Source organism: Sturnira hondurensis, unplaced genomic scaffold (assembly GCF_014824575.4).
Source record: "Sturnira hondurensis isolate 20B ecotype Veracruz unplaced genomic scaffold, ASM1482457v3 Scaffold0015056, whole genome shotgun sequence".
Taxonomy (NCBI): Eukaryota; Metazoa; Chordata; class Mammalia; order Chiroptera; family Phyllostomidae; genus Sturnira; species Sturnira hondurensis.
Window position 1 is genome coordinate 4,581,127 of NW_028087687.1, and position 121,896 is coordinate 4,703,022.

The following is a 121,896-nucleotide window of genomic DNA, read 5'->3' on the forward strand; positions in this document are numbered from 1 at the left end:
GTTGGGGAGAGGTGCAGCTCCTTGCCTTGATAGAGTGTGTCCTGGGGAAAAATCTGGTATCACAAAGACTTCCTGATAAACCTGTGAAATCTGCTCTGTTAAGAGTGCTTTCATTCATATGTTAAGGGTTCAAGCAGGAAACCCTAAAACTCTCTTCCTGACAGACTCTGACTCAGACTAAGCCCTCAGATTTTTTTGAAATGTTCTTTACTGTTTGATCCTTGCCGCCCTGTATTCCTGTGCATTAGAACCCAATAAAAGCCCTTGGAGGAAGGGGTTCAACACCTTTTCCCCTGAGAAACTGGCCACTGCTCAAGGCCTTTTTCCTCTGGGAAACTGGCCACCTCTCCTCCCCGAGCAGATGACATCATCTCTCTGTCATGTTTACTCTCATCCGTGGCACACAGGGAAAAAGCCACCCCCACAATTGGGCATCTCTGTTCCTGCATCATCCTCTCCTCAACCCCGAGGACTCAAGAAAGACCAGAAGTGTATCACTCCAACAACTCATTTGATTACTTTTCAGTGCTTATTATCTCTAACTCTGTGACAGAAATTTTTAAATAGCTCACTCAATGTTCATCTTCAACCTCTTTTTCCATGCCTTCCTCTAGTTTAAGAAAGAGAAAACAACGATGTTTCTTTGCCACCTTCTTTGCAGCCAGTGGAGGCTGTAAGTTCTGTCCAATGGGGGTGTAAGGAGAAGCCTGCTGAGGGGTATCTGAGCAGAATTTTATTGTTCTACTGAAAATGGGCCATTCTTTCTTGCTTTTCTCCCTTGAACATAATTCCAGTGTTGTTTTTATTGTGCTCTTAGCCAATATGAAATGAACAATGTAGGAGAGAGATAGGACTCTGCTCCTTGATGCTTTTAAGGAAGGGCATCCAAAATATTCAAAAATAATTACCACATGGGCATCAAACACTCAGGAAAGAAAAGAAGATCATTGAGACAAGGGTGTCCAGTTCAATAGACACTGCAAAGCACTGGGAATCAGCGCTAAATCACTGATCTGTGATAACAAATTTGGACCAAGTCTCTAAACTCTTCAGCAACTCATCTCTTCTGTGGACTTTTGCTTACAGCTAAAACCAAACAAACAAACTAAAAACTTGCTGTCAGAATCCACAAATGTTGCAACATTATATAAAAAGAATTATGGAAATGTAAAATAATCAGCAGCACCTACTCAGACTAACAGTCATTGTAACATTGAGATGCCTCATATAAAAACATCCTCTGAGAAAGGCTAATTAATTTAACATTTTAAACACCATTACTTTGTAAATCATTTTGAACTAAATAAAAACAAAAAAGGAAGCCTATGTAATTCTGTGCTTAAACTTAATGCTGTGCAGTGAGCTGAAATTTTGTTAAGAAGGTAGATCTCATGGTTTTTTACCACAATTTTTTAAAAAATGAAGAGTTTAGTTCAAAGGAGCACTTATTTGAAAAATGGTTAAATTCAGTCAAGCACATAGGTAATAATCAATAGTTACCAGTTAGCTGCCTAAAAAAGAAAATCTAAACATCTTAATGTCTGCTTGCCATTTCGCCCTCTCTCTACATCTGTCCTTCACACGCTGTTTCAGCTGACGTTCACGTGAGCTGCATTGCATGGACCCTTGGGCATGTTTCTTCAGCTCTTCAGACCCTGACATTTCCTCACTTGCAATCTGGAGATGATAATGACCACCTCTTTATGATAATGACCACCCCTTTATTCTTACTCAATCTGCTACTTTCAAGCTCAAAGAACAGTGCTGAACATAGGAAGAATTTCATGAGTCCTCATCTCATTTCACTTCTAATTTGAATTACCCATGACTATACATGACTGTCTCATGACTTATAAAATTTGGATTTTATAAGTTAATGTGTATTAATGTATGCACATACTACATATAATTCTAATGTTTACATAGAAGCAGTTAGATCTTACTATTCTTAGTTTCTGTGGGATAAGAATGCTTTCTCTAATAATGTTGATGACAAGCATTTTCCACAATAGACTGACCAGCTTCAATCATTCATTATTTAGCATTTTTATTTATTTATTATTTTTTTAAATATTTTATTTATTTATCTTTTTAGAGGGGAAGGGAAGGAGAGAGGAAAGAAACATCAATGTATGGTTGCTTCTCGTGCATCCCCTGCAGGGAACTGGCTCCTGCTGGAAAGTGGCCTGCAACCCAGACATGTGCCCTGACTGGGAATCGAACCGTGATCGTCTGGTTCGCAGGCCCGCGCTCAATCCACTGAGCTACACCAGCCAGGCCCTATTTAGCATTTTTAAAACATTAAGTATCAAAATAATAAGCTTAGTAACATTTAACAATGTGAATATTATTTTTTCTCTTGTTCTAATGGATGCCTCTCATGGACACCCAAAGCAGTAGAAATCCATGTTGAAGCATTCACTCCGCATCTGGCTCCACTTGTCATTCTGCTTACTCCACACAAATAAACTGACTCCCTGATCCAGATATTATCCTTAATGATAAGATGATTAGTTGACAATTACTGCAATTACAATTATGAAACAAACCACACCCAATTTAGAAACCATTAACTTTAGTGTACAAAATAATAGGGAAATTGAATTAGAGAGTATTTGCAATCTTTCTTCACCAAGGAATTGATACAACCCATGGCCTTGGTGTTTCAGCAATTTCTGTTCTGCATCTCTTCACTTTCTCTTGATGAGCTTTCACCCGTGTCTGTGTTGGTCTTGCTTCTTCTTGGGGTCTGGTGATGGTCCCTGAGTCAGCCTTGTAGAGCTTGGTCTCTTGTCATTTCTTTTGTTTATTTTTTATTTTTTTTAAATATTTTATTTAGCCTTGGCTGTTGTAGCTCAGTGGATTGAGCTTTGGCCTGCGAACCAAAGGACCATGGTTCAATTCCCAGTCAGGGCACATGCCTGGGTTGCAGTCCAATTCCCAGAAGGGGATGCACGAGAGGCAACCATACACTGATATTTCTCTCCCTCTCTCCTTCCCTTCCCCTCTAAAAATAAATAAGTAAAATCTTTTAAAAATTTAAAAACATTATCTATTCATTTTTGGAGAGAGGGGAGGAAAGGGAGAGAAACATAGTGGGTTGCTTCTTGCCCATCCTGTACTGGGGACCTGGCCTGCAACCCAGGCATGTGCCCTGACTAGAAATCGAACTGGTGACCCTTTGGTTCACAGCCCACACTCAGTCCACTGAGCTACACCAGCCAGGGCCCACTTTTTTTTTTGTTTTGTTTAAAAATCTCAGCCGTTAAAGTTCAGATTCTCATCAAATATGTGTTTTTAACTCTGGCTATTTCCCTTTCTGTTGGCAGCAGTACTGTCTGTGTAAATGCTGGAAGTGCAGGTCCCCTAGGGTTCCTTTTAAACCCTGGGTGCTTCAGAGTGTTCAGCTCTGAAATGCCTTCCTCACCATGATGGGGGATGTCTTAACACGTTCTGTGTTTTTGAAAGGTGAGAACATTGTTGAGTGCCACCTTACTTCTTTCCCATGATCCATTGCGAATTAATCACTCCCTCAGCACACTTCCTGAGCACTTACTGTATGTCAGAGACTGCCTCAGATTCTGAAAATATAGCATTAAAAATCAAGGAAAAATCTCCGTCTTTCTGCCCAGTCCAGACACATATAAACTGACTGCCCTTCATGTCTTCATAAAGCTTAACTCATAGTGGTAAAGAGGGCAATAAGAATTAAATGAGTAAAATATAGGATGTTGCAGAGAAGGATGGGTGCTATAGTGGGGGAAAAAAACAGAGACAATCGAAAGGTAGGACCAGGGTGGAAACTTTGCAAATGTTGACAGAGAAGGGAGGGAAATGCCTTGAGCTTGCTGGAGCAGACAATGCAGTGCGTTTGTATTGCTAATGACTGCATTGCTTGTTTCTCCCTGTGACATTGCTTGCTACTATGTATTAAGCAATAAGCTGGTATGTTCCTCCCTGACTCAAGGGACAGCAGGGAGAAAGGTTTTTGACTCCTTTCACATCCTGGTAGCTTTGGACGTCAGAAAATCCAGAGCAGAGTCACCCAGGTTGGGTCTGACTAACCACTGGCATCAGAATCAACCGGGGTGTGTCCAAAATTCAGATTCATCACTGCATTCCAAATCTAGAAATCCAGATCTCAGGGACGTGAGTTCATGGTGTCCAAATATTTAAGCACTTCACCTGGTCATCTTTATGCTGCTATTTAAGACTAAGTACATGGCTTATAGCAGCGATAGGCCAGACGAGAAAGGCCCTGACCTAGCTCTGGACTCTGAGGTTCTGGCTCTGCTGGGCTGGCTGGCTGGGCCCTCTGGGAAACAACCTCTGAGACAGAACTCAGCACAGAAGGATTTGTAGGGCGAGCCCTTGTGATCCTCACCTGTGCAGGTGAGGGAATGAAAGCAAGGCAGGGCAGAGGGGCTGCCAAATTGCAATTCAAGTTCCACGAGAGCCTTGGTTGAGCACAAGGGACACTTGGGAGTTTAAGTCAGTGTTTTCCCCTATGGAAACAAAAGGGTAGGACTACATATTCCCACCTTAATTCACCCCTGGATGTGGCTCCTCAGGCAAGGACATGGCCTGGGGCCGGCTGTCTGTCTGTAGGTGAGACCTTGTTCCTGGAAGGGCTAACAGCAGCCCAGCTACAGGACTGACTGTGAGTCTCTCTCTGTGGACAATCTGAGTGGCACGCCCTCAGTTCCATCACAATTTGATCATCCCTTGTCTCTGCCCTCTCCCACTGGCCGAATACTTGTGGGGCCAAGAGGGGATGGTCACCCAAAGGCTTCACCATGCCCTCCTCTGGACGCTACTACATTTACCTAGGGCCCTAGAATTCCCTGCTCAAACATCTCTCAAACACCCCTACACCTCTGTGCAGGGCCTGTGTTGGTGTCTTCCCTGGAGGGGACAGCACCCCCAGTGTGTGCATCCCTAGTCAGAGGAGTGGTCAATATGTAGCTGTTCATACGTGTAGACAGAGCTCCCATGTGCAAGCTAACCTTGGTATGTGCTTGTGTTCAAGGCCAGTCACAGTGTGGAACCAGACTGGAAAGAGAATGAAGCAGGCTGCCTGCCCAGGGGTCCCAACTACTCAGTTCAAACATAGACTGTCAGGTTGCCATGTTGGGATATATGTTCAAGAAGGAAGCTAGAACATATTTTATTTAACAGTTTATTAGTTTGACTGGTAACTTTCTATTATTTAGATGTAGGTATATGACTCTCCATTCACTTTTTCCCCAGGCTCTGCAAATATAACTTGCAGACTAGAACAAAATAGTTTTCTGTGACAAGAGGTACATAAAATACTGGAAATTCTTCCTTTTATTCACACCCCTTAAATAACCATAGATCAGCAAGCTCAGGTACTGCATCAATGCATTACTCTGGAAGAATCTACTAAGCAGAAGCAGTGTGGGCTTCTAGCTCTTTCCTGCTAACTTAAAGCAAAGAAAGATTTGCGTTCTAAACATTAATTATGCTGGTTCCATTTAGTTAGGAGTCAGTTAGGGTGCATGATTGTGGGGATCCTATTAATACACGATTCCAGGAGATTCCTACAGAATTGTTCACAGGAGCTCCCCAAATGTAAATCCAGACTGATACTCAAGGGGTCACTTTTATGCTTATGCTAAAGCAAGAAAAGTAGAAGCAAGGAGAATGCATGTCCCATGTGGGAAGCCGAGGTCTGGGGCTGAGGAGATGGCACTGCCCCTGCGGGGTTGGGAGGGGTGGGGCTCTCCTGGAATGTGGTGACCTCAATGCAGTTTTTCCTCCTCCAAACTAAAGAGATGGTTTTTACTGTTCTCATTTTTTATTTGTTTTAATTCCTGGAAGCTGGGGAAATGAGTGCCTCAGTTCTAATAGAGTGGTTGGATAGCCGCTACTGAATATACTTTTGTATCTGTTCACCTGTCCTTATACCCATCCATCTATCCACTCTCATTCACTCAACCCATGTTCATTGAGCACCACTGTTACTATCTCAGGGGCTGGAGGTACAGGAGAGACAGAGCTGCCCAGGAAGGACAGATTCCAGGAACAGAGCAAATACTCCGTTACAAGTAGTGATAACTGCGATGAAGAAGCAATAACCTAGATAAGGCAGACAGCAAATGACAAGGGATGCTATTTATATACTGTGCTCAGGGAGGACCTTTCTACCCAGGTTCTTTTCCCTATTTTAATTTTTAAACTTTTTTTTTTTTTACCTTTTGAGCCCCTTTATCCAATTCCACCACACACCACCACCTTTGTCTGGCAACCACCCATCTGTTCTCCATCTATAAGCTTGTTTTGTTTTTTGGTTTTTGTTTTTAGATTCCTTATATGAGGAGCAGATGGTATTTGTCTTTCTCTGACTTATTTCACAGCATAATGCCTTTGAGATCCATTCATGTTGTCATGAATGGCAAGGTTTCAATATTTTGTATGACTGGGAAATATTCCATTATAAATGTGGTATATCCATTATATACCACATTTTCTTTATTTATCCATTGATCTATAGATACATACGAGGTTGTTTCCATATCTCAGCTACTGTGTATAGTCCTGCAACAAACTTGGGAATGCATGTGTGTTCTTGAGTTTGTGTTTTCATTTTCTTCCGATAGGCACCCAGACCTGGGATTGCTGGGTCATGTGGTGCTTCTACTTTTATTTTTTGTAGCAAACTGTATGCCATTTTCCAAGGGGGCTGCACCAATTCACATTCCCACCAACAGGGCACAAGAATTCCTTTTTCTTCACATCCTCACCAACACCTGGTATTTCTAGTGTTTTTGAAAATAACCATTCTAAAGGTGTGAAATGATATCTTGTTTCAGTTTTTAATGGTTTATTTTTATTGTATTTTCCATTATAATTTATCCCTCTTACACCCTCTTCCACCTCCACCTCCCCACACCACAATCACTACACTGTCATTGTGGTTTCGGTTTGCATTTCCATGATGATTAGTGATATTAAGCATGTTTTCATGTACTTGTTGACTATCTGTATGTCTTCTTTAGAGAAATATGTAGTCAGATTCTCTGCCCATTTTTAATTAGATTATTTTTTGCTATGAAGTTGTATGAGATCTTTACATACTTTAGGTGTTAAACCATTTTCAGATATATGGTATGTAAATATTTTCTCCCCCTCTGTATGTCACCTTTTTGTTTTGTTGATGGTCTCCTTTGCTGGGCAAAATCTTTTCAGTATGGTATAGTCCCACTTGTTTATTTTTGCTCTTGTTGCTTTGTCTTTTGGTCTAAAATCCAAAGCATCATCGGCAAGGCCAATGTCAAGGTGCTTACAGCCTATATGTTCTTGTAAAATTTCTGTGGTTTAAGTTCTTCTATCCAAGTCTTTAATCCATTATTAGTTAATTTTGTGTATGGTGTAAGATGGTGAGTGGTTCAGGTTCATTCCTTTGTATGTCATTGTCCAGTTTTCCCAATACCACAGATTGAAGGGACTGTCCTTTCTCCATTGTGTTTTCTTGGCTACTTCATCATGAATTAATTGACCATCTATGCACGGGTTTATGTCTGGGTTCTCTATTCTGTTCCATCCATCTGTGTGTCTATTTTATGCAAATACAATACTATTTTAATTGCTTAGTATAGATTTGTGATAGAGTTTGAAGCCAGGGGTCATGATGTAGCTAGCTTCTTTCTCAAGATTGCTTTGACTAATGGGGCTCTTTAGAGATTCCATACACATTTTAGCCTCATTTGTTCTGTTTCTGTCAAAAATGCCATTAACATTTTGATAGAAAATACATTGACTCTGTAGATTGCTTTAGATAGTGCAGATATTTTAAAAATGTTAATTCTCCCAATCCATGAACACAAAATATCTTTTAATTTATTTGTGTTTTTTAATTTCTTTTCTTGATGTGTGGTCATTTCCAGTATACAGGTCTTTTACCTCCTTGGTTAAATTTATTCCTAGATCTTTCCTTTTCTTTCTTTCTTTTTTCATACAAGTTTAAATGGGATTTTTAAATTTCTCTTTCTGATAGTTTGTTATTGATGTGTAGAAATGCAACCGATTTTTGTATATAGCTTTTGTTTCCTACAACATTACTAAATTTATTAGTCCTAGCAATTTTTTTGCTTCGTGTATGTGTCATCTACAAATAGTGGTGATTTTACTTCTTTCTTTCTAATTTGAATGCCTTTTATTTCTTTTTTTTAAAGATTTCATTTATTTTTCTTTAGAAAGGAAAGGAAGGAGAGAAGGAGAGAAATATCAATGTATGGTTGCCTCTCATGAGTCCCCTGCTGGGAACTGGCCTGCAACCCAGGCATGTGCCCTGACTTGGAATTGAACCTCAATCATGTGGTTTGCAGGCCCGAGCTCAATCCACTGAGCTACACCAGCCAGGCCGGGTGCCTTTTATTTCTTTTTCTTGCCTAAGTGCTTTAGCTAGTACTTCTAATGCTATGTTCAATAAAAGTGGCAAAAGTGGGTGGGTATTCTTAAACTTTTCCTAAATCTAAAAGAAAAACTTTTAGCTTTTCACTATTGCGTATGATGTTAGCTCTGGGTTTGTCAAATACCTTTTCTGTATCTATTGAAATGATCATATGATTTCTATTCTTCATTTTAGTAATGTGGTACATCATATTGACTGATCTGTGGCTTTTGAACCAGCCTCGTATCCCTGGAATAAACAGCATTTGATCATGGTGTGTCGTCTTTTTAATGTATTTTTGAATTCTGTTTACTATATTTTGTTGAGGACTCCCGCATAACATACAACCTCAGATTCTCTTCTATTGGTTGGCACACCTGCATCACCTTCTGTGAGAGAAACAACTCAAAAGCTCTTTAGTCACACAGAAAGAACAGAGAACACATGACACATTTACCGTATTTTTCGAACTGTAAGACACACTCCCCCCCCCCCAAATTTGGGAGGAATAATGGTTGTTAGTGCCGCTGTTGAGTTCTGTTTACATTTACATTGGGGAAATGTTATGTTATTTATGTTCTTAAATTTTTACCACATTTTTTTTGCTTTTTTTCCCCTATTTTTCTCCTCTAAAACCTAGGTGCACCTTATGGTCTGAAAGATGTTATTTATCATACTTTTCTAGTCCAGGGTGTCCATGGTCTACTTGAGAAACTATAGCATTTTTTTAAAAGTCACGTAGCTAATTCTCTCTCAGTGTTGGGGATGCTCTCTGGATAGCATACAGTCTCCAAATCGCAACATTTCCTGTGAGCTTCCCTTTGCTTCCAATCCACATTTGATAGAATTGCAACCTTGTTCTGCCCTGCATCTGTGTGGATGAAGCCCCGACACACAGTCGAACAGTTAATGACTTCATTAAATCCCACTACTGCTGACTCCATCCCCTGGAAGCACCTGGATCCACAGGGATAACACCTGTTTGACCTAGTGCATTACCACCTGCCATCTGTGACTGCCCTTCGCTATGCCTTTTGGATGATTTGCATGCCCATATTTATCTCTACATTGTCACTCACCAATCTCCCTGATTCAAATGCTAATCCAAACACTGCTTGAGTTTGCCTCGTCCCCTGCCTATTATTGGACTGTTCATTCAGCTGAAGCAAGAATAGTAACTGTTCTTTCAACAATTTTTGCTTCTGCTGAGGTTTTTAGTGGCAAATGTTACTAAATTTCAGTATCCTTGTACCTGAATCTCCTCCTGCTGTGAATAATATCTAAACCATAGTGGACAAAACTAAGTAGTTTACTAAATTACTTAATTATCTACCTGAAAATAGGGTGCTGAAATGGAAGAAATCATGCATGTGTTCGCTTGGTGTCTGTTCATTTGCTTTGTTGTGACTGAGGAGGGACAGTTCTATGGGAGGCTGCCTGGAATGGACAAACATGCCTGGCAGTGAAAGTGGTGCTGGGCAGTCTGGTGAAGGTGGGAAGTCGGGGGTGCGACACCAATGTGTTTCTGGGGAAAGTGAGTTGATGCAATACCAATAACGGGCATCCTTGAGCTCTTTCCCAGTGTTTCCTTGGACTCTGGTCCAAGCTCTGAATCAATCTGATTGAAAATCAGTTGTGCCCATTAAGAAGTATCCCATTCTGTGCAACTGGGTGACTGTCGATCTACTTCTAGCAAACTGGAATTCATTCCATAGAGAAGGTGGAACAAAGATACTGTGAAATGAGGAACACCAGTGACAGGTGTGAGCAGGATTCCCACCCTGAAAGAAAAGAGAAGGAAATAACTGCCCACGATGCAACATACAGATCATGTATCATAGAGATGTACACCTGAAACCTATATAATATATTAAACACTATAACCCCAATAAACTTAATGTTAAAAGAAAAAAGTAAGAAAAAGAAATAAACGACTGCGAATTGAACACTGGCACGCTCAGTTGCCTTGCCCACCTAGGTTCCCAGAATTTGCCTGTCCAGCTTGTCTAAAACCTGGAAGGTCCTTCTCTGAGGACTCTGACCAGTCCAAGGGAAAAGCTAATTATTTGTGTGTGCTGATTAATGATGCATGGTTATCCTCAGATTGTTTAGTGCTTCTCCCCTTTATACTTTTTTGTAGTCTTTGTATTTTATGTAATAAGCATGTATTTATGCGTCTGTAATTAAATAATTCAACATTCATTGATTAAATGCTTGTATTGGGTGGGCACCGTGCTAAGAAACTTAAATTCATTATCTCTTCACTTTCACAGTAATTTTTTAAACTAATTTTTATTTCTTAAAATTTATTATTATTTTTTAGAATGAGGAAGGGACTATGAGGGAGAGGAGGGGAGAGAGGGGGAGGGGCAGACAGACAGACAGGAACTTTGACTCACTTCTGTATGCATCCATTGGTTGCTTCTTGCACATGCCCTGACCAGAGACTGAACTGAAACCTTGGTGTATGAGGACAATGCTGTAACCAACTGAGCTACCCCGGCAGGGCTTGGCCTGTGCTTGTGGAGCACCCTAACACAGGGCTCCCCTACCTCCAGGCCAACCAGGGACCTTACTGACCTGAGCCTGTTAGGAACTGGCCCACACAGCAGGAGGTGAGCTTGAACGTATGGCCCTCGAATCCTCCTGAAACCATCCCCCCAACACCAGTCAGTGGAAAAGTTGTCCTCCGCGAAACCGGTCCCTGCTGCCAGAACAGTTGGGGACCACTGCTAACGTGCCTAAAATAACTTTAAAACTTAATTCTAAAAAAAAGTGTTTCTAAACCCCTCAGATTGTTCATCGTCTTTATGTTCATACCCCATCCTAATAAGCTTCACATTACATTTCGTAACAATTTCTTATGTCTCCTGTTTCCAGTTGCTTAGTTCGGTTTGTTGTCTGCTTGTTTAAACCCCACTGCATACTTTGTATCTGACGTTTGGTCCCTGACTTGGTTGTGATTGACACAAAGGGGTAGAAGTGTTGGGGGCGTGGCAACACCATTTAGGCAACCCCTGGAGAAAATCTTGTTAGAACGTGGCGTGTGCGGTCAGAGGAGGAAGAGCCGAGGAGGATGCCACAGGCGGCTGTGTCTCCCTCTGTGCCCGATTCTCCTGTGAAAGCACCATATTCAGTTCAGGCTGTCAAGTACTATGCACTCCTTAACTATTGTATCTCCAAGTAACATCTGAAAGATGTTGCAACATTCTTTTCAGATAATGCTACTGTAATTGCAAGATCCAGAACCATAGGATTCTGTTTTTTAAACAACAGCACATGTGTGGTAAATGAGTATCTATATGTGAATGTTACAACTTTGTTAAGATTTGTTAAGTGGGGCATAGGGTGCCGGGTGGGGTGCCATGGTTCAACCACAGACCTCAAGAGAAACCGAAATGCAGAATTGTATCACTCACAGGTCCTGGAGAAGTACCCAGTGCAGTGCTAGGGGCCGCAGGGGCAGGTAGGGGCGGAGACGCAGGACCAGGACAGCCCTGCCTTTACTAGGGTCTGTGAGTAGAGTGCTTTGGGGCTCCTGGGCTACAGCTGAATCCATCAGTTTAAACCAAAAGAGTGCTCCACAAAGGTCTTACCTAAAGGTCACACAAAGTGAAGGCAGCGAGACGCTGGGGAGGCTGCCGACCCCATGGGCTGTGAGGGGGCTCACATCAGGGGTGCACATTACTCGCTTGTGACTGTGTGTGCAGGTAAGGGCTAGTGTTAGTTTAATGGCCTGGCAGGCCACTTGGCCGCACAAAATGGGTGCCCAGGCAGCGACACCTTGGAGCGTTTAGTTACACTTCTAACAGAGTGTAGAACTACTGACATTAACATGGTCTACAATATAACAGCTCAGGCAGATCACTTTCAGGTGAAGGCAAAAAGTGACAGACTCCCTACGTGCTCAAAATGTCCAACCAGGTTCTGGTGCCCTTTCTTTAAAGATAAACAGACAAGCAAGAGTCGTTGAATATACAAGGGAAAAATTTAATGTGACAGATAGGAACAGAACAAATAAACAACAACAAAAAAGCTATCTGACATAAGGGAACAAACAGATACTACCTAGGGAGAAAATAATTTTTTAAATGTGGAAGGAAATAACTATGATGCATTTCTAGAGAGAAATAAGAACAGGCATTACATCCATGAAAAAGAACAGAACACAGTAAAAGATATATTTAGAGAACCAAATAAGCTGTAAATATTAAAAATATAATGTTAGAAAAGGAAGACTCAATAGGAAATTAAGGGGAAAACTGCCATAAAATAGAAAAAGATTAGAAGGTTTTTTTTTAAAAAAAAGGATAAAACCAAAAAAAAAAGGTAATTAGACAACAAATCTAGAAACTCCTTCAGTACGGTATCAGAGATAAAGAATAGAAAAAACCCAGAGAGCATTGTATCATCAGAAAAGTTTCAGTATTTTTTCTAAAACTAAAGAATATGAATTTTCAGTTTGAAAGAGCCCACACAATGTCCATAAACATGGAGGAAAATCAGACCTAACTCCAGGCACTAGTGACAATATAAAAAACTGATGTCAAGAGAAGATTCTGTAGGCTCTGACAGAAAGAAAAGAAAAAAGTTAAATGCAAAGCAAAAATAACAATAAGTTAAGGAGAAACCTTAACGATCCTTTGGAAGTAAGGACCGTTCCTACAAAGTAAGGACAGTTTTAAGACAGGCAAGTCCCAGAAAAGTTCACCTCCCATGTACTGCTTTTGGTAAGCTCCTCGAGGAAACCCTGCACAAAGGAAGGAGGAACGCGGAGGACACGCCATGTGGAAAAGGGGGGGTTCACCAGAGCAAGGAAGAGAGTTCTCAGGAGGACAGTGGTAGGTGGGAGAGTCCATGTGGACAGCTGTGCTTCGGGGATGGAGGGCTGTCAGTCCAGATTAATGCAAGTTAGTGAGTGATCTCCAAGGGCGTTTTGTAAATTACATAAAACCTAAAAAGTGTCTGATGCATCTGAGTCTGTCAGTGTTGGTCAGCTACAGGGGGGCTTCTAATACATCAGGATGATGGTACTTAACTTCACAGAGTGTTTATTACCTGTTCGGGAAGTAGAGAAACCAGATTAAAAATAAAAAATAACTGTAATACATAGAGTCTCATGTGCAAATGTGATAGAAGCAAACAGTAAAATGAGAATGGCATGGGAATAGAAAACTGCGGCAACAAATAAGATATGAAGAACCTCGTAAGCCCTGTTTGTCATATTTGACTCTGAAAAAATGTGATGCCTTCCAAAGCTTAACTTTCTGTGACTGAAGGTTTCCAAAAGGATTTACTTGGGCCTGTAAGATATTCCAAAAGAGCACCACACCTGCTTTGGACCGTATGAGCCCTGTTAAAACAAGTGTATAGGAGATTTCCAAATGAGGAAAACGCATCTGGATGGTGAGGACAGGCATGTTGGTTTCATAAATTTTCTCACTAACTTATAATTATTTAAAATGAATAAAATCATAGAATTCTAGAGCCATTTAATCGATTTATTTCTTCATTTTGTTGAAGACGAACTTGATACAAGAGTTCTCATAACTTCTAAAATTCACCTGAAATTCTGAAGAGAGCATATGTAAGAGCCACAATGAAGACAAAAATGCTGTGGGTTTTTTTGTTTATGTGTGGGGGTTTGGGTTTTTTTTGTTTTGTTTTGTTTTGTTTTTTACTGTTCTTCAATCTCCAAAATCAGAAGGGAGGGATGGGAGTGTAGCTAAATCTTTAAAACTTAAAAAACATATATTTTACATTTAAAAAATTAGCTCCAGGAAAGAATAGCTTGCTAATTGTAAAAAAAAGTAGGTATTCTAAAAAGTAACTCTTCATCAATTAAGATGTACAAAAGAATTTCATAGCACTGATATTTACCTAATAAGAGTGATTACAAAATAATAACTAAGACACACTTTTCCTCTACAGTAGATAAGATGATGACAAACAGGTTTCTCTACCAGGCAGGCAGATAACAATTTTTCCCCTCTACTTTATGGCTAGAAATGAATACATAAACATAATTAATAAAGAGCTACTATTTAGTGACTCATTTCTTTTTGGAGAGACAGCTTACAATTTTGCCAGAGTTTAAAGGTAGTGCTCCTTTTATCCAAGCTATAATTAAAAAATAAAGAATTCTTTGCATTTGCCAAAACATCAATCAAATTTTGCTATATTTAATATCTATTTTCCTCAAATGTTGTGTACTAACTACAATTATTTTGGGTCATGGAGGAAATTCAAGCTCTTAAGTGAATGCCAACTCTGAGTTACCTTTCTAGATTTTCTATATAATTAAAGGGCAAGTGGAAAAAGGAACAACTTAACAACATATGCCAAATTTTTTCTTTGCACAATACTTCTAGAGTTACAAGAAAAATAGGGGGCCAACTATGTATTTTCAAAAGATAGCATATCTGCTGATGCATTTGAGGAAAGGTATTTATTATTTATGTGTGGTGTGTGTTTGCAAAAAAAGACATTGGAATATATTGGGGTACAAATATCCACAATCATTCTGTCCCCAAATAATAACATGGAGGTTGGAGTCCAGTACTAAATTTCTGAGTTTAAAAGCGCCCCCACGTGGAGGTGAGCGGTCATTACTATCTCTTACAGTGTTCTTCCATTTGTTTACTCTTTGCCTGGCACCTGGAGGTTCATGGAAATTTCTCATGAAAGCTGACCAGTGAATGACTTCAACAAAATAATTATAACTTATCAGCCACTCAGTTGTATTTGATGGCACTGCTGCAGTGCGTCCTAAGGCAAATTAACCCTGAAACATCACTGGAGGCAAAAATGACAAGCCTGCAGCTGCTCCACTTTGGGCTCATCCTGAGGAGTCAGGGTTCTTTGGAAAAGACAGTAATACTGGAAAAATAGAAGGCCGCAGAAAAAGAGGGAGACCAAATAGGGGATGGATGAATTCACTCCATGATAGGAGCCGTAGGCATGAGTCCACAGCAACTGAGCAGACTTGCCACGTACAGGACGTCGTGGGCATCGGTTTTCCATAGGGTCACCAGGTGTCGGAGCCGACTCAATGGCGTGTACACACAACCACGGACAGGTGCGAGCTGAATTACAAACAACACCATTTGTTCGTCACTGTGCCCTTAGTGCTTAGCAGAGTGTCTAGCACAAAGCAGAAGATATTGAAATATTTTTAAACTAATGAAACAATAATTATGCAGTCACATAAGCTAGAAATCTAAAGACATTTGTTCTTTTCTCATTCCTACATAATGTAAAAAATAAATTCTTATCACTTTCCTGTTCCCTGTTCCAGTTAAGTTATAATTGCTATCCAAAGGTTGAAACAAAACAATATCCAGCAAATTGAGGCCAGTATCTATGCTATTATTAAATGCAAATTTTAGCAAAAATGATGGAAAGACTTCTCATACTAACCAGCACTGCCTTACAGACAAGCATGCTTACCATGGTGGCCAGCTGCNTGAAACAATAATTATGCAGTCACATAAGCTAGAAATCTAAAGACATTTGTTCTTTTCTCATTCCTACATAATGTAAAAAATAAATTCTTATCACTTTCCTGTTCCCTGTTCCAGTTAAGTTATAATTGCTATCCAAAGGTTGAAACAAAACAATATCCAGCAAATTGAGGCCAGTATCTATGCTATTATTAAATACAAATTTTAGCAAAAATGATGGAAAGACTTCTCATACTAACTTACCAGCACTGCCTTACAGACAAGCATGCTTACCATGGTGGCCAGCTGCGGAGTTCTCCGCATTTCAGTAGACATCCAAACACTAGCGTAACCCTGAATGTACTTTCCACCTTTTGAATAGAGGAATCACTGCTATTTAGTAAATTGAGCTGTTTCATGTTCTCTTATAAAAAGATTTAAGAGCTTTTTATTCCAAGAAAAAGTTTAATGTACTACATGTTTAAAATGCCCATTCAATAAGCTAAGGTATTTTTAAGTGTTCTCTTGGTTTCTCCATTAACCCATTGGTTGTTCAGTAGCGTGTTGTCTGATTTCCACATATTGGTGGTAGCTTTTCATTGCAGCCATCTATGTAGAACCCTGATTTCTTGTCCTGTAACGTGCACCCCAAACACTGATATGAACAAGAAGGACATATGTTGAAGTCTTAAAGAACTGTTTATTGTTGAAACTCCTATCGAAGAAATGATTTCAGTGAAAAATAAGTTCTGTGATTTTATGAGATCCTTTGTTTGATGTTGGTCCCATGGTGTAGCGCCTGGCCCTCACGCTGATGCCCAGATCTTCCTGTTTTATCATCATGACCTTGGAAAGGAAAACTATGATGATGTCAATGTTCTGCTTAAATGCCATCGGGGGTTCTCTGTTGACGACAGAGGACAGAGCCCTTTGCATCCCTTCATCACCCCACTGTCCTCTCTAAGCAGCAGTCCCCCTTCACCTTGCAGAGGTGCTCCGAGGCCCCAGTGGGTGCTCTGAACTGTGGACAGCACCGAGCGCGATACATACTATGTTTTTCGTATACGTACAAACCTCTGGTAAAGTTTAACTTGTGTCTATAAATTAGGCACAGTAAGAGATTAACAACAACTAAGAACAATGATCATAATATACCAAAATAAAAGTGAGATGAACGTGGCCTCCTCTTCCTTTCTCAAAATATCTCACTGTATCATCACATATTGTGATAATGTGAGAGGAAGAAAAGCTCTATTAAGTCGAGAACTTTCACTGTTTCACGTACAGGAAGCACTTTACGGCCTCTCTTTGACATATGCGCACTAAGGGCAGTCCTTCTCTCACACGCTGGGGCCGATATTAAATGAAATCAGGGTTCCTTGGACACAAGCACCGTGATCCTGCCACAGCGGGTCGGGTAACTGAGAAGGCTACTAAGTGACTGATGGGTGGGTAGCTATGCAACGGGGAAGGCTCAGCAAAGGGACGACTCATGTCCCATGTGGTACAGGATGTGATTTCATCACTACTCAGAACAGCACAACATTGAAAGCTTGGGAATTTTTTATCTCTGGGATTTCCCATTTAATATTTTCAGGCTACAGTTGACCATGGACAACTGAAACCTTGAAAAGTAAAAGTACCGATAGAAGGAGTCTACTGTTATTTTGCTACTTCCTCCTCTCAATTACTATATTACTGACAGTTGACTCTTGCCAGTTGTCCATTCAAACCATGATGCTTCTTACCTGGTCACATTCACCCAACTCTTTTCTTCCCCAACTCTCACTGGACCTTCTTCACATTCTTTCTACCATACCAGGCAGACTACTACTAATTTCTTCATCCCCTGTTTCCACAAGAAAGTTTTCATAGCTTCCCACCCCCAAAGGATGGTCATCACATCAATAATACACTACTTCTGTTTCCTTTCAATTGTCTTATTGTCGTGCTCATGACACTAAAGTAATTTGCTCATTTTTCTATCTCATCAGGCAGGAGCTTTGGGCACCTTGAGCTCAGGCACAAGATCACCAACCTATTATAAACATCCGGACACATGGTAAATTGTACATGCATGTTGGCTTAAAGAGTAAGAGGGAAAAACATGAACCACACAGAGGCTTGGGCATGGGACCTAAGGAAAGCTCTGTTTTTACGGAAACTGAATCTATGGAGAGAGACCCCCTACCGATGACGATAACAACGTTGAGGGAGACAGATATCTCTGAGCAGCAAAAACTTAGAAGACACTGTGCTTGCTATTCATTTGATATAGATTACTTTGCTTATGTCTCTCTCAGACTTCGATCATTGGCAAACTTATTAATGCCTGTGCCATATGTGTTTAATTTCTATACGTGCTATTTACTTGACATTTTATTTAAATTGGCTTATGTTTTACTCACTAAATCTATTTAAGTGGAAACTTTGTATCACTACAATAAAGTAGAAAATTCAGCATTATGTTCTAAATATACAAATTGCTCTTAAAAATAAGTACAACACGAGTTTGTCATTAGCTGATGCACCGTAGGTAATCAGGACAAATCCTCCTACTGAAAACAACAGGAGAAGCTAAACAAGATATTTTTAAAAGTTTGTTCCAATGCATTGGAGATCTGTCTACCAAAGCACAGAGGAACTTAAAAGATAAGATCTGGAAGAAAAGAAGGAAACCAGAGATTTAATTCTTACACTTAGAGCCATGTTTTCTTCCTTTCAAGTACTTGTTCCAAGATACTTAGAAGCCAAGTACAGCTTTCAAAATATTTGCATGTTTAAAGAGGTACACAAATGAATTTCAGGACTTCACAAAGAGGGAGGTTAGTAAAAACACAGGCTTTGATCTGGGCCCCAAAGGACTGCACTGAGAAAGCCAAGTGAACCAGAAATACGCAAGTCCTCCCCAGGACCCAAGTCCAGGTCTTGGTCTCAGACTCTGTGTGGACCTAGCTAATGTCTCTAACCTGCCATCTGCCAAAACCCAGCATAGATCTTTTCTGTCTGGGACAAGCTAACAGAGATTCTCAAAATAATCTCTGTTTCGTTTCATATACGAGAAAGAGGTCATGGAATGGTAATCAAAAGAAAAAAAAACAGACAATGGCAAACAGCCAAGGTTATCAAGCATAGACTTTAAAATAATTATACTTATTGTTGAAAAAGTTTAAATTATGCTTAAACAATGGAAATAGAACTGAGATTTTGGTGGAAGACTGAAAAATAGATATAAGAAAATAACCATACTGAAGCAAGCTGAGAAAAAGAATGGAAACTGGATATTTTGAATATAAATTTTACTAGGTTAAAGAAATTCTCTTTCATTCTTCACAATTTCCTATTTTTTGTTATAAGTTGATATTGCTTTTAAACAAATGCTTCTTCTTCATCTATGAAGGTTAGTCTATGATTTTTCTCCTTTATCTTGCTGGGATTTTCACATTTTCTGTTTCTTCTGTCAGTTTTGATAAGTTATTTTTATTCTAGAGGTTTGTTTACTTTTTATCTAAATTTTCAAATTTATTTGCATTGGTTGGATATACTGTTGCCAAGACCTGATTTCAGTTATTGTAGCTTCTCTGTTTTTTTCTTTTCTTATATCTAGAAACTTTTTATTTACATTTCCTTGGGTCAATCTGCTCCTTTTTCTATTTTTTAAATATAAATTTGTTCTTTTATTACTTTTTGGATAATGTAAAAACCTTTGAGTATTTGAAGTATTTTAAGCTCTTCCAACTAATATGTGTTGGCTATTTTAATTTTCTGTATGTTTGAAACCTCAAAACATATTTTTCTGTTGTTCTGTACAATTGTTATTTATTCAGATTTCCATGCATATTTACCCTTTGCTTTGCCCTTTATTCCTTCCGCCATCTCAGAGCTTCAGTCTAGAATCATTTTCCCTTCAAGTTTCTTCCTTACTCAAGAGTTTTTGCTTCTTTGAAAAGGTCATTACCTCACTTCTTTTTTGAAGTGAAATAATTTGTGCTGAGTATACAATTCCATTCATTCATATTTTTATAAGCCCTTGGGAATGGGGGGGAGTCAATAACAAGAGAGTTGTTTTCCATGACGTAAGGAAGGAGATTGCTGGGGAAGCCCAGGACAGCAAGGAGGCCGGTGTGACCAGAGGCAGCCAACTTGCAGAGAACAGGAGGAAATGAAAGAAACAGGATCAAATCCTGTCAGGTTATGAGGATTCCTTACTTTTCGGGTTGTTATTCTAAGTGAAATAGGAAATCATTGGGTAGCATGCATTTACTTATTTTAGGCCAAATTATCTCTGCTCTATCCCCAGTACTTAGCATAGGTTGGGAGGTGGTTTGGACGCTGGACTCCATCTAGGAATTGATTGTAATAATCTGTGCAGAATTTGGTGACGACGTGGACCAAGGCCACAGCAGTAGGAGTGGAGAAAAATGGTCAGATGAATGTATTTTTAGGGTAGACCTGAGAGCTTTCCCTGCCGGACTGAAACGTTTGGTGTGGGGAGTAGAAAAAGTCAAAAGTCACTCCAAGTATTTGACCTAAACGTTAGGAAGAAGATGATTTGACGGTAAAGGAGCAGAGGGAAACGGAGGTCCATTGTGGGAGCGGTGCAGACAGTACAGAGCTGTGCTTTCCCACGGGCCGGGCGCTAAGTACTGCACCGAATGACTGAGGCTGGAAATGCTCTCGTGTTTGCCACATCGATAGAGGATAAAGGGCTAACTTGTAATCATTTCTACTTTTGAAATTTAAAATGTCTGTGCCATCACTCCAGAATTAAAAAGACTCCTCTTGGGAGAAGTTAGTGGAACACAGAGGATTTTTAGGGCAGTGAAAATGCTCTGTGTGATGCAACAGCAACGGGTGTGTCATTATAGTGCATTTGTCCAAACCCATAGGCTGTACAAGACCAAAAGTGAATTCTAATGTAAACTGTGAGCTTAAGGTGATTATGGTGTGTCAAAGCAGGTTCAACAATTGCAATGAATGCACCACTCTGATGGGAGACATGAACGGAGGAGATTATTACCAGCATTAACGTGCATTACCAGCTCCGTGCACGTAAAGCACAGAACTGCATCTCACCCTGGTGCTTCCTTCTTTGTCTCTATGTGTTCATGCACACCCAAACCTCAACCACCTCCCAGGATGACTACAGCGTTCTCTTTTATTCACATTACAACCCCAATTCCTGGGTCTAGCTAGTTAAGTAGCGATACTTGACTAAAGATCATTCAGAATTCAGTGTTCATACAGAGAAGGTTTTTGTTCTAGGTTTTATAGCTCTGTGGACTTCTAGAACAAGCTGGGATACAATGTTCTGCTTTACAGCGGTCAGCCATTTCAGTCGGTTGTAAAATACATCATGTGCAAACTCTGGAAATATCCTGCACAAATAAATCTGACATAAAAGAGATGAAAATTAATGAATCAGCTTCTTAGATCGCTTAAAACTTATAGGAATTTCTGTGCTAATTTGTTTATGGAGATTAAAAGGGTGCTTGAAGAAATTTAAGGTATGATAACTGAAATATTTCCAAAGAAAAAAATAAATGCTTAAATATCCTCATTATTTGAGGGGGAAATTATTTGTGCTATAAAAATGATGGCCTTTTGATTTGAATTAGTTTAATAGCTTTATGAGGCTTCAAAATAAGGGCTATGAAGACATTTATTGCTTTTGAGTAATTTAACAAGTTTCAATCATTGATATGTATCTCGAGAAAGGGGAAATTTTAATTAATATATTTGATCAAGGTGAATTCTTTGAAGATATACTGGGTTGGGTAATTTTGCTTTCTCTCTGATTTTGTCAGAATGTAAAAGTAATACAGTGCAAAAACAATACTAGAAAATGTTTCAGTTTATTCAAGACTCTGCTTCACTTTCTCAGCTTCCTGTTCTGTTTTACTGGTCAGATAAACTAACACCAATATCACATGTCTTTCCTATTATAAAAATGAATTGTGTTTAACCAAACTGACTTATAATAACCAATGTTTTTATAAAACAGATTGATGTAACAACTACAGATAATGCTATAAATTACGTGAATCTAGGATACTATCTTACTCAAATAATTTGCATGAATTCTGAAAAGTGCTTCATTTTTATGGAACTTTTTAATAGCAACAGTGACTATGATTTTTTAAAGAATGACTCTGAATGACTTGCTAAGGACTCCAGCTGACTTCAAGTACTTGAAAGTCACTAGTAAATAATTTTTTATAATGAAAAAAGAAGATTCCTATGGAAATTAGCCTCTCAAAATCAGAGAGAAAAAAATACAGAGTTTCCATACAGTATTATAATCTTGCACATATGTATGTATACATACACATATATATTTTACATATTCTTGTGTAGGTACATATATGTGCATTTCTATTTTATAAAGGCTAAATCATTTTTTTATTTTTAAATTAATTTTATATAGATATCTTAAATAGGAATAGGTTTAATTATATTTAAAGACAAAAAATTAAAACTTTACAATATCACTGTTTAATGTTTAAATCTATTATACCGTATCAAAAAGTAAAGAAGAAGGAGGAGGACGAGGAGGAGGAGAAGGAAAGTCTTGTATATAAGAGAAAGGAAAGAACTGATAGGTAAATAAAAAATGTGACCTCAGATTATAAAATTACTTTCCCCATGAGGAAAAAAGTAATTATTATTTAGTATCTATATATTTTACTCAGATAAGTCATAGCTTGTTCTCTCCTCACTTATGTAGACTTTTAGTTCTCCTGAGTCTACTTTTGTGGTTTCATGCTGTTTTTGCCACATTCCCAGTTTATTTTAAATAGAGCAGTAGAATTCTTTACTCTAAGGAGAACTAGAATTTTCAATGTGAATTATGTTAAACTTTGCATATTTTATATTACTATGACTAATGAAGAAGCCAACCCACCACATATTTTTTGACAAGTGTCTTTCCTAATGCTGACCCCAGATTCAGAAAAATAAAATTAGTATGTCTTTTAAACCAAACTATCATTGGAGTTTCTTAGGTGGCCACTGGGTAACCCTAAAGATTAGTTCCTAAAAGGAGGAAAAAGGAATTTGTAAGGGAGACATTCTTGAGATTATTATTTCATTAACTCAGAACAATTTGAAATCTCCTTCGGTTATCAAATACAAGATTTTTGGAAAAAATGAGAGAGGGGTCAGACTTCCAGAGCTGATGGTACCATGGGTTTGAAAACGACCCTCGCCCCACCCCACACGCAGAGGGAAAGGAGAGACCGAAGGGAGAGGCAGAGCACTGCAGATTGGTAGGCGGCCAGTTTAATAAGCAAGGGAATGGCACGCANGTGAGTCTACTTTTGTGGTTTCGTGCTGTTTTTGCCACATTCCCAGTTTATTTTAAACAGAGCAGTAGAATTCTTTACTCTAAGGAGAACTAGAATTTTCAATGTGAATTAAGTTAAACTTTGCATATTTTATATTACTATGACTAATGAAGAAGCCAACCCACCACATATTTTTTGACAAGCGTCTTTCCTAAAGCTGACCCCAGATTCAGAAAAATAAAACTAGTATGTCTTTTAAACCAAACTATTATTGGAGTTTCCTAGGTGGCCACTGGGTAACCCTAAAGATTAGTTCATAAAAGGAGGAAAAAGGAATTTGTAAGGGAGACATTCTTGAGATTTTATTTCATTGAGATTATTATTTCGTTAACTCAGAACAATTTGAAATCTCCTTCGGTTATCAAATACAAGATTTTTGGAAAAAATGAGAGAGGGGTCAGACTTCCAGAGCTGATGGTACCATGGGTTTGAAAACGACCCTCGCCCCACCCCACACGCAGAGGGAAAGGAGAGACCGAAGGGAGAGGCAGAGCACTGCAGATTGGTAGGCGGCCAGTTTAATAAGCAAGGGAATGACACGCAAGGGTTGCCTTGGGTGGATCTGTGCCCACCTGCCCGAATCTTACATGTTTGTACAGAAGCCTTGCCTGGGTTCAGTCGTGAGTGCAGTACAGGTGGTCTCCACAACACAGTGCTCTCCCCGGGCGGCACCTTTGAAACTGCCCCCACTGTGGGAATGGTGGACAGGACATACATAACCCAGGACAGGGGAGGAGTGAGGGGTCTCTGATTGCCTGGGTCCTACTCAGGGGTCAACCCATGGTCACATCCTCTCAATGGCCTCCAACAGATATATAAGTAATGAGTCATTAATATATACATGTTTGTATATTTTGCAGAGTGAGAGAAGAATGCACATGCTCATGTACAGAGACTGATGCTATATCTGTAATCTGACTTTGGAAATGATTTTGTCTCTGCCTTTAAAGGACTTACAGTTTTATACCAGGAAAGAAAGGAGCACTTACAGCACTGGGACAGGTGCCAAATCAGGGGATAACCCCATTAAAACCCTCTAACACTCCAGTCTCCCTTGGGTACCTTCCTGTAAAAGTGTAGGTGGCACCCTAGCCAGTATGGCCCAGGCGGTTGGAGTATCACCCTGTAATTGAAAGGTTATGGGTTGATTCCATGTCAAGGCACATACCGAGGTAGTGGGTTCGATCCCTGGTTCGGGCACGTGCACATGCCATCGTGGTCTGGATGCACACGATCCCCGGTCTGGTTGTCAGTCCCCAATCTGGGTGCACTCAGGAGCCAACCAATTGATATTTCTCTCTCACATCTGTGTTTCTTTCTCTCCCTTTCTCTCTTTCTAAAACTAATGAAAAAAATGCCCTTGAGTGAGGATTTTAAAAAAAAGTATAGCTGTCATTTAAGTTTCCTGTAGAGTAAGCAGTTTTTTGAGTCCACGTTTCCATCAACCAATCAAACTGTTAAAGCCTATTCCATCCCCTCAAGCTAAAACTTGAATCCAGAATCTCCCATAATTGGCCCCATATGAATAAATTTAGCGTATTCTCTCACCATTCTCACACACATTACCAAGATTTCTGTCTGTATAGATTGGACAAGACAGCATATCTTTTTTTTTTTTTTTGGTGTGTAGTAAACCTCTTCTTGGGTTGAAATTTATTCCTCAACCTTTGGGGCCTTCTATGAACTGAGTCTAAGGCAGGGCATCTCCAACTTTGGGGCCACTGCTGTGCTGGTCTGGGCCTGTTGGGAACCAGGCTGCACAGCAGGAGCTGGGCTTGAATGTGATGCACTGAAATCATCCAAAATCCATCCCCTCCGCCCCACCTGTCCTGGTCTGTGGAAAAATTGCCTTCCATGAAACTGGCCCCTGGTGCCCCAAAACTGGGGACCCGTGGTTTTCTGAGAAGTTTAGAATCAAAAAGCAATAGTAAGCATTCTTAGGAGAGTCAGTAGGGCCCTGTCAGGAACTGCCACATGCAAATTGTTGTGGTTTTGTTTTTGTTTTTGTTTTTTTCAGGCAAAGATGAAAAGGACAGCTTTTCCTGGTCAAACAAACAAAAAACACTTGGCAGAATTTGGAGGTTCAATATGAGCTACCTATATGACCCCATTTTTATTTTGAGGACCTCATTTCTTCCCAGTAAACGACCTCATGTAATGGACACCTTGGGAGGGAGTTCCATTCTCACTGTAATTTACTTAAACACAGGACGAGACTCAGTGTTTGGTGTTCAGAAATAATAGCTCTGCTTCTACAGTAGACAAGAGTTTCTTTCAGGGAAGTATGCAGAATTCATGCTGGGAACTTCAAGGCCTGAATTCGTTATTAATTTTGTTTACTTTTTCCAGCACAGGCAGGACAACCAATCAATGTCATTTTACTAATTAGTTTGAGTGAAAGGTCCTAACTTCGCAAATACGGTCACGCAGAACCTCACCTTCTATAGCTATTGGATTAGGAGTGCTCAGTGGTAACGCTCTGTCGCCACACCAAACCATGGACTATTGGTTTTCTTCTTTCTACTGGCACTGGAGCTGCTATCGCCTTTAAATCTGTTAGCCAGTCCCAGAAAACCCAGAACCAATGCAGAACACTCATCTTGCAGTTTCTGTTCCTCTCACCTCACCAAGATCTGGATCAGCCAGGGCTCAGCTAAAGAAGCAGAACCAGTGAAAGGTGTGTAATACTAGATACAGTGTAAGAATTTGCTTTGTGTTAGTTGTCAAGTCTAAAAGCATGTCTAAAATATTTTGGACCTGATATTAGGAAGGGCAACCTGGAACTCTTAGGCACTCTTAAGCTGAAGTTGCGGTCGGCAGGGAGAATTTTTTCTACTTCAGGGATGCCTCAGCGCTGCTTTTAAGGCTTCTCACCAGAATGAACCTAACCCACTCCTGGGTTCGTTAGATTTGGACTAATCTCTTTTAATTGAGGCCCACTGGGTGTGGACTTTAACCCCATCCACGAAATGCCTTCAGAGCCACACCGAGATGAGCGTTGGATGGATAACTGGGGACTATAGCCTGGCCAACTTGGCACATCCGAAGACTAGCATGTGCATCTGTATTTTTTAAATATCGATCGGGTTCTAGTTTTGCAATTAGAAATAATAAATATATGACTGAAAGCTTTTCCATTGAAATGACAGCAGATATGTTTAGACTGAAGTTTGTTTTCTCCTTTTTACCTAGGCAACAACATAATTGAATCCCTTTTCCTTCTTTCATTGACCTTCTCTCATACTCGGCCCATTCTCCCTGCATTTGAACTCTCAGAGACTGACGATGTCACCATGCCACAGTTCTCGGATGCTGGTTCCCAATCAGCACAGCTTCTGAGGCTGGTGTTCTCTTCCTGAAACGATAGGGTGAACCCTGAGCGAACTTGACCTTTCAGTCCCAATGGCTCCATCATCTCCTATTACATCAAAGCCACCAGTCATTCTTTATGATATTCTGAATTTTAAGTGAATAAAAAGTGCACAATGACTATTGGTTCATGAAATAAAAGACATTAACTTAAAAATAAAAGGGGAGACCTTTTGCCCTAGTTTCTATGACAGCACAGGGAAAACCCAGTTCTACGCGGTTTGGTATTCAGTCTTTCTGTTGGTACAGGGTATTTCCAAGGCATATTCAATGATGTTAAAGGCATAATATGATGTCTTTTTTTAAACATAGTTTGTATCAACTTATTTTGCTCTGCAGTCTTGTTTGGTCTCTGTCATGGTCTAAATAGTTAAGCAGAAAGATTTTAAACCACTAACCCTGTTCACATCAATTTGTTTTCCAGGAAATCTCTCTGCCGCCCCTTTTCGTTAGAAAAGAAATCACAGTGAATCAGCAATTTTGGTGTCTGTGGCAGCAAAACAGGGTGACTTCTCTTCCAGAGAGACCCTAGAGAAAGTCATTTGTCTTCTCAACTAATTTTATCTCGATTATTTTTTTTAGAAATACCAATAATCTCCTAATTATATCCTACTGGACATAAACCTGTGAAAAGTGTAATAAGGACCAATCACATTTTAAAGAATCAGTAATTTTAAAATAGGAGGACGATGTTGTATAGGAATTAACCCAGAGGACCCCCTAATTTCTTACTCAGGAGTTAGCGAATAGGAAACACCAGATTTTTCTCTTAAACTGACGCCTCAGGCGATTCCTTCCTCAAACACTGAGAGTGTGTACTGTGCAGCGTGGGAATGATTGCATTTAACAACAGTGTGTTATAGACCTGAGAGTAGATCTGAAATGTGCTCACCCAGAAAAGGGGTAGCTATGTGGGGGGGTGAATCTGTTCACTGCCTTGCTCTTGGTAACCACTCCACAATGTGCACGTATATCCAGTCCTCGTGTTGTCGACTTTAAACATACACAATTACATTTGTCAATTATTCTCCGCAAAGTTGGGGAAGAATGAATGGAAAAGTTGTCGTATGAGTTCCTTCCTTAGAATTATCAGTTTAAAGGAAAGTTTTTCGTACAGCTGACTCCAAAGAAGTTGTGGAAGGAGATGGTTTATGTCCGTGTGGAATATCTGTCCTCTCGGTCTGAAAGACTTGGGGGGAGCGTCCGGCCCAAGAATGGCCTGATGGAATCTGAGCCAACGTCTGTGAGGAGTTAAAACGGTTGCCCGTCTGAAACGAAAGATTCCCAGGACGGGCGGCATGGGCCAGGATATTCATATAATTCTTTATAGTTTACAAGGCACTTCCTTCTGTTATATTATTTAAACATTGAATCCTTAGTATAATCCAATAGGTTAAGCACTGTTGCCTCTATTTTGGGAAGAGTTTCTTTACTGTTCACACTAGTACAGATGCTCCCAATTCACCACCTCCCCTTTGCCCGCCCCACCCCAGCACCCACCCCCACCCTCTGGTCCTCACCACACCACTGTCTGCGTCTGTGGGTTATCAAAAGAAGCATTTGAACCTCTGAAAAAGGAAGTCCCTCGCCCGGCTTCACACAGCGTGCAGCTCCATTTTTGACTGAATCTCGTAGATTTTTCTATTAGAATGACTGTATCTCCGGGATGGTATGTCTTGTGTAATGCGCCTTCCTGTGTCAGTCTGCTGGGGCAGCCCTAACCATAGCACAGCCTGGGTGGCTTAAACCACAGAAATTCCCTTTTACACAGTTCTGGAGGCTAGAAGTCCAAGTTCAATGTAAATACAGGCCCAGGGAAATAAGTGAACCTATTAACACAAACAGTCAAGTAACAGTAGCATTGGCACTAGACCTCTGTCCTCTGATTTTTGTAGCCGTGCGCTTTCCACTAAACAAGCATGTCTCTGATGCTATGGGTCATGGACAGTTTCACCACAGCACATACACACAGGTGGGAGGTAGATTCAGACTCGTCAATTTGAAAGAATCCTCCAAGGAAACTGGTGATATCTATCTAATTTGTGACTTGACTTAAACTGATATGGCCCCTCGTAATTGCTGGCTTTGTTTGGGTATCATAGCACCAATCTTTACGGGTAGTTGAACACTAAGAACTTTCTTCCAGAGACCTGACAGGTACCAAAAGCCATCTTTAAAATAAATTCTGTACACACACAAGTGTTTATTAGCAAAAAAGGAACTGAGGCAATCATGCAGCGTGTTCCATCAAGCTTGGTGAAATCACAGCTCTCTGCTCTTTTGAAAGCTTTGGCCATGCTTGGCATGGAAGCTTCTCTGGAAGAAAACTTGACAAAATACAAGAGATGGGAATCTTCTCACCTACTTGTAAGCAACGGACAACCGTATTCTTTCAAATTAGTGACAGAATACCAGACTCTTTGGGAATAAAAATTCAAGAACCACCAGGACCAGACTGCTGGTCTTGCAGTTCATGCGGGGGTCGGTCTCTCTATAGTGTTTCTCACCGCTACTCAGCTCATTAATGAACTCCTTCTTGTAACATCTCGTATGCTAGGTAAACAATCTATAGCTTCAATTCAAGATAAATAAAGCTGAGGTCTCCTAACAGTATCTGCAACCTCAGCAACCTCTTTCTTTCATCACTCACTCTGTTCTTAACTCTGCTAGCTTCTTATTCTTTCTTGTATATATATATATATATATATATATATATATATATTTAAATATTCCATTTTAATGGAGGACCCTAATACAGCTCTATGTGCCCCCAAACTGTGGGCAACTGTGAAGTGATACATACCTATAAGGTATTACTGTTACACAACTCATAGTGCACTAGGGTTGTTTAAGGGTATCTTTTTGGAACAACCCCCAGTTACGTTATGCTAAGAACCGCTAGAGAAGCCTAAAGGCTAAGTACTCGGTTTAACAAAAAGGCTACAGTGATACTTTGTGGTCACCAGAGGGCACCACTGGCTCATCGATGGGCTCCTTAAAGCTAATGCATTTTATTACTTGATACATAAAGTTCCTTATTCAAAGAGCATTCCGAGCACATAATATGGGCCAAGAAATGGTCTAAGTCCTGGGGGATACAGCAATGAATAAAAGACATAAGGTCTCTATCACTGAGCTTGTTTTAATTTCACTCAAAAATGAGGGTTCAACACAACCTAAGTCTGGTTAGAATTAAGAAACAAATGGAAAGAAATCCCGTGCTCATGGACTGTAAACTTAATATTATTAAAGTGTTCACACCACCCAAAGCAATTTTTCTCTTAAAGTAGCATTTTGATGGGATTTTATGCAATTTCATCAAAATCCCAATATTTTTTACCAAAAAATTTCTAATTCAAATTTCATATTAACCACAAAAGACCGGGGATAATTAGATCAATCTCGAGAAAGAGAAGTCCATACTGGTCTTTGACAACACTGTGAAGAATCCAGACTGGGAACAGGGTAGACGGTCTCCTCAAGAAGTGGTGCTGGGAAAACTGAACGTCCTCAGTCAAAAGACAACTCGGGCCTCGCCTAGTGCAACAGTAAATACGTAAAATAAAATAGCAACTAAAAGGGATTAAAGGCTTAACCCTAAGACCTGGAATTCTAAAATTCCTAGAAGGAAACGTAAGGGAAGCTTCAGGACATGGGTCTTGGCAGTGACGTCATCGGCATGACGCAGAAAGCGCAGGAACCAAGACAACCACAGGAAGAGGAATCCACTCCCAGAAAGGGTTTGGCAAAGGAAAGGGGCCGCATAGGAAGCTCTTAAATTTTTTTTTCTTCATTATGATCTGGGATGTGTCTGCTCACCTGACATCTGATCTGGAGTAACGTCATCCTTCCAACATCCCCCAAACCAGTCTAGAGCTGTGAAACTTTAGGACAAGGCCTGGGATGTTGTTTGCTAAAATAAAGTCAATCCCATGGAGTTTAATTATGATGACACTAACTTTGGACCTATAGTAAGTGAAATGTTACATGTGACTCATAAACAGGCAGTAAAATATAACAACGCCAGAAGGCCAGAACAAGAGGTGCATCATAACACTACACAATTGAAATTAGTTTCACTGTAAGTAAGAATGGCCGTTAGTGATCCCAGCGGTACTGGAGATCAGAGTGAGGCCAACCAGAAACCAAGGCACTATTACCAAAGTGCGGGGGTTTGTCCCCCTGAGCACATCAAAGCCCAGGGAAATGCAAACAGGAGTTTGCAGCCAAGGAAATAAAAGTTTATTCATTAAGGAAATGATGTGGCTCCCTGATGGCTTCTAGGAAATGGGTTATATAGGGGACTAACTAAGGAAGTAGGGTCATGGTCAAGGTCATGTTTTCTATTGATTGTCTGGAGCTAGGGTAGGGGCAGTGGATCAGTGCACCTGGTCCTGAGGTCAGCTGGGGCATTGCTATGTCTGGTTTCACAAGGCTGTGGTCGGTGGGGTTATTCCACTTTGGTCGGTGGGGTTGTTCCACTTGACCGTGTCCAGAGCTAAAACACAACCAGGACCCAGCTGTTATCCCCAGTGAGACTGAAACTCTGTTTCTGTGGTCAAAGACCCGAGGCATTGTTCTTAAAATTACTTGGTGCTGATCAGAACCAAATTGTCCTAGGGCTTAAGGATCAAGGGAATGGACAAGCAAGGGAGGGGGCGGGGTGAGTCAGGGGTGCTGGATGAAGCCAGTTTGGGATAGAAGGAAAGAAATAAGAAAAGGTCAGATTAAGTAAATGAAGCTTCTGTGTATCTCCAGTGTTCTCAGGAATGTAAGAGAGTGAGGAATCAAAGGATTTTGGTATATTTAGTTAGATTCCTGAATAAAACAATTAAATTTATGATTTTTGTTGTAGGCCTAAGAGATCATTCTCTCTCAGACATGAAAGTAACAGTTGTAAATAACATATCTTATTAAGTTTATATATTTTATTTTATTTGGCTTCCTAGGAAACCAATTTGAGAACTTGATAAAATGAAAATTTAGAAGAAAATATAAAAAGAGTTCTGAGGGCAGAAGATGAAAATTAAAGAATGCAGAAGTAAAGATAAGGAGAATAAAAATTAGCGCACACCAATATAGTTAGTGACCACCCATTGAAGAGCTGCTGAGTGCCAAATATTGGATTAGATTCTGAAAATGAAATAGTGTAACATTTTAAAAAAACTAATAATATTGGCATCTTGTCTTTGGGATATTCTGGGTTTGATAAAGGCAAGACATAGAAAAATAATTACAATGCAACGTGGTAAATTCTATAATCTAGGAGAATACAGTCTAAATGAGGAGAGATGGAAATCTAGATAGTAAATAGAGGGTAGTAACTACTATTATTTTTGTCTGTTCAGTATCGCTTCCCCCTTCTTTCTGTGGTGTCCAGACTCCTCTTTTCTGGGCAAAGCTGTTTCATGTAGTTTATGGAACCACAGGAACATTCTCCTGATTCAGGTCTAGCCCAGCAGGCCTTTGCCGGGCCCTGATCACAGTGGGGAAGTCAGGAATGATCTTGGGAGCCAAGTCAGAAAAATAGGCGTTTTTGCCTACTTTTCTTTAAGAAGTGCTTAGAAAGATTATCCTCTCACTTGTTGGTAAGCCTGGAAGATGGCTGTGGGGCTTCTGATGGCCATTTGTAAGCCACCAGGACAGAAGAGGGGGCAGGAGGGGCCGAATCGGAAGGAGTCTCGCCCCCCAGAACCTGGACTGGCCAAAATCAGCTATACACCGTCTAACCCAAGACATTTCCTGGGAGGTTTTTCTCTGCGCACCTGCAGGTAGCAATCGCTGTAATTTTTACAGAGGGCATCATATACCACAGGCAGTTGATATATGCATTTTTTTGAAAAAAGAAGCACCATTTTGAATTTCAATCTCCCTATTTTGTTAGGGAATAATAAAGTCATGATTTCTCCATTCAAAGGCTGACATGCCTAACGAATTCTGAGTTTTCTTTCTGTTGTTTTTTGGGTTAAAGAAATGTAAAATGTATATAGTTCGGAAACATGAAAGAGGAAAGCAAGTTTATGAGCTTCCAGACAACAGGACTTCTGAGGTTGTTCAGGCGACACAGCAGTTCATGTTTCGTTCTGTCACACCTGTGTCTGGTAAGAGGGTAAAAACACACACAGGAAATATGGCGGGTTGGTAAATGGGTGCGGACAGGCTAATTTAAAACTTGTAAAATGTACCTATGAACAATCTAAGACACGGCAGTCTCTTAAAAGTGTATCTGAATAGACCTCAAAATGAAAGAGGGTGTGTGGAGTGTTTAGCTCCCGGTATAAAGCTGCTGGAGTCGACAAGTTCATTTTTAATATTTGATTTGAAAATCTTGGTCACAGCAGTAGCATGTTAAGATGCAAATTAGGTTTTTCAGGAAACAGGAGAGATGCACATTTTAATTGAATTTCTCATGAATAAAAGGTTATGAAGGCCCCTACTGGACAGGAAGAAACATCATTGTTTCATTTTGGATGGTTTTGGAAGAAGTCTTAATGATCGCTCTTTTCTTTATTTTGTTCTCTAGTCTGTATTAGCAATCTCCCTTACTGCATCAGGGTATTGTCAAGAAGGATTAGCAGGAAATATGCTTTTTAAAAGTAGTCAGTTAGTTACAAAGGAGACAAAGTAAATGGGTTTCCTGTGACTTGGGATCCGAAGGGAAGGCCTTGATAAAGGACCTTCCCTCAAGGTACCCGCCCAGATAACACTGAGCTTAGGTTTGCATTTAAATGCAATCTGCAGATTTTTTGCTCTAAGAGCTGTCAGTCAGCCTAAAGAAAAAAATTAAATCCCTTGTCCCTGGACCAACCAAGGATAACCAGCTTTTCTCCCCATGTAGATGTAGCTCTTCACAGCCTCGGGTTCAACTCTTAAGATAAGTAAAGAAGCTTTAAGCAATGCTATTACCCGCTCTGTGAATGTTCTAGTGAATTACCATATTCTCTCGCTGGGAGACCCAGAGGCTCACATGTTCTGGTGTCTGATGCCGTCCCAGTAACACAGTAATGATGCAGATGCATAAGGCTGTGCTAAGAAAAGAGCAGTGGAAAGAAAAATGGCATCGGGGATTCACGTCGGAAAGGGGAAAGAGGGCCTGATTCCTCCAATGATGACAGCGATAAGGCTCTGGAGTGAGGGTCCCCAAACAATACCCAGAGGAGCTGCAGGATGGGAGGTGAGGGTGGGGGGCTCCAGTCTCCCGCTGGGGCTGTCACACTGTACCCGTGTGAAGTCAGTCCAGCTCCATGCCGAGCTGGTCACCACAGTGGCAGCTGGGCTGGGACAGGAGACGTGCGAGGCTGAAAGATTCCAAAGCTGTGCCAAAAAGCAGTCTGATAAACAGCGACTGATGTAACTTTGATCCAGACGGGTAGACAGTTAGGGCAGAGAATTTATGCATTTTATACATTAACTATATTTGCTTTTAATTTAATGTTTGGTGCTTTCCCCATACTTACTCAGTTTTTTCCTTTGCCTTAAAGCAAGCAGGACTCTGCAATTACAACCAAGTTTACAACTGAAAGGAAAAAGAAAGAAAAACACTATTGCCGGGTGCTATACTATATTCATTATATAAAGGGCGGCAGAATCCAATGTTGAATATAGTGAACAATGAGAAAACTTCATATTTTTATATTTTTGGCAGCAAGATGGCAACCAGGTGTCAGACCTTGGTTCAGCAGTCTCAGTACTTGAGTCCTTGCTGAGAAAGAACTCAGAACCAAGACTCAAACTATAAGACAGAGTTTATTTAGAACGTCACAGAGGTGGAAGTGAGCTGTAGAAGCAGTGGGCTCAGGAAATAAGTTACAGAAGCAGAAGGAGGGCCCTTGTAGCTTGGGAGAGAGAGGCAAGGGAAACTTGGGAAGGGGAGTGGACATGCCCCCTAGAGAGAGCCACACTGAGCATTTATCAGGAGGTCTCAGGGAAGGATCCTGATAGACTATTCATCAGCTTTCCAGGTGTGTCCTCTCAGGGTCCTGGTCTGTACTGATTGGTCAGCACCAGGGAGGAGGTCATTAATCATTGCTGCTGGTCCTGAGTTTGGCCGTGGCATTGCTTGTCTGGTTTTACTGCTTTTCTGAGCCTGGAGCTGAAACACAACTGAAGCTTAGATGTACTTGATGTGGTCAGAACCTCAGGAGCTTAATGCTGAAGGGCTGTCTTCAGCCCCCTGTTTGTTCCCCCTCTGAGGGGTTCTAGCCCAAATGATGAGCAGCACGCCGGGGGGAGGAAAGGTCAGGGGAGGGTCCAAATCACGTGACCCATTGGTGTGCCAGGGGAGGAAAGAATTTCCTGGAGGCCAGGTCCTTGTTTTCCCACTTTTGCCCTTTGCCAAACACCTGAGGCTTTCCATCCTGGTGACCTTCTGTACCTGGTCCTCTGCCCTTGCTCTGCTCGAGTCTGACTCCCACAACATGACTGAGACAGTTGGCATTTTACCCATACAAACTTCTGGTGTCACACACTCCCTTCCCTTCCTATAATCACAGACATTTAACATATTGAAAATATCTTCTAGCATTTACCTTTATATCTCATTTCTATTTTATGGCATCTTAACTGAATAATTATTTCACTGTTTCTGAAATGTCCATAATAAAGTTTGGGGTATTTAGAATATGTGCATGTATGTACATAGAGGTTATGAACACATAGGTATATGTAGAGAGAGAATATCTATGGGAGGACCGTGCAAGCTTTATAATTTCCTGTTCTGATGAAACATGAATTGAGGTTTGTACCAACTATTCGAATTGGTCTAATGCACATCTTAACAATTGAATTAAACAGAAAGCCAATCCCACTTCATACTGGCACTGTTCTCATTAACAAGGACCCAGAGAAGAAGGGGCCCAGTTTCTTGCTGTTGTAGTGGGAGGTTGCAGATGAGCAAGGGAGGAGGCTAGGATGACCCACCAGGTAGTGGGAAAGACTGGAGACATTAATGTGAACTGATGGAGCTTGAGGTAGAGTCCAGTGTTTGCCCAGGGAATATATGCCGCCAATGTGCATATATATATACAGGATGGTGTATGAACATATATCTCCCTGCTTTGTCAGCTGAGGGGGACTAGAAACAACTCCTTAGCACTGAGAACACCTGGTGCCCTGGTTGTAGCTGCTAATGCGGTTCTCCAGTGGATGGAGCGGGGCCCCTTGGGTCCTTTGAAGAAAGGGTTGCTACTCTGTTGGTGCAGGGATTATACAAGAGAAGGCTAGGGCATTTCGTGGTGTCAGAAAGTAGGAGGGGCTAAAATTGTTTTAATAAAAATGAAAACTGTGTTGGTGGGAGTGTTTAGGGACATCAGAGCCAAAGGACCAAAGCTGCACAACAAAATAAAGTAGCAATGGGTTTTAACCCACAGTATAAGGTAAGTACCAGTGAGTTCATGTTAATATAAATAAATCAATTAGACTCTAACTGCCCACTCTCTAAGTCTCTATTCCATGTTGCAGGTGTTAAGGCTTGACTTTTGTGCCCCTGAACTTCAAATGTGAAGTCCTAGCTCCCAGTACCTTAGAATTTGATGTCTTTTAGGATCAGGGTGTAATGAGTTAAAATGAAGCCATACTGAGTAGTGTGGGCCCCTAACCCAACAAGACAACTCTCCATAAGACAGAGAGGCTTGGACACGGATATGAGCACAGGGAGAACGCCAGGAGTCCTTGCAGGCAGAGACCAGGGTGCGCTCATGCAAACCAAGACCTCCACAGATGTCTGCAAACCCCAGAGGCAGGAGAAAGGCACAGAACAGATTCTCCCTCATCCCCCTCAGAAGGAGCCAAGCCCAGTGACATCTTCATCTCAGACAGTCTTCCTTCAGAATGACGGAACGATACGTTTCTGATGTTTAAGAGAGTCAGTTAGTGATACTTCGTTAGGCAGCCCTAGGAAACCAGTACAATGACTTCTTTTCAAAGAATGGAGTGTGGAGAGAGAAAAAAATAAGAGAAAGAAATGGAGAAACCAAACAAACGCTATACCAGCTGGATGACCGGGGCTAACAGCAACAGTGTTGGGTAACATTGGCAGCATGACCCTTAATTTGATGAGCTGGGAAGGGCACATCACCTCTGAGTGATGGGAAGGGCACATTCCTCACAAAAAACCCACACCCCCAGTCTAATCATGAGAAAAATGGCAGACGAGTCCCAGTGAGGAACTTCTGCAAAGTACCCGACCAGCACTCCCCCAGTGTGTCATCAGAATCAAAGACAGTCTGAGGGACTGTCACGGCCAAGAGGAGCCTAAGGGCACATGAGCACAGAATGTAATGTGGGGTCCTGGATGGCCTCTGGGACAGACAAGATGCAGCAGGTTAAACATAAGGAAATCTGATGAAATTATAGGCTTTTGTCAATATGCCAATGTTGGTTAATGATAATAAATGTATCATATAAGACATTGATAATTGAGGAAAATGCTTGGGCCATATACAAGTTTTCTGCATTCTCAACTTATACATAAATCCCAAACTGTTTAATGATGAAACATTTATTTAAAAAAATGAAAAAAATCGGATCAGTGATCCATCTGGTAATGGACTTAATATGCATGAAGCAAAGTGCTGTCGCGTACAACTTTATAGGAAATTGAGTTTGCAATAATTCCCACCTTGCTCATAAAAGCTAATGTACACATTAAATAAAAACTAGTACCATGATAAATTATTGATTAAATCATGCTGTTTGTGAGGCAAGACGTTTATTTCAAAATGATGTCCAACAGCGCTTTTTTCATCCTTTTAAAACCATAACTAATGAATAGTTTTCTACTCTCAGTTTACTAGGACTCAAAATATGTTTTGACATATTATCCTCAGAGAAGTTACATCAACAACTTGTGATTCATTAATTTCAGCTGAACAACTTTTTATGTTCTATGGTCATGAAAAAAGAGAAAACAAAGGAGTAGAGTAAAAGATTTGCTAGTAGCATTTTTATCTTTTCTATTACATACAAAACCAAACTTGGGGATTTGGGGCAGGCTTGAGCTGCCATTCCTGGCCTTGTCAATGTCAGGCCACGGCTTATTAAAATCAGCGTAGGAGGCACTAAACTACCAAGTCACCTGTAGTGGATTAACTTTTCCACCTGGATATTTTTTACAATTACTTTTGTGTGTGAGTGTGTATGTATGCATATTGACGATATCTACTCTCTGAGCAACTTACAAGTGTTTAACACAATGTTATTAACTGTAGTCGCCAGGCTGCACGTGAGATCCCTAGAGCTCATTTGTCTTAGAACCAGAAGTCTGTACCCTCTGCCCTGCATCTGTCTCCTCATTTCCCCCACAGTCCAGTCCCTGGCAACCACCACCCCACTGTTTCTTAGATTTCAAATCGAAATGAGATCATATCTCCAGGGCACTTACGTGGTCATGAATGGCAGTAGTTTCTTCCTTTTTTTCTGACTGCTGAATAATATTCCATTGTATATATAATGGCAAGACCCTGTGCCCCACCTTCCCCGTGCACCTGATGTCACCCCAAGCAACTTTCCTCCCTCCCCACCCCACCCCCATGAAAAAAGTCCTCCAAGGGAAAGGTTTTGCCAATGTAGAAAAGATGAAAGAAAACACAGCAAACACACTAAAAGACATCAAAATCAATGAGTTCAAAACCTGTTTTGAGCAGTGGAAAAAAATGGCTTGATAGGTATATTACATCAAAAGGGGAGCACTTTGCATGTGACTGAAGTTTAAACATGTAAGAATAAATACATGATTTTTATAAATAAATTCCATTTTGGGGGGTCCCCTACCTACTACATTAAAGGAGGAGAATTATCTGTGTATAGAGATGAGGAGACAATGCCAAATTGGTAGTCTGAGGTTAGTGGTAGGAGGCCAAAGAATTCACAGAACACAGGCAGATGAGGAAGAAGTCCCACAAACGGTGTTCAGGGGCCTCAGACCTCAGGACTTTGGGGTCAGGCAGGCCTGGGTCTGCACTTGGCTCCCTGGACCCTGATCAGTGACCTGTCCTCCTAAGCCTCCCTCCTTTTATTCTATAAGTGTTTATTGCTTTCCAAAGGAGAAGCCACCTCCACAGTTCTTGTGAGGAGTAACCGTAATAAATGTCTACCAAACTGCAGTGTCCGGCCCAGAGTAAGCGCCTCATACACGTAAGCTCTGTGAAGGCAGAGACTTTATCTGCCTCCTTTGTTGCTAGAGCCTTAGCTCCTGGTGCTGCTGAGTGACCTTTCATATGATTCACCGGTGATTTAATGGCCGCTACTTATGTTGCTGTTCGTGTATTTTTTGCTGATGTAAGGTCCTGAGCTATACAGTACTCATAAAGAGAGATAGGATTTTTTAAAATTCTTCAACCCACTTAGGCATGTACCACCCTCAAAATGTTTAGGGAAGGTGGCTTTGCTCTTAGGTTTCTAAAACACCAGGGGTCTCTAGATTCTGAGTTCAGCCAGGAGAATCGGTCTTTTCTAAATAATCCTATTTGGTCAACAGCAGTTTCCTCCTGCAACTCTTCACATGAATACATTTAAAAGTCAAAATGCACTTTTTAAAAAAAAATACTTATTTATCTTTAGAAGGGAAGGGAAGGAGAAAGGGAGAGAAATATCAATGTATGGTTGCTTTTCATGTGTCCCCTGCTGGGAACTGGCCTGCAACCCAGGCATGTGCTCTGACAGGGAATCCAACCGTGATCTTTTGGTTTGCAGGCCTGCGCTCAATCCACTGAGCTACACCAGCCAGGGCAAAATGCACTTTTAACTTTTACTTCTGGCCTTGTGCACTCTAGCCTATCTCTGGTGGACAGAATGCAGCCGTTTCCCAGCTCCTGGAGGCGACTTTATAACACTTAACGTCATGTGTCATGCTGTCTCCTTTTTCCTGTTAGCACCTAGGAGTAGCAAATGCCATTGTTGTTTCATGTAACCTTTACAGTGTGTTGCATATAAAGTGGGGACAAAAGTATGCCATTTTAAAGGTTACAGCTATTTCTAAATTCTAGGGTGAATGCCAGCATCCTTCATTTGCTCTACAGCAATCTCTTCGGTGACCCTTACAGACACACACATCTAAGGCAGTGGAGAAACGATAATCTACATGTTTCAGACTGAGTTGTTGTTATATATTTCATCATGTAAAAGGCTTTTTATTTTGAGTTGAGTTAGTCTTTGCAGATATTATTACGTCATTAAGATGTATTGATTTTTCTCTAGTTCAGGGCAGGTAGGGAGGGTGAATAAAGAGGTGAGAGGCAGTGAAAGCATCCCAAAGAAAAAGAACCAGGTCCCAGTAATGCATAAAGAAGCCAGCAGCTGAGAAAGACTTGTCTAGTGGGAGAACCCAGAGAATGGCCAACGCATTAGAGGAAGATGGGTATCAGATCACCAGTGTTAACCTCTTCTGCGTCATGATTCCCTTCTATTTAAGAGAATGAACTCTACAGCCAAACTGCCTGAGATTAAATTCTGAGTGAATTGCTTATTAGTTACATGTCTTTGGGAAATGTATGTAGAAAACGGGAGTAATAATAATAGTACCTGTATTATAAGACCGGTGAGATCATTAAGTGAATATATTTATTTTAGTTCTCAAGTGCTTAATATGTGATTGTATTCCCAATACTACATTTACCCTAGTCCCAAGAGTTAGTAAAATCTTAGGCATGAGAGCATTGCTCTGGCTGTGTTTAGGGGCCTGTGTCCATGTTTCGGAATGAGGTATGCTCAGGACTGAGACAGTGATGATGAGATGACTGGAGGCAGTCTGTGAGGGAGAGAAAGAAGAGATGAGCAAGACAGGGTGAATTTCTAGGACACATATGGAGTCGTCTCAGAACTACTTGGGAAGAGAATTAGACTTCCTGCAATTATTCAGGATGGTAGCTCCAACTGTCATTGCACATATATTAAAAGTAATAGGCACCCTAGAGGTCTAGAGAATTTGGGGACACTGAGGTTTTAATATTGTATTACTATCAATTTATTTAGGTCACAGACATAATCTACTAATCACCTGCATGAGCCTAACACCTTCCTAGGTGTTGGAGATATATAGCTAGAGACTATGTTTTGGTTGGGGAGAAAGATCATGAGCAACTAAGCAAATTTATGCAGGATAATTGCAAATTGTGATACGTGCTATTAAACAGGGCCTAATGATACAGAGCACATACTCTACATAGGATATCAGGAAGGCATTCTCTGGAAAAAGAACTATTTAGACTGAAACCTAAAATATGTAACAGAGGAAGCCAATAAAAACCCAAGAACATAGTTTATCAGGCAGAGGGAATAGCAAGTACAAAGGTGTGCAAGCAAGAAAAAGCTTGCCATGTTCAAGACACACAAAGGAGGTGAGTCTGGCTGGACGTTAGTGTGGCAGGGAGGGAGGTAAGAGATGCTGCAGGCAAAAGAGGCAGGATCCATGTCATGTTCAACCTTGAAGGCAATGGTAGAACATTGTAGGTTTTCTTCTCAAACAAGGAGACTTCATGCACAGGTTTTAAATGGGGGAATGAAATAATATGTGTGATGGCTTAAAAAGACTGTACATGAATTGTACATGTGTCTAAAGCAAGTCTCCCCACCTATGCCCTAGACTAGTTCAAGGACAGCAAGTTGTCCTCTGTAGCGGAAACACACAGAGAAGCTGTTTTGATTTTTTTCCTCTCATCTTTCAAAACCTTTCTCAATCCTGCTTTCCACTTTGTTAACACCCTTATTTATTTCCTTTACATTACAAGAAAAGAAAAGAAAAGAAAAAGAAAGAAAGAAAGAAAGAAAGAAAGAAAGAAAGAAAGAAAGAAAGAAAGAAAGGGGAAAGAAAAGAGACAAAGGGGTGTGGAGAGAGGGAAGAGAAAGGAGGGGAAGGGAAGGGAAGAAAGAAAATGTCTGGAAAAGTTGTCTGTCCTCTCTGACTGCAATGTATTTGCTTCTGTTCTCTCTTAATCTCACCCTGAGTAAACTCCCAGCTGGACCCCTCCACAGAAATGGCTACTATTATCATCTTCAATGACTTCCCTGTTGCTAAAGCCACTTTGTTCTTTTTCTTTCTCAGTTGACCTGTCAGTGACCTCAGAAAACCACTCTCCTACTATGCCTTCTACAGTTCTGGGTCCTCAGTCATTTTTGATGGTTCCTCCTCAGGCGCTCCATCTATAAATGTTTCCATCCCTGTAGCTCTTCTCTATTCTAGCTATACTCCTTAGATTATTTTATCCGGCCACATGTGTGGCTTTGAAATACCACCTATATTCTCTGGTTCCATACATTTCTATCTCTACCTTGGACTTCTACCTTGAACTTCAGACCCACATATATTCAGCCTACATAACATCTCGGATGTCTAATAAACATCTGAAACTTAACATGTTAAAAATGTAGCTCCTGTAGGCTATCCTTCACCCCAATAAAAAGGAATAGTCATTTCATTGCTTCAGTTGCACAGGCCAAAACCTCAACGTTGTATTTTTGATGGCTTTTTCCTTCCTTTAACCAGTTTATGGCAAATCCAATTGATTCTACCATCCAAATATATTCATAGTCTCATTAGTTATTATCACCTCCACTATCACTGCCCTGAAAAAAATCATCTCTTGCTTAGACGCATACAGTTGGCTCCTACTTGGTATCTCTGTTTCTGTGTTTGTCGCCCTGCGTGTATTCTAAATACATCAACCACGGGGATAACTTGTCACGCAACATTCCCATCAGATTATGCCTCTCCTTACAGAAGACTGGCTTTCGTGGCTTCCCTCAGCGTCAAAACAAAAACCAAAGTTTTTATTTCTGTTTTTGGATTTTTTTTTTTGTAAATTACAAGGCCAGGCATGATCTAGACGTTTGTGATATTTCTAAATACTTGTTTCTCATGTACTGGCTGTTCCTTGCTGTTCTCAAACCCGATGTAAAAGCAGATGTGTTTCTGCTCCAAGGGCTTTGTACCTGCTTGGACCCTGGACAGGCTGCTCGTCACAAAGACAGGTGTTCACTGCCTGGTAGTGAGTGTGTCTCTCTGTGTACATCCTGTTGGATATGTTTCTCTGAAGGATTCTGACTTATAAATGGTCTTTAACTCTGAAGTTCTGACTAATATAAGAAAAAAATTTTAAACATCATCTTAAAAATTTGCCATCAGCCATTGCTACCTGCTTAGTGTGAATCGTTTGTTCTCCCATAATTGGTTTATTGGCCCACCAGGTATAAACTGTGTGTTTCACATTGAGTGAAAACATAATCACATATGTTAGATTATAGTGATGCTTTGTGTCTTTTCCAAATAATTAGGAGATGGACAATAGGGTACCACTAACCCCAGTATTTAGCCCAATGATGTCTACCAAACTGTTAGGGATCTGGAAGAAAAGGATAATAGCAAATTGATAAAGTATGTGGGTGGTGAAAAGCTTATGAATGATGTGTTACCGGTTAGGAAACGCAAACTGCATTAAATCTTTCCCCAGAGAAGATCAGTTGTGGACTTGGCGAAGTAGATGTTGAAGGCAACGTTAAGAGTAACACTAGACAGTGGAGACAGGCGGCTGCTACCCCGTCTGTCGCTGGGAGAAACAAAAATGCAAGGGCTCTGGGTTGTCAGAACCCAGTGGCCATGGAGCTGTGGCTCAGACACCTGAGGATGGCACACTGATCACCTGGTGCTGGGACCTCCGGAGCTTGGAGGACGAGTCCCATAGGGTTGGTCTCATTCCTCAGAGGAAGGACCATCCTTGCCCATCTGCAGTGATGCCTCCAAGTATCCAGGGAGGGGTCTGGGAGACTGGGACCCAGAACCCTGAGGTAGGGACTCTCAGGAGTCAGAATGAGACTGGTTCTGAAAGGTCTGACAAACACTGAAAACTATAATCAACTCTTCCTTTCAGGGCAAAGGGCCATTGCTAGAGTGAGGCTGACAGGAAGAGAAAGCAACCAGGGAAGAAGACATTGCTTTTTCCTCCTTCTGCATTCCACCCCTTCTAGGGAACTGTACCGGAGGAGATGGTAGGAAACCAGCTGCAGATGCAGGAATACAGTTAGCAGAGCCCGCGCCATCATTTTGCTGGACATAGAAGCAGAATGACTTCATTCCTGGGCCCTATTCATAGACAGAGTCTGATCCAGTGTGTGTCCAAAAATCGATGATTTTTAAGTATACAGTTGGTTCGACTAGATTTGGACACCACTCATTTTGCCACGGGCGTTGAGCAAAGGGTCGTGAAGTGCCTTATGGTCTGTGGCAGTCCATTTTAGGCATCAAGCTGGCTGACCCACAGGATCCTCATATATTTGGCCAAACCTTATTCTGGGTGTTCCTGTGATATTTATGGGTGAGTTTCATATGAAAATTGATAGACCAAGTGGAGCCGACAGTCCTCAGTAATGTGGATGCGCCACACCCAATCAGGCCTTGTAGTCAGGCTTGAGTGCAATGACAAAGCTATCCTTGCCTGAGGAAGAGGAAATTCCCTCCCCTAAACACACATGCCTGCCCACTAGTGCATTGGCCTTTTCCCTCCTCTAGACTATGACTGAAATGTCGCCTTTTCCCCAGTCTCCCACCTGGAGGCCTTTGGGCTAAGTCTGCACCGCTGGCTGTCCTGGGTGTCAGCCCTCCCTGCCCGGAGGGGGTAACCATCACTCTCCTGGTCCCCAGCTTGCTGAATGCAGGTGTTGGGATGTGTCAGCCTCCACACATGCATGATCCAATTCTTATAATAAATCTCTCTGTATGTACATCCTATTGGGTATGTTTTGCTGAAGAATTCTGACTTATAAATGGTCTTTAACTCTGAAGTTCTGACTAATATCAGAAAAAAAATTAAAACGTTATCTTAAAAATGTGCCACCAGCCATTGCTACCTGCTTGGTATGAATCATTTGTTCTCCTATCTATAATTGGTTTATTGGCCCACCAGGTATAAATTGTGTGTTTCACATTAGTTGAGTGAAAACATAATCATGTGTGTTAAATTATAGTGATGCATTGTGTCTTTTCCAAATAATTAGGAGATGGAGAGTAGGGTACCACTAACCCCAGTATTTAGCCCAGTGATGTCTACCAAGCTGTTAGGGATCTGGAAGAAAAGGATAATAGTAAATTGATAAAATATGTGGGTGGTGAAAGCTTATGAATGATGCAGCTGATGGCAAAGGGAAAAAATGGATGAAACATACCTGCAGGGGATGGTATTCATGCAGAATGAACAAGGTGCTATGCACTTCCCATATTGATGTAGCAGAAAATGAAAATAAAGCGCTGGCTGGTGTAGCTCAGTGGATTGAGTGCAGGCCTGCGAACCACACAATTGAGGTTCGATTCCCAGTCAGGGCACATGCCTGGGTTGCAGGCCAGTTCCCAGCAGGGGACTCATGGGAGGCAACCATACATTGATATTTCTCTCCTTCTCTCCTTCCCTTCCTTTCTAAAGATAAATAAATACAATATTTTTTTTTAAAAAAGAAAAGAAAGTATTCCATACAAGTAGGCTTAGACCAAGGTGTGACTGTCTTTTTCTGTGTGAAAGCTATACTTCCTGTGTTAACAAGAAGATTTGGTACAGAATAGTAGCATTTCTTTGGTCTAGAGTACTGTGTCATACGTAGACATGACTTAGTTTTAAAAACACTCTAGGCCTTGCACCAAAGGAACAAAATCAGTGCCAGTGAAAGGCACTCTCAACTGCCTGTCCTCCATCCGTCAAGGAACAGAACAATCACTAAACTGTGAGGGATGAAATGCCAGTGGGAAATAATTAGAATAATTGTGGTTTAAGATCAAGGTTCAAGTATGAGAATATCTGACTACTATTCTTTCTAATTGCTTCTTTTCTCCCCAATATAATAAATATATGATTGCTCCTTTTCCCCTCAAATATGTTAAAATATCAGCTATATTTTATAAACTTAACTATTTCTTCTCAAAGAAGACAGGTAGTTTTTGGTGTTGTAAGAATTTTTGCTTGAACTTCATACACTGTTGTTCATCTACTGACAACAATAGGCAGAAAAATACATGCACAGGACTTTGCATGACATCTGCTGGCTGAAGGTGTACATGATGCAAAGACTCATTCTTTCCCTCCAGGCACAGCGGATAACTTTCCCAAGGCCACCCAATGTCTACAGGACTGGGAGGCTTCCTTTCACTCAGTGTTTCATTGATCCATTCTTTCATCACAGGGTTTCATTTTATACAAATAAGTACTAATAAATTAGAGGATAAAAGACAATCTAGTTGGGACACATTAACCTTTTTATCTCCTAGGTCTGAGTATTTCTTGAGCCCTAATAACTCTCCATGTGTCTCCCACCCAGATCTAATTGCTGCCCTGCGCTGCGCCCAGGTGTTGGTCACCTCAGACTGCATTGCCCGGGCTGTGGTTGGCTTCTGGTTTGGTGGCTGATGGGAGGCGATGGCAGAAATCAAATGACAGGAGTGAGATAGAGTATTTCCTCGTACTCTGTCCCTGTTTGGGTGATGCACCTTTGGCTGGAGCGGTGTCTCCCCATGAGCACAGCTCCTACCTGGGGCTCTTCCGTTAGAGTTCAGGAACTTTTCACTGTTAGTTTCTGAATGCCCCTCCTTTGTCCTTCCCATAGCTTTCATCGGGCCACTTCAATAATGGCTCTTATTTGAACCCTGTCTTTATTGGCCAGGACCTTTAACGACACCTTTCTAATGGAGACCCACTTTATACACAGGGGAAGAAACGAAAGAAGGGGAGGGGTAGCATGAGGGGAAAGAGCGGAACGAAAGGCCAGGAGGCCACAGGGTGAGCACCACACTGTCTTGTGTGGCCGTGGGCTCTCCCCAAGTGATGCCACTTAGTTACGTTAAAGTCCCTGCCCTCCAAATCAATGTTTTGTGCCTGCGGGTAGTTTTTGCATACTGCTCCATTAGAGCTTGAGTTCTATGAGATCCTGGTGGTTTGGGTTCTTTTTGTTATTATTCCTTTTTGACTGTTTTGTCCACAAATAATCAAATATGTAGAATAGAACATATGTATAGTAGCTCATCAATAAGGACTTATTAAATTAAAGAAATAACTGGATTATTATTTGAAAACATTAATTACTGGATAGGTAGGTAGATGAATAATCATTGATTGATTGTCTATTTTCTTTAAATGGCTTACATATTCTGAGATTCTACCTTAAACAGTGATATGCACTAGAGTGTAATCAGGAAAAATAGGGACCTTAAAAAGATGTGCTGTGATAGAGAAGGATTCTATTTTAAATACATTTACCTAAATATATTTTATAGCACTAAAGAAATAAATTAAACTTCCTGCTTATTGTAAAGATTAAAAACATGCTTGCATATTAATCACAGTGAGCATTTTTATAAAGACAATTTAATCTCTATTGTATATTTAGATAAGATACAATGACTTCTTTATTTCTTCTTTTATTTAATACAATACCATATAATATGCTGCCTAACAGCAGTGATGTGCTGGTTATAAACTGTCTCTGGGGGAAAAAGCTATCTCCCTCGCACACACATGTGTCCGACTCTGCTCCTGTTTTTATATCTGTTCTCCGACGACAGATGGGGAAGGTTCTTCCCTTTCAAGGATTCCTGTGATTAGACTGGCCCACCTGGATAGTCCAGGATAATCTTCTCTGGCTCCTTAGCCTTACTTATATCTACGAAGTCCCTTTTGCCACGTTAAGTAACACGTGTACAAGTTCCAAGTATTAGGATGTTGACAATTTGGGGGAGTCATTATTCTGCCTACCACACCCACCATGGCCAAGTTCAAGCTAACAATAGGAGGTCAACTAGTTTATGAAATTCCTGAAAAACTAGCAATCCCCTTTTATGAGCTAGAAAAGAAACCATTCCTGCTACCAGAATTGAGAGCATGAGTCCAAAGGCAGACGCTGAATTTGAACCCTGGATCTGCATATGCTAATTATATGGCTCTCAGCAGGTTGCTTACCTTCGGTGTATCTCAATTCGTTTCTAGGTAACAGTAATAAAAAGTAGTATTGGCTGGGGTGTTGGTGAGAATTTACAACAGAGATAAAACATGTAAAGGAATGAGAAAATGAAGCACTTTATGTTTGTATCGTCTCTTCAATTGGTAACAGGAGAAAAATATCCCTAATCCTAGTAAACTAAAACATTATATTCCCATGTCTACAGTGATCAGTGTAAATCTCCACATGTTCAGCTTTTATTTAAAAGCTCAGAGCACTTGCTTTCTTTTCAAGGCTCCTGTAGTTTATGTTCATAATATTTACTCTAAAAGGTATCAAGAGGTTCATGAGCCTCCTGAAATTTTAAAGAAAATGCAACCAACTTGGCAGTATTTGTGTTACTTTTCCTTTGTTCCAGGCAAGTCTTGGGATATTCTGTTGTTAGAATTTTCTGGTAACTCCAAGATCAAAGCTTAAGAAGAAAAACGGACCCTAAAGTAATATTTAAGTTACTAGTACTATTCCTGTAATATTTCTATCAGTCTTAAATCTTTAATGGTACCTTCTAAAATTCATTTTGCATGGAACCTAATGTATGTTTCAGCATATTATGCAGATATGGTAAATACATATCAGATTGATCAGTTTATTGACCGTCATTCGCAAGGCAAAGGTTAACTGTGATTCTTCTCCCACGTAGTCAAAAGGTGTCTCCCTTCCCACCCTCCCCAATTCTTTAGTTCAAAAAGAACAGGCTGTCTGCTCCACCACCCGCAAGCCACAGGCAGAGAACCCACTTGACTTTATTAGTATTCTCAGAGCATTTAAAAAGAAATACCCCCAAATAATGAGATGCCCGGCTGTGTCTGGTGTTGTTTACAATGATAGCCTCAGGACTTCGCATAGTATGTGGCACATAGTAGACTTTTAAATAATATATACACATAATAGATGAAAGAATTAATGAAGGAAAGCTTCTCACGAGGAAGAGCTTTCTCAGGTTGTTGAAGTCACAGCACCTAGCACTGTATCTGACTCTGAGCTGGCCGGTTCCAGTAAGTAATTGAATGAACCATCATGAATGAATGACTGAAGTGATCTCCATTGGAAAAAATGCATAGTCCTTCAAAAGGGATGGACACTCCATCATACTTTCTACAGATGTGTTTCTCTGATAGAAACAACTCCAAAAACTGCAGTCTATCTGCTGATCTATCACTCAGAGGCATCGACATGAATGTGTCCGCAGTCTGCCTGGTGGGCAGGGCACGGCCGAAGCCCCAGGCTGCACACTGATGATGGGGAGGTACCATCCCACCGATGCTTGCAAACCAGGCCTGGTGGGTTTGGCTTTGCATCTGTTACCATTGCCCAGGGTGCCCACAGCGCCGACGTACAATTGCTGAATTTCAGCTGCCAGGGAAAGTATCTTTGCAGAGTCAAGAGACAGATAGATGTGCTCTCAAGTACATCTCTGGCATTTAATTGTCAGGCTAATGCATGGAACAGATATTTTTACTAGCAAAAAAAAAAGATAGAAAGGGTGTCTTTCTCTGAAGCAAGAAGCGCATCCATTGGTCTCGCACTTCAGCTGGCTCTCAGGGCAAGTGCATTCCTGCTCCTCCCTTCCCGGCCTCCACATCGACCCAGGCACTTCCCGTGGGAGCACAGCCATCATTCAGTCGTAGTGCCCTTCGTGGTCAGCCACGAGTTCCCTGAACTGTGACTCCCAGTGCACCGGGTCAGCCTGTTCAAAAATGATTTTTTTTAAATAAAAGTATTGACATTTAGATTTTTTACTCTTAAAAAAACAGTCATGGAGAGGTAAGGTACAGCATAGGGAATATTGGTAATGACATTCTAATGACTATGCATGGTGTCAGGTGGATACCAGCTTTATTGAAGTGATCACTTCATATGTGACTAATCGTTATGTTGTTTATCTGAATCCAATCTAGTATTGTATGTCAACCATAATTAAAAATACATTTTTAAAATAAAAAGTAGAAGATCAAGTAACATACTAATTCCAGAAAAGCTTAAATGTGAGTCTTAGAATTGGATAAATACAGTATTTTTAACACTGAAAAATAATTTTTCCCCTGGGCCCGGGGCAGACACCAATTGCACTTCCGATCTATCTACAGATAACTGGAATAGAGGTGTTGCACCCACCAACCGCAAGAACAAATGTCGGAGACTTTCAGGGTTTCAAAGATGTTACTTTATTGGCCAAGTTTAACCTGCGCAGGGGCGAACTCTCAGAGTGTCCAGAGACACAGTGCCCGCAAGGGCTGCAAACTAGAGTCGCGCCTAGCGCTTACAGCTAAGTCCTTATATAGAGGCAGGCAAGCAAGCGTTGCACAGAAGCAGATGTGGCAGTTAGCTGTTGGCTTACAGAGCCCGCACGCGGGAACAGGGTGGGGTCTGACTCAACTGAAAGGAAAATTTGAAACTAAACAGATGGCAATCAACTTACAGGATGTTTGCTAGGGACGAAGGCTCCTTGGGGCTGAGACTATTTTTCTTGTTCCCAACATTGGAATTGCATTATAGTTCTCCCACACTAGAGTATCATCTTCTTGAGGATGAAAATGGATGTGTTCGTGTCATTAAGCCTGTTAATAGAAGATGCTCAATAAATGCCTGTGGACACATGGGGGAGGGCATGCACCTACCAGAGGCAAGTAGCCATCAACATAGAGACTGTGTGAGGGGGAGCAATCTCGTTTGACCAAAGTCCCGCCGATATACGGATAAATAAAACATCTGTCCAGTTCAGAGAGTTTATAATCTAGCTGATAGGTGGTGCAATGGAAAGTCTGCTCCTTTAGCGATCTGGAAACACTTCCTACAAGAGAAATTCTAAAAACCTTTTGGAAAATTGTGCCTGATGGGTGGTCCCAGCAGCATCTTTCTTAGCCAGGAACAAGCAGGTGGCAGGCAAGGTGACCTAGGGAGGTAACTGACTGCCTTTGCCCCCAGTTGGGATGAGCCGTGCTTAAAGTGGCTTATATAAGTCAGAGAGGACTCAGAACGTTCCCAGCAATCAGGCCTGGGATTCTCGCCAGGCTAACTGAGAAACATTTTAGCAATTGGATAGATTATCTTTTGCTTTTTCTTCTTCCATTAAATAAAAAATCTTGTCCTATAAAATAGAACTTTTCACCTCTCCATGTTCAATATATATGAAAAAGTCCCAATAAGAATAGCCTCACAAGTAAATTTAATAACTTTCTTTTTGGCAAGAATTGAAAGAGGCCAGGAAGGCCCCCTTCCCACCCTGGCACTGGCAAAATGTCTGAATTTGCTCACAGAAATCTGTATATTTAAATATTTGAGTTTTTTCTGGCTTTCAAGGCCCCTTATGAGAGTGGTTACATGTATTAGTGTCTAACAGCAGTCTTCCAGCTGAATTTGCCAGACGTGTAGGGCACGGAAGCCACCATGCATCACCGTTCTTGGTCCCTCACCCTTGAATTCGTCACAGCACCCGTGGCTTTCAGCATGCCCAGGGCAGACTCCAGGCAGCCATCACCGAGGGATGGGAATCGGCCTGCGATGAATTGATTTTGTAAACAAATGTTTTATATTCATTTTGGACACTGTCCTACAGGACCCTAAGGGTGTCAAGGAAAGGGGTACGCTCTGAAATAACGAAGCTTTTCATCAAAGGGCAAGCCATGTCCACGAGTCATGGAACTGTAAAACACCAGTAAGGAACTGAGTAAAAATGTCAGCCCAGAGTAAAACAATTCAGATTTTTTCTCAAGTAATCAAATAACACAACAGAGTGGAATCATTTAACTGTTTCATTGCAATGTTTCCCAAACTCCAGTATTCCCATACCACTTTCATAACGTTGACCATCTCAGCATAACAATTGTATAATTACTTAAATGAGATTGAAAATAAAATTTATTTTAGTACAACTTTAGATTTTTAACAAAGTTGTGAAGGTAGGACCGAGAATTCCCATCTAGCCCACATTTGATTTCCTCTACTACTCAGACCCTGCCACTGCCGTCGGAGGCATTTGTTACAACTAATCAACCGATATTGATATATTATTATTAACTAGAGGCCATTGGGAGTTCTTTAGTTTTTGCTTTATATCTTTTTTATGTCCCAAGATCCCAGTCGGGTTACGATACCACATTTAGTTATCATATCACCCTCGGCTCTTCTCGGCTGTACCAGTTTCTCAGACTTTCTCCGTTTTTGATAACATTGGCTTTTGGGGATAGTATGAGCAGGCATTGTGCAGTGTGTCTCAATTGGGATTTGTCTGATGGTTTCCTCATGATTAAACTGGGTTTCTACACTTTTGGGAGGAAGACCACAGAGCTGAAGTGTCCATTCCCATCACACGGTGTCCAGATACAGTAACACACTGTCAACATGACCTTGCTCTGTCACCGGAATGCATCGATTTCTCACTTCACCCTCACATAACTAGTAGGACTCAGGTCACACTTTTGGTGAGCTTTTTATATATTTTTAATTCATTTCTCACTCTTTTTTCTCTTGATATTTGAGTTTGGGTAAATTCTGTTGACCTGTTTTCAAGTTCACTGATTCTATTGTCTGCTCTGTTGTGTCCACTGATGAACCCACGGAAAGCATTCTCATCTAAGTTTCTGTGATTCTATATCTAACATTTCCATTTGACTTCTTCCTGTAGTTTCCATCTCTCCCTGCCGAAACTCTCCACCTACACATTTATATTGTCCAGCTGTTCCACTGGAGCCTTTCACATGTTCATCACGGCTCTTTAGCAGTGTCTGCTGGTTCTAACATCTGGGTTACATGTGTGAACATGATTTTATTTATTGCTTTGTCTATTCACTGAATGTTGCATTTTGTTTACTTCTTTGGCTGGCTGGTAATCTTTGTTGAAATTTTAACACTGTGCCTAGGACTGAAATAATTACTATCAATCCTGGGAGCAGACACACCTCCTGTTCTGCTAGCCTTCTAGTGTATCAGGAGGGCCACTTTTCCCCTTCCAGTGCATTGGTGGCTGCAGTTTCTTTTAGTGTTACCTTGTGCTTGGGGGGAAGGGCTGCTTTGCTGCAGGACTTTTCACAACGTTCCTGCTCCACCCTCAGCCGTGGACCTTCCTATGCACCTGTGCTCCAGAGAGGCTTTCTCTCAGGGCTTTTGTCCGTCCCCCAGCAGGGGATCCCTGCTGCTTGTTACCAAGTGGTTGCTCCTCAGTGGCAGGGCGGGGCAGGATGCGCTGTTGCCTTGGTCCAGGCTCAGCCTCAGGCAGACTCTGCATCCTGCATCCCTCGTCCCAGTGTGACCTTTCCCCTCCCCCAGTGGTAGGGGTTTCTTACGATCTGCTCCCAGGAGATTTTCTGCCCCCGCCAAGATGTACAGAGTGTTGTCCTTGTCCTCTTTCCAAGCCATAGGGAATCTTGATCTGTGACCTGAGTGTGGTAAGACATGCTGCCCTTCCCGCCAGTAACATAAGGCTGGTGTTTCTCCCCTCATGGGGAGAAGCCTCCTGGTGGACTTTCCCCCTCAGCAGCCCCTCCCCTCCTCTTTACCTGCATGACAAGGGAAGCCTTATCTCACCTGTGCCCAACCTCTCTGAGCATCTAGCCTAAAGCCCTGAAGAGGGCCTCTGAGTGGGTGGGAAGTCCCCCTGCGACCTCAGCTTCGAGGGCCTCTATACCCTCACACTTGCCCACACTTCACTTTCAGCAACTTTTCATTAGAATTTTTAGCTAAATTCTTCCTGGGAACTTGCAAGGAAGACCCATCTTCCCCTGTGATCTTTCATGTTGGTGAGTGCATATAGCCTGTGTCTTTACTATTATTATTACTGCTTTTAGAGAGAGAAAGGAAAGGAGAGACAGAGAGACCGGCAGACATCAGTTTGTTGTTCCACTTATTTAAGCATTCATTGGTTGGTTCTTGTATGTGCCTAAGCTTCACCATTTAACTTCTTTTCATGTTATTCAAAACAGGCAAGCCCCAAGCACACCTGAACAATTCTCTTTTAGAAAGGCAACTTGAGACATTAACTGAAACGGCGTTGCTGAATCCCAAAGTAGTTACATTCCCAAATACATAAGAAGAACAAAGGAGAGTGGAGTTCTTTCCGTGAATATAGACATATAATTCAATATGACAAGTTAAAACAAGAGGAAAACAAATTGAACCAGGAGGGAGGGCATCCTGACAGTGAATACTAACAAATAATGTAACACTTCAAGGGAGATGCTGCAAGAAGACCCATTACACTTGAAAGCTTAGAATAACTTTTCATGGCAAGATGTCATTCATAAAGCTGTAGGTTGAATGACTGGTTTGTTGCTTTTGTGCCTAATGTTTGTATTTGTGATCTTAGCAGACTTTCAAGATCATGTTGTTTAAACATTTTTATGTAGCCTACTGTCCAAACCCCCCTAATAATACCAAGTAACATTTCACATAGATCTTGAAATAGGAAAAGAAATCTCTTAAAATAAAGGTCATTTATTTCCCATGTAGTTTATTTAAATGACATTTTATTATAGAAAGATTATAAATAGAGAAAATATTTATGAAGCTGTTGCTACAGAAGACTCTAAAGTTAAACAAAAGACTATGTTGCACAAAAATTATGGTGACTCATCAAAAATATTTCAAATACTCAAAGAACGTTTCACCTACGGTATACAAATGAGAACAGAGGAGAAGAATACATGGGGAGAGGTCAAGGTTGCTGTAGGGAATGTGTGCACTGAAGTAAAAATACGTAATAATGAAAGTGCTCGTATGTTTTTCTCTTACTATTCTCATGGGTAGACCCTGGGTTTCTGACACATAAAGGGGAGAGTGAGGACAGTTAGTCCAATTGCTACAGAGACTTGTGTAGTCATAACAAGTTTTTTTCAATGGAAGTGTTTAAATTAAACTATTCATGGCCCTGAAAAATATTTCATGTTCAAAGCCACATATTATGGTTGGGCCACAAACCTTTACCCACATTCAACAAATAACTCGATTAGTGTATTTGGTAAAATTAATAAGATTCATAGAATAACTTTGAAAGGAAGGTACTTGAAAGGTCATGAAATCATAGAAAATACAATTTTAAGCTCTGGATTTGGAAGGAAGTTTAGCCATTCTGTATTATAATTATTTCTCAAAACTTTTTATTTTTTCTTTCTTCTTTTTTTTCTGCCTCACTCTTTAGTAACTGAACAAATTCTTAAACTCTACCATCATACTTTTCTACCTTCTCAAGCAAATAATTCTGAGCATAAATTGCACTTTTTATTAAAGACTCAACATTGTCAGCTTAAATGAAAGTGAATTCGTTTTCTATTGCTGTGTAGCAGATGATCACATACTTAGTGACGTGAAAAACACCTGTTTACATGCTCTCGCAGTTTTCACGGGTCGGAGTCTGGCACAATTTAGCTAGTTCTTTGCTCAAACTCAGTCTCAGAAGGCTGCATTCAAGGTCCTCACCAGCTGTGTTCTCGTCTGGGGGTGTGAATGGGGATACCCGTTGCATCGGGCTGTTGGAAGGTTCATTTCCTTGTGGCTAAGGGGCTGGCACCCCCATAACCTTGCCAGCTGTCACAGGACTTGCCAGACGCTGTTCCGCGTGATCCCCTCTACCTCAGAAACCGAGAAACCTTCTCATCTCACATCTTTTTCATGCTTCAATTCTAACTTCTTCTGAGACCGGCGCATAAGATTAGGCCACATCCATTAGAATAATCTCCTTATGTTAAAGTTAATTGTGTCTTGTAGCATAACCTAATCCTGGGATTTGAATTAATTCTTTTCATAGTCCAGGGGATTATTCAGGGTATATATGAGTGGAAAATCTGGGAGGCCATCTTAGAATTCTGCGTAGCACAGAGTTTATGGAATGATGGGAACACAGACTGAGAAATCTGATAGGAAGGGGTTTAAAAACCTAAACTTACCAGCTGGAATATAATAAGTGCTTCACAAATACTTGTTGATTGAATTATGAAAAGTGAATAAATGAACAAGGAATGTATAAACGAATGAAATGAACACTTCACACCCATTTGGTATCTAAAAAATAATGGAAGGATAGTCATAAGAACGAAAGGAAGTGATACCTGAAAGCTTGGCACAGATGACGTTCAGTAAATTGGTATCTATGATTAATCTTTCTACAGTGGCATAACTGCTGGACTTACTATTTCCTTGGGACTTTTAATCTCCCCTTATTCGCTGGTGGAGTCTGCCCTTAACACCCACAGTGATCCTGCTGGGGATGACCCCGCCCCAACCCCCACCACAGTTTCTCCTCTTTGCCTTATTTCCACAGCCCATGGTGCGGCTCCTTCTTTAAAGTGCTGCACGATTGCTGTTCCCAATGTCTTGGGTTTGTGTTCTGTGGTGCTTTGTGAAAAGGAAAATATTCAGCCTCTTTTAGAATTTATCTCAGGAAATATATTATTTTAGTAAAACACAGCTAAAAATAATACCCTGAAAAATATTATGACTGTTTTTAAATAATCTTAACTCAGAGACCCATTTTAATGCATGCTAGCTGTTTTCATTTACTGAAACACAGCAATACTCCTTTCAGAACCTTCTGAAAATTAGGAAGCAATTCTTTGGAAATCACACTGGTCAATAGCGCTTTTTGGAAAGTGAAGTGTCAGAAATACATAAACTATGTCACTAGTTTATACGCTCAATTTCTAGTTCCAGAAAATTTCAAAGAAATCTCAGACATCAGTTTCCATGATTAATAATAGATTGCATTATTATTTCTATTGTTTGGACTGAAGAAACAGAATAGGCAATGTAACAAAAGACCTGGATAAATGCAGCAGTTTCTGTTTATTTTGTTTCTTGTCAACAGGGAATTAGACATTTCAGAATATTAGAGTAGAAATTAGCCACAAAATGATGTACTATTGCATTAACAATATATTAACCATAAATCAAATTATGCCTTCTACCCTAAAATAACTTCACAATTTTTTAAATAGAGAATCATGTAAAACAGCACAAGGAACTTTCTCTGTAGTCTTGACTGTTTCCTTCCTTTTATCTAAGACACAGACGCCCTCTTGTGGTAGCCTGTGGGCATTGGCTACCACAGTGACTACTTCTAAAGAGAAATTTCTGCTTGTCTGGCACAGACAAGGCCTTCTAAGGCCTGGGCCACTCAATTTTTGAGGCCCTCAGCGTATGTAGACATTATCAAAAAGAAGTCTAAAGGGAATACAACATAATTCAGTGACTTGAAACAATTAGCACACAAAAATGCAATGAAACAGGATGTTGCTCTTTACAATGAGAGAAAAATTTAAAAAATATTAATTTACAGTGTATGATTGGGTAGGTAGTCTATGCATGGGACGAGATTTAAAAATATATAATCACCAGCTTCCAGGGAAGTCCATTCATCTTTATGGCTGTGGCACAGCCAATCTGCTTCAGAGAGACGGACAAAGTGCTATATTTGGTCCTCTGTTCCTGGGAGGCCTGGCTCCAGGCTTCCTCCTTCCCAGCTCTCCCAGTTCCTGGCCTCAGCTCCCAGCCCCACCCTGCTTAGTCTTGTGAACAGGCAATTGTCTCAAAAGACAACTGTACACTAATTTTGTATTCATCAAAGCACAGATCCTGCTCTGTTTCCTTCTGTTTCTCTCCTGGGTTGCTCTTGGTTCTGTTCAAACCATGAAAAATCAAAATAAAAATCGGGAGCATGCTTTAGACAGGAAGGGGGCAGTCTCCTAAAACTTCGGAGAGGGGAAGCGTCAGTTTAGGTAGTCACAGCCATGGTGGTTCCCAGGACTCGCCCTGGATGCTGCAATCAGGATTTCTCAGAAAAGGTTCAAGCACCGTGTGCTGACTCCAACCTGCAGCCAATTGGATTCGAGAACCACTAGGTCAGACAGCACCCAGGCTTTGGCGCCTGAGCCCAATCCATTCAAGGCCAACAGGGACACACCTAAAGTTCAACAAGGTCAGGTTTATTGACTCTGCCACAAGGGAGATTTATGCCAAAGGAACAGTGATGTCTCCCTGAACAAAGGCAAGGATGGAGTTATTTTAAGGCAGAGGAGTTGGGTGGAGTTGTGTTTGGATGGGCTCAAAGGGAAACAGCTTGTGTAAAATGATCAGCTTCAGGTTGGCGCTGCAAAGTAGGCCCAAAGCTCAGTTTTCTTAGGGATGTCCATCTTGAGAGGGATGTGCAGTGTTGTATCCAGGGACACTTTATCAGAAGTTCTGCCTGTGGTTGTCAGTGGAGACTGCTTTTCTATGTCAACATGACTTGGACAAGAGAGATGTGTTGCTTTCTTTTTGATAGGATTTCCAACAGTGAAGTTTCGGATAGCCTGTGATTTTGGAAAACAAAGTATCTCAGTGTGTAAAAAAAGCAGCATTCACTCAAAGAAGGGGGTGCATGACAGTTGCAATGCGTTTGGGGGAGAAATATTGAATCTTGTTAACTCTGCAGCTGGCCTCGTCTGTGTCTGTTATTCCAACCTGATAAAAGGCAGGGTGGATGTTTACAGTCCCAGCTAAGTTCCCTCTTTAAAACATGACCACAGGGTCACTTCCAGAAGGAAGATGGAAAAGAGAGTCCTCGCTTATGAGCACATACATGTTTGTCATGCATTGATTCAGCAAAGACTTATTGGTGCCTACTATGTGCTAGAGCCTGGGTTAGGCTCCTAGAAATATAGTGACGAACAAAAATTAGTCTCTGCCCTCAAGAAACTGACAGGTTCGTTGGAGAAAAACATAGATAAACAGGTGATTATGTCAGGGTATGAAAGTGCTGTTACATGGATGAAAAAGTGTTATAACTTAACTTAAGAATAGATGCCATGGATAATTAACCCAGTCTTGGGTATTCAGGCAACTGGAAAAACGTGACCTCAGGTTATGGAAGAGAAAGGATTAGGGTGGAGGGGATGAGGAGCCGGGGGCTGACATTTGGCAGGAGAGGAGAAAGAACTTTAAAAGCGGAATCATCTGGGTTCTCATCCAGGCTGTACCACAGGGTGGGTATCACAGTAACTCCGAGGTATACTTTTCTCATTTGTAAAGTGAGGATAACAAAACAAAGAAACATTCGCAAGTGCCAGCCAGAGTTCTAAGTGACAGGATTGCATCAATGAACACAAGATGCAAACTCTGAGACCCTCACATGGTCTGAAATAAGGGGTGGGGGATTGCAAAAAAGAAATAATACCCGTCATTAAAATGTAAAGTATTTACTGTGTTACATAATAAATGCAGAGTGGAGGAATTGGATGTGCTGGAGGAGTAATGAAGTGACATCTGTCAAAACACCTAGCCGTGGCATAGGGACATTCTGGTGAGGTCAGGTCATAGAAGTCATGCTTGGCTAAGCTACAGAGAAATAAGGGACCTGTGCCAGCCACTCTTTTGACCTACCCTAGTATTTCCCTTTTCTTCTGAACTATTTCTTCTTCTAATTTCAAAGAGCCTGCTCTGTACCGTAGACAGACCTCGCATTCTACACCCAAACTCTGGATCATAACTCAGAGGGTATTCTGCATTGACAACATTTCAGGGAAAGTTGTCAGACTGTAGTTGACTTTGCTTGCAAACAGTGACAGCAATTGGAGAGTTTAAGGCAGGGTCCTCTTTTGCTGGTAATGTTCTTAGTTTCTCTTAATTTACTCTTCCCTCTGGTATGCTCTGCTTTGAATCCAAAATTGGTTGAAACTGACTCTCAACACCCTCCCTTAAGGTCCATGGCACCCTATTCTTCAGTCCAGTTGTAGCATTTCTGTGCTCTCCCAGCCCACCTCCATTGTAGGTAGAAATATGAGGAAGGGATTTTGTTTCTCACACTTACTAGGGTGGAGGGTGCTCTGTCCACACGGTGAACAGAAGTCAGGGCTGCCAAGTGGCCTGCAATGCAGGAACTGATTCAGGTTACTTTAAAAAAATTCATTCAGTGTGGTGATTGTTGGCGGGTAGTGGGGGGGGGGCGGAGGTGGAAGAGGGTGTAAGGGGGATAAATGGTAGTGGGAAAATACAGCTAAAACATATCCATTCAAAATGCCAATAACAACTCCAGTTAGAAACATCGAGTTAGGTCCTGGGGCTAGAAGATGGCAGCAGAGTAGAAGGGAGCTGAGTCCACTTGCCTCCGCCACCAATCCAGATTCTCAGCTGAACTTGCCGCAGTCAACCTGAACAAGCCACTGAACCTTAGCTGGTAGGAAGTGTGGAAGTCTAGGAGTACAGAACATGGTGGTTGCCATCCAGTAAGGGGATTTTTAAATCTAAAGCAAGTAACCCTGTGCATGGCTCTTGTCACAGCTGAGAGTCCAGACAGAAATCGTATCTTTGAGGCTCCCTCCCCTCTCAGAGCTGGGGACCTTAGTTTCGCACAAGGACCCCCCACCCAAATTGGAGGAAACTTGGGGGGATCTACTGAGATTGTGAGACCCAGGCTGCACATTCACAGCGAGCAGTGCCATGGTGGAAGTGCTGGCTTGGAGAGCTCATAACAGGGCTTCAGATTGCTAATGGACCAGTTGCCACACGCACATCTGCAAGAAGCACCCACAGGCTGCAGCCAACAGTGACTTTGAAAGTTGTGTTTCTTGGGGAGGTTTTATGCGCAGAGAACCAGAGAGTGACTCAGTTCTGCGGCATGGGTACGGAAGAGAGACTTTCAAAAGGAACCGAAATGTGGACTGTTGAGGACCTCATGCACTGCCGCTCAGCTAGCAGAGAGACCAGAGTGAAATTGCAGCTCCAAAGCTCTCTCTCCTCTGGGAGCAAGGGGCCTTAGCTCCACACAGGCATGCCCTCTCCTAGGCGGGGGAAACACGAGGGACCCACGGAGTCTGTGAGACCCAAGCTGCATGCTCACAGCATGTGCATTGCGATGGTTGAAGCACCACCCTGGAGAGCTCAGGATAGGGCCTCAGGCTGTGCAAGGGTCCAGGTCACTGCACCTGGGTCTGTCAGAGGCACCTACAGGCTGCAGTCGACAGTGACTTTGAGAGAACTTTTATCCTTTGGGAAGGTTTTATGCCCAGAGAACCAGAGAGTGACTCAGTTCTGCGGGGTGGGCACCACATAGTGACTTTTAGAAGGAACTGAAGTGTCAACAGTCAAGGACCCCATGTGCAGCTGCTCTGCCAGCAAACAGACCAGAGGGAAATCACAGCCCTGGAGCTCCCTCCCCTTTGAACTGTGGGGCCATAAAAATACTCACAGCAACAGAGTGGAAAGGGGAGGCGGTGGGGTCTCTGGTGGTGGGACGCAGTGAGGGTCCACCACACTTGTGAAAATCAGAGAATGCAAATTCAGCATGAACTGCTTCTGAAGTTTGGGTGCCAGGCTGAAGAGCTCCCTATGTGAGCTCAGACTAGGAAAAACCAAGCTAGTACAGTGGGGCCTCTAAGGGCGGTGGCAGACAGCAGTGGCACAAAGGGGATCTCTGATTGCAGGGGAGGCACCAGGGGGAGACCAGAACAGAGAACTTGATAAGTGGATTTGGAAAAAGAACTTCTTTCTCCACTCTCAAGCATGTGTGCTGGTGGTGCCCTGCTTCTCCATTGTGAACTACCCCTTCTGCTGAGGCTGTGAAGAGGGACATAACAGAATGAGCACAAAAAAAAACTTGGCCCATTCTGAACTATTCTCAGCTGTGCCAGGCCATGCTGGATCTTTGGGTCCTTTCCTATTGAGACCAGCTGGGCAGAGAGATCAGGAATTTGTGCAATGGAGGGTTTTGGGGGCTCCAACCTACTCGACTTGCAAGCAAACTGGGGGCTGTGTGAGGCAGAGAGTTTTGGACTGTGTCTCCTACAAAGGTTGTGAGCTGGGAGTTGAACAGTTGAGAGTTGAATGCCTGGGATACTTTGGAGAGAGGGGAAACCACTCTCAGCCTACTGGGAAGGGGAAAAAGTACCCACCCCCTGCCCACAGGGTTATAGGTTTCAATCCCCAGTGGGGAAACTGTAGAACAGACCTGCCAGGTCCAAGATTCTACCACTGGGTGCATTTCTGCAGGGGGAAGAAAGAGAAACTCCAAACAGGGACTTTCAAAGTCTAAGACATTTGGAGGATATCACTTGGGAATAGAACAGAGAGCCTAGCCTCCTACTGAGGGCTTGGAATATAAAAGAATTTAGCCCCTATCTGTAGTCTTGTCTTGCCCCAGCCCCAAGAGGAGATTCTTTTGAACTATCTCCTGAAGTAGAGAGCTGCTGAGCTCACTCCTGCCAAGGGGAAAGTTGAATGCACCAATCCTGAATCAGCAGTGACCCTGCCTGAGGAAGCAAGTGCCTGAGTGTCTTGCAGTGACTAAAGAGCTTGCTTTGAGTAGGGGCTACTACCTCCTAGAGACAGCAGGACCAACAAAGTAGAAAGCTGCTAGCCCTATTTCAATAGTTCTGGTCTCAGCCAACAGTCCCTCATCAAAAGGCTCTAGAGAAAAAAACAGGCAACCTCAGGGAAGGGCAGAATGGCTGAAAGGGAGAGGTGGACCTCAGGGAGCCTCAGCTCTTAGACAGAGTTGCCAACAGCTCCAAGCAGGAAAATGCTGACTCTTATGCCCCTGACATGCATAAGCAGGTCCAATAAACAGACACAAACAGCAAATAGCCTGGTAGCTACAGAGAGATAGCCTAGGGCTGGTTACACACAATGTCTGAAAGCAACCTGTTTCTGAACTCCACCCAATTGGACCCAGAACCAACAAAATCACTGGTGAACTTCAGTACACACCAAAGCTCAAACGAAGTAGCTATATAATCAGTGCACCCAAAGCGGGATTCCTGCATGCTCCAAACTCTACTGGGAACAACACCTCTTCAAAGGGCAGCAACTACACAACATCTCATATATGGAGGTCAATGACTACTATTACAGTTACCCAGCCTGCAGGGATAACTATACCCACAAAATGGCCAGCATTTAAAATACAACTACAACAAGGATTGGGGCACAGAACCAACAAGAAACACTCCTGGACCAAGGAGTTCAGGTGTCCTGAAAGATTGGCAACTAACCCCAGCAAAATACCTTTATCATAAAAAAACATTATCATACCTACTTAGCACACAGAGATCAAATGGAGTAACAGAGAAAAAAGTCCCAAACAAAAGAACAACTGAAATCCCCCCCAAAAGAATTAAAAGATATTGATGACATGGAAGTAACACAAACACCAGATGCAGGGTTTAAAATAATGGTTATAAAGATGCTCAAAGACCTTAGGGGAAGAATAGATCATCTTGGTGGGAATTTAAATAAAGAGATAGTAAATATTAAAAAGAATATAGAAACCATAAGTAAGAACCAGTCAGAAATGATTACACTATCTGAAATAAAGAATTTCCTTGGAGGAATCAACAGTAGGTTAGATGAATCAGAGGACTGCATCAGTGAATTAGAGGACAAGATGACAGTATGTACCCAAAGAGATAATGAAAAAGAAAAAAGACGAGAAGCAAAGAAAGTGTAAGGATCCTATGGGATAACATCAAGCAAACCAACATCTGCATCATAGGATTGCCAGAGGAGATGAGTGTGAGAACGGTAATAAAACCTATTCGGAGGACTAATGGCAGAAAGCCATTATTTCCTAACCTGGTGAAAGAAAATGGCACACAACTTCAGGAAGGACAAAGTCCCAATAAAGATGAACCCAAAGACCTACACCAAAACATATCATAATTAAAATGAGAAAGCTTGAAGACAAAGGCAGCAAGAGAGACAGTCAGTTACATATAAGGGATTGCCCATTAGAATCTCAGCAGATTTTTCAACAGAAACAGCATGGGCCAGAGGAGATTGGCAGAACATATTCAGAGTAATGAAAGCTAAGAACGTGCAGTCCAGATGCTGTACCCAGCAAGGCTATCATTGAAAACCAGAGGCCAAAGAAAGAGCTTCCCAGACAAAGTAAGGGTAAAGGAGTTCATTGTCACCAAGAAATGTTAAAGGACCTTCCGGTAGAAGAAGAAATAGAGAGAAAAACATAGGTACAATATAAAAGATGGCAATAAGTAAGTAATTATTTATAATAGCCTTAAATGTAAACAGATTAAATGCTCCAATCAAAAGACTAAATGAAACTAGACCACCAACTATTTTATACAGTATTTATATAAATATTTGTATATTTATATTAAAATATGCTACTTTTATAGGGCTTATGGATAAGGTTTCTCTCAAACTGATTTAAAAGAAGCGTTTTTCTCCCAAGTAGGTGAAAGGGCCCTGAATTCTTTCACTGATACTGCTTTTCCTCTGCACTGGCCTCATCCCCCTAATAATAAAATGTGAGGTGTTCCCCATTGCAGACTATATTTTATTAAAAGAAATGTTTGTGGCAGGAAGTGCCTGAAAGGTTATCCTATTTTTAATTTATTGAGAGCTTATCTATTTTCTGAGAGTGATTTGCTATCATCCATATCAGGTCTCCGTGGCCCAGTTTGTTTGTCATTGTTACCTGTGGGCTCCACTGTGTGTACCCAGTGAGGGTTAGTTGCTTGGGATCCTGGATAAATATTTGACTTTTATGTAGATAGATAACAATCAAAAAGGGTTTTTATATATCATAGTTTCTCTTTACACTTAGCAAGTGACCTCAGCTGTTAAAACGTGAGCAGAGCAAACTCTGTGGCAAATGCTACTGAGTCTGGCTGGGCCCAAGACAGTCAGGTCTGCAGAGCATAGAGCAATGCGCCACTCACTGCCTGAGTAGATCACTCACACCTACGAATGCTTGTCGTTGTCGGACTGGTGCTTTGCCACTTGTCTCGACAGCACATCTATCAGACAGATTCACTTCAAACAACCTTATCTGGGAGTCACTAGTAAAATGTTGACAGAAACCGTCTTACATCCCAACTAGGACCCGAAGAAGGAACAACTGACTTTACTCTCCCGTATCAAACCACTGCTGTGGATCGGTGAACACTTTATTCTCCCACTTGAACTTGAGCTCTTCGGAAAGATCACTCCTGCCAATCTTGCGGAGATGACGAGCCAGAAGGCGAAGTTTATCCGTGGAATTTGGGAGTGACTTTTTCCAGAAGCAAAGAAGTTCGTGGATCTGCTCTGTGAGATCATCTGGGCTCTTCAGTTTGATGAGCTGAATGGTGCTGCGGCGGAGAGGGAGGGACGCGGAGAGGCACAAGGCGTCTTCCTCCGAGAGCCCCTCCGCCAGCCAGTGGAGCAAGTCATCCCACAGGGCTTCTGCCAGGCACAAGGGGACACTGGGTTAGGACTCCTTCTTGGGGGAGGTGCTTATTTCACCTCTGTACCTGTTCACAGGAAATCTAAGTGCCTCTGGTAGTAGAAAGAGTTGGGACCTCCCAGAGAATGGTTGAGAGCTGTTGAATTTCTGGGGTCCCCTCCACCCCACGCCAAGAACACACCTGTTGCAGAGGGTTGAAAATACTTCCCTAAGAGCCAGAAGGGCTGCTTCAGTGGTTTGTAGGCCCTGGCCCAGACGGTCTACTTAGGGTGAGGCTGCAGACAAAACCTGACATTTTTAACAAGCTCCCAACCCTGCTTTGGTAAAAGGTATTTGGTATTTGACACTATGGTAAAAGGTATTTTTTGTTCAGAAAATACTTTGCTCAGTTAGTACTAACCTGGTGCATAAATTATTTGAGCAGCTGGACACTTCTCACACAACCCCAACCACAGACACACACAAACTCACTGAGGGAGGTCCACTAACCAAAGAGCAGTTCTGGGGGTGGTTCTTCACCCCAACTTTGCCCCTGGCCTCTGGACTAGTGTTTAGAACCGCAAACACCTCTTTTGTCTATAATCAGTATGTTCAACATACCTCTTCCCTTACCCTGTGACTCCTGTCTCCCACCTAAACTCATGATTCATTTTCTGTTGTTGTTTTCTTCATTGTGTAACTCAGACACATCACTCAGAAAACCCCCAACCCTACTTCCCCTCTCCTTGTACCTACCGGCAGGAGCCCGCCTCACAGTCACTTGTTCCTACTCTCACGCTCACCACTGCCGCACGTTCCCCGGTCTGGTGTGAACGAAGAGTACCTGCCACCTTTTACTCAAGTATTCCTTCCATCGACCTCCTTGCACAAATCGCACTTGATTTTACACTGCGAGTCATCCACTCCTCTGTGGAGGCTACTCCCGAAATGGAGTGAACACATCCTTGCTCTCCCCCTTGCTCTCAAAGCAACATTCTGCCCCATCAGGCAGTATAGGGACTTCCATGTCCATGCTCTATGGCCAGGCCTTCCCCTCCCTGTCCACATCATGTATCTGTTGGCATCAGAGAGCAGAACTGTCGGCAACTGTGTTCATCATCAGTAGTGCCATTGACCCCACGGCTCCTTAGTCTTGTCGATAGTCAGTGAGTTGTGCGTGGCTCCTTATTAGAAACTAACATTCATGGCCAGTTCTCACGTTTCATCATCAACCAGAATTATTCTGCCTCCCTGGCCTCAGCCTTTCAATATTACTGCCCACCAGTACCTCCTCAACTTCCACAGGCTGTGTTCCGTTGCTCCTGCTGCATGTTATTCTTGTCCCCAGCACCACTAATGTAATCATTCTTTTGATGACCCCAGTCATTCATCATCCCCAGTGGGGTTCACATGCTGCTTCCAATGACCAGCTCTACATCCAGGCAGGTCTTGCATCTTCTTTAAACTCTGTTGTCCACTTCAGCTTTCGTTGCCTATCTGTCAGCCCTCAGTTCTGCTTTATTTGCACTGCATTAACCACTGGGCTGCCCAGGGTTATGAACCTATGCTGAATGTGGTCAACAAACTCTTTGCTTTTTACACCATTTGAACCCTTAGCAGCTTACAAATCCATTAAAAAATCTTTTTCCTATGCTCAATTTAAATTTTTCCAGAGCAACCACCCAAACTTCTTCTACCATCCTTAAGTCCCAAACTCACACTCACTGTTTCCCTTAGCCAGGTCTCCTACTTTACCCAAAGCCATTTGACCTGAGTTCTCATAACCTTGTTTTCATTTCAGAATCGTCTTACAAAATTTCACTCCTCGTGTTTGCCAGATTCCATCCCCCACACTGTTTTCATCAAATAATTTCACTCCACACCTGTTCCTTCATCGCCTCCTCACCACAGGCTCTTGGCACACTTTTTACAAGCACTTTCAAGCCTCTTCTTTCTCTGCTTCTGCTACTCTTTCAAGTTACTGAGCTGTCTCTCCCTTTCCTTTACCATAAAATCTTTGATATTTTTGGAGCTAAAGGACAAGGCCCTCTATTTTATTATCATTTTTTAAACTTTCAATATTCCCTTCTATTGGTTTCAGGTGTACCGCATAGTGATTAGACAATCCCATACCTCACAAAGTGTTCCCCCTGATATTTCTGGTGCCCACCTGGCAACATACACAGTTACTGCAATATTATTGACTGTATTCCCTATTCTGTGGTTTCTCTTCAGATTGTATATATCTTTTGCTTTTTAGTATGGAATCTTTTAATGGCCGGTGCAAACTTGATGCCTCAAGTTCATCACTACTGACTCACTTCTTAAACCCTTGCTTTAGGGATTCTGTGCCCTCTTTTAAAATTATTGAAGCCTTTCTAATCTTCCCAGGGCCCTCCTGATTACTACTTATAACAGCTGATGCTCAGTCTGCAACTTCTATGACTTCACAAGGCCTTTTACTCCTTCCCTTGGGCCAACCGAGGTTCTCCCCTCCCCTCTCCTGCACAGACTTCTTTCTGCTTTGCTGTCTCTTGCTCATGATACTGCTGAGTTTCTGCTGCCTTTCTCAGGCCTCTTCTATCTCTATCATCTCCTCTTACTGTCTTAACCATCTGCTCCTTGTGAAATAGCCCAGATCTACTATATCTTCCTCTGTGGCTTTGTTTTCCTAAGTCCTGGTATAGCATTTGCAATGTTCATCTCCTAATTATCTTTACCAGTGTATGCCCCAGCAAATTCAAACCTCTTAGGTCTCAAACCAAAATCAACTTCATCGTTTTCCTCTCTTCACCTGATTCTTCACTCTATCAGCTTTTGCAGTAAATGTGACCATTCAGTTGAATAAGCTAAAATGTGTAGTATTATTCAAATTTCTCAAAGCCTATTTCTTAACCCTTGTACCTAACTAAGTCCTATACGTCCTAACTCTAAACATGTCTCAGACACTTCCCCCACCTTCCAGACTTATGACTCCATTTCAGTCATGACCCACCCCTCTATTCCAAAGAATTATAGGAACCAGGGCTCTAATTCACATCTCTGCTATCAGTTTTGACTAACTTTAGTCTTCTATCCAATCGGTAAAGAGAAGTTCTCAGTCTATTCTGTTTTTATTTGCTCCTTGTTAATAAATCTCTTTTTAAAAAGATTTTACTTATTTTTAGAGACAGGGAATGGAGGGAGAAAGAGAGGAAGAGACTTGATATTTGAGACATACATCGAGGAGTTGCCTCTTGCACACCCACAAGTGAGGACCCGGCCTGCAACCCAGGTATGTGCCCTGATTGGGAATTGAACCAGCGACCTTTTGGTTCTCAGGCCAGCACTCAATCCACTCAGCCACACCAGGTGGGGTAACAAATCTCTTATAAACTACCATCTATACTTCTTAGCTTAGCATTTAGAGCTTTTTATACTGTAATCCTGCTCTAATATCATCTCTATTATCCTTCCTGCAACAGCTCAGATGGCTTTGGTTGTGCAAGGCCGTGTGGTGTAACAGCCTAGGACTTCCTGGTGCATACAGGAAAGACCGGGATAGCCTGTGCTCTCTAGTGGTTGTGACAATGGCAGTGAGAAAGCCACTTTCATGTGAACATCAAATTCTTCAAAAGTTAACAAACTTTCTGGGCTCTCATCTGCTGCTATTGTTTTGGTTTGGCTTGGTTTCTTATTTGGGGGCAGGAGTGGGCTTGGTGTTGTTTTGTTTTTTGCTGTATTACCTGCTCTCTCTTCAGTTTTATTGCCTCTGAGAGGATCTGTCACACTAAGGTTTATTCTCATCTTACTTTCTTCTGATATAAGTTCAGTAAAGCCCACACATTTTCTGTACACATCGATAAAGGCAGCCCCTGGATGGAATGCTTTGCCATCAGTCATGGGTCTGACATAGTAGCAAAACACACTCACTTATGTCCTTTGAAGACCAATAAATTATCACAGTAGTAACTATTAACGTCACAAAATGAATCGTCTCAAAAGCTAAAGTAGAATAAAAGTGTTAAATTCCACCCTGAAACCTGCATCATTATTATGTAATTGATTTATGCATAACCACAATCAAATACCACAGCTTTCCTTTTTGATTTCATTTGCTATACCTCCATTGAAAAGCTACTGCCCTTAAATGCAGATTTGAAGTGACCACACTTCAAGACTCAGAATTGATAGTCAACATTTCAGAACAAATTGCAGTGGTCTATTTATCAAACTAAGCAATTACTAGTTATCTTCATAAAGTAATACTTAGTAGGGCTCATATATTTCTTGTAGATTTTAATAAATTTTAAGTATGTCTACATTTGAGTATCTTTTGATTTAAATGTGCATGATTTCCAGAGGAAAAACAGTAAACCGATCAATCTAATGTTTGTTTAATTGCAAAGTTCTCATTTTTTAATAAAAAGGTTGCATAAAGTACAAAATATAAGAGGAAGAAGGCACCTCTGTAATAAGGACACTCTTACCTAGAGGATCTGTAGAAATTCTTTTGGTACTCTGTGGGCGGTTGATTAATTTTTCATGCTATTGGGGGAGGAGACACAGAATAAGTAGAAGAAATCATTAATTTGTGAACAAGCTACAAATACACATCTCTCTGAACCTCACACCTATTTGAAAAAGCAATGAATGGCATACCTTGCAAAATCAGATTAGGTATTTGTGCATGCATACTCAGCGATTGCTTTCCTAAGATAAGGCAAAGTACGTTAAACGAAATCTTTCAGAAAGTTTAAATTAAGAATACACATTTAAATATTATTATTGTAGCCACATTATCTGTGAGTAAACATTTTTCCAGCTATAATTTGTAACTATTAAAATCAGCAAATATAGAACAAACTACAAACATAGAATTTTGGGGCCTTCATGGGGCAGACATCAGCTTGGACACCCAGCTTGGGGCCTGGCACGTAATGGATACTGAAACATGAGTTTTGGCGAATAAATGCATGCATCAGTGTGCATACATGATGTTGAAAACAATCAAGTCTTTGCGCACGTATTGTTCTACAACCAATATTTTATCAAGAAGTGATCGAATATATAACCATGACTTTTCTACACTGTCTGCAGAAGGAGCGCTTTGTTCTCATTTCATCTGGGATCCCTGCAAATGGCTCAGGAGATAAATGAAAACTGTCTGGGTTTGGAAACCTGTTCTGTGCTCTGGACAGTTCATCTCCAGCTCAGCTCTGAAATGTGATTTATGTGTTTTTTTACATTTATCTTTAGAGGGGAAGGGAAGGAGAGAAGGAGAGAAATATCAATGTATGGTTGCCTCTCGTGAGTCCCCTGCTGAGAACTGGCCTGCAGCCCAGGCATGTGCCCTGACTGGGAATCAAACCACGATCGTGTGGTTCGTAGGCCTGAGCTCAATCCACTGAGCTACACCAGCCAGGGCAATTTATGTATTTTTTTAAAAACACACATCACATCACACAATGGGATTCTACTCAGCCATAATAAAAAAGAGGAAATTTTTGCAGTAGTATGGATGGGCCTGGAGAACATTATGCTAAGTGAAATAAGCCAGTCAGAGAAGGACAAATACCATGTGATTGCACTCATATGTGGAATCTAAGGAACAAACTGAACCAACAAGCAAAAGCGAGACAGACTCAGATGGAGAACAGATGACAGCTGGTGGGTGTTGGGGGGTGCAGCTGGGGTGTAGAGGGACTGAGCCGAAAGAAGAAAGGACTCATAGACATGGACAACTCTGTGGTGGTTGCCGGGGGGCAGGAGAGTGTAAGGGGACTAACTGGTAATGGGAAAAATACAATAGAGATTAATTAAAAAATAAAGCAACTAATAAAATTAAAAATAAAAACAAATCACAAAAATCTGTACAAAAATGTCCACAGCAGCAAAAAAATGGCTTGCAATAGCCAAAAAACCAAAGACAACTAATATTTTTCTCAATAGGCGAATGAAGTATGGTGCATGCACACTACGAGTTACTTTTCAATAAAAAAAAAGCGCGAGTCACTGATGCATGCAACAACTTGCAGGAACTGCGGGGAATTATGCTGACTGAGAAAATTCCAGTTTCAAAAGGTCACCTGTTCCACAATCCCATTTTCATCACAATCTTGAAATGACAGAGTTGTGAAGATGTAGAACAGGTGAACGGTGGCCAGGCGTTAGGGATGGTGGGGGGTGGCCGTGAGGGGTAGCTAGGGGTACCCTTCATAAGGGGTAGTGCAAGGAGGATCTTTGTGATGCTAGAAAGGTTCTGTGTCTTGAGTGCAGTGGCTCCACAAATCTCACGTGTGGTGAAAGTGACGTGAAGTATACGGTACATTAAGTCAATGACAACTTCCTGGTGTTGATATCATACTGTAGTCATGTAAAACATAACCACTGAGGAAAGCTGAGTGACGACTCCGTGGGACCTCTCTGTCAATCTATAATCATTTCAAAATAACATTTTAAAGCCTACTTTACAGCAGTGATACGATGAGGAGGAAACTATGCTAATAAGTAGGACACTGTCTAAATGGTAATGAGCACTCAATACAAATTGATTAAATCTCAATATTATTTTGTAGGTATTTTTGTCAAAGATATTATGTAAACATGTATATAAAAATTCCATTAAGAAGTTTTAATGGGCCCTGGCTGGCGTGGCTCAGTGGATTGAGTGCAGGTCTGCAAACCAAGGGATCAAGGTTCAATTCCCTGTCAGGGCACATGTCTGGGTTGCAGGCCAGTTCCCAACAGGGGACCCACAAGAAGCAACCATACATTGATCTTTCTCTTCCTCTCTCCTTGCCTTCCCCTCTAAAGATAAATAAATAAAATATTATATTAAAATGTTTTAATGGGAGGCAATTAAGAAAGAACATAAGAATAACCCAAGTTCAAATATACTAATACTGTAGCACTGCAAAATAATTGCATAGGATTATCAAGACATCAACTATGTGCTTAAAACTCTCAAAAATGAGAGATATGCCAATTTAGATAGTGAATGAAATTCTATCATTCTCATCAAAGGGCATAGACACTCAATTGGGTCTGGGAAAAAAGATACACATCACATGTTTTATTTTCTGTGTATAAATAATCCCCCCTCAGTCATTTTTTTGCTTTAGAGATGCCTCATAGCATCATGATGCATTCAGGGTGATTCTAGAATTTAAATATATATTTTTTTCACATGCATGAAAATTCAAGCCATGATCTTTATCAGGCATGCAACCATGGAAACTGTGGGTGGTGGCCGAGCAGCATAAGAAATCCCTGGCTCTTTTAGACGTCCTGGCATTGTGCTGGCTAGTCTCACACATTACCTCTTCATCGGGCTTGTTCAATAACCCTCTTCCCTTCTTTTTCTTTTTTTTTTTGTATTGCTGGATTTTTATCTGTGCATTCTTTTTACCTTGTGCACTACTTTGTAAATCTCACTGGGGCTCAGGGTCAGCTCCAAGCCACACTGGAAAGCTTTTGCTCGTCCTACACAGTATTCCCTCCCACGGATTCCCAGGGTCTGTATGTGGTTTCCTGGATGACTCCCCTACTGGGACTGTCTCTAATAATTCCCTACTTTCCTCTCCCATTCCAAAAGTGCTATTCTGCTCCATCTTCTTAGGTTCTACTATTCACTAAAGAGAGGTTTGTTATTTCTCTGAGGGATCCTGGTTTATGTTGATGCATCCTACAGTCTCACACATATTTTAGAGTGCTGAGTGAAAATAATGACCTACAATTATATCTTTGAATCCTATAGTAATATCCTATTTTAAATTTACCTTGCGTGCTCACTAATTCTATGGGCGCCCATCATAGTCCTATTGCCATTTAGCAGATAGAGAAGTACTAAGTGGTAGAGCATTCCTCTTGAATTTCTACTTGCCGATGAGTTCCTTGGTGTCCCCTGCAGAACCAGCACTTGTGTAAGACTGTGCTTAGGACTTCATGTCACTTCACACTCTGTCTCACAGGGATGCCACAGTGCATTACAGCTAAATGTCAGTGCAATGCATTGAGAGAATTTCCCAAGTAATTATTATAAGATCATGTGGCAGCAACTCCTCCATGCAGCCTTAACCCCCACACACTTATAGATTTTTCTGGTAAATAGGTCATTTCTTTAGTAGTTAGAAGATGTACAGGTGAAAGCGGTGTGAATAATAATAGATCAAGGAAGTGCATCTAATCAGTATATTTCTTTGTGTCTTTAGCAGGGATTTTACCATAAGCCTTTTAGATATCAAGACTGAGTACTGGTTTTCACTGCTTATTATGTTCTATATTTATTTTGCATGGAGGCCTCTTCAACTAAGTCATAGTTGCCATTTGCTTAACTTGAGCTTGTCTATTGCATCATAATAGTAAACATTTATAGTCTCAATCTTTATAATATACAAATCCTACAGAATACCATTGTAAATAAGTTAGAACACTGACAAAAGAAGTCCTCCAGTCAAAAGATTAATGTTAGTGTAAGAACTTTGTGCAGCGTTCATGCACCCCACAGAACTACAAATCACATAAAGGCTTCTATTGGTGTTGAGTGAGGACACACTGGTATGAACTAGCTAAACTTCTGGTTTCCAGTAAGCCCTGTAAGAAGCCAGAAGTTGTCATTCTGTCCTGATGACAAGTAAAAAGCTGAACAAACTGAAAAAAGTCAACAACTCTCTTCAGTCTGTAAGGGAAGTAAGGTCACATGTCAAACCTCTGCCCTGAATTGGAAAAGAGTGATAGGCAAATGCAGAGAATGGCTACTTTCCAAAGCAGAAACTCACAAACACTGACCACGCAGGAACTGGGGCCCAGGTAAGGAAACCTGAACTGTAATCCACACACTGCTGGAGGTTCGGTGTCCACAGCAGTCTGTGAGTTACAAGTTCCAGGGCACCCAGTCAAGGAGGCCCCCACATTTCTGTGAACTTCCCCTCCAGGACCTCGACCAGGCTCTCACAGCGAATATCTGAAACACATCCCCTTGTGGGGCTGTCAGGGACTGGGCAAAAGGAACCACTTAACAACACTCCCAAGCATTCTGTTCTTCCTATCAAATCTGCTTTCCGAAGAAATTATTTAACTAAAGCCAAACCTAGTGGGGATTTATCAGCATCTAACTAACCTGGGGGAAGGGAAATGCCCAACACAGAGATAAAAATGGCAGACATATAAAATAAGCAAGCATCTGACTTGCTCAAAGAAGAAGAGGAGAAGGAACAGCACAAAAGAAAAATGGCTTTGTAGTCCGGGTCCTAGTCTAGACAGCCTTTGCCCTGTGAAGTCCTACAGGTTGAGACAAGCCATCTAGACATTTTTGCTGGGTTCTCCAGCTGGTGAAACGGAGACGATGGCCCCGCCTGTGCAGTGCGCGGTGAGGGTAGACTGAGTAACGCCCAAGGGCATGACCTGCATGGTTAGCTCAGCAAGTGCCAGCAGACACCCAAGCTAAATGCAACATGTGGGCATTTTTAGGATAACCATGAAACAACAACAACAAGTCCGTGAATATAGCCTGAATAATATATACTATTAAATAATAATAGCCATTTGGGGGGTGTGTGTAGTGATGATATTGTGTTTTTTTTTAAGTTCTTGCCTCTTATAAAACATACAAAATTATTTACAAGTAAAGTGATATAGTAACTGTGATTTGCTTTAAAATACATAGACAAACAAGCCCAGGGGTGTTAGGTAGAAGAATGGCAGAAAATGATGGGCATTGGGTCCATGTCGGCTCATATTTTTTTCTCTATTTTGGTATGCCTAAATGAAAGAAAACAAAAATGAACCTTTGACCTAAATTAACTAAAAGACAGCGGCATCAGTCAGTCCATATCCTGCTGTTTTCACCCTGGATTAGTTCTGTTACATGCTCAGTGGAGAACTTCCTGAAGGCTGGGACCAAAACTTGTGACCCACACAACAAAAGGAAGTGCTTCTTACCTAGAACGGTCTGGGGACCAGCATAATAAACACACAGAGAAGCAAGATGTGTGGGGAAAAAAAACAGGAACTGAGTTGAGAGCAAGCAGGGCTGGCTCAAAGTAGTCTCCCCTGGAGATGAATCTAAAATGGAGCTTCCTGGACATGAAATCAGGCTGCTGCAAATTCTTGAAATAACACAGATCTGTATTTTTGTTTAACTCGGATCTTTCTTGGTTTTAAACTTATGCACAAACGTGTTTTGTTCCTTCATTATTTTTCAACTGCTTCTTTGAAAATGATCTTTTTTTAAGGCTTCATTCTCATTATGGTTTTGTCCAGAGGAAAGCATTAAATATCTCTCAGTCTCCGAAGAAGTTGGTCACAAAAGGAGAAAGCTTTACGCCCCTGGTAGCCAGACGGAACAATGCAAGAAACCCCAACCGAGCTAAGGAACTGGGCCAGAAAGAAGGGCCATGGCTACAGATATGAATGAGCAAGGACCTGGGTAATTTAAGAAACCTATATGGAATATATAGAATCAGTGAAGAAAAGTTGTCAAAAGCAGTCTAGCATAGATAAAGCACTTCAAATATGCCTAGAATTTGGCAAGCACTGCATAAGTGCTCATATTGTTAATATGCTTAAAATTTTGCTCATTGTTCAAGCAACTCTGGCAAAGGCACACGCTCTTGGTCCATAAATGCAGCTTTGTAGGAGACACTATTGATTTTCAAAGCAGCTCAGAAACACACGACACTGTTAGAACTTGCATGAAATTCCACCTCCTTTCTTTTTTGTTCCGCTTTTAAATAGGAATCCCAAGTTTTTGTCAATCCTGAGACTTGTCAAGGTACCTATTCGACTTGGAACATAGTTCTTCCTAGATTATTCTGACATTTTAAAAAATTTTCTGAATTTCTGTCTTCTTTTGCTTTCATTCTTTTGTGTCATTATAGACAAAAATAGCCTTTCGAACAGAAAGCATGATGTGAATGTCGCTGGGAAGGGCAAGGAGAGGCACATCTTCGCAGCTCTTGCCAGCGTGTGCAATCCGCACAGTAGCCGCTCCTTCGCGAAGGCCTGCAAAGTTTCTGCGCGATGCAGCTGCTAGCTGGGGAAGGATTCAGGTAAAGTATTTGTCAGGTATCCACTGCACCTTCACCTGCGTTATCAGTTCCCCAGCATGCAGCCATTTCTTAATTAAGTCAAGAAACCAGTATAGAACGCACAGTAAGAATGCGATCCCAAAATTGAATGAGCTATGCTACCATCACTGAGGGACTCGATCCCAAAGGGAGCCAGCGGGGATACTGGGTAGGAGGGTGGCTGCTGGTCAAACAAACTGGGTTCCCACAGGAGCTCTGCCCTTCTCCAGCTATTTTTCCTTGAACAAACCTCTCTGTACCTCAGTGTCTTCAGCCACCTCCTGTTTCAGCAAATGAGCAAATATCAGGGACCAACAATAAACATCAGTGATTGTTATCAATACCCTTATCGTATAAATGGAAGTTAGAACAGACCACATGTCCATATATGCTCACAGGGCTTTGGTTGTAGTTACAGAGCAGCACCCAATTCTGCCTGGGCCGTTCAACCGCTTCTTCTAAAAGGTGATAATCGAGCCCAGCGTGGAGTCGCTGCTGTCACAGGGGCAGCTGTAGGACGGGGCTCTGGGGCAGTTAAGACCATAACATGTAAAGGAAGTGAGTTCTGAAGTGGATTGAGCGGAAGAAATTTGTTGGGTGAATGTCATGTGAAGGAGTCAGGGGGTGGTGGTGGTGGGTAAGACATGGGGGTCATGAAGAGCCTTATAACTGGGCAAATGGCTTGGGCTCTGATCAGTAGATATAAAGTGTCCATGGAAAAGGTTTAGAAAGTGATAGAATCATCTTTGTTTTTGAGATAAATCATCCCCATTCGCTGTCAGTTAAGTGGCCTGGAGCAGAAAAGGGGCTCTAATTGGCCTTCAAAATTAGAGCATCAGTCATGTGTTGGGAAAGGCAATATTTGGGGGAATCAAGATGAAATGCAAGCTTAAACACAATTTCAAAGTAAATTTAATAAAACACCCTGAAGAATCACAGGACAATGGCTCAAACCAGTATGAGGGGAGCTCCCCCAGGAAGCCCCCTCTCACGGCTTTCTCTGTCTCCCTGTGTCTTCCTCCCCTTCGACCTCCATGTACATCGGCCTTACCACAAAGTCCAGCTGGACCCACATCCTAAATCTCTGTCCAGCTCTGTTCTCTACTTCCACCCTGGCTGCCACGGCCTTACGTCAGTTCATTGCCATCCCTTCCATGACTCCTTTGTTAGTCCTTACTTCACCATTAAACCTGCCTCTTTCCAATTTATTTGCATAGGTTACCACAGTGATATTTGTGACAAAATTCAATCGCATATCCTGCCTGGTCAAAATTTACTAATGGCTTGCCATTACTTATAGGATAAAAGAAAAGTTTGCTTATAAACTAACCAGAGACCTACTTCTCTATCCTAAGTCATGGCCCTACTCATTCTAAGAATACCGGTGGCTGAGAGATTTTTCTGTTTACTCATGTGCTAAGGATCTCTGATCGGAATCTCTCCCATGGTCCCTATATCACGAAATGCCAAATTCTTTCGGCAAAGGCTGACAGAAAGCCCCACCTATAATGATTTCACAGGGACCTAAACAAAGCTTTCAGAACCCTTCACCATCTTCCCCTGGCTTAATTCCAACCTGAATTTCCCAATTCTTCCATTCAGGCCACACAGGTCTGTTCCTTGTCGTCTCGTGAAATACCTGTGCTTTCCTACTGCCAGGTTTCAGTTCATATTGCCCCTTTGTGTGGAAACCCCTGCCTCTTTCTCTCTTCCCCTCTGGAACCTACATGTGCCCTCCATCGATCGTGTTCAGTGACATGTCCCCAGGCCACCTCGGTCCACAGGACTCACTCCTTTCTCTGAAAGGCCATAGCACTTACCTTCTTGGTCATTCATTTGCAATTAATCGTCAATTCTTGTCTTGCCATATTACTGCATTGTTGTATTCCCTCTTGCATTGTTTTATAGCTTTTCAAGTGTTTATGCTTTATTTCCTGAACTGGATTGCAATTTCCTTGAAAGCTAGGACTTTTGACCTATATCACTATTTTTTTAGGCCTTCCATGATATCTCATATATAAATAGGCACTTAATTAGTATTGTTCATTGACATGTTGACTGATAAATATACAAAAGAAATAGTTGGAGTTTATGAACTAGAAAACTGTTTGAATGGATGAACATCATTGTTTGCTTTTAGATGTTACAATTTTAAGGGAGTAAATACAAATATCAACTACTTTTTAAATTTTATTTTCTGACAGGCAAGAATGTATATGTACTTCTTTTGTAAAAGAATTATTGAAAGCCATATAACAACACAGTGCACAGTTTCTGGTTTAGCTCAGGGCCCACTGAGGAGAGAAAACCTTCCTCTTTGTGGACAGAGGGTGGGGGAGGAGGAAGGGAGAAGAGGGGTGATGAGGGACAGAGAAGGAAGAGGGGTGAATGGAGGGAAAGGGGGACAGTGCGGGGACCAATGAGGGGAGAAGAAAAGGAGAGGGGAGAGGGGAAAGGAAAGGGAAGGAGAAGACTAGAAGGAAGGAGAAGGGAGGAAGAGAAGGGAAAGATTCTTGTCTGATGAAATTGGTAGGTAAAACATTTTCTGAAAAAGGGTGAGGATCCTATTTCTGACTAAATTGGTTTTGCTCATTTTCTCCCTTTCACATGTCATGCACAATATAAAGTCAGTTTTTCAGTGACATGGTCAAAACTGGGCCTTGAAAGGTCCCTGCGATGACTTACAGGAACACTGGACTGCAGGCCTGGAGTGCCGCAGGGAAGAGCCGAGGGAGCCCGGAGATGAAACTCTGGAGAGGGCCATGCGGTGTTTTTAAAACTTTCACAGGTTAAAGAAAATCAGTACGATCCATTCATTTACTTCTGGGCACCTAGGTTGCGTCCCGCTCTTGGCTATTGTAAATTGTGCTGCTATGAACATTGGGGTGCATGGGTTCTTTTGGATTGGTGTGTCAGGGTTCTCAGGGCATAATCCTAGCAGTGGAATTGCTGGGTCAAAAGGCAGGTTCATTTTTAGTTTTCTTAGAAAACTCCATAACTCCAAAACTCCACTGTTTTCCATAGTGGTTGTACCAGGGTACATTTACACTATGGAATTCTATGCAGCAGAAAGAAAGAAGTAGCTTATACCTTTTGCAACAGCATAGATGGAACTGGAAAGCATTATACTGAATGAAATAAGCCAGGTGGTGAAAGACAAATACCATATGATCTCACCTTTAACAGGAACCTAAACAACAAAACAAACAAACAAGCAAAATATAACCAAAGACACTCAAATAGAGAACAGGCTGACAATGACAAGAGGGGAGGGAATTTCAGAAGAAAAGGGGAAGGATTTACAGGAACTAGTGTAAAGGACACATGGACAAAAACTAAGGGGGGGGTGGAAATGGGAGGGAGGTGGGGAGTACTGAGGGGTGGGCTTAGATGGGAGTAAAAGACAGAAAACTGTATTTGAACAACAATTAAACAAATAATTTTTTTAAAAAAAGAAAAGAAAATTGATATGCTCTCTCTGCCCACCCAGGTTCTTGTGACTTTCTTCTATCATTGGTAGGGGGTGGGGCATGAAGCAACATATATATTATTGGAATTAACTCTAGTGTTGGAAGCATGAAACTAAGTTATAGGAAAGTTTAAAATGATCATTAAGTTGGCTAATCTTTCTCCACCCTCCACACGCAAACACACACAAGCACATCCGCACCATTTGTTCTAGGTCTTTTAAAAGGTATGTGCCCTTTTGAATCTGCATTCTTAATAGCTAGCAATAGGATAATAAGGCCCATTTCATTCTTGAACCTTAAGATAATTTTGTAAATTATTACAATTAAAAACCCTAAGTAGAATTGAAGTGCTATATATTGGAATATATATATTTCAATATATACATAAATATATATTTCAATATATATTTCAATATATATAAATATATATATTTATAAATATATCTAAATATAAATATAAATATATATCTATTTAGATTTTTTATATCTATATTTAGATATAAATATATCTAAATATAAATATAAATATATATCTAAATAGATATATATATATTTCAATAGCTTGGAATCTTCTCATTTATTGAGTTGAAATTATTCTTCAGTATTTCACACAGTCACAAAAAACATCATATAGAAGAAAAAAAAGTCATCCCTAGCAGGAAAGGGAGAGAGATGGAAATGAACGTCCCAAGCGGTAAGACGGTGGTGATTCTGCTGAAATGTAAGTCGCACCAGCTTCCGCTTGCTTCCTCCCTTTGACAGCAAGTTATTTCATGTGGTGAGAAAGTAAGTGTTGAAGCAGTATCATTATTTACTAGAAATCACATGTCATGAGTTCAGCTTTTTTTTAAAAAAGGAAGTTAAGGCCAAGCAAAACTTGCGTCAGCAGAAGGATTATGTCAATAGGTAGGTGAGTCTGACTGGGGACTGCAGCCCCCAGCAGGCTCCGGCAGAGGCAGCTGCCAGCCCTGCTTCAACGGGAGCTCCCACCCTGTCCCCCACCCCTACAGACAAGGGTGAAAGGCAGTCACAACTCAAATACCAGTGGCCAAATGGCACAGGCAGTCCCCTGTGTGACACTATTTCCAAACACACACAGTACTTCCTTCCTCCTAAAAAATCTTTGACACTTGAAACTTGCCTCACTTCTGCCGAAGCACATGTACAGAGTGGGAACTGCATGTATGCCAATATTTTTGTAAAAGGAGAAAGTTTGAAACACAGGTTAGGAAAGATTTAGAGACACAGCTTTGTTCTTTTCATGTAGATTGGTTATGTGGCCATCTTCAGAAGATCGTATTGAAATGCCAACTCTCTCCAGGACTCCCTTTTCCCTTCACACCTCATCACCGTCTTGGCTCTTGCTGTTTTCCTCACTGCTGTACTTTCCTGGCCAGTGGGCTTCTTGTCACCGTCACTCCTTGTCCCTGTTGCACTTCCACAGTGAAGTCTCACTGGTCATCCATCTGTATATACTGCCAATTCTGTTAACCCTCCATGGAAATTGATTTTCCTCCTTCACACTTCTCAGTTTCTTCTCCACACTTTTGCTCTTTGAAATGCAAGTTCCCTTAATGAATTCATTCATTTAACAAACATGGAGCACCTAACATATGCCAGGTACTATTCCAGGCCCTTGGGTTTCAGCAGAGAGCAAAACATTCAAAGGTCCTTGGCCTGAAGGAGCTCATATCCTTGCCCTGCAGTGGTGGATTCTAATAAACATCGTGTGTGAGGAAATACACGTTAGAAGGTACCAGTGCTTTGGAGGAAAGAAAAAAACACCAGAGCAAGTTAAGAAAATCAGGAGTGTCAGCTTGTGTGGGTCGGAAGAGATTGCAGTAAGATATAGTTGGAGTGGCCTCAGAGAAAAGGTGAAATCTGAGCAAAGACTTGACGGAGGTGAGCATGTTAGCCAGGCAGGAACCTGGAGGATGGAAGAACATTCTGGGCAGAGGGAACCGCTAACACAAAGACCTACAGCAGATGCATGTGTGACAAGCAAGTCCCAAGAACAGTGAGAGTCACTGTGGCTAGTGAAGAGGAGGGTAGAGAAAAGAAGGCCTCAGTGTCATTGGGGGCCAAGTTCACACAGAGTCTTTCACTCTGAGTGAAACCAGGAGGCTCTGCAGGATTTGGAGGAAGGGCAGGAAATGATCTGACAGATGCTTTGGGGGCTCACTCTGCCCTCTGAGTGAAGAATAGTCTGCAGAGAGGCCAGGGGAGAATGAGACCCTGGATGCAGGAATGCCACGTGTATCTTGCCCACGGGACACAAGGAGTGCGTTTGTTAAATGAATGAGTGTATGAATGAGTAGACTATAGAGTTTGAAGGATGAGGTCCAAGGAGATCCTCATGAACAAATGTAATGGGTAGTATGTTTTCACAACTCTGGGAATCAGACATAGTATATTAACATTACATGTTATGTTTATGTGTGCAGGAATGCGTTTGTGTTTAGATCTAAATGTGCACCTATAAATATTTACTGCTTGTCTTCTGTGTGGAAAGTGCCTTTCATTTTGACAAATGGCTTCACCTAATTTATACTGCACATATAGATGTATGCACAATGCAGTGTTCACTAATGCCAGGCTCTATGTAAAGAGGCTGCATTCATTTCCTCAAGAACAACCCACGCTAATACTGCCTAGCCAAGGCTGATTTTTATTTATTCTGAACATTATGGAAATAATGTGTTCTACCAAAAATAAAGGCCATAATTTTGGTTCCCATTTAAGTATGTTCATTTGGAAAGGGGGAAAACATTTCCATAGCCACAGGTTCTTCCTCAATACCAAGAAACTCGTTGTGAAGACTTTATTCAGGTGTGAAAAAGGGCTGACAGAATGGCTCTGGACAGCCCTGCACAGACGGGGTCACGTGGGCAGTGGATTCACATGTGAAAGGCGGCAGACGTTTAAAATGTGCTATTTTTAAACACGCTCCTATAGTTTCAAGATTATCAATGGCAAAGGTTGGACAGTTTTGAGGTTTGAAGATATTGCTTCATCTGTCTCATTCACAAACACTCAGCAAACACATGTGTGTACGTGTAGCACCGGCAACCCAAAGTGAGGGGACAAGGCTGTGACTGCAGTCGGTCGCACTCATTCTCAGCCAGGGTAATGTCACCCTCACTGAGAGAACATATATGAAATATGTATATATTTATGTCTGGCATATATACATGTATACACACAGTGCATAAACAGACATACAGACTATCTGATATTGAAACTTAATGGGGAAGAGTGGTTAGGGAAAAGGATGTCTAAAAAGACTCCTTAGGAGGGAAAAAAAACAAACAAAACGATTGAGAAACCTTTGTCTCCTGGGAAGCCAGTGATTATAGTAAAATACAGTAATTACAGGGGGAGGGAAAACATGGGATGTTATGGAAACAGCCCCTGGGAGCACCTGACTAGGCGTGGAGGAGGAGGTCAGGCACGGCTTCCTGACACAAGCGATACCTCTGCAGGGATGGCCACAGGGAAGTACTCAGACGAGTGTGTAGGGAATGTGCTAGAATCAAGAGAAGGGGAGGGCTTGTGCAGAAGACACGGCCAGTCACCAACATGGACTCCTATTGAAACAAATCTATACAAACCTTTAAACTGTCTAGCCTGGCTCATTTGGCTAATTAATTCATGTAGTCAGGTAGGCCACAGAGAAAACACTGCAAACTGAAAGCTCTATCTGTGTCGCATTTTGGACCTAAAGCCTGTATTCTCTTACACAATGGCCTTTCCCCCATTGTCTGCTATTGTCACAGTGGGGCCCCTACGACTTCCTGTTGGCGAAGCCCAGCAGCCCTCGGCCTCGTCTCCCTCTGGTCACCCCAGGGCAGCAGAGCAACACTGCGGTCTTAGGAAGTCATGTGCCAAACACGGCCCCTCCCCCCATGCGTCTTCCTCTGCTCTCAAATCTTCGTGGTGATCCACATCAATGCCTGAGCTTGCCAGGAGCCATTAGCACAGCCAGACTCTAACCACTGATCGAAGACAGTTGATGTTTTCCTTTAGGTCAAGTCCTGAACCTTTCAGAGCCTGACGCACACCATGGATCCCCCTTCATTCATCCAGTTACAGATAGTTGGAGTGCCAGCGATGTGCCAGGCACTGTTCCAGTCACCAACCATGGAAGCAGAACCAGGCAGACAAGGTCTTTCACTCACGCAGCTCGCTTTCTCAAGGGCCAAAGACATAAAAGGACACAAAGAAATCTAATAACTTCAACTAATGGTAAGTGTTATGAAGTGAGTCTTGAAAGAGTGATGGGTTAAAGAGTGACTTTAGATAAGGAGATATCTATCACCCCTTAGATACCGGGGTGATATCTGAACTGAGGCCTGAGTGATAACCAGCCACGTGACTGAGAAGAGAGAGCCCCAGACATTGGAAGCAGCAAGTACCAAGTCCCTCTGATGGAAATGGAAGTGAACAGAGGGAAAACTGAGAGCAGGTATGCACAGGCATGGCTATATTGCTCCTCAAATAGAATTTGAGCAGTATCAGTGGCTTAGTAGCCTCTGCCACCCTACACCTGCTGCCCAGGAAACCCAGGATCTCCCCCAAACCAATGAGTGAAGCGTTACCGTCTCTAAGGACCCTGCACTTCCGCTCAGATACCTAGTTTCTGTTTGAAAGGCCAGAACCCATGTTCCATCATTTGTGAAGTAATTTCAATATCACCTGTACACTAACACATAGCATACATGAGATTGTCACACACCTCCAAGGGTGAACCTGGCTGTCCTAAAATCTGTCTCTAAGAATCCCAGCTTCCTCTGATAAAGAGGCCGCCCCACACTGGAGGTGCGGGAAGCAGGCTTCTGGGTCGGAACCCTCGCTTAGCTATCAGACACCTGCTTAGCTATCAGACCATGGGCACATTACCTAAAACTTTTATGCCTCAGTTTCCTATAAAATTAGAACAGCACTTATGGCTCATAGGACTTTTGTGAGGATTTAATTATATTGTATGTAAATCTCTTGGAAGACTTTTGGCACATTAGTAATTATTATAATGGTTATTATATGGACTGGAATTCCTGCTAAGCTGCGCCTACCATCTCCACTCAAATTCATTCCATTTCCTCACTTTAATGTACTTTTTTCCTCATTTCCAATGGGAAACTTCTACTAACTTACAAGGTTCAGATAAAATGCCACAACCACCAAGAAACTTCTACTGATTTCATCTTCCAGGAAGGCCAATTCCCTCTGCTGTTCATGCCATGAGTGCCATCAGTCACTATCTTACAAGGTGATTTTGTGTACTGGTTTTGTACACTCTGCTAGGCTGAAAGTCACTTAGAGCAATGCTGTACCATAGAAATACAGTGTGAGATGTGTAAGTAACTTTATTTATTTTATTTTAGTCACATATTTTTTTTAAATAGGTGAGATTAATTTTAATATTATTTTTATTTAATCCCATAACCAAAGCATTATAGCTTACTATGCAACTGCTATAAACAAGTTCATGAAATAGTTTATATTTTTCTGTACTGAGTCTTTGAACTCCAGTATGTTTTAACACATATAGCCCATCTCAACTTGGACTAGCCATATTCTAGGTGCTCCCTACACACACGTGCCTATTAGGTACCATTCAGAACAAGGCAGCTTCAGGGCATGGGTTATCCTCCTTTGTTAGACAAAGACAGATGTCTATCTGTATTGTGATATCTGTCATATAGTGGGCATTAAAAATGATCAAAATTGGTGAATTTTTGTGTAGCCATTTTAACATTGAAGGTGAAAGAAAATATACAATCTTTTCAGCATATTATGCTTTATTATTTCAAGAAAGTTATGATGTAACTGAAATGTAAAAAAAAAAGAAAAATAGTTGTTGGTGTATGGAGAAGGTGCTATGGCTGATTGAATGTGTCAAAAGTGGTTTGTAAAGTTCGTGATGGTGATTTCTTGCTGAACAATGCACCACAGTAAGCTAAACCAGTTGAAGTTGGTGGCAATCAAATTAAGAAATTAATTGGGAACAATCAATATTATACCATGCAGGATAGCCAACATACTTAAAATATCCAAATCTATCAAGTTATTGTTGAAAATGAAAAACATGTCTCTTATTTTATGGAAAAAATACATGGACTTTTTGGCCAACTTCATATATTCCTGCAATTCATAACACAGAAAAGACAAACACATAGAAGAAATAACTCATGCATTCTTATAGAATAAGTTTGTTCTTCTCTGGAGTGACCAAGTGAATTTTTCAGTTATTTTCTCATTAAGAATATAGTTTAGAAGTGCTAAGTCATGGATCGATAGAAAATAGTATATATGGTAATAAAATTGTTTGTTGTTTGATAAGTTCAGAGAAACGATTCAATCACACTTTCCTGATGAGAGTAAGAATTTTAAATATGAGTAACTCTTTAAACAAATGTGCAAGATTTGGCAAATCTTGGTGAAAATATTTTGATGTCATTTTTCCTGCTCACCACATGATTTTTCTTCAGAGGGTTGTGCTCTAAAATACATTTAATGTTTTCATAAATGATCTCCCAATCACTCAGATGCAGTTACAGAAATGAGTGACATTATTCCCATAGTCATTAACAACACACTGTCAGGACCAGATGAACTTGAATTGTTCCTGTTAGAAAGTTGATACGGAGGTGGAAAACCTGGTATGTATTCTACCCATCTAAAATTGTGATGACCTGCTCTTTTCTTATCACCTTTATTCTTACCTTTCCTTTTAACTTCTACTTGCCAAATGCCAGTAGTTTTTATTGTGGTAGAACATTATAAAGAATTAACAAACTATGGGAATTAGGGAAGTAAAATAACTCACCTTTGGCAATCTCAATGGTAATTTGCAAATTGGCCACTGATAATGGTTTTCATTAAGTATGAGAGACTGATCCAAATTGTGGACTGTCTTTTCTTTAGGGACTTTATAAACTACAACCATGCCCTTATAGTGAGAACAGCTGTAGTTGCCGAATTCGTCCACCTCTTTGATTTGGAGCTCCAGCTTGGGTTTTCTTTGTAAATGAAAAATCAGCTTGTAGTCCTTTCCATAATCTTTCCCATTGCCTAAAGAGAAGTAAAACACATTTGTTCCTATTAAGATATACCACTTTGTCTTAATTTTAAAAACTTAAATAATCGCATATTTTTAAATATTTTATTTATTTATTTTTAGAGAGAAGGGAAGGGAAGGAGAAAGAGAGCTAGAGAAACGTCAATGTGTGGTTGCCTCTCATGTGGCCCCCACTGGGAACTGGCCTGCAACCCAGGCATGTGCCCTGACTGGGAATCGAACCAGCGACACTTTGGTTCCCAGCCCATGCTCAATCCACTGAGCTACACCAGCCAGGACAATAATCACATATTTTTAACGCAATTAAAGCTATTTAGGTGTCATTGCCTCTTGTCAAAATATATCTTGACAAATCAGCAGCAATGGGACCAAAAACTCTGTAGGTTACTCAAAAGATTTCTCATCTGTAATTGGACCAACAGGTCTCTGGCTGCTTCTATATCTGATAATCTTAAATTTTCTTTTTCTATTCCATTTTACTATAACGAGAAAGTATTGGAAATATTCAGCTCTTGGTGTATTAAAAAGTTTTCACCGTTCGGAAATTATATTTTTCCTTTCCCCTAACAATATCAGACTGTACACTCTCATGACCTCAGAATGACATTCTGGGTCTGTATTCTTCTATATGGGTGCCATTCGCAACATGTGTGTTTTTTTAAGTTAACATTAATTAAAATAAAAATTTTAATCATTTAATCACTCTAACCATTAGCCATATTTGTCTAGTAGCTATGTTATTGAGCAGTGCAGATATAAAATATTTCTACCATTGTAGAAACAGTGCTGTTCTAAAACTTCTAAATGAAATAGTTAGTAGATTCACATTACTGGAATTTCTATTAAAACCTGATGAATTCCCCCAAAACAATGACATGTATAAGTCTTCCCAATGGCACACTGAAAATAATGATTTGGTAAATATAACCTTTCACCTGTGGNTCTCATGACCTCAGAATGACATTCTGGGTCTGTATTCTTCTATATGGGTGCCATTCGCAACATGTGTGTTTTTTTAAGTTAACATTAATTAAAATAAAAATTTTAATTATTTAATCACTCTAACCATTAGCCATATTTGTCTAGTAGCTATGTTATTGGGCAGTGCAGATATAAAATATTTCTACCATTGTAGAAACAGTGCTGTTCTAAAACTTCTAAATGGAATAGTTAGTAGATTCACATTACTGGAATTTCTATTAAAACCTGATGAATTCCCTCAAAACAATGACATGTAAAAGTCTTCCCAATGGCACACTGAAAATAATGATTTGGTAAATATAACCTTTCACCTGTGGGGGTTTTACTGTGACAATCAGGACACCCTACTTCGTCACGGCAACAGTGAACAGGCGGTGCCATATTTCCTTAGGGACGTCTGCATGACCCTTAGCAAAACTCAGTAGTAAGGTATAAAGTGGCCGTTATAATATGTGCCTGACATAAAGGTACTCATCAGTATTTTCACATCTCTGAGCTTCTTAGAGCCTTACTTAACATTCTTTAAAACAGCAGAAATAAAACTTAACTCCTAGGTTTGTTCTGGAAATGAAGCAAGGTAAAATATTTGGCACGGGGCTTTGAATGTAATACGTGCTCAATAAATGAAAGCGAGGATAGCAAATGATAAGAAGCAGAATTTTCCCATTGTTTTGAATTTGTATGACAAAAATGATGCACTTAAACTTTTTTAAAGATGTGTCCACATAAAATTTTTCTATTTAACTTGCAACTTCCTTCTGTCCCTAGATGCCTGAGAGGTGACTGCCCATTTTGCCCAGTGAAGTATGGGTTCGGTGAGAGATGGAAATCATACCAATGCTCCTCTTCCAATTGTGATGGCTCCGAGGCCATTCTGAGGCATTTCTGAAGTACAGTAAAATCTTGAATTACAGTAACTCCAAGCCATGAAAGGTACAGGAGTATGTCCCTCTGCCCACAGATAACCTGGCTACTTGAACAAAACAGATTTGGATCTACAGTGATTCAATTTAGATCTAAAACATATCTACTTCTTATTGCCATTTAATTTTAAAAAATAAGAATTTGTAATGCAAATCTCTGAGTCACATTAAATGTAAAATAGGAATTCAGTTACTGGGAATTTGCCCGCAATAAATAGCATGATCTTATTGTTATAAATAGAAAGCATTATGTAGATTTTTTTTAATTGGAATTTCATTGTTGTCAAGATATAACACCATATTTTGAAGAAACCCTTGTCACAGAAAAAAAATAGACCCTCTGTCCCCCCCGCAAAAGGACAAATATAGAACAAAGGAATCACGCTGTTCTGTTCTTTTTCTCCTACAATGGTGTATTTAGAGGACAAATAAAAGGAAAGGCCATTTGTTGTATACCAATATGATACCACTTTCATTGACCTTTTGAGAACCTCTTTCTCCTCAACATGTGGTGTATATACAATAGTTTCTAGTAGGGCCTCAAGATAGTAACTGTTCAAAAATATTTGTCATGTAAAGAAAGAAAACATTTATTGATAATTTATAGATTATTAGATATTCCTTATAGCAATTTATTTTCTTGTCAATAATGGGTGTTGGAATATTTTTCATTGATGACATAGAAAGTGCAAACATAGAAATATACATTTCTGCTTAGAAATGTCAGATGAGGTGGTGAAGGCTAGTGATACGGAGAAACAGAAAAGTCCTGTGAGAGCCACTGGCTGGAGTATTTTTGTGTTCTCACACCCCTTACTTACCATGTCTGGCCCTGAGCCTTCATCATCGCTTGCATGGTTTATTGCAACAACTTGTCAACTAGTCTCCTTGCTTCCTCCCTTGCCCTACGCAATCTTTTCTCAACGCACTTATAATCTAACTCAGGTCACGTGTCTCCTCTGTCAGCACTTTCCATGGCTCATTTTACTTAGAATAAAAAGCAAGCCCTGGCTGGTGTAGCTCAGTGGATTGAGCACAGGCCTGCGAACCACATGATCGCGGTTGGATTCCCAGTCAGGGAACATACCTGGGTTGCAGGCCAGTCCCCAGCAGGGGACTCATGAGAGGCAACCATACATTGATATTTCTCTCCCTCTCTCCTTCCCTTCCCCTCTAAACATAAGTAAATAAAATCTTAAAAAAAAAGAATAAAAAGCAAAGTCCTCGCCATGGACTTCAAGGCACCATCGGTCCTCACCTCCTCGCCTCCTGCTTTCGCCTACCCCATCCCCCAGCCACCCCAGCGTCCCCGCTGCTCCCCAGACACACCAGGCCCACTTCTGCCTCTGCTCTTCTACGACCGCCACGCCTCTGCACAGGCCAAATGCTGCTAAGGCAGAATTGGGGTTTGCTCTTTCCTCTCCGTTTACATGCCTCTTCCCCCCAAAGGTCTTTCCTGGTCAGTCTACTTGAAATTTTAATTCTGACATTCCCTCTGAGACTTTCCATATCCTTTTTCTGCTTTATTCTTCTATACAGTACTTTTCACTCCATTAAACTATATATTTTATTTACTTATTTGCTCCTTCTCTGTCTCTCCCTGTTAGAATACAATACACATAAGGGCAGGGAATTTTTGCAGAATGAACACAAGGGCAGTCATTCTCACTTCTTGCATGTGTATCGAGGAAGATCGCTTCCCTGGGCCAAAGAACATCCAGGGCAACTTTGACACACGTAGACCTTTTTGAGGCATCGCTAGACGTTGGGGGTGATGCGAAGGGATCATTGTGTAACATTTTGTGTGTCCTTGACAATACAAATCTTAAGTGCTGAATTAACAGCTCTGACCTAGAGAATGAAAGCATACTCCAGCGTGTGTCCGAAAGAATGCCAAAGGTCAATATGAAAACCAAGGGAAGCACCTCTCTATCTATTTTTTCCTCTTAGAAGTAGAAATCAAGTCCATGTCCCGTGATCTTCACTCAAAGGAATCAGCTCTACTCTATGTAATGAATGTAGAGGTTTTTGACCTTACTCAGAGAGCCGTTATCTAAATTTATTAAAGTTTCAAACACTTATTCACACAATAGTATTGTGTTAAGTCCTTCCTCAAGAGTTTGTTTTCATTCTTTCAACAAATACTCAATAAAGCTAGAAGCTTTTAGGCACCATCCTTGGCCTGGAGATTGACTGGAGCTTGCCAACAAGACAGACCCTTTCTTCACGAGACTGTAGTCAGAGAAACTGTCATCGATCCAACAATTAAATCAATAAATAGAAGATCGCATCTATGGCCAAGTCCACAAAAGAGAAACACATAGACTTGGAAGAAGTAAAATGAGGACTGGCTTAATCAGAAAAAAAAAGGGAAAATTTCTCTGAACTTGACCATCAAGTGAGATAGAACAATGCAGTGTGAGATGATTGCCGGTGGAAGTTGGGGTGGGTGAGAAGGACAGCCTTCCAAGCAGAAAGCCTCTGACTTCCTGTCTGAGATTCACAGAAAGGACCCAGGTCCTGATACATGGAAGAGTATCAGTTTTCTGCTCCTTGCTCCTCTTAAATAAAATCAGTGTGGCTCCAGAACCAAGCATAGGTTTCTAGGAAAAGCAAAGCAGAAATGATTCTGGCACCCTGCCTGACTCATTTTCCTTGAGTGAGGATGTGTTCCTCTCTGTTCCTTATTTGGAGGAAAGGCACACACCCTGGCTGGCTATCTCCAGGAACTCTTATTTTAGCATGTGCTCCTTCCCGTGCAATAGCGTACTCAGTACCGCCGCCTGGAAGAAGCACAGCAACTCACTTTTGTTTAGGGCAGTAGGTAAACACAGCTGCCGTCTGGAGTATCACAGGAAAATCATTTGCATTATTTGTTTGGGTGGGTCACTTCCAGTTTTTGACTCTCTCTTTGCAGAGAGATAGTCCCAGGGTGGACACCATGGTTTCTGCTCCAGAAGCCAAGTAGGAAGGGGGGGGGAGTCTCTTCCTCCCTTCCGTTCTCCCCCTCCTCTCCCATGCCTTCCTCTTTTTCCGACATCCTCCACAGTCACTCACTAAGACCTGTCAGCTGACTCAGATGGCTGAGACTGCATGTGAAAGTGGAAGAGATCATTCGAATTGAGACATTTTCAGAAATTTCAGAAAAACAGCAGCCCCAGCTTCAAGCAGCATTGTTTTTGAAGCAACAAAGGGCCCAAGAGCAATGATTTCCAGAATCAGAGAGAAAATAAGTATCATAAAAATCAGTGGGATCTATTTTTCATTTAAAAGTGACCAGAGAATATTACTTCAAGCTGAGTGTATTACAAGACTCCTGGCCCTGAAATCCACATAAACCCATCGCTGAGCTCTCCATTGCCCCTCATCTGCATGGACATACCTGTTAGATCCCACTCCACCTCAAAGAGAGAGACGGGAAGGCCTTGAACTAATAAAAAGGAAATTGCTGTGATAGCAGCTGCCCCCCAAACCCCTTTCTCTCTTCTCTCACACAGCTGTTTTCTCAGTTGTCTTTTTTCTTCCTTTTCTCTCTCCTTCATTTCCTTTTCTCTCTCTTTTTTTTTTCATTTATTCCCACCTCTCCTGCCCCTCCCAGACTCACTCACCCTGCTTGTTTTCCTCAGCACCATCACATTTACGGAGTGTCTTTGATGCACTGGGCACTAATCTAGACTCAGGTCAACAGCAAGAAAACACAGTCATTGCCCTCATGACATTTACATTTCAATGAAGAACATAGCATGACGCATGAAAGCAAACAAGTCAACATGTAACTCCCAGTTGGGGTAAGATTTCTAACGAAAGCAAAAAGCACCAGATGGATGTGAGGTTGAGTGGGAGGCAGGGCTGTTGCCTCCAGATCCGAGGTTCTGAACCCCTTTTGGCTGTGGACCTTTTCGGAGTTGGGGAAAACCCGTTGATTCTTCTCAAAGCAGTCTTTTAAAATAAAATAAATGGCATTATGAATAAGACAATGGCACTGGAATATAGTGCTATTATAGGTTTAGGAGTCCTCTGAACCCAGGTGAGATTGTTCGTAAGACAAAAGTTTGGGTGTCACTTCAAGTAGAATAGGAGTTGGACTTCCAAGGTTTCAATGTGAAGAGTAATAAAGTGTAATTTATGTTTTTAAGAGATCGCCGTTGTTTCTGCATGGAAAGGGTGTTTGTGTGACTAGCACTGGAAGCAGAGGACTATTCAGGGGGCAAGTGCTCTGCCGTGGGAAGGAGACGACTGTAGCCTGGACTCACATAGTGATCATGGAGAAGACAATTTCCCAAAGAGCATCACCTAGAATCTGCCCATAAAGGAATGTGCTTCCCCTAAAGTGCACAGAAAGAGACGGGAAAGAAGTAAGCCTCTTTCTCTTCATGCTTTCCAAAAGCCCCTCAGTCCTGAGAAGTTTTCCTCCTAATACAAGTTTAGCGAACTCCTTCTGAAGTTTATGGCTGATAGCCCGTAGAATATACAGAAAGATGTCTTTATACTTACTTGAGGCAAATATGTTTCCAGTAAACCTCAGAAGAAGTTGTTCTCCTTCTTTCACTTGGAAATGGCAAGACAGCTCTGGAGGCCCACTGAAGGCTTCCGAGCGCAAATTCCTGAGCACCTGGCTTAAATCTTTGGAGGGCACCACTGAAATAACTATTCTGTGTGGGTTGTCCTTCTGGTGATACAGCACTACGCAGGCACTGGTGCTGAGCATGGCTTCCTCCAAAGATTTCACAAGAGAAACCAAGTGGCTGTTGCCCACCGTGGAAGACAGGTGGAGCACAATAAACCTGCATGGAAGAGAAGGGCAGGACCTCAGGCAACCATACAGTCCCAGAAATATCACTGATAACTAATAAGACCCAAGAAAGGACCCATCATCATCCAAACTTCCTTTAAAATCAAGCATTCTGATGGCCACCTGGTTAGATTCATGAACGGCTTTCATGGAACTCTTAGCCATCGGGAAACCAGCTCAACTCAAACCACATTTAAAGCAAATGTTCTCAAACAAAGAAATTTTGTAGGCTCAGCTCAGCTCTAAATATGGCTGCATATTCAAAATTATACTTTAATTAATATTACTAAAGACTATTACTTCAAAATACAGAGGGGAACAATGATCAAAATAATCCATTTACTAGCAATAAGACACCGAATATGTGCATCATAATTAACTGGGGACTGCAATATTCTTCTCTGTCCTGTGTGGCAGGGATTGTTGCGATGGACCCTGTTATGAGCTGAATTGTGTCTCCTCCACCCAAATTCAAATGCTGAAGTCCTAGTTCCCAGTACCTCAGAATGTGACCTTGTTTGGAGATAGGGTCCTTACAAAGCTGAAGTTAATATGAGGTCATTAGGACGAGCCCCAGTGCAATATGACTGACGGCACAAAAAGGGGGATTTGGGCACAGTGGGCTGGCTGCAAAAATGCTAGGAGAACATAGCAACAGCCAACTATGAGCTGAAGAGAAAGACTTGGAGCAGATCCTTCCCTCACAGTCCACAGAAGGAGTGAATCTCGCTAACAACACTTTGATTTTGGTCTTCTAAGCTACAGAACTGAAACAATAAATTGCTATTGTTGAAGTCCCCCAGTGTTTAATGCTTTTCTTTCAGGCAGTCTAGCAAATTAATACAGGCCCCTCTGCTTGGGCGGAGCACCCATTACCCAGCTCCTCTCCAGATAGCCGCCCACAGGAGCCCTCAATCCAGAGCAGCCCCAGGCCCATAGACAGGGATGACTGACGCAGGGACGAAAGCCAGACACCTTGGCATTCACACTTGCACAGCCCTGCTGGGGCATCAGGTTCATGGTAAACTTCAGCTGAAAACAAAGGTGTTCCCACCTTCTTCTCTTGCCCTACCCATGTCTTCCATTCCCTTTCAGGATTCACCTGAGGGCCCTCTTTCAATAAATCACTCGCCTTTACATCTGAGACTCTTTTTTAGGGAACCTGACCCAAGACAATCATAGATGTAAGATGTTCCATGATGAAATAAAGGTTATCTTTGGACATGATTGTTCTCTATGAAGGTCTACTTCTCCTGAACCTTAAAACAGTATAAAACTCTCCTCATAATGAGCTGTCTAGAAAACATGGAAATGAGAAAGCGAAATGAGGACACAGAAATAACAAATTCAGTTTATATATACATAGTTAGGAGATGAGCATAATATGAACAGCTAATTACTATCATTATGGAATTTCAGAAATGAAGGTGCTATTTTAAAACTATTTTGGAGTTAGAAGAAACCTGTAAAAATAACTTCAAGTTATGAATGGTTTCCAAAAGCAGTTATTAAGCTATCATAAATAAAATTACTGATAGCATATTCATGTCAGTTCTGGTTTGCATTTTCAGCACACCCTAAGGGACTATTCATATTCCTATCTGAAGAATAAACACTTAATCCTGTGCTCCCATTTCTGTAAACGCCAGTGATAAATCATCAGGATAGAATATCATTGACTTTTGTTGTTCATTATTGAATTACCTCTCTAAGTGTTCACACAATTCAAATGATATCAAGCCACTCTGCACGGCTCTCACCACAACATCATCAAGCCCAAACCAACCACTGTCTCGGCTTCTGAATCCCAGTAATTTCAAAGATTCACAGGCGTTGTTCCCAGGTTTTCTTATGGAAGCACTTTTTGTCCTATGTAATGACAGCACAAGTGAAATTGGTAAAACTTCCATAGCATAAATTATATTTAATGCATTTCTGTTTTTCATTAAATGAATAATTTAATAACAGTTCATTAAGTGTCTACTATGTGCCACTAATTATGCTATGCACCAGGACTTTTTTAAAGAGTCCTGGTGCGTAGCACTATTTTTTTCTTGAAGATAAGAAATATTTCACCCTTGCACTACTGAAGCTCACAGTATTACAATATTATTCAATCACAGGGCAAATATCTGTGTGACCATTAAGGGAACATACATGGTGTTTGCTCAGAGAAGCTTGTGAAGTGAAAATACTGATATTTGAGCTGAGCTTTGAAGAATGAGAAGCATTTCCCTACTAGTAAAAAAGTTAAGGGAATGTACCCCAAAGACTGATACACTCTCTGACATAAACTTGGATGCTTTAAGATAGTCAAGAGTAGCATAATAGGCAAGACCTATAGCATAATAGGCAAGACCACCAGCTGTGGAATAAGACTGCCTACTTTCTAATCCTGAGGGGGCTCTTCCTCTTCTTAACTGCGTGGCCATTGGTGAGTTTGTTTTATCTTTTGGTTTTCTAATTTGTAATATGAGACCAATCATAGTATATGCATTGTAGGATTAAATGAGTTACTATTTAAAGCACTTATTATTGTAGTTACCATAAGTGGTTTTAATATTGGCATCCTAATTCCTACAGCAGACATAGCCAATTAGCTTTTTTTGTACAATTCTCCCATTTGCCTAACTGGCCCCACCCACATGCCCTGAAAGGGCATAACAGTTGTCTGTTACATGTCGTACTTTCTCCCAACCAGAGCTGATTTGACCAACTGTAGACCAATTTCCAATACCAAAATGCATTTGATTCTTTTTTTAAAGTTTTTTTTTTTTAAATTATTTATTTATCTTTAGAGGGGAAGGGAAGGAGAGAGGGAGAGAAGTATCAATATATGGTTGCCTCTCGTGAGTCCCCTGCTGGGAACTGGCCTGCAACCCAGGCATGTGCCCTGACCGGGAATCGAACCACAATCGTGCGGTTTGCAGGCCCTCGCTCAACCCACTGAGCCATGCCAGCCAGATGCATTTGATTCTTTTTCTCTGGAATTTGACTGAGTAAGAGGCCCAGAGATTGGCATTTTCCTTGGATTGCAGTGCCCTGGGCTATGAAAGTGAATAAGCAGAGAGATCATTAAGAAAGGAAAAATAAATGGGCAGATGCTAAGAAAAAAATGAAGATGAAAAAATTAGCATAGTCCTTGAGATGAAGGAGGCAGAGAGTATGATGGTGGTCTTACTATGGATTCCTCTTTCCTTGAAGCCACTTAGGTGGATATCTGTTCTCATAACTAAAGGAAGAAAAATCCTTGATAATGAATATCTTTCAGGAAACAAAAAAAAAAACCTAAAAAACCCCAAATCTACTGATGGAGCAATCTGCAAGGGAACAGAACCATTTTAGCTAGGCACTAAAAATGAAAACCCAAGTGTGAGTCACACACCTTTATTTTTAAATAGAATTAGTTATGTTTAAAAGCACCTTAGTGTCACAGGTTGAGCTCTGACCCATAAATTAGCAACCGCACTAGATTTAAAATGTCTACTCTAAAAAGTTTAGACTGTGTTGATTTCTTCAGAAGGAAATCAACCAGATTAAAATCAGAAGGATGAGAAAAAAAAATGACACTTAGTTTTTGGCCTTTGATTTATAACTCTCTAAGTTAATAATTGACTAACACAGGGAGATACACTCATACCAAATCCAAAATTTTAGTTATTTACTAGACACTAACTTAATTAAATGTATTTTTCCCCTGATGGCAACTCTTTCTTTTTCCTACCAGTAGATTAAATTTTCTGTGGGACTTAGAGAACCTCCATTGTCTGGAGCTGACTCTACTTTCAGGTCTAGACGGGTGCATAACCTGAGCCAAATAGTGCATTTGGCCTTTTGTAATGCTGTTTGCCAAAAAATCCAAGTTCCCCTCATTTTGAGTACATGATAGGGTTGTACTTCCTCGTCCCAGGTGGTCGAGTGGGGCTTATGACTAGGTCTGGTTAATGAATAGTGAATAAAGGCAATACATGTCCCTGTGGGGCCAACCATCTAATTGCTACAGTGGGTCTATCCAAACTCCTCTTCTGTAACCATGAGAGCAACAGACAGTTGTTGCCCTTTAGTGTGAGTCCCAGAGTGAAGATGATCAAGAAGCAGCCTGCCTTTGATGTCCACACAATTTGTGTGAGACACAAAGACTGTTAGTATAAGCCCTTGGGAGACTAGGTCTTTCTTGTGGTCCCAGTGGTCTATTCAGCGAGGGGTTTGAGACCAATAGAGTTAGAATAACACTCTGGGTCTTTATGTATATTTCTGGGGGGAGGAAGCTTCCTCTTTTCCACTGATCTTGGAATTATGATGATGCAGCCATATTGCAACACACGGAATGAGCATGACAGCAAATGGAATTGGCACAGAGGAAGACAGAAAGAGAAGCGAGAGACTGGGTTCATTCTGGTTCAAGAAGTGTGTAAAGATAAATATATCCCAAGATTTTTAAATTATATGCACCGAAAAATTCCACTTCATAAATTTTTTTTTGGTTTTTCTTCTGTCACTTGAAATCAAGTCCTTAATGATATAAAGATCAAATTTAGACTTCATTTTTTCCAGCTTTCTTAAGATGTGATTGTCATATAACTGTGTAATTTTAAGGTTCACAGTGTGATGATTTGATGGGCGTATGATGGAATGGCCACCATGAGAAAGTCAGTTAACACACCCATCTCCTCAAGTTTAGACTTACTATTATAGATACAATTCTTATGAAAATTAAATGATTTGATGGCATACTTACTTGCCCCAGCTGTTCTTAACTCTGTAAATAAATGCTTCGTTTTATGTACAGATGGGGCAAGAGTAGTTTACATTTGTGAGTATGCAAAACAGTTATTTCTTGTATTGCTATTTATTAATTATTGTATTATTTTCCATATGAACAACTACAAATGTACTTTTGCTCCAACCCTGTGCTATCAGAAAACTTTCCAACTAGTATTGCATAGCAAGAAATGGCACTTGATCTTACTTCATAAAAGATAATATAGGGGTACCAGAAGGGGAAGAGGAACAGCAACAAGTAGAAAACTTATTTGAACAAATAATAAAGGAGAACTTCCCCAGTCTGGCAAAGGAAATAGACTTCCAGGAAATCAAGGAAGCTCAGAGAGTCCCAAAGAAGTTGGACCCAAGAAGGAACACACCAAGGCACATCATAATTACATTAGCCAAGATTAAGGTGAAGGAGAGAATCCTAGAAGCACCAAGATATAAGGGGACAGTCACCTACAAAGGACTGCCCATCAGACTGTCAGCTGATTTCTCAAAAGAGACCTTCCAGGCAAGAAGGGGCTGGAAAGAAGTATTCCAAGTCATGAAATCCAAAGACCTACAGCCAAGATTGCTTTATCCAGCAAAGCTTTCATTTAGGATGGAAGGGCAGATAAAGTGCTTCTCAGATAAGGTCAGGTTCAAGGAGTTCATCATTACCAAGCCCTTATTATATGAAATGTTAAAGGGACTTATCTAAGAAACAGAAGATAAAAAATATGAACAGTGAAAGGACAGCAAACTCACAGTTATTAACAAGCACATCTAAAATAAAAGCAAACTAAGAGGACAGCTAGATCAGGAGCAGAACCACAGAAATGAAGATCACATGGAGAGTTAGCAACAGGCGAATGGGTGGAGGAGAAGAGGGGAGAAGTTACAGAAAATAAGTAGCATAGACGGTAGGTAGAAAATAGACAGGGGAGGGCAAGAATAGTATGGGAAATACAGAATCTAAAGAACTTGTGACACATGGACATAAACTAAGGGGGAAATGGTTGGGGAGGGGGTGTACAGGGTGGAGGGGAACGAAGGGGGGGAAATGGGACAACTGTAATGGCATAATCAATAAAATATATTTTTTAAAAATAATATTTTGATCTACTAAGAATCCAGTAAAACATAATCAACCTTTATTAAATCAATTTGTTTATTTAAGAAAAATTGACCTTGCTGATTCTTGAGTTCAAGACTCTTTCCATGTCCTGAATTTCAGGCATTCAGGGAATTACAGTTGGCCCATTTTGGGTCAAGTGCTCAATAACAATGAACAGGGTCATTGAAGAATATGAAAGATCCCATTACATCCACATAGATAAAAAGGAAAGTTTCTAGAATTTGTGATATAATTCCCCCCAAATAAAGTGGCTGAGAGGATAAAAGCAGCAGGTATCTACTCCAGGCTGCACTTTGGTCCCAGAAAAATGCCTTAATGCCACACAATGAAAGCACACTCATAATTTACCCCATATATAAAAGATCTGCTCAGAAGTCCTTCAATATTTTGTTCCCACAACTAGAAATAGACATTACTGGGAACTTTTCAAGGACAGTTTTAAAAAACATTTTACAGTTTATTTTTTTTTTAGAACAGTTTTAGGTTCATGGCAAAATTCAGAAGAGGGTGCAGATATTTCCCATGTATCTCCTGTCTCCACGCATGCATAGCCTTCTCCATTATTTGCGTTACTGGGTTAACCTCCGCTGACACATCATAAACACCAGAAGTGCACAGTCTGCCTTAGGGTGCACTCCTGGTGTTGTGCATTCTGTGGTTTGGACAAGAGTATAACGGCATGTATCCACCGTTACAGTATCTCACACAGTATTTTCACCACCCTAGAAATTCTTTATTCTCTGCCTATTTATCCTTCCCCCACCCCAACCTCTGGCAGCCACTAATATTTTTACTGTTTCCATAGTTTTACCTGTTTCAAAATGTCATATAGCATATATCATAAAGTCTAAAGCATTTTCTGAATGGCTATTTGTCACTGAGCAATATACATTTAAGATTCCTCCATGTCTTTTTCTGTGGCTCAATAGCTCATCGGTTTCTGGCACAGAATAATATTTTATTGCACAGATATTTATCCATTCACCTAGTGAATGACATCTTAGTTGCTTCCAATTTTGGGCAATTATGAAAAAGCTGCCATAAGACCTGTGTGCAGGTTTTTATGTGGCTAGTGTTGGACTCCTTGGGGCAAATACCAGGGAGCACTGTTGCTGGATTTGGTGGTCAGTGTGTGTTCAGTTTTGTAAGAAACCAACAAACCGTCTTCCAAAGTGGCTGTGCCTTTCGGTGTTCACACAAGCCACAAGTGAGAATTCCTGCTGCTCCACATCTTCACCAGTATTTGAAGTCCTTGGTGTTCTAGACTTCGCCCATTCTCATAAGTGTGTGTAGGGGTACCTCCCCATTGTTTTAATTTGCTTCTTATTGATGACACATGAAGGATATTATCCGTTAATATGCTTATTTGTCAACTGCTCTCTTCTTTGGTGACATGTCTGTTAAGGTTTTTGGCACATTTTTATAATCAGGTTTTTTAAATTTTTTGATTGATGAGTTTTAAGAGTTCTTTGTATATTTTGTGTGACAATCCTTTAGCAGATTTGTCTTTTGCAAATACTTTCTCCCAGTCTGTGGCTTATCTTCTCAATCTGTTGCCATTGTCTTTCATGGAGCAGAAGTTTTTTATTTTTTTGAAGTCCAGCTTATCAATCATTTCTTTTCTGGATTATGTCTCTAGTGTTCTATCTAAAAAGTTATCACCAGACTGAAGATCATCCAGATTTTTATCTGTTACATTCTAGGAGTTTTATAGTTTTGCATTTTACATTTATGTTTGTAATTCATTTTGAGTTAATGTTTGTGGAAGATGTAAGGTCTGTGTCTAGATTTATTTATTTATTTTAAAGATTTTATTTATTTATCTTTAGAGGAGAAGGGAAGGAGAGAGGGAGAGAAGTATCAATGTATGGTTGCCTCTCGTGCATCCCCTGCTGGGAACTGGCCTGCAACCCAGGCATGTTTCCTAACTGGGAATCGAACCTCGATCGTGTGGTTTGCAGGCCCATGCTCAATCCACTGACCTACACCAGCCAGGGCGTCTGGATTTACTTTTGCATGTGGATGTCCAGCTGTTCCAGTAGCATTTGTTGAAAAGACTCCGTTGCTCCATTGTATTGTCTTTGCTTCGTCAAAGATCAATGGATTATATTTGTATGGATCTATCACGAGGCTTTCTATTCTGTTGCATCGATCTATTGGTCTATTCTTTAGGCAATGCCACTGTCTTTATTAGTGTGGCTTCGTGGTCATTCCTGTACTCAGGCAGTGCTTGTCCCCCAGCTTTGCCCTCCTTCCATATGGTGGTGGCTATTCTGAGCGATCATATTTTTATTTAAAAAATTAAATTAAAATTTTCCTCACATGGTTTTCCAAACCAAAATTAGTAGTATAGGCTTTGGGGTTAAATGTATGTAATACATTAAAATATTTCTAGTACACTACCTCCAAGTTTAATAAATGTAAAAAATTGTATTTGCTCAGTAAGCATTTGCCTGCAAATTTTACTGAAACAATTTCACTTTATTAAATGAGACAATATAGTACTGGTTGTTGAGTACAACAAAAAATATAGCATGTGTGATTTTGCTATTTATAAAATTACCATTTCTTAATGTAAAATATGGTGACTAGTTGATAATATGGTATTATGTCATTGAAATTTGCTGAGAGTAAAATTTAAACAGTCTCACTAAAAAATAAAAATAAAAGAGATAAATATGTGAGGTGATGTATGTGTCAGCTAACTACATGGGAGAAACCCTTTCACAGAGTATACCCATTTAAAATCACCATGATGTCTGCTTTCAATATCTCACAATTTTACTTGTCAATTATACCTCAGTAAAGGCAAAATAAATAAAATAATCCTTTCTGTGTAGGTTGAATCTCTACTATATTAAAAATTTAATACACAAAATCCAAAACTATAAATAATACAGCAAGAGAATAAGTAATCTATGGCCTCTCCCTCCCTAATGCTAAAGAACTAATCCTGATAAACCTTCTTTTTAATATATATTTTGTCTTGAATAAACAGGAGGAATCTCAGAGGAATGTCCCAACTTCCCCTCCAAAAAAATGTGTGAAGCCAGGGTTGAAGACGAGGCAGTAAGTAAATGGAGATGATGGGATTACTAGGAGGACAAATTTCTTTCCAACAATGTAGATATGGGAGAAAAATAATGTAAGTAGTAATCAGGCAATCAGAGCAAGGAACTGTGCCCTTTGGAATTCCAACCATGAAAGGTGTATTCAAGATCTTGACCAAGATTATCAAGGAGTCTCCTTTAGCCCCAAGATAGTAGCACCTGGATCTCAGCAGAGACAGGAGCAAGTGGCATCTGGAGCAAATGAGCTCCATTCATGCCTGCAGAATTCCCCTCCACACATACTCAGAAAAAAGGTCCCCAACCCTCATAAGGAGGCAAATACCAGGAGTGACAGCAGAAGCAATAGGCAACACCCTCCAAGACCACAGATATCAGAATTAGTAGCTACAGAGTGGAAACAACTATATGTGAAAAGCTTAATAAGATGAAGGACAAGCAGGCAGCAAGAGACTTCCAGGAATGGCTGGGGAGATTTGAATAAGAGCTAAAAAAAAAAGCCTTAATACATAAAATACATAATCTCTGGAAATAATAATGATAGATCAAAAGTACGTTTTAAAGGTATGCCACATTTGTGGCATTCGAATTGGAATGTGAAGAAATTACAGTGAATATAGTATGCAGAAACAGGAAGGTGGGAATAAAAGAGAAGAAAGGAAGTATGGAATTTAGAGATGGCCTGATATACATTTAATTGGAAATATAAAAATACAGAATAGGTAAAATGGGAGAGAGGCAATAGTTGATTAGAAAAAATACAAGGATTTTTCAGAAAAGTAAAAAGATAGAAATTTATTCTTCAGGGAGCCCAATGTATTTGATTCAGAAAAAGCTTTTAAAATTTATTTCTAAATACTTAATAGAAAAATGCAGAATATCTAATACCAAGAAACAATCTTAAAAGTAGCTAACAAGATAAAGTAGATCACCCATAAAGTCCTGAAAATTAAGTTCATTGCAATCTTTACATCAGTTAAAAAATATCCATAAAGAATGGAATAATGTCTCCAAAGAAATGAGTAAAAAAATCTATGTAAATCTAGCATCTTATGCTTTAACTAGTCTCCAAAGATGCTGAACTTACCTCTTAATATTCATGCCCTTGTGAATCACTTTCCCACAATGAACCAGAGTTCCCTCTGTCTCTCACTTTAACCAGCAGAAAGCTACAGAGCTGGTGATCTAATCATTCCAAACTTAAGAATTAAGAAAGCCTGGTGGTGTCTGCTTTTGTACATTCTGAAGCCCTGGAATCTTCTATGTAAGCAGTCCAGCTACGCTGCTGGAAAGAGCGCGTGGCAGAAAGAGGGTATATGGGGAAGTCAGGTGAAAAGGAAAAGGCCTTGGAAGTACATGGAGAGAGAATGAAGCCCAACCATTTCTGCATATAGCTGAGCTCAGGCTCCAGCCATCACTCTCAAGGCTCCAGACATGTAAATGAAGTCATCTTGAACTTCCCAGCCTCAGAAACTATCTTATTGAAATGGTTAACAATCTCTGAGCAAGATCAATAAGAGAACCATTTAGTGAGACCTCCCCTAAAACCACAAGATTATGAGAAATAATGAAATGCTTGTTGTTTAGAGTAGTCTGATATGCAGAAATAGTAACTGAAATACTCCGTAAAATTATATTGCAAGAAAAAGTATACATAGATAAATGGAAAGACATCCCATGCTCATGGATTAGAATTAATATTATTAAAATATCCAAACTACCCAAAGTGATCTATAGATTGAATACTATCCTTATAATAATTCTTTACAGAAGTAGAGAAAATAATCCTAAAATTCATACAAAACCCAAAGAAAATCTGGATAGCCAAAGTAATCTTGAGCAAGAAAAATACAGCTGGAAGTATAGCACTTTCTGATTTCAAAATGTATTACAAAGCTACAGGAATCACAACAGTACGATACTGGCATAAAAACAGACATATAGACCAATTGGAACAGAACAGAGTGTCCAGAAATAAATCCACACATCTATAATTGATTCATCTTTGACAAGGATGCCAAAAACACAATAGAGAAAGGATTCTCAGTTTACTAAATGGTTTTGGGAAAACTGGATATCCACACGCAGAAGAATAAAATTGGACTCCTATCTGAAACCATATACAGATCCAAATTGATGAAAGACTTAAACATGATGACCAGAAAGGAAAACAAAACTGTCATTGCTGAAGATGATGTAACAGTTTACATAGAAAACTTGAAGGAATCCTCAAAATATATTAGAAATAATTAGAGCATTTAGAAAGATGCTGGCTTCAAGGCCACTGTCAAAAATCCACTATGTTCACTTATATGCATATCTCCAACAGAGAGAAGACAAAAATTTTAAATATTATTTATAATAGCAGTCTAAATTATAAAGGGTTGAGGAATAAGTCTAGCAAAGCACATGTTGTCCATGTATGGTACCTTTTACAGTATGTCATTGGAAGACATTAGATGCACAAATAAGAAGTATATATATATATATATATAACAGCTTAAAAGACTCAATATGGTAAAGGTTTTACATTTCTCCAAATTGACCTATAGTCAGAGGTAATTACAATCAAAGTCCCAACAAAGTTTGTTCTGTGGAGCTTGATGAACTGATTCTATCTTATATAAATGGAAATATTTCAAAATAAAATTTCCCCTAAAGAAGAGTATGATATGATTTACCTACCAGATATCAACTTCTTATAAAGCCATAATTATTAAAACGGTATTAGATTGGCTCCCCAGTAGATAAAAAGACGAACCAGTGGAATAGTTCTGACTAAGGAAATGTGTCTGTTGACTGAGGATGTGTTGCAGACCATTGGGGAAAGAAAGCATCATTTAATAGCTATGCTGGGAGAATACATTATCCACATGGAAAAAAATTAAATCCCTACATCATACTGTATGTGAAAGTCAGTTTCAGATGAATTGAAAACATAAAATTCAGACTTTTAAAATTATGTGCTAGTAAAGATAACAAATTTTTATTATTTCAGGAAATAGATGATTTTAGAACCCAGGTTTAAAAGCACTAATTATAAAGAAAATTATAGCCCTGGCTGGTGTAACTCTATGGATTGAGTGCGGGCCTGCGAACCACACGATCGTGGTTCAATTCCCAGTCAGGGCACATGCCTGGGCTGCAGGCCAGTTCCTGGCAGGGGACACACCAGAGGCAACCATACATTGATGTTTCTCTCTCTCTTCTTCCTTTCCCCTCTAAAAATAAATTTCTTTTAAAAAAAGAAAAGAAAATTATAATAAATTTAGCATATAAATATGAAAATACAGGTCATGTACTGACAAAGGACTGGCATTGAGAATGCGAAAAGGAGTGCTACAAATGAAGGTAAAAATTCAAAAGGAGCCAAGGAAGTAACAGCTATTTCACGTAGAAGAAAACAAAGATGACTAACAGAAGAAATCGTGAAAGATGTCATTTTCACTGTAATCAGAACATTGTCGATGGCAACCGCATGAGATCCATTTTACACCTATTAGATTTTCAAAATCACAAAATCCGATGATGTGCAAGGCTGGAGAAGATGAGGAGCAATAGCAGGAGATTATAATTAAGTTCTACCATTTTGTAAAACTTGAAAACTTGAATGTTTTTCTCACCAATTAGTTTTCTAGGTATTTACTTTGAAGTACTTGCTCAAATACACTTTGGGTCAAGAATAGTTATAACAGTGCTGTGTGTATCAGCACAAAGAAAACAGGAAAGAACCCAAATGTCCATCAGTAGGAAAGTAGATAAATAAAATGTGAAGTTATTGAATAGAATATTATATAGACATGAAAATGAATATACACAACTGTAAATGGAAAAGCAAGGCCATGGGACTATACACAGTAGATTACCGTGTTTACTTTTATCAAGCCCAAAGCCTAAGAAGACATTGCACAGAGATGAATAAAGATAGGTGATAGAAATAAAATAAATATAAGCAAAAAACAACCTAAAACTTCCAAATAGTGGTTAACTTTGGTATGAATAAAGAGCAATTACGTAGTGAGGCTGTGGATAGAATAGGGGAGGGGGGCAAGTAAAGAGACACAGTTATATGGATAATATCCAATTTCTTGAGTTATGTGGTAGCTTTACCAGTTCACCCATCTCATTATTATGCAATTTGACATGTTTTACAAACATTCTTGTGTCTGACTCACATGTTACATTTAAATAAGATAATCTTAAAATCAAGAGCATTATGTAGAAGTGACCATTTTTTCACGAGCAACTCTTTCTATCTAACTTTCTAAAATATTTCTTATATGATGTGAAATGTTTCTATTTAATAAATTTCCCCTTTGTTTCTGTCAAGAAATCTTTTCTGGCTCCCAATTGAAGGCCTTTCATCTTTTCCCCAGAAATCATTCAGACATGCAAGGATGTAATGCGATAAGGACCTTTAATTTTCATAGTCAGACTATGTTTGGGCCTCAACCAGGTTTTATTTTATTATGTTATGAGGCCTGGATAGCTTCACTGTGTTTCTGTTTCCTTAGAAAATGTTCGACTGGCTTTCACCCTGTGAGGAAAGCATATTAAATAAATGCAGATCTATTTAATCAGTGAGACAGACTCTCATTCAATTGTTGTATGCTCCACTGGATAGGGGAAATGCGCCTACCATATGTAGCACTAATAATAACAGAGCGTATTATGGCAATTTAGCATTGTCAAAAGTGTAGAGGAATTGATAATATAATTTTCATTTCCACAAATGTGTTCATTGATTCCTTTAATTCCCCTAACGTTTTTTGAGTGTGTTCTATGTTATACTTGTGCTGAGTGATAACAAATGATAAAACGTACTTAATAATCCTACAAGATGACACAAGATATGCATAAAGAATGGGCTGACACAGAGGAGTAACTGACCCCTCTGGGAGATCTTAGGGGGTGTCTTGACAGATAAGGAAAGAGGGGAGCTGCCAGTTCCAAAATGAACAAGATCTCTCCAGTTAAACATGGTAGAAAAAGAATTTTCTAAGAGAGAGATCATGTACTAAGGCAAAGAAATGGAGAAGAAAAAAAGTCCGGCACTTTCTGTCCAATTGAACTGATGACAAATGGCCATCTTCTCACTTCACAGGAATGCTAGCCAAAATGTCACACACCCAGTGGAGGAACTGAAAATACGGGGAGGAAAGTCCCTTAGAGCTGGAAAAAGAACCTCAAAAAGCTAGAATGCTCTTCTTTCCCTAGGGAACAAAAGGAAGTGATTCTATTGATACCCCCATCCTGGTCAGCCTCCCCCACCCCACCAACCATGCACCCACACCAGGTGTGTGGGGAACGGCACTTAATATACCTTAGATACAGCCTCCAGCTGTTGGCGGGAACCAAATCCTACAGCTGGAGTCTCAAAAGGGCAGCATTACCCTTGAAATGAGAAATGGCAAAACAACCCAAATCTCTTTGACCATTTGTGCAAGAAAGCAACAAAGAAGCACATAGAAGCTGCTCTGGGTGGGAGGGAAAGGGGAAAGCTGATCTGATCAAAAATTTTAACCAATACTTAGAAATGAATTTCCAAGCGCAAGATAGAGTGGACTTAGTATGATAGGCAATGTACTAGATTATACCATGCTAACAGATATGATAGTAATCATTATGCTAAAGATGATAGAATAATCTGAATGAGACCGTGAAATGAACATGTTTACAGAGACTAAAGGAAGGCATAGGAAGCGTAATGAAACAGCAAAAACAAAATACAGGAGCTTGGAAAATGAAGAGTTTTAAAAGTTAGCAATCGTTGTTTAGAAATGAGAATTATAATGATAGAAATGAGCAGTTTAAACAACTGTTAGAAAATTGGTAAGATGTATAATAAATCTAAGGAAATTACCCCAGATATAGCATAAAATATTAAAGATGAAGATTAAGAAATTATATTTAACTCATTCATATTTATTTAATATAATTGATGATTTTATTCATATCAGCTTTTCTCTTCAATATCACTGTACTGTTTTCTTTTCTCTATCTGTCACATGAAATCCTCTTTTTTTCTTTTTGCTTTTATATTATTTCTTATTTATATTCAATACCAAATTATTTAAAAAATCTCTTAAATTCTACTTTTTCAAGTCAGCTGATTAATTTCATCTATTTGTTTTATTAAGAACATGTGAGTAGTACATTTTTGTGAGCCCTTATACTAAAGAAAAAAGAAAAAAACCCTCCTTTGTTGTGTGATAATCCTAACTGCACAACCTTTCCTTCAAAACTTCGAAGGTTTTAGTCCGTTTTTCATCTTGATACGTAGTGCGGCTGCGGATGAGGCTGAGGCTGCACTGATTTGCCTCCTTCTCAAAGTGTTTCTGCTGAATGGATGCAGATAGAATTATATTTATTTAAACAGACATTTCAATTTTCCATGTTATGTCTAAGGATGGATTTTTCTCATAAATTTTGTCTAGCAATCATTCAGTCCTTTCTACCTCGCAGTTTTCATCGACATCAGAAAATTATGTTCAGCTGTACTTTTGATTAGTCCTTCATTTATAGCTGTTTTGATTTCTTCTTTGATGGCGTCTGTAATTTTTAGGTTACATCCCTTCAAGTGATTTCTTATCATACCTTGGTGCCCTTTCCCCTCAGCTTGTCATCTTTGTATCTCATTTTGTTGTCCTTTTAAAAAAAATTATTTGTAATTACAGCTTACAGTCAATATTATTTTATATTTTATCCTGTTGCCCTTTTATCTTTTCCGAGTCTATGTTTTCCTGATGGCATTTTTGGAAATGTTGCTTTCTAGACACTACTAAATTTACAAAATAGAATTCTATGATATTCTTCAGGAAACTGTAATTCTCATTATTCCGATTTCTGTGAAATGTCAGGATGAGCCTTTTCTTTATTTCTGTTTTTGTTGTTTTTGTTTTTCTTTAAAAATCTTGGTATTGATAGGTATTGGGGTTTTTCTTTTTTTAGCCTTAAGACTCTAAGTAGAATTTTGGTTTTCTTCTTATTCTCAAATGAGTATTCGTCTGTCCACTTTCAGTTCAGTAGCCATTTGAATTTCTTTCACAGATTTGAATAGCAGATCCATGTGCATCATTTCGAAACCAGTTCTCAGTATTGAGGTGCTATGACCAAGTCAAATCCCTCTGGCCTATGGTGTAACTTTCTTCTGCCTGTGCCAAGCCCTGGATCTCCAGTGCTTCGAGTCAACTGAGTGTATGAAAATGTGCCCCTCACAGTATGCATTTCTATGAGGGCTCTTATTGCCTTTTTCTTTATTCTTATACTTATAGGAATTTTCATTTTTGACAACACTGTCTCCAATTTATTTCCACATTCAGCTCTGTTGTTTCTGAGGGATGTGGACATATAACCAAGGAGGGGCAAAGGAAAACTGATCTAATCACTTCCAAAGTGATATCTGTGTATTACAGAGATAAATTTATATTTTCATTGGTATGTATAGTATAGGGGACAGGCAAGTTGTTACTTCTACCATCTTTCTGGCAAATGAAGCTGTTATGTTTTATGATGTAAAGTACATGTCAGTCACAAATCATTTTATTAGTCCTTTTGCTATCCACCCTACAGATGGTACAAATACTAGATGTAGCAACAGCTTACCAGTCAATATCAATTTTTAGGAGTACATCACAGAAGTATGCATAACTGGATCATGTCTCTATTTCTATATTCTCTCTCCCTTATCGAACTCTAGGGAAAGTTTGATTTCTCCTCCCAGCCACAGCCCAACATTCCACTATTGTCAGCCTCCTAAACCACCAACACAATGAAAAATAACAACTTATTCACATCTCAATTTCTAGCCTTGCAGCTCAAACTAAATAAAGAATGGCTACATAGAGTTGTGATGAGAAACAGAGCTATATGAGTGCACACCAACATTGCACTACTTGGTAGGTATTGGTAGTTTTAAAAATTCTTAATCTCAGTCTTCTCACTGAATGAAATGAAGGTGAGTTGGTGAGGAGATTGGATGAGATAATATATCTCATCCAATAGATAATATATCTCATCTGGCACATAGTAGTTTCTCAATTAATAGTAGTTGTTTCTTTTTTAAAAATATTTTATTTATTTGTTTCTAGAAAGAGGGAAGGAAAGGAGAAAGAGAGAGAGAACCATCAATGTATGGTTGCCTCTCACGTACACCCTGCTGGGGACCTAGCCTACAACCCAGGCATGTGCTCCGACTGGGAATTGAACCAGAGGCTGGCACTCAATCCACTGAGTCATAACAGCCAGGGCTCAATTAATAGTTATTTCAATTAAATGTCTGAAATTTTTTCTCCCTATTCTGGTTTTACAAAGAAAAAGAATTCTCTTACAACTATAGAATAGAAAGATTCTCTTCTACCTTTTTCATTAGGAAAAGAAAATAGTATTAAGTGAAAGAGTAGGAATTTAGATCAGGATTACAGTTACTCACTGTACTCTATTTATTGTTAGCATTTCATTTCTGATTTGATTTCTGGCTGGTAACTCAATACATATATAGTTGTCTTGTTGGTGGGGATTTTTGTTTAATTGTAGATATTAGGAGAGTAAGGAATTCACCTATATGGCAAATATAGACTCAAACTTAACTTGTTGGAAAAGGCCACATTTATCTTTTTCCTACATTAACAGAATACTATTTAAATACAAAAATTAAAATCACCATACCACATCTTTGTAATTAACCATATCATAAATTCTTTGAAAGCCGGGATTAATTGTGCTTCTTTTATATCAGTTGCATCTTATAGCATACTTTTGGTCCCATTGGAGCTAAAATTGTTAGCCTCTGGGGATCCACATTTTATTTCTATATTTAAAATATTCCATAATATTTTAATACTGATATTTAAATACAAGACATCTGATTCCATTTCTATCATTTAAGTTTCTTTGTTTACCACTAAGTCAGTTAGAGATATTCAGGTCTAACTCACCGGTTGAGGTATAAAGGTACAATCCCTTTTGTTGTGATACTAGCTGTTCTTTTATGATCTACCTCAGACCCAGAATTCTTTTTATCTGGGTGTGGAGAACAAGGTAGGGATATAGTGACTGGCTTCTGGAAAGGATGTGTTGATGGGTGTTGAATATGAACCAGAGGGCTTGTGGACAGCACCGAGTAGGAAGTATCTTGCTGTGTTTTTAAATATGCCACCAGAGAAGGGTCAACTGGTTGGACCTAAACAAAGAAAAAATATATATATTTCTATATTAGCAAAAGATTCAAAGTATCAGCATTTCTAAACCACTTTCTGAAAATTTGAAGGAACATAGTTTTAATACATTTCTCTATTCATTGTTGGCTGAATCAACACTGCATTAACTTATAAAAGAGCACAGCATTTGGTCTCCTTTTATAAAGTCTTTCGAAATCTAGGTTCCCTTTCCTTTGTTATAAATAACTGAGAAACAGGCTTAATTGTGGGCAACAACATGACCTAGAAAACAAAATAGACATTTTACATAATTTCTAATTAAAACTATGGTTAGATCAAGTGATCCTTAGAAATTAGAAAAACAAGACTATATTTACTTATTTCACATTAGAATGGCTAATAACCAAAATAATTAACATAAGTCCAAAATTTCAAAGTTTATGGAGAGTGTTTATAAGAATGAATTATTCATAATATGTCAACTTCCCAACTTTGCTTCTTTGCATACCTCTGATGGTGACAGCTGGGAGAGACAGGAGCATGTGGGGGAGAGGTAAGGCCAGAGGGCGGGGAATATCGAGGGAACATACCTTCTGAATGGACGTTGCTACATCATTATTCACCTTGCAAATAATGTTGTATGTGTTGAGTTCTTAAAAATTTCCTTCCCCAAAAGAACTGTTTTATAATTAAATATAACCAGATTTTTCAAAGTTATAACTATTTTCATTGATTAGCATCTTTTTTTGCCTCTCAGGTGGAAATCTTGAATCCTATGAATGTCCAATGCCTGGCATCAATTCTACCATACTCCACATATGGTTTCATAAATAAATATTATAAACAAAACAACACAAACGTCAGTTAAAAAAAACTTTCAAATGAAGTAGAGATTTGTCTTGAAATGAGATTCAGTATGCTCTAAATCACCACTTTATTACTAATAACACTGTTAGGTTTTTTAAGATATCAGAAAAGAATTCACTTACTGTTTTTTTAAATATTTGCATATGCTTCCTCTTTTAGGGTCCTGTCTGATGACCCACCAAGTCGCTAAGAAGGTGACGACTAGTTATTAATATTTACCTTTAACTGTACAAGCACGGGTGAACGGAAAACTCCCGGAGGGTAATGCAAGGATATTCGGGAATCCATGCTTGGCTTGAGGGTAAGGCCTCTCTTCGTTACCGTGAAGGACTCCTTCTTTAAACAGGACATGACAGAAAAGACGCCCAACTTGTAAGCTTTCACTTCAGCACAGACCCCCTGTATGGATTGAAGGGCACTGAGTCACAGATGTTAACACAGCACTGCACTGGGAACACATAGTCTAGGTCATCCGTGGCTCTGAAGAAAACCGGTATGCTGCTGCTATGATCTCCCATGACTGAGCACAACTAGGAATGTCTCAGTTTTGGACTGCATGGTAGAAACGAGAGAAATCAGTTTGTGTTTTTAGATTTAAAATGAATTCCAAAAAGGAAATGTGTATACATAATGGGCAATCACATTCAGTGTTTTTAACAAATATTAATTACTTCTAAAATCCTGTTTTCCTTTAGTTAGCCAGAATGGACTTGAAATAATCAGCCTTGATCCAGAAGATTCAACACTGCTTTCAGTCCTTGAATTCCAAGGACTGAAATTTCATTGGGTAACTTACATACACACTACAGAACCTGTACTGTCAGCAGATTCTTCCTTCTGACAACGCAGTCTCCTAGTAAAGTCTATTCTCTATTTCTTTCCTCCCCACAGTGCCAGCAGGAAAACATTTGTGTTTCTTTGTTATATAATGACATTTAAATCTGTAATGCATATAGGCAGGCATATATTCAAGCTTATTTTTATCACATAAAAAGGAACCATATGTACATGAAAACACAGTCTACCCATTACAATCACCAAAGCTTAAAATGAGAAGGAAGACAGAAGTAATTGGATCCATTCCTGCTTTCCTGAACACCAGCCAGGCTCCACCCTGGCCTGAGTGGATAATCATACCGGTACACACATACAAACATTTCAGGGACGGTGACAATGCAGACTAATCTGTCATTTGAAAACTGACTAAGGACATGATTTCACAATATCACTGCATGAATCCGTCGCTGGAAAAATCCAGGGCATGATGAATGCTCCTAATTGGCTGGAGGGAGGTGGTGAGAGGTAGGAAGGGAAGGTGTTCTGGGAACCAGTGACGGCTGCCCTGCATTTCAAGCAAGTTCGGCAGATGCTGGGGATTTTTAACCAGGGTGGCATCATTAACACAGTGCTGAGGGTGGTTTATCTGACTCCAGAATTACAATTCTTAAATGCCACATGAACCACATAAAAACTTGGAAATAATCCAGAGTTTAAATTTTCTTCAGCTAAAAATATGGATGACTACCATTAGAATATTCTAAAGAGAAAAGAATACGCTTTTATTTTTTCCGGAAAAAAGAGAACAATGGTTCTCTTTTTTTATTTTGTTGGTTGCTTTGATTATTCGTTTGCAAAGCATCTTGTGTACCCACTTTGAGAAAGCACATGGGCCTGAGCATTTTTTGCCTTTCTGACAGCCAGACAGAATGGCCGAGATTAAAACGCCCCAATCAAGAGCTGTTATGCTTACAGGCTTCCTAGACTAAATACAAAACGTATTAGTTGCATGAATTGGAGTAAATAATTAGAACAGGCTTAGCTTTCATATATAACTGTATAAGCTTATTTCTAACTCAGAGAAGACCAAGTCAGAAAAGGGAGAGGTATACTATGAAGAATTTCTTGTATGCATGGAATTTTCTACATTTATTCCCTGCCCTCCTCTTAATAATGCCAATTTACATAAAGCTAAGAAGACAAGTATTTGAATTGCTTCAAAGTAAGTTCAGTGTCCCACAGCAGAACCTTAAACCTTCATTCCCATCAAATCTATGCCAAGTTTAGTATTTGTGTATATTCTTTCTTCAGAACACATGGATGTGTGACCATAGAGGTACTTAGAGTTATACAGTAACGTGAACTGCAGAAAAATGATAATTTTTACTTCCTAGCATCTGTTTTTAGGCTTCCTTTTATCATCTGAAGTGTACAGTATTCTCTCATTTTATACTTATGACCTATCAGGTAGATACTATTATTTGTTCATTTTGCAGATGAAGAAATAGAGATGTAGCCAAGTTGCATAATTTACCAAAGTCCACATAGTAACAAAGTATAGAAACCATATTTGAATCCTTCACAACCCCCATCCCAACAATCATATACCCTGTCTTCCATACATGGACTGAACACAATTTACAGACTTACCAACTATCTCAAGGCACGCACATACACACACACACACACACACACACACACACACACACGATTGCTCATTTTAATATACTATCCCAACCCATGAGTGACAAAAATAAAGCTACTACCACCTGCGGACTCTCACCCTCTTCAGTTTTGGAGAGGTCCACAACTAGGAAGTGTTGCTCTAAAGCTCGTCTGACTGAGGCAGGAGCGGATTGAGCTGTGGTGTTGGTTTTGGTTCCCAGGTGAGAAGATAACCCTTGCTTTGTCCTAGAGCCGAGTTCACCATTCCTAAATGTGTGCAATGATTTCTGCCCTTTGCTCTTTGCAGAGGGCAAAAAAAGCATGAATGTACCAGCATAAATCTACAAACCCTTTCGTTTGTTACCAGTGGGTAATTGTATCTATACTACAATCTGGGAGTCTGAGCAATATATTAGAAGAGGAGTCAAATAGCAAGTGCAGATGTAGCCAATGATTTACCAACCTTGTAACTTCCTCTCATTCCTTCCAGTGAACTTGGGGTTAGGTAACTTGATCGAAGGTTTTTGTCAGACACTTTCACCAGGATGTCTTTGTAATTTCCCCTGTAACGTGCAGTAAATGGAATTGCAATGCGTATTGGAAATGGAATTCTCTTTTCCGTATCTGAACATTCAACAATGACGACATTGCTGACCAGCTCTTCACTGTCACTCACTATTAAAGAACTCATGCTGTTAGCTATTCGGCATTCTAGACGTTGTAGAAGGCATGATGGCGCTGTGATGTAGCAAGCCACTTCGGGGCCTGCATCATCACCGAGCACATCAAGATACCTGCAGGGGAGAAAAAAGGACATAATTTTTGCAAATACTGATTTATACATTTTATGGCTAAATATACAACAGCAGAAGCTCTAGGATCACACTGAATCATGTGCATCCCAGCCTTCCCACTTCCTGACTCTGCTACCTTGTGTAATCTGCTCAGCCTCTCTGTGCCTCAGTTTCTTCAACAATAACATGCTAATGAGAGAAAAAATAATTTCATAGGAAGGCTGTGAGAATGACATGATCCATTATATGTGTTAAGTAATTTAAAAGTATGTGCCTAGAACATAGTATTCTATACATTATCTATTAATATTGTTACTGTTGTTATTACTATCACGTGGTTGATTCTTTCCTCAGTTGTCTTCACATCACCATACGAACCTGAGGATTGCTGAAGCCTCTTAATGAACCAAGTACTAACACCTGAATAGCTTCTTACTTATGAGTGGAGTAAATGTATACCTGATAGGAATTGTGTAAACAGATTGGATCAAATGATGCTGTTTATTCCATTTTTTAGAAAAACTGAGTAAGGTACAAAAGTACTTTATGATTAATCAAGATAATTAGAAACAGAACATTTACAATCCTCAACTAATCAACCCAAAAGCATACTTTAACTAAAAGCTTGTTTTGACTACTTGTATTACTCTTGATTTTTATATCATCACTGTTGCCAAAGATTTTACAGTCTTATAATATTGAATTTAAATTTGAGATGAGTCGCTTGCTTTTTGTTTGACCTCTTAAGCATCAGTAATTATTATTAAAATAGCTAATATTTTAGCTCTTTCTATGGGCCAGATTTTAGGCTATGCATTATTTCATTTATTCCTCATATTATGGGGTCAGGCAAGGTATATCATCACCATTTTACAGGCAAGGAAACTGAGGTTAAAACATTTTAACTTGCTGAGATTTTTACACAGATGGTAAGTTGTAGAATCAATAATTGAATTCATCTATCTTTAACACAGAAGCTCTAGCTTTCTAATATAATATTATACTTCCTCAAGTCATTCCAAAGCCCTGGGTTTTTTATGTGTTGTATACTGAAACTAATATTAATCTATGATAATGTGAAGATTAAATGAGATCAAATATTTAAACTTCTTATGAAGTAAATTAGAATAAAATGAGTACTCAGTAAATGTTATATCTCTACATTAGAATTAACAACTTGAATTCCTCCTCTTCTTGCTACATCTTATTTTATATCAGTGAAATGATTGAAATATAGAGAACATCAAAGAGAAATTAGGGGATATATGTAAAATACAGCATTATTTTTATTATTTATTATTTTATTATTTTCATTATTTATTTACTATAATCTATTGTTATTTATTATTATTCATTATAATTTATTAATTTATTATTATTATTTATTATTATTAATCAGTTTTAGAATTATTAGGTCTTAACTATTTTTCAGTTAAGTGGTAAATTGAATTTTATAGTGCACTTTAGCGCAGAAATCTACAACATATGTTGAAATTGCAGAGAGGGTTACTTATTTATATTTATAATTCCGAACTCATAAAGTTAGAAGGACTAGCAAATTACCCAGCTCCTTGGTGTACAAGTATTTTCTGATGATGGTGATGATGGTAATACAGAAAATGGGAGACGTTTTCTAATAGAGGATATAGTGACCTGACTTTCAAGAGCAACTTCCAGAATGGCTCTCTGTTGTGCCTTGGGAACCATCTCAATAGACTCTGACAAAAGTCAGAAGAAGTAGAGTGAGGAGACCTGCAAGGCTTTCATTTTCCCTAACCCTAATTAAATAGATCAGGTGTAGCTGCTAAAATAATCACCTGGATTTGTTCTAATTTCATTTCCCTTTGAGTCTGTACACACTGGGACAACTATACTAGAGGAGACAGGCTTTTTTCAAAAAGCCATTCAGGGAGGAATCACAACGTATTCTGAGCTAAGTTTTGTTGATGAAGCTCCACTCTTATGCGGCCTGATGGCCTCCCAGTCTGAGGGATCACAGTGAGTAGTCGTCCTAAATATGCAAACTAAACACAATTGGTTCGGAGGTCACAAAGAGGAAATCAGTAGCTAGGAAACACCTAAAGGAGATGTGAGAGGGCATGATTCAGCAATGACTCATTCGTCGAAGCTTTGAGTCATTTCTGAATGCGAGGATCTGAAGTGTTCATGTTTTTCTCAAGCAAAATGGGCAGCCACTTTGACTACTTCCACAGCTGTTTTGCAGGAGCAGTCCTTCTTTCGGACCAGGAGGGGCTTCCATGCCTTGAATGGCCTTCTGGCGCACCTATGGAATTCATTAGATTTTCAGACCCGTAGGGTCCTCACAGCGAAACTAGCCCAACCTCTTCATTTTATACATGAGATGACGACTCACGACTATGCCTGCCAGCATAGACTGATGTGTGGTGTTGTCCTGACATGGCACCATCCATCTGAAAGAGCACCACACACAGAGGCAGCAAGGGGATGGGTGAAGGTTGGCAGCGTCCGGGAGAACGTGAGTCGTTGGGCTACAGCAAATGAGCACGCTGACATCCAGCCGAGCGTGAACATCTGCGAAGTGGCACGGTGCTGGGGCCTTGGCTCATTGACCTTACCGAGTAATCCCAGAAAGGGTGCGCAGTTTCTACAAAGAAGGAAATAGGGCTCGGTAATGAAACAAGTTGCCCAGGGTCACAGACTAGTTTGTAATAAAACAGAAGATAAAATGGAAGTGTGTCTGACTCCCAAACCAATTTTTTTCCTTGCTATCCTCCATTGCCTTCTAAGGGTGCTATTTTTGCTGGGGAAATTTGGCTTGTGAATATTTTATTTGAACAAATAAGGATAATTAACCACTGGTATTGGGGACATAATTTATAAAATAGATCCGTCTTTCACACTTCATGAAGTAATAGTATTTTTGAGAATCTGATGAAAGCTCTGGACAAAGGAGACTAAATTGGTATAAAGACACACATTAAATTTCAAGAACCTCCCAAAGCTTTTCCATGATCTCCCTAGAGTTCTACAAACACAGGTTAAGAAGTCATGCTTTTTCATAAATAATGTAAATTTGAGAATTTACTTAAGAATGTAAATAAGTAAACCTGAGGTTGGAAAATTCTCTCCTAAATTTTGAACACTTTGCAGCCTCCTAATTTTTTCTTATTATAATTGGGAAAATAGGGATTTTAAAGTATCCTTACTCAGGCCAATGGTACATTATAACTACCCTCATCTAATCAATTCCTTCCTCCTTGAAAGAAACATTTAATACATTTGCTTTCTAAGGCTGTAAGAAACAAATGATATTAGTCATACTAGCTATATAAATTTTTATAGGAGTAATTTAATCTGAGTTACTGATTTACAATGTATTTTGGAGCTATGAAGCGGAAATACAAAACTTCATTCATGTATAAATGCTATAAATACTAACTACAGAAACACACATAAATAGCATCTCTCACATTGATTGCATTTACTTACTCCTTTTCCATTATGTTATTTTTCTGCTTTAGACTCTCTGAATCATTGGGAAGACTAGTCACATATTTATTGGCTGTATCACATGTTATTAAGGATGTGGTAGTCTCCTCTCTGTGGTTTTCTGAGCTCTCTGGAATTCCTCTTTCTGCTGTCAGAATGATGTCATGCGTCTCTTCCCTGTTGCCGTTCATGTTCTCAACTGTCACGTGCACTGTTTGTTTACCACCTCCATTTTCTGCATTATCTGGGAACATTTTGTCCTGTGACTCCTCTCGCTCAGTTACATCTCCATTCAATAATGTGTTGCTTTCCTTTCCCACTGGTTCCGAACTCCTGTGCATTTTATTTTCCTTTAATGGGTCCTGGTTTGTGTAATGACTTTCCTCACCATTTGCAGGAGAAACAGTAGCTGTTTCTATGACATTTTGTTCCTGTCTTGCAGCAATGTCTGTTGCTTTGATATCCTGAATGGCAGACATTGTCTGCTGTGGAGGGCATTCATCATGCGTGCCGCATAAATTACACATCTGCTTTTCTTCTTTCTTTAGAAGTGTAGCAGTGCTCCCCAAATAGTCCTTTATTTTCATGAGGCAGTCTGTGAGAGCAACGATGTCTACACACACACACACACACACATGAAAAAAAGAAATACAAAACTAAACCAAATTAGGCTTCTTGACCAACAGGTAACAAGGCATAGCAAGGTAACCTCAGAAACCTGCAAAGGCCTTTCCTGGACATTTAAACCAATCTCCCATCTGAGGGGAAGTCACTTGGATAACTGTCAGTCTTTTAACACATTCAAGAATTGGGGACAAATTGCTTCTTAACATAGTAAAAATGATAAATCAAATCCTTTTTGCTCCTGAAAATTCTTTGAATATTTGAAGACAAATACTACAGCTTCCCCATAAGACTGCTCAGTTGAAGTCAACACCTCCCTTAGCCATTCTTTATGGGGTATGATTTTGAAACTTGTCCTTTCTTTCTTAAATGTTATAGTTTATCAATTTATAATTGTCCATTTATAATTTATCCATTTATAATTGTTTGCCTAAAATTTAGTGAATTGCTCTGGATGAGACTTAGGTAGAGGCATACCACAGTAACATTATTTCTGCTGGTGATGATGCTGAATTAAATATTTTGGTTGCTGGTGTAAGAATTGGACTAGCTTTGCACAATTTCTCCTGCTGAGCTTGAGATCATTGGCAATTTTCAAATTAGCCTTTCAAAGAATCTCTCTAATTATACAGATTCTCTGATTAGGAACTGCATTGGCTCTTGAAGGGCTGCCTCACAAAGCCACGCCTTTTCACTCCAGTGCAAACCCTCACCTTGATCTGATCTGACAAAATCATCCCTCACTTCATCCCCAGTTCTCACCATTCTCCCATTCATTTCTCCTTTCTTCACAGCTAGGGTCCCCTGATACTTCCTTGCAGTCTTGGCAACTCTCCGGTCTTCAGAATTCAATTCTGAACTATGGGGTATGATATCTAAGACCCCATAGCTCTCAGTGTCTTTAGAATCATCCATAAATCATCCTTTCACTAGTCTGGACTTAAATTTGGGCTCCAGTTCTGACAACTTGTTTTCTTGTCTCAGATCCAAGGCCCTGTCTTTATCTTGAACTCCTGTCCTGATAGCTGAGTCCTTATAATTTTCTATGAATAACTAATAACTATTCATAGAAAATGACTTAATATGTTGCCTAGGAGTACACTGAGTTCTCTACCTAGAGATTTGCATCGTGGCTGTGAGTCCCAGCTTATAGTCTCTGGGACTGTTGTGTTTGGACAGAGTTTCCAGGTGCCCACCATCTGCCCTCTGGACTGAATTTCTTAAGATTGTCTGCCCTAGATTTCTGTTTGAGAGGAACTGCCCATTTGCTTTGACACTACATTATTTAGAATTGGATTTCATGACACCACCTGTCTTCTTATCTAGAGTAACTGTGGTTGTCTGAGATCATATTCGTGAAATACCCTGTTTTTCCTGCTGTACTATATTCCATCCATCATGGGTGCTGTACTGTGCAACACCCATAACTGGGCCCATTCCCAGGAACCTGAACTCCTCTCAGTGTCTGTGTGAGGTGGGGCCCAGTTCTATATTCCAGCTCACCCTCTTCTTTCCAATGTTTTTTTTTTTTTGCAACTAAGAAGTTCAAACTCAAGTAAGTCTAGAAATAGAATATCATATTCCAATATGCATAGAAAAACTGATGTTCTGCCTACATTTTCAAAGTAAGCCTATATTTTCTTACCTGTAAGTCTTGGATCCTGCTGATAATAGCTCTGCCTGAAGTACTCTTTCAAGATTCCCAATTCCTGGCTGCGTACATCCAATTCATTCCTTAAGCCTCAGTTTAAATATCACACTTACTTAGTGAAATTTCCCAAACCCTCTAAAATGGGCTTTCTCTTGCTCCTAAAGCCTTACCACATTTTATTTGTATATTTCTAGTAGAAGCAGCCTCAGTTTTCCTTGCATTACTGAGTATTTGTCTCATCCTATTTCCCCTATTATATTGTGAGTCCCTCATGGGGAGGGACTCTGTCTTAGCCTTCTTTGTAGGCTCCTTAACTCCTCTCAGAGTATGACCACTCGATGTTTCTTAGAGAAAGAGTGAACGAAATAAATACTTGCCTTGTCTCCAGGTACACTGATTCTCCCTGTCAAGCAGTGCACCCAGCTGCTGGCAGGTGGAGCGCAGCGTGCCTGCAGCGTGCTCCAAGAGCTGGCGCAGGGCCCCGCTGAGCTCCTCTGCCAGGAAGACCACCGTGGCTATCCAAGTGGCCTCGCCAGCCCCTTCGGAGTGCTCGTGGCCCTGGAGGGCCTGCTTCAGCATCAGGTTTTGTTTCCATACCTGCTTCAATATTTGGCCTAGTTTACCTGAGCCCATATCTTCTGTATCCATTTTCTGCTCCACGAATGGAATGCTTCTTTCCTGCCAGCAAAGCCTAAAGGTTTAGCAAATGCAAACTTGGGGATGGTTATTTCTCCTAAAATCTAGGAGGTGATCCAAGTTGGCTAGCCAAGCACTTTCCTGCAGCATAATAGGTCATTCAGCTTCTTGTTGACCAGTGAGACGTTACTAGGTGACCAAAGGAGGGGCATTTCTGCACCCCGGGTGCCATTGTGTACAGAACAGATTGATCTCGGGGGTAGAGTTAGCCCACACAACCCCATTCTCCATGGAGGTTTTACATATTCGGTGTGCTATGGAAGCCCCCTAGACCTTCCGGT

General features: G+C 40.4%; 1 protein-coding gene across 2 annotated transcripts; it reads right to left on the reverse strand.

Annotated features, from left to right (window-relative positions):
• Positions 1 to 55,959: 55,959 nt before the first annotated feature.
• Positions 55,960 to 121,683, reverse strand: DTHD1 (death domain containing 1). 2 transcript variants are annotated; one of them, XM_037064358.1, is made up of 11 exons: positions 121,297 to 121,683; positions 118,645 to 119,257; positions 114,843 to 115,173; positions 112,157 to 112,336; positions 110,849 to 111,093; positions 94,662 to 94,826; positions 92,660 to 92,949; positions 86,010 to 86,254; positions 69,132 to 69,189; positions 64,367 to 64,682; positions 55,960 to 57,814 (listed from the first exon to the last, which is right to left on the reverse strand). In XM_037064358.1, exons 1-11 carry the CDS (start codon positions 121,565 to 121,567, stop codon positions 57,736 to 57,738), a joined length of 2,793 nt encoding a protein of 930 aa, XP_036920253.1. In that variant the 5' UTR covers positions 121,568 to 121,683; the 3' UTR covers positions 55,960 to 57,735. The 2 variants fall into 2 exon arrangements, with proteins under 2 accessions (XP_036920253.1, XP_036920254.1); XM_037064359.1 differs by having other exon boundaries at positions 57,744 to 57,814; positions 64,328 to 64,682.
• Positions 121,684 to 121,896: the final 213 nt, after the last annotated feature.

What these genes read in the sequence shown, in the direction of transcription:
- DTHD1 (XM_037064358.1), bottom strand. Translation starts at nt 121,567, where the DNA reads ATGGATACAGAAGATATGGGCTCAGGTAAACTAGGCCAAATATTGAAG. An exon ending in AATAACATAATGGAAAAGGA is followed by an intron (nt 115,174 to 118,644) that starts GTAAGTAAATGC and finishes TCTCCCCTGCAG; the next exon opens with GTATCTTGATGTGCTCGGTG. An exon ending in CAGTGGTTTGATACGGGAGA is followed by an intron (nt 57,815 to 64,366) that starts GTAAAGTCAGTT and finishes CCAAAATCACAG; the next exon opens with GCTATCCGAAACTTCACTGT.